We start from the raw sequence: 144,179 nt of genomic DNA, 5'->3' as shown, positions 1-144,179 counted from the left end.
GATTTTGGCGCAGCTTCCTGTTCCTCTTCACCGCGGATGCCGGATTAGGAGAGGGGTGGAGGCTGCCGCGCCGATCCGACTGAGGTGAAGGCAGCATCCAAAGTGCGGCACCGTGTTGAGCACAGAAACGCTTCCTGTTTGTCTCTACAACCATGGTATCAGTGAAATCTTTCATGCTCACCTTTACGACACGCAGCCCTGCGGTCGGTGCCTCCGACGGTGTGAACATTTGCATCTGTGCACATGCACCATATCTACCTGTTGCTATTAGAAAAACAAAAGAACAAGCGGCGGGGAGAGCATGCCGACGTTTGCTCGCACATCACACTGAAACGAGAGCAGTCTGCATCTTTCTGACATGGAAAGGCGTCTTTGAATATCTGCTTCATATGTAAGGCTTGTGTTTCTATTGGAAACGAAGAGGACCAGCGGTCGGTCCAGTCCTCGCGCTGCCTCTGTCCCGTTCGGATTAGAGCGGCAGAAGTCAGTATTCCTGAACATATGATTTGCATTTAAATGTTCAGGTGTTTATCAGTGATTACGGAGGAAGTAAAGACAGAATGTTATGCAGAGTAGCTTTCTGTTCTCAGCGAAACAAGCTTTCTTTATTCTCTGTGCTGTAAGCTGAGCAGTAAAACTGACACCACTTTACACTTTCACATCCCTTGGTTTGCCTCAAAGAAACACAGTGAATCTATCTAAATAAATAAATGAAACGACACGCTCAGGTTTCAATGTGATTTTTTTTTTTCTTTTAAAGTTTAGCATTAATAGGCAAGAAAAGAAGTCAGCCTTACTACCTTCAAGGTTAATAAGCTTCTGAAAGAAACTGTTGACAGCAGGTGAAGACGTGGTAAAAAGATCATTTTGACCTGGGGTGGGGTGAGTGGAGGAACATGGTTCCACTACTGGGAACATTGGCAGCAGTCTTAAATAAATCCCTCCCTCTGTAGAATGACAGACTTCAAATAGTTTAGAGGTGGCCTTGTAACACTTCCCAGATTGATGGCCGTCAGTATTTGCTTCTCTGAGTTTCATTTTTTTGCTGTCTTTCCATCCTGGCATTGTCTTATCTCCAACCTGTCTCTTCCAGAACAGTAAGGAATCTACACACTGGCTCTTACACTATGGGTGTAATGATACATTTAGTCATCGAGATGAGAATGGGTTTAATGAGATTTTCATGAGTGGAGATTTTTGCAACATTTTGAGGAAACTCACAATGTCTTCTGGGAGTTTTTGTTTTCACCAATAGAGTAAAGGCTACACCATTTAAAAATGTTTTACACAATCTACAATAAGCGGGAATTAATTCAAACCAGATGTAAATGGTTCATATACTGCGGATTTTATGCGCTGATCTAATTAGTCTTAAAACCAGAGCTGCAGAATAAATACAAGTAAATTTGACATTGCATGTCAGTGTATGGGATTTTGGAGTTATTAACACAATATTTAGTATGATACTACGTTTCAAATACCAGGCTTTAAAGAGCTTGGACAGATTGCTACTGCCCTTAATGCCCACAATTGATGTCTGTTTTAAAGGAGCAACAGGTTATTTCTTTATATTAGATAGAAAGAACTAAAGAAATAGCGATGTGAAGAACTAAAGGTACGTTTTTAGATTGAATATGGAATAACGTCACACCATCTGCCTGTTATTTACATAGCCAGGCCGGCCGCGTGTGCATGTACGTCCATGTGAACAGCTGCCACTCATGGCTCAGTCCCTGCCTGCCCGTAAAATGCCTACGCCTATGCAAGACCATTGTTGCATAGGCATAAAATGGCGGAGAGCAAGGCCAGCGGATGAAAACGTTATCTTGCTAACAGCGTTATAAAGTTAGGAGTTAGTTACTTCTTCACTATACATGTTCCTCTGAAAGGTGATGCTGTTTTGCTGTGTATTTATCTTTTGCAAATATGCGCATAGGTGTCGACGGGGAAATGGGTGCCGCGAGGCTGCTTGAGTGGAGGTAGAGAGAGGTGCGGCTTGACACACATCTTGTTTTGGTCTGCAGGCAGTGTTCAAGCCCCACCCAGCGGTGGAAAATTGCTCCTTTATTACCAGGTTCGGGTCCAAATTGCTCCTTTTTAAGTGCTTGAGAAACTAAAAGCTTTTGGAGAGCAGTGTGGACAATGTGTGATGGTAAACAAAGAAAGGTCAGAAGAAAGTGGGTTAACCATGACTGATTTCATCATCGTTGTTATCAGCAGTAGTATCGCCGTTATACTTTACCCTTTCATTTTCTGTTTTGGGGTTGATCATTCTTAAATGTTGAGAATGAGATGATCAAATGCAGTGAAATGGGCATTCAGCTAGCGCTGAACGGACGCTACATGCCGGACGCTACATGCCAGACGCCAACTTTAGCGTTGTTAGCGGTTAGACAGTTGCGGTGTTAACACAATGCTCCCAAATTGTTTGTCTTTATGTCAAAGTTCCTTTTTTTTTTTTTTTTTTTTTTTTTTTACCGAACCCCCACAACGCTAATGCGTACACAATAAAGAAGTAGTTTAAGCATACCTAGCGCTAACAAGACCAAGTGTTGTCAGGCGACCATGTCAACACAGACTTCAAAACAGCCCAAAATAAATACGTCGGAGACACAGTCAAGCTTAGAACTGTCATCTTCAGCTCCAGGGCTCAGAATAACCAGAAGTTCCTTAAAGTGATAGCTATGGAGCAGCATTTTCTGAAATACTCTTTTCAGTGATGAAAAAGCCTTTTTTTTTATATTGGGATCTCATGATCCCTGTGAGATTTCCCTTTAAATCCTTCAGATGCTGACCGATGCTTTGTTATAAGCATATTGTGTTCTTAGAAAGGCATCAATTTGGCAAATAATGACCATTGGCAGTTTACAGAAATATTTCAGGTCTGTTCAACAGATTCTAAAGTTGTTCTGATTTTCTTTCTGATGATTATAAAAAACACAAACCTAAAGTCTTCTTTAGGGGTAGAACTCCTTAGGGCGACTTCGACCATAAAGGAAAATATGTTCTGCGGGTTCTTCATAATAGTTAAGGCAAGAAAAGTTTATTTATAAAGCACTTGTCAGTAACAAGACGATTCAAAGTGCTCAGGTAGTGGTCTTGAATCCAAGAATGTGAATGAACAAGATTATCCCATTGATGCATCAAAGCGTGTTACATTAAACTTTGCATGAGATTTAAGAAACGAAAAGCAATGCATCAGAAAGCTTATTGTTTGTTGATGTGTTTCTAGACCTAAAAAAAAAAGGAATGTCGCAGCAAAAAATAAAGATATGTGACATTATGTCAATATTTGACCTGCTGGTTCAGAGGATGTTCTCGTGTTGTGGTTGGCTGGTGGGTCATTAGTTGTATTTCTTTTCACCCCTGCTGTGTATGATAAGTGAGAGCTGCACAGTAGCGTTTACTTCTTCCCATTCGGTGTTTCCCAGATGATTACAGAATAAACCTAGGCAGGGACGTTTCCCTCTCTGTCCTTTTGCTCCAGCCTAGTTCATGAAAATTCCCACAGTTAGCAGTCTTTCAAACTAAAGGGAAGCCCTTAATTACAGACAAGCTTTGGAGTTGGACTGAGGTTGTTTCCTAAAACTGTAGGAAGCCGGTTCACATCCAGCAGAGCGAGAGAGGGGGTTTAAGAGCTCTGTGAGCCGACAGAGGAAGGCTGGATGTGAATGTAGGGTTTTAAAAAAAAAAAAAAAAAAAAAAAAGAAAAGACAGCGACACTTACTGTATAGAGATCTCTTCCTTCTTGGTCTGTGGGAGCATATCTAACAGTGCGATCACACTGCAACAATAGAGAAGCACCTGCTTCCCCAGCAAAGTGGGGAAGTCGCCTTCCTGTTAGGAAGCAGTTGGTAATGGCATCAGTGGGAGAGGTGGGAAGCCGCCTGGAGGAGGAGATGCAAGGAGAGGAAAAAGAGGACGGTATGAGAAGGCGAGAAGCACAGCGGGAGGTGTGGGGTTGGAAAAGTTCAGTTTGTCTCGAAAACGTGATTGATAATCATTAAAGCGTGCGAGAGAGTAAGAGACACAGGGGAAAGAAATGTTGAGAACAGTTTAGGGCAAAGATGCATTGTTCTTTGCTCTTTGATGTAGAACGTATGCATACTGATGTAATGGAGAATCCAGTTCAGATCATATCACTCATCACTTTTGCATTGCTGTCTTGTATGTTTGTGTTGTTGACTCGTGGCTGACGGAATGTTTGATAGTTTAGCAAACAAATCCTGATCTCCTACGGTGCCAGGCTGCTACAGATTCATTGGTGACACGGGATATAAATACACCTTTTTTTTTGCCTTGGAGCAAAAACGTGTACTTAGATCCAGAAAATACTGCTACATTTTTTTTTTCGGACTCAATCATATATTTTGTCTTGGTTATGTAACGAAAGTTTAAAAGGGAGAAATTTCAGTTTGACCCATTGAGCCTTTGTCCTTTGACAGTATCCGACACTGTGAAGAAATCACATAAATAAAATAATGTGGCTGTATTTGAAGGTTCACGAAGTGTTCAGTTGTATCTTTAACCTTTCGAATAGTTTATTTTGCTTCTTTTCTCACAATTGTAAAGTGAAAAAAAATGTATATCTACAATACCAAGCGTATTCGATTCACTTAATAGCTAGTGTAATATTAACATTTCGTTTCAAAATCACAGTTGTTACGGTCATTCCCACTATTTTGCAACCCTCCTGGTGGTTAACCTTAGCAAGGTTTGCCACATCACAGACAGCTGCTCGTTTCTTTCTGACTTCTGCAGGCTGTAACTTGTGAAAAAGTGGAAGTGATCATGTTGACTCTCGGGGATGTACCCTGTACATCCTCTTACGAAACGCCGCGCACTCATACGTTTGTAGCACAAAGTCTGTAAACAACCTTATAATGACACTGATGTCTAGTCTCAGATCCAGGTCATGTTTCAGTGAGATTGTTGTTTTTTTTGGTGTGAAAGTGACAAACAAAGATTGTCATGAGCAATGCACCAAATATTGAAATGATTCTTCGCGAAAGCTTTTAAAGAAGCTGCTTAAAAATGCCTAAACTAGCTTAACCAGACCTTTTGCTCTGGCAATGGGAACGGTGCTTTCGCTGCCCCATTCAAACGCTTCTCATCTTTATTATTTCTGCGTGTCCTCATTGAACCCCATCCTGGATGCAGGAGTCAACGGAGCTGTAACTTATTAGTTCCTTCCACTCTTACCGGGCTCATGTCCAGCTCTGTCCAGCCCTGACAATGACCGGAGCCCCCAGCAGAAGTGTCCGCCACGCTCAGCCGGGTAGGCCCTGCTCAGAACCATCCGGGACGACACAATACAACTCTGGGAAGGTGGGAGCGTGCAGAGAAAGGGCTTTGCTGTGTTGTTTACGTACGCCGTTGTTGGTATTGTTGCTGAACGGTTTTACTATAGGAAAAAAACAAAAAAACAGAACGCTGTGGGTGGGATAGTATCTTTTTTTTATTTCTTGCAGCCCTCTTGAACTTGAGTTAGGAGAGGCTTCCTGCCTTGCTTCTGCATTGAGGTCTGTGGCTCGGGTGTTTGTACAGTACATGTTTTTACTGTACTGCAATCAGCCAGCGTGTAAGAAAGTAAAGACAGCTTGCATAAAATATTAGTGATAGCTAATCATATTCATCACAAAGAATTTCACACTGCCCATGCCCATGGTACACATAACATCACAGTATTGCAACTTTGAATTAATTATCAAACTGATGAAACCCATGAGTTTGTGGATCACCATGAGTAGCCATTAATTCAATGTGCCTGTAAAAGGTTGAAGTTCTAAGGCAGTTTCACTGCTATATGACTCAGGTTTGTGTTTTTCAGCTCTTTGACCTCAATTAATGGACCCCATTATGAATGCCCTTTTGTGTAAAGCTCTTATTTTTATTCCAGAGACACATATCCTAACTTTGGGGCTAATTTCAGATTCTAGGTTTTGTGTCACTTTGATCCACCACAATCTTTCTTTAAGAATTATAATAGGAGAGCAATTGTGGTGCTATAGTGTAGAGCTGTAGTGCTGTGGCTGTAAAACAGGGATCAACTATTATTTTTTTAAAGTCCAAATGATGACAAAGTTTTCCTATTTTAATTTGGATTTTGCTTCTCATATTAGCAATAAATGTGGTGAATGTAGTTAGCCTTCCAAAACCCAAAGTTCTAGAGAATGTAGAACCTTAACTCTACTCTAGGATTTCCAAAATATTGCTAACATTTCCAAATCCGAATATTCCACAACAAAGATTGAAAGCTCAACAGGAGAAAACATTAGCCTTCCTGTCAGAACGTCTTGCTCTCTCTCACTCTCTTGCAGCCTGAGTGAACCACACATGTTAATTGACATGTTGCAGAAAATCCAATAATCTTTTTGATAGGTTCTTGCATGTCTATGCTGCATTTTAAACACCATACTAGAGGGGTGTGTATATTTCAAATTGTATCAACATTTGCATGACAGGAAGTCAGCTATTATGTTGCACAAAGAATGTGGTTATTTTGCTTATAATGAATATGTTACAATATTACAAAACAGTCTCACACAAGCGGAAGATTTGCTAGGTTGTTCCAGGGCACAAGACCTGATGGCTTATTAATAGGGACTGATAAATATTATGGTGAGTACTAGATGCTATCATTAAGTAGACTCAACATGAGTATGAGAAGGTATGGGTAGGAGTATAGTTCAAAGGCATAACACAAAACTATATCTGAGCCCCAACTGGGTCGTTACCCTCAAATAACCTTCTAATGCCAATCCCTTGTTGGCTTAAAGGTCAGGCTTAAACATTAATAAGCACAATGTTTGACATATGGAACCAACAGGCAAATACTATCATCCCACAACTTCTGCACCTTTATTGTTAGACCAATCTCTTTTGGCTATGTCAATATTCATACCTGTTGTAAGTCTTCCAAAGAAATGAAGGTTGTGTATTTTTCTCTAGATTTAGTTTGCATTAAGGTTTGAAAGCAGCAGTTGGATTTCTGAAACACATATTAATTTCTGGAAAACATTAGTTGAACTCGTATAGAAAAAAGACGAAGAGAGTTGGTGAGCTAATGTCCGGGCTTCAAACTGGGACCTTTTTCTACCCCTAATGGGGCATTCCATGTGTACACCATTGTTGCAATTTCTGAGTTCCAAGCTGAAAAAAATAAAGGGGAAGAAAAGTCGAGGCATGCATTGCTAATGGTAGTTATTCTGGTTACTGAGCACGACAACCAAAAACTGTAACTTTTCCCAATAGCAACTGGAGCACTAACTTTTTCACCTGGCAAGATGCTTTTGAGAGTTTTGTGGATGAAAACAAGATGTAATATTTAATTAATTTATTGATTTGCTTGGACTTGTAAGGTAGTTGCAGGAAAAAGCTGAGAATCTAGCAGATTACTCTTATGTGATGTACTTCCTTTCCCCAGATACCAACCGTTTCCATCATGATGCACGTGTAAGTATTGATTTTTATCTGGTGGTTTAGTGAGCATGTGTATATCGCATGAGTAATTCATTGACACGACTCATATTCCAGCCACACTTTATGGCCCGTTTCTTGCAGAACGGGGAATTTGTCACTCTGTCAGGGGAAATTTTGAGGGCACGTAATGCCAGAGCTGTTTTTGAAGTGATCGCTAATCTCTCTATCTTTCTCTGTATGTATTTGCTCAATGAGATCTGCAAAAGATTATCAAGTTTGGGTCATTCGCTGTCAATTACTTATTTTTTATTCAACCAAATATTCATTTCTTTAATATTTTTCAAGAATTTAGTAATTTAAACAAAAGAAATTTAGGTAAATAATTATTCTTAAAACATAATTAGGATAAAACTGTTTTTGTCAAACAAAAAACAGATCAGTTGTTTCACTTCTATATTCAATATTTTTAAAAGCTTTTCTTTTTCTGGTTTAAGGAAGTTTTATTGTTCTGCTTCTTAATCTTGGGCAATTTTTAAGCATTTGCATAGACTGCATTGCAGTGGAAAAATTCTCATGAGTCAACAGAAGAGTTAAAAATATAAAGAGCAGTCACTAAATCATTCATCAATTATCTTTTTAACTTGGAACAGTTAATTAAATGTTTCAGATAGTTTAGCTACAGCTTACTTGTGTTTCTGTTATACGTAAACACGCATGTGTAATTTGGATTTCGTCTGTACACTGCGTTCCGTTGCCTTGTACCTGTACCTGTGTAATGACAATAAAGTTGAATCTAATCTGAATCTAATCTAATCTAAACAAAATTTTTGTTTAAAGCTTTTATCTACAAAACAAGGATCAGATGGACAACATTGTCACCATGACCTTATCGAAGACCTTCTCCTCTTCTCACACTTTAATTTCTAAAATGTAGTAAATCTCATTACAAAAGGCAAGCTTTAAGTACTACATTCACACCTGGTTTCAAAATTCGCCCAGAGGGGCCTGACCAGCGCTAGCAGCTCTACATGTAATGAACATGTAGTCACTGTAACATAAGCATGAGATTCTATTACAGCATACTTTTGAGAAAAAATGTAGAGGTTTTACATTATTAACACAAGGATTTAAAGCGAAATCACATGATTCTAATTACTTTTGTTCAAAATGGAAAGGTAAAAATGTTCTTAAGCTTGCCAGGATAATTTAGCATATAGATAGTTAGAGTGGTAACAATTTAAAACAAATATTTATTAGATATTTTGATAGACATTAGCAATGAACGTTAATTTGATGAGTGGGGCTCCCACAGGACGAATGGAAATATTTCGTAAAAAGCAGCAGGGAGAATGGGTCTTCTTTCAGTCAGCTGACTGGCATTGTGTAGCAATTGGTGGGGAACAGAAGAACAGTGCTACGTTGCTCTGTACAGTTAGAGAAAATATGAGCCAGTTTTCACACCTTTGTTAGATATTAGATGAGGCTATGTTACATATCTACGTATGTCATATATAGATACGTCTGAAGGGATGGATTAGCGGAATGGACAGTTATCTTGGGGCCAGTATGCACACTTAGTCCTGGACTCCATGCTATTACTCGATCAATCAGACCCGATTGATTGTTGTTAGTAGAAAATATGTCACCCGAGTGGTGACACATTTTCTACTAACAACATGTGAGGGGTGTGTGCCTAGTGTTCTAGAAAAAGCTAGTGTAACCATCTTGCTCTTCTTCATCCCCTTTTTCATCGCGCGATACCTGCCAAGAGCCTCAGCGCTGATTTCCGTAAGCATTTCTCTGGCTCGTTTACATCAAGAATGTAAAAGCATATTTTTTGTTTGAGAGTTATTCTTTTAGAGGAAGTTTTATTTAAAGTGTGATTGCTTCTGGGAAAAAAGAGCCGGAAAGGACGCAGGGGTGTTTAACTGACGACAGGATGTGGTAGTTTTAACGCCCAACTGTGTTATGTCAAAAAATAAAATGTACCAGTTTTGTAACTTTAAATGCTTGGTACACCTTGATACTGTTAATCAGACCAAGCTTATTGTCCATCAACGGAGATGTCTACAGATCAGTCTGTTGGTGGATAATAAACTGCAGGTACATTCAGATTCCTAAGCTATACTGTTAACAGTTCAGATTCATCTGATTTGCTTTCTCAGCATAGTTTATTACAATACAAATCCTAATTGCGATATAACAGTTTTGACATAAATATAGCAGAGTACAAAGAGTTGTTACTTCAGGAAATGGCAGCGCACATACACTTTTGATTTTAATCCTTTAAGCTCCTCCTCTGTAAAACACCTAGTAAAACACATAGCCCACTGTCTGCTTTGCAACATAGTCACTTCACACTTAGCTATGTTACTACCATGTTGTCAAGATGCAACTTGCTACTATACATTTAATCAAATATCAGTGGGTGTGTTTGCATATAATTTATCCTGTTTGGATAAATAAAAGCTACGATAAATTTAAACTTTTGAACCCGCCTTGTTTGCAAAGTTTATTGGTTATTGTATAACCCTTGAAGAAAAACATGTTTCAAATAAAAAAAAAAAATCAGAGGTTAAAGTTAACTATATATTAATGCCAATGATGAATGAGTGGGTATAAGCTTCTCACTAACTTTGTCTTTGGAATATATCCAAAAACAACTGTAAGTTAGCTGACAGCTCTGCCTGATTTTGACAAGACTGCAGATTTCTTTTGACAAGTCTGACCCGAACTGTGCATCAGATCTGATATTTCATATGCTATGATATATTTAGTCGAAGTGAAATCTGTCATAGCTCGTTGCTGGGTCTGTGGTTTAGCACCTATGTTTTAGACTCCTATTTTGAAGTAAGAATGTTCTGGAGTTGCTGCGTTGACAGATCTGACCAATAAAGAATGGCTCCACAATCCTTGGTTCCAAAAGTATTGAAGAAGTGCCTAACCATTTCTAAATCATTTGGTTGGAACTCTTTTGGGTGTGTGAAAGAAACATTCACTGATAGAGTGAGAGAATAGGACAAAGGATGGTGTGAGAATACCGTATCTGGCTTACCGTTAGCTGCTAACAAGGCTAACGTTGGCATCTGCTCCAGAGCTACCTGTTGTTGGGAAACAGAAGAGCATAACCCTTATGAGTCCAGCCATCATTAAAACATATTTTGTGGAAACAGAAAATAGGGATTGTTAGTGCAGCCCCCCCTAAAAAAAGAAATAAAAATTGGGATTGTTAGTGCCCCCTCTCAACAAAAAACTAACAAAACAAAACACTGTTAAAATTATGTTCTTGTGAACCAAATATCTTGTATTATATTTTCTTGTAATGTGAGAGCAGCACTACGTGTCTAACTACTACCAAGAAGAAGCCTAACAAGGACAATATTAATGGCATAATTAAAGACCTTTGAATATGTTTTCCTTGTTTGAACAAGTACAGGCCCAAAAAATATAAGATCAGTTTCCTTCATTTGTTTGTGATTTAAATATTAGTGATGTTCAATTTATTTGCCCTTTCTCTCTTTCACCACTGATAATTTTATCCAACAATCTCCGCTATGCCTTTTTACACGCAGACTCAGGTTCAGTTAGGTCAACTGTGCTGCTAAATATCACACTTGCCATCCTAATTATGCCCTGAGTAGTACTAGTGAAAAACTAATGTTGAATAGCCTCTATTGATCACACACATATTTAAGAAGAAGTTCTTTGTGTTTGGTCTGATTAAAGTTCAAAACACAAACCAAAGGAATTCGTAGATAACGCAACTCATGCATCTGGCACGAAACAAGTGGGCACCGATGCTCTATGAACAGACAAACTTTTGTTTTTACCCAACCACTTTTCCTGCCTTAGACACTTTGGTCGCTGTTTTTGCTTTGGGTTTACAAAGGTTGCACTATATGAGCTGTTGCATTAAAGCGTTAAGCTTATGGTTTCAAAGAGGACGAGCAGGATTGAGAAATCACTGTTTCATATATAATGAGACGTGGTCATAACAGAACTGAAACAAGTTGCCACACCTGGGTTGTCCTCAGTTGATGCATGAAAAACAGGCAGATGCAGAGATGTGATGAAAAGTAGAAAGATAAATACATTACACACCACGTGTGTAAGTTTTGAAACTATTTTGACGTATGTGAACTATATTCAGTTTCTCCAGTCTTTAGCAACTACTCACTTCTTCATTTTTAGAAATATATAACACTCTCCTCAAAAAGTTGTAAAGTTGTAGAGGTCCTATATTTGGCCCAAAAAAAGTTAAAGTGAGTCAACTTAATGGTGTTTGGGAGTGCTTTAGTGATCATACACTACTACTGACTCTTGGAAAGCTGTTTTGAGGCAGAGCAGGTGTTTAGTTGTTTTGACCTAGGCATAATGTGGTAACTATAGCAGCAAGAGTCTTGATACGCAAAAAGGTGTGTTTGCGTTACCTCTCACTCATAAATGACAATTTATGGTTTGTGTATCATCATGGCCTCATTTTCATTTTTACCGCGGATCTGCCCTCATGCAAAGCAGCGACGATAACAGAACACAGTGTCTATGAAGAAAGAGACGAGGCTGTTTTCAAAGTGTAGACGGCGACACGATTAACATATATGAGATAATATTCTACTGAAAACATGAGTGGGCTAGGCGCTATTAGACGATATATCGCTGATTAGTAACGGCGCTTCTTTGTGTGGTCCTCTGCAGAGCCTGAGTGGTGAAGATGCAGCACACCACCTGCACAGAGGACCGGATCCAGCATGCGCTGGACCGGTGTCTGGACGGGCTGAGACAGAGTCCCACCGCCGCGCACCACTGGAACGGTAAGAATACAGAAATTATTGTCATTTTTTTTAATCAAGTTATCTGTGGGTCTAACTAGATAATTAACATAAAATAAACCACATTTTGTGATGTGACCTAAAAGTAATAAAAGTGAGTTTTGGTGGGTTTTTTTTTGTAGTTTTTAGGCCTTTCAGGAAGAAACTTTATTTTTGTGTAAGGGGATGGATCTGAAATAGGGGAACAAAGTGTCAAATTTACCCTTAGCCCATTTAGCACTCCAAACGTCTCCACCTCTACATCTCTTTTTTCATTTATTTTTATTATATGTTAAAATATCATTGCTAATGTTAAACTTAAAAACAAAATAGATACATCTAAACCACAATACCATATTGGGATAATTGAGTATGGATTACAAATTGATTTATATCGAACATATATTTATATCATACTTATGGAACACTGTGGCTTCCTATTATATGGATATTATGAAGTGATTTTTTTTTTTTATACAAATAATTACAACAATGTGTATTAAGAAGTCACGGTTTGCAAATGAGGAATGAGGAATCACCTCCTGAAATCAAAGTCAACAATATTGCATCTTCATAAGCCTCAGTTATTAACAAGGCTCTGTGACACACTCACCATATTTGTACAAAACAAAAAACAAAAACAAAAAAAAGTATCATTGCAACAGTATGAAAATAAAAAAATGAGAAAACCACTGAGAAAAGATTGGCAAGAAGAGCAAATCATGTTTATATATTTGTCCTTACTAGACAATGAATCGCATTTGGAATATAATTGCAATTTTAAAAGACATAATTTCCAAATCGCAGAGGTCTGTAATTTTTAGCTATGTAGCAATTAATGGATAAGACACGTCCTTTATGTGTCGGTAACATGTTTAAAGTGGGTTTGCCTCCACATGGAAGGGTAGAGAATTGCAGCAGTGAGATGATCTAATTTTATTATTTGTTTAAGAGTTTATATAATTAATACTTTTTACCAGAAACTTTCAGGACTCTCACCATAGCATTAAGTACCGGTCAAACTGTTTAATATATAAACTTGTTTGTTGGTTGCACTTTATGTTCAGCAAGGATTTATGTCCAACTCCACAAGCTGTTCTCTTTAATAAGAATATTCTGATTAATAAAAACAGTCACATCTCTTATTTTAAATAGTCCTTGTTTACAAATCACAACTATGGTTGAAATATATCACAATTTTGATCTTTCGCAAAACCGTGCATCCCTACTTTGGGGAGTGAAGTACAGGAATGAGCCAGTTGTTTTGAGCTGATCATCCCCAATGACTTAAAGTATCAAGAATCCAATAAACCCAGGCACTGGTGATGGCAGCGGTCTGCTGAGGTGAACTCCTCTTGGTTTACGTGCTAAATTACTCCTTGACTTATGTGGACCAGCTGTAGAACTGAGTCGTGAGTAATGTTGTTGGTTTCAGGTGTGTACATGCTATCAGCAAAAAAGTATTAGACCACACTAGTTTCTTGGTTGTAATAATAATAATAATAATAATAATAATAATAATAATAATAATAATAATAATAATAATAATAATAATAATAATAATAATAATGCAATAAAATTATCAGGCTAACAACTGTTAGCAAAAAAAAATTGTTTTGCAAGGCAGCCATGTTGGATTTTGAGGTTGTGGCTGGTAAGAAACAGAGTTTTCCACCTTTTTGAGAATATTTTTGGTAGCTTTAAAAACTAGCAACCTAAACAGTTTTATTTGTAAGTAGGTATTTAAACCATAAATAACACTGTGTCATCCAACCCTTCAGGCAGTGTTTGATTAAAAATAGTTTTGTTTAGTTGTTGTTTGAATCACGGACCAAAACAAGCCAAAAGCAATTAAGCTCCTGTTGTACTACTGTTGTAAAATGTCTTTCAAAATGGCAGTTTTATGGAAACTTGGTATTTATTGAGGTGGTAGAGAGCATAGAGCACTTTTTAAAAGAACAATGGCAATTTTGAGGGGATTGTGCTGCTGTTTCTCAGAAACGTACGAGCAGTTCATTTCCTGAGTAATATTCACACCAGAACCACCTGAACTGCTCCTCCTCAGAAACATGACAGTGTCACAACAGGCACCCCGAGGGGCAGCTTTGAGTGCATGTGAGCGCCAAACTGTTTTTGAGCTTGTTGTTGGTGGTGGTGGTGATACTGTTGCTTTCAGATCGTCAGAGCGACGTATTATTGCTTGTTGGAGGAAGTAGTGTGAAATAGACAGCTGGGAGGAAGTGGTGGGTACAGACCGCACTGTGTGAGTGAGGCGTCATGAGGCAGGAGTTACAGCGGTGCACAGAGTCAAAAACAAAGGCAGAGGATCACATCAACATCAGCCAGCGGCACACAGAGCGATGCACAATAGAATCAAATATGATGAACACTTGTGTTGAAGCTTGACTGTATTTATTGCCGTCTCTTTAAGGACATGTAGGCCTCTACTGTTAATGGGTGTGATTAATTACTTGTTTATACTCGGCATGCAAAGTGCTAAAATGATCAATTCAAAATGTAGCAGTATGATTTAAAGGTAGCAGCTTGATTTTCTTCTCTGACATCTGGTACTGGAAAATTAGCACTTAGCTCCTCAGTGAACACAGGTGATCATATGATGCAAAATGTTGGCTGTTTTTTTTAAGATTTCGGAACACCCTCTGAGGTATGAGCTGTATTTACACCCCAAACTTCCTGATGTATCATCTACAAATATTTCTGTGGAACTGCAGCAAATCGTGTTTTGCCGCTCCCTTGGAAACCGAGCTCCATAGAAACACATACACAATAGAGAGTTATTCAAAAGATGTTACATGAAAAGTATGGTACTTTCACTTTTCAGCTGGCTTTGTAAGTCAGGGGGTGGGGGATCAAGAAAGGGGGCTTTAAAAACCAGCTAATATTGAGTCTCGTTGTTTTTTTTCTCGACAATGTTTCAAGCTTTTCGACCACTTCTACAGTTGGGTAAAACAACACATGTATGAAGCACACTCATAAGGTTTACTTTAAAAGTGCTACTGTCCATCTCCCAGTAAGTCAACGTATTTAATTGTAGCACTTTGTTTTGCAATTTATAGTTCAGAATCAATTTTTGTATGTGGTGAATATATTTGCAGTTCCTTGCATCAGGAAATAGCTATATCTTAACAGTACACATATACTAATACACATACTGTGTATACACATATACCACTATACAAGAATGGCTTCCAATTAGTCAAATTCATCCAATTTTTCAGCCAATTACTTTAGACTGCTCCAAGTGGTAACCAAATGCTTGCTAGGTGATTGGTGCCTTTGATCCAACGGGACTTTAGACAACTAGTCCACAGCTGTTGGGGAAAAAAAACGCTGCATGTGATCGTGAGTGTGACAGGTTATCCATGTATTTTTTTTTTAGGTGTGTTTTCTATCTAGTAGACAATGTTTGATGTATATTACAATCATTTTATCTTTCTGTCTTACTGGTAGCCCATGATAATTCATGCTCAGACCATTCTGACCTGTAAAAAGAAAGATTTATTTTGTTTTCTCTATGTTCTGAACTGTTCTGATGTCCCTGTTTTGTAAAATGTGCAATGACAACAATTTTATCAAACAATAGTGCCATATGTACATAGATTCTATATCTCAATTATAACGAATTGGGGATTGCCAAAATCTATAAGAGTATGTTTTGTACACCTTTGAAAATGTTGAGATTTGTGAACAACCCCTTTGTCGATCATAACGAAGCACCTTATTCTTTTTTTGAACAACTCTCTCCCATTCTATCCAATATCTGTGTGAAAGTGTGTGCTATCCATTGTATTTCAGTGCTGATGTGCTCTGCGGGTCAGTCGATGAACCGCTGGAGCTTGGAGGAACTTGTAAAGAGAGATCCTGAGAACTTCCTCATCCTTTTGCAACAGATCATCAGGAAGACAAAAGAGGTGACCGCCCTTGGATCCTTGTCAAAGAGATCAAATCACACTGCGGAATGTTATTAATGCGACGGTTGCTAAAAAATCTTTTCTCTCCCTGTGTGTGAGTCCAGGCTCAGGAGCAGTGCCAGTATGAGCTGGTGGCCCCCCTCGCCATTATGTTCACTTCCACTCTGCTTCAGGTAAGCCCCGTCTAAACGCAGACGTCATCAGCAACATTTACCCTATTTGGGCCTCAGAAAAACCATTCATGTTTAAAGAACACGTAGGAAAACTCTGTTCAAAAGGTCACTTACTGTAGTTCCTCTATTTAATTCACCATGAGGTTAGTCTGAAATGTTTACAGCATACAAGAAAAAAATACTTGATCAACATTTTGTGCAAAAGTAAACTAATTCCAAAAAGCATAGAAGCAACTGAATTATAAGAAAGTAAATATGCTGTTTTAGAAATTCAGTTTCACCGGATTACCACATAATGTAGCTAATAGGTTCATTTTTCCAATCCCAGATTAGTCCCTCATTTTTCTAAATAGATGCTTTGTGCTTTGGTTGCAGACCCCGTATTGTCCCCCACACACTGAGCTCCTGGAGGAAGCCCTGGAGGTGTTTTACAGCTTCCTCACTTGGCCTGAGCCGTACTGCAGTGTGTGCAGAGAGCTCCTCTCCATGCTGCAGCTGGAGATCAAGGCCCCTGGTAACAATCAAGGAAACCGTGGTTTCAAATCCTTTGTTTCTTTGCATTGTGAATGTTTTCTGTTACTGTGAGAGCACTCCCTCTAGCTGCAGGTCAAGGATGTGCAGCCTCAGGGCAGGACAGAATGAAGTCACAGCTTTAGGATTTCTGGGCACTTCTTCTTCTGTGAAAGCGGATGTAACTGTTGTTACTCTTACGGAACAAAAATTTGGGAACTACATCTAAAGTGCAGCCGAGTTTACAGTGATGACTGATTGAAGTGCTAACATAGACTGAATGAAATGGTTTGAATTATCTGACTGAATGTGCGTTAGGTTGTGAATAGATATGCCTTTTCCATCTACTAGTCCCATCCAGTCCAGTGTATGGCTAATAAAGTTAGAAACAAGCGAATCTTCACTGAATATTTTCCTTTTTCTGCTTTTCTCACAGGAATTTCCTTTCAGAGGCTGGTTAGAGAAGAGCAGGGTCTGAACACCTCTGACCAAACTTCAAGGACCATGTATGTCCCCTTTCTATATCTCCTAACTGGATCTTTACATTTGCTACAGACTGTAGGAAATACAAAGTGAATTCCTGCTGCTGTTGCATATTCTAAAATTCAATTCAATTTTCAGTAAAATTTTATTTATATAGCACCAATTCACATCATCTAAGGGTACTTTAAAAAGTCAAATTCAGTCAAATCATTCAGATTAATCAAAAGGTTTGCTATCTAAGGAAACCCAGTAGGTTGCATTGAGTCTTGACAAGCAGTATTCAAGCCTGACTGAAACTCTTCAAAAAGGTCATGACTTTGTAAATATTCACATACTTGATTAGCAACTACTTTCTTAAGAATTTTAGATAGGAAAACAAGATTAGATCTTGATCAAGAGAGGGTTTCTTAAGTAAAGGTTTAATAACAGCTAATAACAGTCTGTGGTACATATCCATTTAGTAAGGATAGATTAATCATGTCTACCATGGGGGCATTAATCAAAGGGAATACCTCCTTAAATAACTTGGTTGGGATTGGGTGTAACATACAAGTAGACGGTTTAGATCAAGCTAAAAGTTTAGATAGCTCAGAAAGCTCTACTGCGGTTCAAACACCGATCAGGTTCTAAAGATTCCTCCAACGCAACCTCACTTACTGAGGATGAGGTAATCATGTTTGGGAGAATGGCAAAATGATTGAGAACTCCACTAAATTAAACTCAAAGATTATTAAAAAATGGTCAGATAGGACAGGGTTGTGATGAAATACTGTTAGTTCTTCGCAATCAATGCAATATGTCAGCACAAGTTAATAAGTTAACCAACTTTGGAGGAAGAGACATTATATTTAATGAACCACATTTAATTGTTTTTTATTTTTTTTTGGTTCAAGTTGAGTCATATTGATTTTTATGAGATTTTTATGATTTGCTCCTTTTAGATCCATTTTTAATCTGTTCAGTTTTGGCCACTGGAAAGACTGTATCTCAGTGGGATAATGGGTGGGTAACAGTACAGAAGCTGCAGAGAAGTGTGTTAAACTATGGCTCTGCTTCCTAGTCTGGACCCTGGGCTGTCAGTATTTTGGAGAAATAATAAATCCGCCCAGATTACTTTAAAGAAGAGCTGCACCATCCAAAGTGGGATGGATGCCGTCTCTCCGGATCAGACCAGGTTTTCCCCAGAAAGTTAGCCAGTTATCAATGTAGCCCACGTTGCTATCAGGACACCATCTAGACAACCAGCGGTTGAATGACGACATGCGGCTAAACATGTCATCACTGGTCAGTTCAAGCAGGGGACCAGAGAAAATTATGTAGTCCGACATTGTTTTAGCAAACTTACACACTGAAGCAACACCAACTTTACTGACCTCCGATTGGCGTAACCGGGTGTCGTTACCGCCAGTGTGAATAGCAATCTTACTGTATTTACACTTATCCTTAGCCAGCAGTTTCAGGTAGGATTTGATGTTACCCGTTCTGGCCCCTGGCAGGCATTTGACTATGGTCCCTGGTGTCTCTAGTGCCACGCTTCTGACCATGGAGCTGCCAATTACCAGGGTCGGCTTCTCTGTGGGTGTGTCGCTAAGTGGGGAAAATTTATTAGAAACGCAGATGGGTTGGTGGTGACCTTGGGGCTGGAATCTAGAGCTATGCTTCCTGCGTATTGTCACCCGGCGTGGTTACCCGGCTGTTCGGGTACGGCTGGGGGACTATTATGTTAAGCTAATCTCTGTGGCTTCACGCTAGCTAAGGGGCCTCAGCTCTCTGCTGGTTTTTCAACAGCGCGGAGCCGGGCATCCAATTCTGACACCCTAACCTCCAAAGCTACAAAAACACTAGATTTACCATTATCACTAAAGTAGGCAGAGGAATAACTAAACATCAGATACAGAGATCAGGAGAAAGGGGGAGACTTAGACAGAGATGGAGAAGCTGATGGATGGATAGGGGAGGAAGCCATTGTAAGGCTAAAGCTATGCTAGGCTAACAACCTCTTACCATGTTGAGAAAAGTGAACCGTGTGAAATACAAGGAGTCCCCAAAAGTGCAGCAGCAGAGAATGTGTTTTACATGTGCTTATGTTTTAGAACCTGAGAGATTTCACAGCAAAGAGATTTAAGATAAAATCGAGAGTCTGGAACACCACCCCACAATCCACACGCAGCAACAGAAAACAGGAAGTGATGCAATATGCCTTACAGCAATCTCCAAAATGTACATCAGAATCCATAAGGCCTTGAGTATTTGCACTCAAAGGTTTTGCACATTAATGACACTACTACCACAAACTTAACATGTATTTTATATGATAGACCAAATATAGCTTTTCAAGTATTGTATTTTTACAGATAAAATCTGGCAAATTTGCATTCAGCAGCTCTGAGTCAGTGGTTTGGGGAACTCCCTTTTGAGCTATGTCCCTACTATCGTTGCATATCTAGAGACTTGAATTTTTGGCAGTTCTTCTTCCCAAATTTGCAAAAGGCTCAAAACCAGTCACTTAAAATAGAGAACATCTGTGGACATCAATTTTCAATGGCTGGGTCATTTTAAAACATGAGCATGAATCTTGACCTTTCCGTGGCTGTATGTTTAGAGTGCTCACCTTACACCTGTGGTGTAAGGTGAGCATCCGGCCCAGCCTGAAATCTTTCACGGCCTCCAACGAGGTCTTTTTCAGGATTGTTCAGTCTTTAGCGCCCTCCATCTTCCTATCAACTCTGACCAACTTCATTGTTCCTGCCTAAAGAAAGTTGTCCTCACAACCTGATGCTACCACCATGTTTCACTATTGTAATGGTGTGTTCAGATGGACTTTCACATGGTTTTTTGTTCTTTTTATGTTTTTGTTTTTTATATAGAAGCCAAAAGGTTTTCATCTTCTCTCACCAGAGCACATTCTCCCACCTTTTCTAGTGTCCCCATATAAATTTGACTGCAAATAAACAGCCTATTGCTTTTTTCTTGACACACTAGATTTCTGAAGTGCACAATTAATGGCTGCCAGGCAAACAGATTCTCCCACCAGAGCTGTGGATCTCTAGATATATTGTTTTAGTACCTAGCTCTGTTATAAACCTTTGAAAAACCTTTTCCTTCTGACCTTTCTGCTGTTCTTATTGGTCTTCATGATGCTATTTGTTCACTAATGTTCTCTAACAAACCTCTGAGGCCTTCAAAAAACACTAAATTAGACATAGGTGGACCTATGTACTGATCAGGTTATCCAAGTAAAGGGGCATGAACATAAATGTACACCCCACCGATCAGATTTTAATTTGCAAGACTTTTTTGAAACAAGATATCATTTTTCTTTCACCTACCATGATGCAATTTTTATGTGTTGGTCTTATAAAAATCTTTATAAGTTCCATCAAAGTTTGTGGCTGTAACGTGACAAAATATGAAAAAGCACAATGGGTATATATACTCCTGCAAGGGACTGTAAATGTTCCGTTTAAAATGTGGTTTAGTTTAGTATCTTCTGCTTTTTTATGCTACTAAGTCTGTCTGCTCTGATGTCACACTTCAGAAGTAAAATAAGAACAGTTGCACACATTGTTCTTTGGAACTACATTAATAGTGTTTCCTGTTTCTGGGAGCAATGCTTGGACCTAGAAAATCTCCCCTTCACACCCTTCCTCACTGATAACCTCATAACAACCATGTGGTATCCTGCCTGCATCACTCTCCATGTGACTATGTATGACTCTACCTGTCTGCTGCCGGCAGGACTGTGCTGCTGATGAACCCAGACGAGGTTCCCGCTGACTTTCTCGTTGTGGCCGAGCAGCTCAGTGGCATTCAGCATTCAGAGAAGGACACCTACATCACCCTGATTAAACACGCCTTCCAATCCATGCTGGGCACCAAGTATCCTCTGCAAAGCATCCACAAGGCTCTAGAGGTATGCTCTCAAAGTCCTGGCATCTACCAGAAAACACAAAGGCAACCAAATTTAATAAGAGACGCTTATTTTTGCAGTCAAAAATGGTAAATGAGCTGAAGGAGATGTTCTCCTCTGTGACCGACATCTTCGAGACCGCCGCCGTCATGAGCGATCCAGGAAAAGCTCGAAGTCACGCCATGCAGGAACTGGAGCATTTGAGGAAGACACTGAAAATCCCTTCATCCAATGGGAAGAGGTCTGATGGTAAGCGGATGGTTAATAATGAGCGATAGGTCAGGGGTTTAGGGTATGACTAGAGATGCACCGATCAGAGATTTTGTGACCAATATCAAATCACAGATTTTTTTTGTTATTATTATTATTATTATTATTATTATTATTATTATTATTATTATTATTAAAAGCTAATAACAAAAAGTAATGACATTCCTCTTTCTACATAAATTGAAAATGTATCTAAATTGTCTTAACAAAAAAGTATAATGTAATCCAGTTTTCTCAAACACATCCCAGAGTTAGAGAGGACCCCCCCCCCCCCTTGTGCCACTAAATTACTGTAAAATCACAAGTTATTGCTTATTTTTCTAATATGATTTAAAAAAAATAGCTGTGTCCAGCACAAGAAATTTGCTTAAGTTTACTTTTATGTGTTATTACTGTTGGATTATTTATTGCAGGTATAAAGGAGGCTTAAGAGCTCTATCTGTCATCATTAACCATTAATGATTTATTTTATATAAATTATTAATGTTGAATTGTTTAACAGAGACTGTTCTCTGTCGCAGCTCTGCTGTTAAACCTGGTCTCTGGTATTTCAAAACAAGGACAAATACCTACAGAGTTTACATTGTTTACTATGGTTTGCACCTTATATTAGCATTTAGCTTGATATGTGCAGTTAGCACTGCTAGCGCAGTTACCGTTATTTACCGTAGGCAGCAGCCTCGTTGTATTCCCTGTAGCTTTAGTGGAACCTCGTCTTAACTGAGATTTCCAGAGAGTTGCTAACGTTTTCTAAACGAGCATGTCACATTACAGAAACAATTAGGCTCTTCAGAAGGATAAAACAGATCGACTTTGCTGTAACATGTTCAGCCTCCTGTTGTTTGCTGAAGTCTTGCCCTCTGATTAAAAGGAGCAGTCTAAACAAACAGCTGACATGGCTCTGTAGAAATTAAATGTTCCACTCTTGAAGCTTGGAAAAGCTGTCGGTGCTTCCTGTGGCCTTGTTTTTAAATGCCTCATTGATGATGAACGTACCAAACACTGAATCTGGCTAGCTTCATACAGCTGTGCTTCAACTGACATGATTTTGAACACCTCACTGATACTAGAATAATAAATGTCTGACTCAGTACATCTCTAAATCAAACATGTACTACCGTTTGAGCTGGAATTTGAATTTCTTCCTCTTGTCTTTTACTCGTTTCCAGGAATCCTTCAGACCTTACCTTTGCCCACTGCCAAAACGTACATGTTTCACTGGGAGAAGGATAACTTTGGTAAAAACTCCAGGTTATTCCAGTCATAATTTAGATATGTGGAATGTATTCTGAACCGCTGAGTTTGAATGCTTGTGTTGATGTTTTTGACTTGAAACAGATGTTCTTCACACCCTGTTGGAGCACGATATTGATGAATTTGGCACCAGTGGGCAGGCTGTGGAGGAGAAGGAGGTGGACTTTTATTATGAACAGGACTTGGCAGAAGATGACGAGGAGGGTCAAGCAGTGGTTTCTGCTCTTATCGCCGCCGAAAGCTGCAATGGCAACCATCGGGCCTCCACCTTTTCCACCATCTCCTCCACCTCCACCACCTCCAAAGACTCCATGTTCTCCACCATGTCTCTGGCCTCCGAGTCGTATCCCCCTTCCCTCTTCTCTGTGGCATCTGGGGTCGACAGCGACTACTGTGACGACTCCGACGAGTACATCAGCTCCTCTCCTGTGGCTGAGAAATGTTCCCCGAGGTCAAGCAAAGTTTCGACTCGTCTCAGCCAGCACTTCCAGCGGCTATTTATCAAACCCAAGAACCCCAGGATGCTCTCCAGGGCTAAGAGCTTGGGGAACTCTGAAGCTAAAGACATTCTGGTGGTGCGGGAAACGCGCTCCAACTCTCTGCCGCAGCAGGTTAAGTTATTCAGCTCCGACTCTCTGCCAAGGCCTCAAACCCAAGCTCTAAGACATATCTGCTTCCGAAGGAGGCCCATTCTGAGCAGTGACGAGGACAATAAGAACAATACGTTAAGAGTGGTGGTGTTTGGCGCTGATCATGTAGCCGGGAAGGTAGCCCGAGCCTACAGTAGCTTGAGGAAGAACGAGAGCACGTGTCCTCGTCTCACAAGAGCCTTTAACCTGCAGTTCTACTTTGTGCCGGTCAAGAGGGACTCAGGATCAGGACACCGGAGGGCTTCCACTCCTTTGGTCCAAACGGGGTCGCCGAAAGGAATAGGGTTGCCCTTGGTGAGTAGAGGAATAGTCTGACCAAACCCATCAACATCCTTGTGAAAACGGGTTGCAGAGTGCGTTTTTTTTTTGCCAATTTGTTTATTCATAGATTCTAGATTGGGAGACTCCCTGATCTAAACAGAATGTTTGTCTGTCCTGGAACAGTCAGTCCCGGTTTCCTGGTAGGAAACTACAAACTGTCAAATTTCCAAAACCAGGAGATTAGAAAAAAATTCTTTCATTAAATGCTAATATTTTTTATGGAAATGTTGAAACTGTCCTCTAGGAAATGTGAATAACTCATTTTTATTCATACATGACCCAGGCAGGACAGTAAACGTATAAAGCACCACAGATGAACCACAGGTCCGACAGGAAATCTGTGATTCACCTGCAGGTGGGGTCTGTCACCTTCAGCAGGAAGGTGCCAGCAAAAATCAACTAAACTGTGCAAATTTCAGTCTAGAATACATTGGAATTTGGTCATGGAAAATTGGCATGACAGAATGACCTGTACTGGATCCCAGTACTGCCAAGGCGTACTGGGATCCAGTATGCCTTGGCCTTCCAACCACATAAGAACCTGCAAGACAAAAACAATACGCAAGCCAAAAGAACATTTAAGCGGGGCGGGCCATCTGATTTCATTCTGTTACATAGCTGGTTTTCACAATGAAGCCTCCAGAACACGGCCTGTTGCGGCGGTTAAAAGTGAACTAATGCATGTTGTTCTGACCGATTAGGATCAGAACCACACAGGCGACAGCACTAACGACATCGCACATCTCCTGGGCATGTTGGACCCGTGGTACGAAAGAAACACCCTCAGCCTCCTCAAGTTGCCTACCAACGTTGTCTGCCAGGTATATGTGCAATGTCAACTTTCATTTTTTTGTTTTTTTACATTCTGTGAGAGCCAAAGTGTGGCTAATGGAATTCATCTGGACTGCTAAATGCTGAGGTTTACAGTGACTTCCAGAGGTGCTCTCACCCCTTAGACATGCACACATTTTTCTGTGTTACAACTACAAGCCTTAATGTATCTTATTTGGAATGTATGTATATAGACAGTCAAACTTAGTAAAGTGCTTAATTGTGAAGTGTAAAAAGATGCATATATGTTTTTTAAAAAAATGTTTTAGGCCCCTTTACTCTGAATGAATGAATAGTGAATTTAAGACATACAAACATTATGTATAAATATTATATGTAATTATATTAATAATAATATATATATAATTATATGTGTAATTTATTGTTTATATCCTTCTCCTTCCTATAATCCTTAACGCCAAAAGTTTTTCTGATTCCCACTTTACTTATTAAGCCATACTACTCAGTCTGTCACATAAGAAGATAAAGTAATATACTATACATTTTAAACACGCCTACACACATTCTCCTGTACCTGGGCACATCTACATTCAGATTCACTCTCTTACCCAACAAAATAACCAAAGTTATGACACAACATTAAACTTACCTAGATTTGGCCATCCACCTTAATCAGAAGGGGGTGCAAGGAGAAGAGGCAGTCTTTGGTCGGATCAAATTTTGCATTTTCCCAACAAGCCATTAAAGGACTCAGCAAACTTTATATATGGACCCTAGACATAGAACAAAAGGTATATCGAGAGCATGTGACAAGGCTTGGTATTGCTGTTCACAGATGCTCTGCATCATATCAGTTATTTTTGCAAAGAAGAACGAGCAAATAATCTTTTCTCTAGATATGTAAAGCTGGAGGAGACATAACCCCCAAAGCCTGTAAAGCTCAGCTATAGTTGCAGAGAAGGTGGTTCCACAAAGCATCGACTCAGAAGGGGCTGAGTCCAAATGTGCATTTCACTTCTCACATTTCTGCTTTGTAAAACAATTTTAAAAACATCTGTCCTATTCAATTAACTTCACTCTTAGGTACTAATTTGTGTTCGTCTACCACATAAAATCCCAAATGATATGTTAAAGTGTGTTCCTGAAACGTGACAAGAGGAGGAGAAGAAGAAGAGGTGTAATTACTTTTGGCAGGCACTGTAAACACCTGTTAGTCACGCCTGATGTTATGCTTCAACCTGCTGGCCCTGCCCTGTCTAAAACTGTACTCTTGATGTTTAAATGTCGTTTCAGCAAACCTCAAAAACCGAGTCGGCCTCCTACGATAGTTCCTATGAGCAGCGTCTGCCCATCCTGGCCGACTTGGTGCTGTACTACTGCCGCTACGCAGCGCGCCCAGCTCTGATCCAGCTTTATCAGGCGGAGGTAATGGACTCACAGTCAGCGCCGATGCACATTTTTTTATCCCTCCCTCAATGAGACGTTTCAACGCGTACCCGAGCCGCCGAGTGATCCCCGCGTGCTTTGGATTTTGCAGCTGACGCTGGCCTGTGGAGAACGACGGACCGAGGTGTTTGTTCACTCCCTCGAGCTGGGTCACACCGCAGGAACGCGCGCCATCAAGGCCATGGGTGAGTGCAGCACGCAGGCCAGACACAGGCCAAACGCACCGCCGGGTAAACATGAGCGAGGCTGTAGTTATGGAAGAGGAACGTCTGCTGTTTCTATATAACTCCATTTACGTCAGTTCTACTTTCATGGCTTAAATAGTTTCTGCCGCTCGCACTTCTGGTTTTTCATTTCCAAACAGAAGTAAACGTTCTGGGAAAGCTGGTCACACCCCTCTACCTTGCAGTTGATATGGGGACCAAGCACTGAATGAAAAAGCATTTAGCTTCAATAGGCTCCAATACATAGTGCAATTAACTATGTGGTATGTTATGCGTCACTGTATAATAACCTGCTGCTGCCATGTTGATGATCCAGTTGTTGGTTTAAACGCAGGTTCTGTTTTTATTCCAGGCGCTGCCAGCAAACGGTTCGGCATTGATGGGGACAGAGAAGCAGTGCCTCTTACTCTGGAGGTGGTCTACAACAGGGTAAGACGATCAGAAGTTAAAACGGCATAGGCAAGATGCATTTTATTAAAAAAACTGTAATCTTACGTATGTTGTTATTACCACTGAAAAAGGAAACCGTTACCTCTTTAAAGACGTTTCCTTCTTTTTAATGAAATTCAGCTGGTTTCAGTTTCTGTCACTTCTACTGAACAAGTCCAAGTTCTCTGTCTTGACTAAGGCTGGGTGCAAATCAGAATTAGCTGATTTTCTGCTCACTTGTCTGTGACAGGTGACCAGCAAGTAGAAAACCCGAGACATTTTTGTTAACCACACCTAAAAGATACCCAGTCATTCTGGCCTCAACGCTCTTCTGCGTGGAGGCTGTTACTGAGGGAGGAAAACTCAAAAGGATGCTATTGATAGTATCAGCCAAGTTTTTCCGTACAGTACTTTTTTTCTGTCTATAAAGAGGTCTGCATGTTTTTATCTGGCTCTTCTTCACATGTGAGCAGACTTCAAACCTCCAGCAGCGGCTCGTGATTTAGGTCAGCTGAGCATCTGCAGGGCGGAGGCGGGAGTGTCTGTGCGCTGCTGCCGGGGAAAAAAAGCACATAGTACAAGCTGATGTTACCACGATAAGAAATTCAGAAGTACTGGACAAACATTGTTTTTTTTGACAAGTGGCTGAAATAAACATGCATACAAACAGCTGTAACCCTCATAGACAATTTTAACATCTTCTGGGAGAGAACACATCTATTCAACAGAGACAGCTTCTCTCTAAATAGGTCAGGTGCAAAACACTTCATTTTTAAGATCTTCTCTTCTATGAACCATACACCGTCAGCTATGTCATTAAGCTAAGAACAGCAACAGATGATAAGCCCTGTACAGCCCAACCAAGCCAAGATAATCTGATGTTGGTCCCAAGAAGATTTCCCACATTGCATTTGATACCTTGATTGGCTCAAATCAACCTTTGGTAGGCGGGCACTAGGTGTTGCTTCGCCCAATCAGCTCGGAACATTTTGCTTAATGTTCCTCCTTTGCCTGAACGGCAAAGGGAACAGACCCAGATTGATAACGTGCAGAACCTAGATTGCTGCACATTATCAATCTGGCTTGTCAGGTTAGTGTGCAGTTACTCAGGCAGGACTCTGATTCATTGCTTCCCTCTAAACTAAACGTTGTTTATACCTGCAATAAATAATTCAACACTGTCACTGCATTCAGGTGTTTTCCTTTCTTTATCTGTCCCTCTCCTTCAGGTGGTTGTTAGTGGAAGAAGCCAGTGGAGAAGAGAAACCAAAGTCTGTACTTCAGTAAACTTGATCAAAGCATGCAAGAACCCTGAGGAACTAGGTAGGCCTCGACTGAATGCTCTGTTTAAATAAAACATGCACATTTTGTATATATATATATATATATATATATATATATATATATATATATATATATATATATATATATATAGTAATTATCAGAATCAGACTGAATTAAAAAAATATATATTTTTGTAAATTTCAGTAATATGTAAAAGCCTTAAGTTGAAGCCTGGTTCTTTTTTTTTTTTTTCTTCCAACCAAGTTTCTTGTAATCCTTTTAAGTGGTCTGAAACAGTGGTTCTCCAGGCTTTCTGAAGGACTGGGAAGGTTTTTCATTACACTTTTTTTCACTCGTTTTTAAGGCCAGTAAAAAAAGCTTGTACTTAAGTTTAAGCCATTTAGTTGGCGTTTTAATTGTTCAGATATCAAAAAGGCTTCTCAACTGACGTAAAAACCAGTGGCATCTCCTAACGACGACCAAATTCGACACTTTGTAAGCAGCAGCAGTGTGTCAGGAAAACCCAGTTTGTTTTTTCACTTCCTTAATGGAATCTATGACAACTACCAAAGATACCGCTGTAAAAATAGCATTCTGGTTAAAAATAGTATTTTTGCACCAACTAGGGGTTTTCCAAAGATCTACCAGTAGAAAACTTTGCACACAGCACATCCATGTCTCTGTCGGGTCCTGCTTCAGCACCAGGCACGGGGCTGGTTACTGGTACCAATGGATGATGAGGTGTTAAACCACTTACTGCGGTTTCAACTCATTTAATGACGTGTCAGAAACATTGCCAGTTTGGTAACAGTTATTTCTGGTGGTGTGACTCATAGAGCAGTCTATCTCCCGTGTGTGCACACTGCACACTGCTGGTCAGCAGGATGAAACGTGGCTACTAGAGAGTAAATCTTAGCTGCCTGGTGCTGGTGCAGATGCTATAGAAGTGCCATACATCCCTGTTAGGGTAACTAACTCTAGATGGTAAACTGGGACCTGTTTGGCTTGATGGGACCTGTTGACCAGCTCATATCAGCGTGTTATACATGTTACTAAACCTTTCCAGTGGGGTTATGCCACTGCAATAAAAGATGAATTCATTTTGAGTTGTTTTCTATACTGCTACTGTTTCACTTATTTGTAATATGCGATGCCTTGAAGTGTGTGAAACTGCCGTCGGAGGAGGAAGCGTGCTAAACGTTTGCATAAATCTGTCAGATTCAAAGATGGAGTGCCTGCAGCTCACCATGACTGAAGTCCTGAAGAGACAGAACGGCAAAAGCAAGAAGGGTTACAACCAGGTAAGCTCTGACGTGACATCAGCTCATCTCGGTGGTTTTGTGGTCTGTAGGCCGTCGCGTCGAAAACATCGCTGCAGCGCTTCCCCTTCAAAGGCGCAGACCTGAATGTGACTTATAGAATCTCATGCTCCGATTTCACAAATAAAATCACTTATGAGAGCAGTTTTTCACGCCCTCTGCTTGATAGAGCAAAAAGCCACATCACACAAGGCCTGTTTTTGTGTTTTGGCAAGAAAATAGTTTGCTCAACATAACAGCTTTGTCTCTCAGCGTGCTAAGGAATTTTTTTTATCTGTTAAAATGATGTGCCTTGGCTTGTTTACATTTCTCAGAAACCCAAAGTACAACAACGGCAGATTTTTCTTGTTACATGCAAAAACCCTCACAACATAACTTGTGCATAGCTGTGAAGTGGATCAAAAATGACGCATGGTTATCCATTGTTCTTGTAAGTAATTTAAAGATAAGATAAAAAGTTAGCCTTGCATTTAGATTTTGCCGCCTTTACTCTGGTACCTCCAAAATAAAATCCACTGGCGATCAATCGTCTTCATAAGTCAGCTAAAACCGACAGCATCATGGAGACAATAGAACCCGGCTGATAGGTGGAAAATAACGTCGTGGAGACCTTTAAAGTCGGGTTGGTGTAAATGCAAACCTACCGAGACGTGGCTAAACTGACAGGCCAGACTAAGATGTCGTTCATTAGAGAAGATGTCCAGGTCCCCATAGTAACTCTGTGGGGGTTGCTGAAATCCACAGCTCAGGTTGGGCAGATTACTGACTGGGCCACTATTGGCTGTTTAAAGCACACTGCAAAAACTGATCTAAAAATAAGTAAAATGTTCTTAAAGTTAGTGTATTTGTCCTTGATTTGAGCAGGTAAATAAGATGTTTTGCCAATGGAATAAGATTTTTGCACTTAAAATAGGAACAAGTCATCTCCATCATCTTATTTCAAGTGCAGGATGTCTAATTATCTTATTTTAGGGGTCAAAATACTCATTCCATTGGCAAATAATCTTATTTACCTGCTCAAATCAAGGACAAATACGCTAACTTTAAGAACATTTTACTTATTTTTAGATCCGTTTTTGCAGTGCAAATCTGGCGTTTTTGGTTTAGTGCCGCTGTTAAAGGAAACCCCTACGACATCCTGGCTGCAATTTGCCACAAGCTGTTTTTGGCAACCCTGCAAGCACGTGAGAAAAAGGAGGCAAAAAGTTTTCATATTGGTCTGCATGTGAATACAGTATATCACAGAAAAACTAACGCTTCACATCCGCCACGATAAAACATGGTGGTGGCATGCTTTCCCGATCTGACTGAGCTTGCTTTGCTTTGCAAAGAAAAATGGGCCAAATTTGTCTGCCTAGCTGTGCAAAGCTGTTTAGCTGTTTGATTTATGGGTATCAAAGTAAATGGAGGTTTATTCAGATAGTCACCACATTTATTAGATTGTCTGGTTTTAAAATGTTCTGGCATGTGTAATATTCCTTCCACTGTACAATTACGCACTTCTTTACTTTGATTTGCCTCCTAAAATCCAAATAAACCTTATTAAAGCTGGCGTGTGACAAAATGTGGTAACGGTGAAGGTGTTTGAATGCTTTAACCAACTATGACTAATACTATTACCGTTGTTTTGCTCACCTTTTGTAGCAGCTCACCGTGACTGAGGTGAAGGTGGACAAGGTGCAGGTCAGTGGAGCTGGAAACACAACGTTTGCCGTTTGTCTGGACCAGGATGAAAAAAAGATCCTGCAAAGCGTCACCAGGTATGAGACGTGGAGCGACAAGTCGATTAAAACCCATTCCTTCAGGGAAATAACAAACCACCGTGTGCTGAGAAGCTGCTTTCCTGTGCTTCATTCGTCAGATAATTTCCCACCACAGTCGTATTTTCTCCTAAAGTGTGCCGTTTTGTTCTCTGGTTCCCGATCCCGTGGTTTTCCCCCCCCCTCCTCTAACCCATGTCTGTCCTCCCGTCTCATCCAGATGTGATATATCGGTGTGCTACAAACCTGACAGCTCTACTGACTGGAGGCTAAGGAAATCCCAGGCTTCGGCTCAGATCCAGCCTCTCAACCCCACCTTCTGCTCCCTGCTCTGCCTGCCCATCGTAACCTTCAGCGGGGCGCTACCCTGAGAACGTTCCCCACCGCTTTCCGTGGATTCCACCGGACAGCTCTTCAGCACTGTTTATTCTTTGTACACTTTGCACACAGAAGGAAAAACATGCAGAACTTTTACCCGTCTGTGCCGGTTTTCTTAAAGGTAGTTTGGTTCAGTCCAGCACGGCAGATTTTGGACGCGGGTTTTGGGAAGTAAGCATTTGCACGCTGACCTCCAGGCTTCACCGTCCTCTGATCCGATCAGTGCTCTTAACCCACACGATACCAAGACTGTCTGGAGACAGGATGGTTGTTGTTGTTTTTTTTTATCAGTGCAATGCAGTCCTTCGACGTGATGAAGAGAACTTTTCAAGTTTCACTGCTCAGGTTTCACTTCCTTTTTTATTTGTGTTTGTTGACAAAACTGACTTTAAACCACAGTTACATTAGAATGTATCATGGCTGATCAGGGTGAATCTTAAAAGTCTCAGGAAAAAATTGGCATTCACGCTGGCATCCCCTTGATAACATGTTTTGGTAAATCCGTCCTACAGGCAGAAAGGTGGGATGATATTTAGGTTTTCTCGATCTACCCACACGATCATCGCTTCAGAACTGTTAGCAGATTATTTGATAAAAAGAAAACACACTATAGATATCGGCTACAACATGTACATTTAAGGCTCTTAAGATATTTCATGTACTATAAGGTTTACTCATCGCCATCATGTTTTTCTGTGTATCATGTGATCTGATAAGCGACTCCCTGGGAGAACTATTCTGTCACAGTTTTAACTGCAGCTATGAATATGGCCACCAGGGGTCTCTGTTGACTTTTCATTAAACATCCATTTTACTGCACATGCAAAATTTGAACTAGAGACCAAACTCTCCGTAAGTACTGTAATATATCATGAAAATAATCATAATTCAACCTGATAAAATGAGAAAATAATCAATAGAGGGGGATATTATGGTGCTGTAACATGCACTCACATGGACATTTCCTATGTAACTAATTACCTGCACTTTCTGAAAATGTAATACAGTGTGTGACAATAAAAATATATTTTGTAGTTTGTGGGGTTTTTTTTTAAGCAAACAATATTTCATTAATTTGTCAGTGGTATTGCACTTGCTACTTTTTATGTCCAATGCCTTACACACATGGCTTCAACCCTGGAAACCTCCTCTGAAGGGATTACGCCGTACACCTTCAAAAACGCATTTCTGCTTTTTATCCCTGCAATGCACATAGAGGAAATGGAAAAATAAAAAGGAAAAACATAAATTCCATTGATCTTCACCATGAACGGGCTTATTTTAAATAAGATTGTGAAATTATTTTGTTTGTTTACTGTTGGATTCTAAATTAGTAAGAGATTAATTTGAATATGTCCATTGGATAAAAGTGCTTCAGATGTCATCACTAAAGTTGGACGTTTCTCCACAACTGAATTAAAAAAAAGCAAGTGCCTGATTGAAAGACTAAGGGTTTAACACAAACGTTCTCCTGTAGTCTTCATATACATGAACTTTAGGGTTCTGGTTGAAAGAAGTCTTTGCCTGTAAAGAAACCCTCCCAAAGCCTAAAGGGAAAATGTGTTCTGTCCGATGAAACCAAACTTGTGAATGGTAAATTTGATGTGAAAACAACAGAGTACCTCACCACTGGACCACCATACTTAACAACAGAATATAGTGCTGGCAGCATCTCAAGACAGAGACTTTTTGTCAGGGTGGATAAAATCATGAGCATTTATTACAAGTCAGCTGTGATCCAAAACCATCTTCGAGTGAGGAAAGACTTTAATGGGAGACAATTAAAGCTGTAGGATGGTGTATAATCTGTGAGGTCATCTGACGGCTTTCACAAGGCAGAGTGGGCAAATATGTCAGATCAAATGGAGGGTTCTAAGAGTGCTATAAAAAAGAACTGAATCCAGAAATTGAATCAAAAGGTTCCTCAACAGATTTTTAGTTTAAGGGTGTGTACACTTGTGAAATTAGGCTTCTGGAATGCTTAGGAGTGATGTATTTATTCCTCTAACAGACCGGTTATCTTTCAGTTTAACTGTTAGGGATGTACGTCAGACTAAAGGTGGTAAAGGGTTTTAAAATACTCAATGAGCGTGTTATTTTTTTTTACGTCGTATTTTCAGGCCTGTATTTTAACATTCGAGGCTGTTTACATACAGTCAACTTTTAAAACTAAAGATGGTTATGATTATGACTCAACACAGTCATGGCAAAAACACCGTTGCTTCAGTTCATTGAGGCTTTGAGCCAGATTGCCTCATATTTGACTGGAAAACACTGCGATATATAGGGAGTAATTAATCGATTGCTCAGACGCACCAAGTTGTGTGGCTGCCAACCCAGCCCAACCCCCCCCCCCCCCCCCCACACACACACACCTCACACACTAGACAGCTGGTATTAGAGGTTTGTGCTGATAGGCTTACTGTGATTAAAAAAAAAAAAAAACATCTGTCTTTTTTCATGAGTCAAAAGGACATTGCTCCAAAGGTGTTGAGGGTCAGTTGGATGTTTACATAGAAATCTACGTTGTGCTGTCATATATATTTAGGAAAGAGAAGCTTTTTCTTAGCAACCTTGCCAAAAAACCCCACAAGTGTTTAGTCTTTTTCTAATTGTCCTGTCATGAACTTTAACATTTAGCATACCAAGTGGGGTTTAAAGAGGCTGACATGGAGCTTTTGTTTTTTTCCTACTTTTTTGAGTGTTGCACGCTAAGTTTGTTATGCTGTATACTCCAGGGAACATTAGCCACTAATAAATGTCTAGCCATTCACAGGTTGATGTAGCGCAACAATTGCTTCTCTAAGGTTTATCGCTGATTTCTTTGCATGTCGGCATTGCGTCAACGCAGACCTCTAACCTCTACACCAGGAAACTGCCAGCGCTCTTGCTTTAATAGTGACTCTCACACATAGAACTAGTCATTATACCAAATGTGTTTGATCAGCAATGCCCAGCTGGCAATTTCTCTCTTAAGTCCAGTGGTACTAGTCTTTCCTGTACAGTATTTGTTCTGACAATTGTAGAAACTTTGCTTTACCCTGTAATCCTGTGACAGCTCCAAACCAATCAGTTATCCAAATAATATCTTGGTGTGTGATAGTCTGGGATTTTATGAAAAAGATACACAAACATGATAGACCACAGAGAACAGACCTTTACTTGGAGGACTTCATTAGTATAATCTACAAGCAGCTTAACCTGCTCACACCAGTAATCAGGGGCGGTTCTAGACAGGGGCCAACAGGGGCCCATGCCCCTGTAGAAATGGTACTGGCCCCTGTTATGGCCCCTGTACTAAAGACTTAACATTAAATAAACTTCTAATAATTATTTACAATGGCAAAGAAACCATAATTGATTGGTCACTTTGACCAATTTTATTTTTTACCTATACAGTTTTACTCTAAGAAGGATTTAGAAATTAAGATGTTTCACGTTTAGCTTTAGCCGTATTGAGCTGGGGGCAAAATTTTCAACTGCTATATCAGGTGTCTGAAACCTGCAGTTCCAAAACCACAAGTGGCTCACTTAATATTATTACACAGTTAAATATTGCCATTTTATTGTTTCACTTTTTTGTTCTGTCCCCCTGTGAAAAAACACTGGCCCCACCTCGGCCCCCCCTGGTAAATTTTGTCTAGAACCGCCACTGCCAGTAATCATATCAGTTTTTTCCTCAGGTAAACCATGAAGTTAATGTGCTGTAAAATGCGGTAAATCCTCCACATTTCAGCTTCTGCTTTCATATATTTAGTGGTCCTTTTTCGGTTTCAGCCGAGAAACAGCGGCAGCTGCACTTCCTTTTAATGTAGTATATGCTCCACTGTATTTTAAGTGAAATCTGTTGAAATGAGGCTGAGGTTCTTTTTTTAAATTCCTCTCTCAATATTTTGTACAATAAGCATAGCTGCACTGCAAACAGGGCAACTGTGGAGGGAGTTCCACAGAACATTAGTTGGTGATTAATTTTGCTATATGTGATAGTTTAAATAAAGCTGAAAATACGTACAATAAACGTGCAATTATTGAAAATCATTTATATGCTTAAACAATTTATTAAATACACAGTTGTTTAAAAGTACAGATTATGCATTCAAATTTATATTCATGTATTAAAAGTACACATAATTGTTTAATGTAATTATTTCATACAGTCAGTGGGTGGGGCTAAGAGTAGTATAGAAAATGTGATTAGTCAGCAGTGTGTGCCGTGTGCAGGTTAACCTATCAGATGTTACCTATAATTGAAGGAGCCGGTGGGTAGAGTACTTCTCCTGCAATTGAAAGGCTGTGGGTTCAGTTCCAGCTTCCAACATGGATATGTGGCCCTAGGCAAGGCACTTTACCCCAAGTCTATTATACAGGTTTGCAAGACAAGCACACATGCTCTAATTGCGGCGGCACAGCCTGCTGCTGCGGGCACAAGAAACAGTAGACCTACAGATACTTTGAGCTGGGTTTCCAGGGAGAAAAATGCCTAGATCCGACCCTTGAGACCTGGAATTAGACTGGGAAATCCCGACAAGAAAAACACATTTAGATAAGAATCTTCAGTTATGAAATGCATTTTGTCAGTCACACACACACACACACACACACACACACACACACACACACACACACACACATATATATATATATATATATATATATATATATATATATATATATATATATATATATATGATAACAGGTGAAAAGCACCTGCCGCCCGTGTTGTAAGACAAATCCAGGAACACAAGTTAGCTGAAGAACAGTCATGAATGTGCCATAAAGTCCCACACGGTACATTTCCTAAAAAGCTACTAATGTAACCATCAGCGCGAAAACTGTGCTGGGAAAATGATTCTGAAAAGAATCCCAGTAGTAATAACGGTTTACTTTGGTCATTGATCTGATTGGCTGTCGTCCTGTGGTGGGCGTGGCTTGCTGTCAGTTCAGTGCCGGCATGTCAGTCGGATGCAGAGGAGCGGAGCAAAGTGTACAGCCACGGAACCCTCCGCTATACAGTGGGCTACAGAAAAATGGAGCTTTCTTAACGACTTCACTTTAGGTAAGTGCTCCCAAACTTTGAAATATCTCTCTGTAGGACATGTTCCTGTCTTTAGAAAACTCTTGAGCGCCTACTCACCCCCTCATAAAAAAGACGACCAATATGTAAATTGGGGGAGAATACACTTAATGCAACTTGTTTTGTAAGTCATTAACTAGAAGAAAAAAAGTGCTCAGCTTTCTTCTGTTTTCTGTGGCTATTCGACGAATTTTGTTCCGTTTTCCTGCCATCCATTTCAAGTTACTGTAAGCGTTTCTGCCTGGATAAACAGAACGGTCAAACTTTAATCTTGATAGCAAGGCTGCTTTGTTGAAGCGGTAACCGCGTCTGGCAGATAAGGTCTCGCAGTAGTTCACGGCAGCGCGTGACTGATAGCCCTCCGCTCCGCAGAGACGCGGCCGCGGTCGCCGCTGCACGGGTCGGGCTGAGCAGATCCCTCCCTCCCGCTGCGCTGCGCTCCGCTCCGCCGGGGCTCTCTGTCGGTTTCTCAACCCCGTGGCATCTGACACGGGAAGTAACAGAGTTTATTCCCCTTCTGAGATAACAAGAGTTTGATAAGACTGCGGGGTCTGACTAAATCTCCAGCGGCTCTCTGTTGTGTCTGCCGGAGCTTCCTTGTTTGGATCTGAGCTTCCTGGCACCGCATGGGAGATTGGAAGGGGATGCAGGACAGCTCCACGTGTGCAAGTGATCTGTTAGTTCCTGGGATCTAGTCCAGGGGTACCTTCATGAAACAACAACAACTGTGCAATAACCCAGTCATCCTGTCTCTATTCAGCCACATGTTGCTGGCTACCATTGATCAGTTATTTATCTCTGTTTTAGACTTACAGTTCATAAGCTGTGTTTACATGCACAACATTTCACGTTTGAAATGTATTCGGATTAAAAAACTAAAACATATTCGGATTGTACAGTTTATATGGGCACACAATCAACTAATGCGATCATAATGTGCGTGTATTTGCCTCTGGTTTTATTCTGAATAGAACCACTCTGGCATGCGCAGTTATCAAATTTTCCCCTAAAAAACACAGAAGAAGAAGAACTTCAGTCGTTGCTGAACAACAACAAATAGTGAACAAAGCGCTAGGCTAGTGGACGAGATTATTTGTCTTCCAAACGCCCAGGTTGGACTTGCGCCCTGTTCTAATTACGGTTGAAACATTAGTGAATAAATAATTTTTGTTTTAATAGAAAGGATTGGCTTCCCGACGTATTTCCGCACACGCCCACTTGGGTCAGTTTGCCATATTCAGAATAACTTGATCCTGACCAGCGTTGACAGGCACGTTGATCAAATTATCAGTCAGCGTAAACCCACACAATTTCATTCCGATTGAGCTTAATCCGATCACAATATTCCGATCGGCGTGTTTACACGACACATTTATTATTCCGATCGGCCCTTGATTCCGATTACTTTTATCCACGTAAACGTAGCTACATGATCGTATTGCATGTACTGAACACCAAATCCACCCACTTCACGTACATAAGACTGCATACAATACTCATTTGTTCCAGCATTCTCATTCTCAGCACCCATCACACTGTGTACATGCATGTTTGCATGTGTATGTGCGCCTGTACATCACTTCCACCTCCGCCATGTACATAATATTAACAACAATGGAAATAAGATTTACCTCTGCGTCTTTTGCACTCCGCTCTTAGCACCGTTGAGTTATTGTCTCAATCTGTCTACAGGGCGTTCTGTAGGCAGAATGTTCTCTATGATGTAGAAGGTTTGGGATTTTTATTACCGTGTTACCTGACAACTTGAAACGGTAATAATTTATCTGGTGCAAAACTTGTTCCATTTATCAGCCAATTCAGCGAAGCTCTTCTATCTGAGATCAGAATTCAATGGTAGAACGTCCTAAACATAGTTCAGAAGTCAGGATTTAATGGGAAAGCATGTAAAACATGTGGTCACACTGTTGGAACGCGCTGATTGAATCGGTTGTCGTTGGCATGGCGTCAGGTGTGATTTCAGCTGCACAGATATAGCCTTATCTCACTGTAAATTACATGTGACTGACATTCCCACTGACTTGTAGTAAATAACTCGAATGCAAATTGTTCAGGGGATGGAGCAGCACGTGAAGGAGAAGCTGCAGTGAATGCAACAATTTGAGGTTCAGAGGCGTCACACCACCCAAGAATAAGCTAAATCAAAAGATTAAAAGGGTGAGGAGCATGGCATTGATCACAAGACGTCCTCTTGTGCATGATGCCAACAGAAGCAATGCCATTTTAATGGAGCTCAACGTAACACGGGATTACTTAGACTACTCGGTTCTTCCCGCTACGTCAAGCCTTGCTTCCTGCTGAAACGAGAACCATCAAAGGCCTGTTAAAATGACCTAATGGTGCTTAAAAGACTTTACCGTCATGTGGTTTTCTTAATTACTTCTGTAACCTTTAACACATTTTTGTGGCTATCCAAGTCTGATCAGTTAGTGCAGCCTTTTTTCAGCACAAAAATTAGTTTCATAACGCTTTGACATGCTATTCTTGAACTTTTTCACATTTGTGTCACAATACAACCACAGTCTTCAGTGTATTTTATTGCTATTTTTCTATGACAGGACGACACACAGCAGTGCACATCGAGAAGATAAAGGAAAACGATAGATCACTTTTCTGTTTTTCTAATTTAAAAAATTTGTTGTGCCCCGTTTTCTCAAAATCCCCCAAATTAAACTGCGTGTAACCTTTTGCCGTCAGAAAACTTCAATGAACAAACAGTAGCATGAACACAGGGATGAGGGACACAGTAAGCAGGTCAGGGTGAAGTTTAAAAGCAGGGTTGGAATGTAAACCCCATCCCAGTCATTGTACATTTTTCAACTTGGTTCAATACATGATTCAAAAATAGCAAAAGCATGGCTCAACCAAGACATGGTGCTCCACCAGAACGTACTGGTCAGGCGAGGAAAGCATAAATCTAAGAGGCCCAGTATGTACGGAGGAGGTGCAGAGATCCACCGCGCGGTCTGGAGAATCTGTTGACGATCATGCACTCCCACAAACACGTCTCATCCTATTCACATCTACATACATGTGGGAAAGTGGTTAGTCCTCATCAACATCTATCAACAACAGATACTGATCAAGCCTGCAGGTGGAGGATGACACGTTTATTCCCGTCAGCAGTGTTCTCCCTGCAACAGGCGCCTGCGCATATCAAAGACGTATACTCTTTCTTTACATTTGTAATGTAATGAAAATAAAAATCTACCAATCCTTTAGGTGTATATTCTGCTCCCTCTGTAGCGATGTTTTTGGAGAAGGGGCCACACACACAACAGCCAGGATGTTTTTTTTTTTTCAAACTGATAATTTAATATTGTACTAATATGATTTTGTAGATGCTTCAGAACAAAACGCCTGCAGAGTTGTGCATCATTGAAAAGATAACATAAGAGAAAATAATGTATTTATTCCCATACAATAAAGGTCACTTAGGGAGCATTCGCTGTGTTCTGTTTCATTTTTTAATGTCCAGCTTTACTTTGTGAAATTCCCTAACAAAGAATAACACACCTCTCCCTCTGTCAAAGTATACCTGTTTAAATGCAATAAAGTTTTTCATATAACTGCACGGCTGAGTTATAACGACCCCACAGAATTTGTACAGGAAACCAAATTCTGCTCTGATCAACATCAGATGTACGTGCACTCTCACTCTCTTCTATACGCACTCATCCAGGCGTATAGTCGCTAATCTAACAGGTCTGGGTGTGAAGCAAAGCTTTAGACATTGTTCTGTTGGTAGAAAAGTGGGGACTGGGAGCTGTAATGTCACAGAACATTCTGGAGACATTTACAACTTTTAATTACATATTAAACAGATTAATTACAAAGCTGTAATTATTCTGCCAAAAAACTGTTCTTCAAGACTTATACGGATAAGAAGCGAGTTGAAATTGGGAATATAAGAATGTCCATCTGTAATATGTTTTAGCCGTCGATATGGGGTTGTACTGAACGATGCGCATTCATACTACAGGGCATGCAAAGCTCGGCTTTTGTTAGGCGGCTTGCAACATGACGGAACAGCGGTGCTGGCTCTGGCTCGAGGCGCTCCAGACGAAAACTCTGGCTGTTCTCGCTTTGTAACCGCTCCAGGGAAGGAGAGCGATGCGTCACTCGGTCCTGGGTCCGCTTTTACTGCAAACGCTGAGAGACAGATCACAGACAGCTTGTGTCTGTGGCCTCCTGCTTCGTTGTTGACTACGTACTGTAGGAAGTAGGCCGTACTCAGTTTTTGTTTCAGTTTGAAGAAATGTCCATTGTGAGGCAAAACAGATGCACGCCAATCTTGTCAGATTTCTAATCGTAAAGATTTTACAGATCCCCTTTCTTCTTCTTCTTTACGTTTGTGCTATACCTTGTGTTGGTCTATCACATAACATCCCAGTATTATACATTGCAGAATGGTAGAGCAAGGCACTGAGGACGCATCGTCACTGCTGTGATGCTACATGCAGATAATTACACATCTGCTAATTTCATGTGATTATATTCATTTGTTTTAAGCGCTGCAGTCATGTTGGTGCACATAGTTGTGAAACCCTTGATGCACATTCTCTGAGCAGACATTAAGACCATAATAATTAATTAACAGATCATTTATCGGAGCCACGGCATCACTCGTTCACACATTTGATCAGCTCCATTAAGTGTTTGTGATAACTGGCAATGAGTCTTTCGCTTCACTGCGGGCAAGATTTCAGTCCACTCCATTTAATGTTTAATGATCTAACTCCCGGTTGGTTAGGTATTGTCCGGTGAATACCAGCCCTGCTGACTTTGATATTAGGATCATAGTTGAAAGAGTGATTCGAGCACTAGCATGCTTCTAACAGCAGACTCAGCACACATGGAATAAATGAGTGACTTCTCTTCAAGTACAATCATTTATTTACAGAATCAAAGGGCAAATAAAAATAGTTTAAAACCATCACCCTAAGAATGATTCAGTTAATTTAAAGTTCACTGAAGATCTAAGTTACAGAACCAAAGATCATCTCAAAGAATTTGGAATGAGGTTAAGTTAGCTTAAGTAATTTAGAACATATAGTATATTTAGCCCATTCACAATGCAACTCTGAGTTAGATCAAACATTATTTGAGGAAATAATGTTTTAAAGAATGATTTGCTGAATAAAAATCAATAAACTTTAGGACACTGGATTTTTTTAATTAATGTAATTATTTCTCCCGAAATAATTAAACTTTAATTGGTAACTTAAGAAGATAGAGGGTGCTGTAAGGGGAAGATGACCGGAAGTAATGTTGGGAGCGTATCCGGTCACATGGCCGCTAGCGTGATAGCTTTCTCTTAAGTTACACAAAATACCATTAATCAACATTAATGTTCCTTATTAATGTTGCATCAATGCTCGTAGTAATATCGATCAATTGCGGAGCGAAACAAAAAAAAGCATTATGGGCTCGACACACAGGGAGCAACGAACTACAGCGACTAATGGCTTTCTTCGCCACCGCAGTGAAAACTCAACACACGGGACGCAACAACGATCAGCGTTTCAAATTGTGCTGTTGGATCGCTTGTTTCCCAGAAACTTTATTGGTTATGAAATTGGAGGGATTTTGATATTTTCAAAGCAGCCAGTGACCGACAAGGATGAAGAGTGAGAAGATTTTGCTGGAATTGACTGAAATCTTGCTTTTATGTCTACTCTACAAAAGAAAAATACAACCAGGCTCATCCTATATTATAGACAAGGAAACAGCCTGGAGAATATCATCATTTTAAGGACGCACCTCACCGTTGATGCAGGTAGATGGCTGTAGTGCCAAGCAACATCACATCACATCGCAGGCCCAAATGTGCACTTTCACGTGTACGAGCTTGAAATTTCACACGTACAAATTTCACCAGTCGCTTTGGTGGAGGAAGGCAAGCAATTGCCGTCTCATCGCACAGGTTCCATAGCAAATGAATGGAGAGGGAGCGACGCCATTACCCATTTGCCATAATGCTTAAACAACCCCTAGTTATGTTTAACTTGTTAGTAACAAGGCTGTTAGCGGCTAACGCTAGCGGACATTCAGGAGCTTATTTAAAAGACTTTATAATCATATTTCGTGTAATGAGCAGACTGGAAAACACAAACATTAACGTCCCATTAGTGTTGAAAAACCCTTATGGAAATAAAGTTTGTCAGCACCTTGAAGCACAACCCAAAACACATTAGCATAGCTAGCGGGTGGCTTAGCTTGTTAGCTTCAGGTTTTAACCTCAGTCAAACCTTAAAAACACAGTGAAAACATATCAGAAGTAAACAATTTTAAATTGCTTCATCCCAGACTAACTTTCCCTGTTCATCTCTGCTAAACCTCTGCCTTTGTGTCGCGTTCTGGTGACTGGGGGCATCCAGTTGCGATGAATTGCTCCAGGGGGAATGGTCTTGTTTGCGCTCGCTCCCGGGCACTTTTCCACACCTTCTCTGGTGCTGTGGGCTCGGATCTGCCTATGGAGGCTCCCACATGGTGGATCAGCGGCGCTCTCTTACCGCTTCTGTGGAATCTCTGCGCGGTTTGCAGGGATGCAGTTCACAGCTCCTTCCAGCTGTAAGAAGCATTTCACGTGGTCTCTGACTAACTGACCTGCATCATCTTATATCACAAGATGTTTCCGTGGTGATTGGCTGGCTGCTTCGATGTCTGATTTCACAGTAAAACTGTACTTAACTTTGGTTCCTGTCTGAGCACATGTTGGTGGCTCCACAGGGAGAGCGATGAAGGGGTCCATGGAAAGAGGTCAATTTCAACTGGATGGAAGGTTTTATAGAATTTTAAGTTCTTTAGGAAGTTACTGGAGTCTCATATTCCACATGGCTATCAAATGAGTCTTAAATTTATATTCCACATGGCTGAAGCCCAACACGACTTTCCCAAATTGTTTTTAATTCAGCTACGTTACAGGGTTTAGCAGCATGAGCGACGTTTTTATGAAAGTCCTGCCACAGCATCTTATAATCAGATTTAAGTCTGGACTTTGATTAAACCACTTAAAAAAACTTAATTTTGTATGTTAACCATTCAGAAGTAGCCATATTGGTGTGCTCTGGATCTTTATCTTACTGCAGTTAAGGGGCATACCCCTTTCAAAAAGTCTCACTGGGGGCGTTCTTCAGGTGCGCAGTGGTTAGCGCGCACGACCCATGTACAGAGGCCTTAGTCCTCGACAAGGCCGACCCGGGTTTGACTCCGACCTGAGGTCATTTGCCACATGTGTCTCCACCTCTCTCGTACCCATTTCCTGTCGGCCCACTCTACGAAAAACAAGTCACTAGTGCCGTAAAAACCTCAAAAAGGAAAAAAAGAAAAACGTCTCACTGGTTTTGTCTTTTCAGTCCACAGAATATTTTCTCAAGAGAGTGTTGCGGCTCATTGCGATGTCTTTTAGTAAAGGTGTCTTTGGGTTGCTTTGGGACAGCAGTGGCTTTGGCCTTGGATTTCTCCCATGGAGGCCTTTTTTGCCAAGTCTCTTTTATTATTGCCGAATTTTGAACTGATCTTAACTGAGTTGAGTGAGGCCTGCAGATGTTACTTTAGATGTTACTCTGATCTCCTGGATGAGTCATCGTTGCCCTCTGGGTGTCATTTTGGTACTCCTAGTAACTCCTAGGAAGGTTCAACGCTGTTACATGCGTTCTTCATTTGTGGTTATTGGTGCTGACTGTGGTTCTCTGGAGTACCAGAGCCTTGCAAATGGCTTTTTAACACTTCCACACAATATACGTTGTTTCTCGTCTGTTCTTGAAATTCTTTAAACTGGGTATGATGTGTTGCCTTTGAGATGATTTTGCCTATTTCATGTCGTCACTCGGCTTCTATTTAAGTGTTTTCTGGATTATACAGGTCTGACAGAAATTAGGCCTGCTTCAGGCTTGTAGAACAGAACCAAAGCAAAAAAGAAATCATTGGTTAATCACAGATAAGTCATGATTTAACAAGAGGGTGTTTATCTATTCACATAGTGCCACGTTGGTTTGGAACTCTTTTTCCCCTCAACAAAGGAATCATTGTTGGAAAATGTTTTTTTTCTATTATTATTATTATTATTATTATTCACTCAGGTTATCTTTGTCTGATATTGTTTGATTTGAAACATATGAGGTAAAACAAATAGGAGTTTTTTTTCACAGCTCTGTATAATGTTTAACATGATTTGGCAGTATTCCCAGACTAAAGTTTTCTTTTGTCATTGCCTCTGTGATCTCTATTCCATAAGGAAATATACTGGATGAGCAGGATTATTAGTATTCAGAACGTCTATTTTTTTGCATGTCCTCCTAGGACTGATCTCAGATCTGTATTACTGACTCAGTTGTCTCTCTATTTAGACTGCTACTGCTATTTGTCACCATGCTTGGCTTCTAATGTGGCTTTAAAACAGAGCAAATCATCAGTGCAGTCATATGGCTAAACAGCCCCAGGATGAAGACACCCACATAAAGTCAAGCAAAAAATGTCATTATAGTGTTCCAACTGAAACAGTGTTACACGAGCTCTTAGACATGCAGCAACTTGTTGCTTTTCACTGAATTCAGAATTTTCCCACCCTGTAGAAAATCTGGCACCAAGCTGGAGGGCACCTGACAGATTTCCCGTTACTAACATGCCGTATGTCTAGAATAAACGTATGGTTTCCTGGTTCTCAGGCGTGATACTTTGCTGCTTCTCTCTTCCATGAACTAGCTTTGAAATTACTGCTTTACTTTGAGCCTCAAGTGAGTCATGTATGAATTCACTTGCAAATATAGTTAGACTACACACACCAGTAAAAGGCATGAGTGGTGGTGTAAAAATAGTTTTAAAGTCAGACCTTTTTTTGTCCACAGTCTGCGGACTGGCTGTTAGGACTAGGCCCAGGTCAGCTCACACATCAGAAATATCTCCTATGAAAATTTGCAAACGGGTGCAAAAAAAAGTAGTTAAAAGAACACAAATAAATAAGGGTACTGTTGATTGGAAAAGGGAAAAAACAAAGTTTATTTGTTCCCTTTAAGCAAGAAAAATACTTCTCAATACGGTCGCGTACATGAGGGCTTCTTGGGAAGCAGAGACTGCCGCTCCTCTGGGTTGCTGTAGTGGTTAGAGAGCTTTGTGCACTCATGTGGTTTGATATTTACACGTTTACTTTGACAGCTTACCGTTGTCTGGAAAAGTAAGCGGCAATGGAGAGCAACAAGAATTATTTCCTTGCTATAAAACTTGCTTTCAGTTGCCTAAGAATAACTCTGGATTTGATCCATTAAACTTTTAGTTGAAGAAAAAAAAATCTATATTGAGAATCTTAAATGAAAAACCAAAGCCAATTAGTTTAAATTAGCCAACTGCAGTGCCTGATTTGAAGTATAATTTTTTTATAGAATGTATTTTGTTTTAAACTCTTAGATGGTCATGTAATGGCTGACAAATTAGCGAACAAGGTACACCGGCCTAACGTCGCCCAGGACAGTTAAGAGGCTAAAATCGTCCCTGGCTAACTCCAAAACTGTGTTTAATCACAAAGGTTGTTTGCAGCAACTCTGAATGAGTTCTAGCTGAAAAAACATCATCCGGGATTTGTAGGACTCCAGCAAATCAGCAAAACGTGGCTGAAATAAATGGGTTGTGCTTTGTCAAATTGTGTTTTTAGCTGTTTAATTTCTAAGGCTGTGAGAACTTTGAAAAAACAAGTAACAAAATAAATGTACCAAAGTGGTACCTGGGCTTGCTGACAACAAAACACCCTCCAGCATGGAAGCTCCAACGACCAGAATAAGAATCAAAGTTAGCTTGTTTAGTATCAGTGAGGGGAAGCATGATGAGGCCCATTTCATTACCTTTATTTAAAACAGCACCATATAAGTTTTGACCCAACTACTGGCTTAATTTGAGATATGTAAAAACTGTTTTCTGGCACTTGGCTCATATCAGTTGTCCGTGCCGGCTGTCTTACTCCGAAAGTCGACTATGTAACTAGAGAGTTACATAGCTCAGAAATGGGTCATACGACCTCCAGCATGACCCATTCTGAGCTCAGATTTCCATAACAACAAAAAACAACAGATATGACACTTACATGACCAGATATATTTTTGGTTATTTGATTAAGGATTTAATCTAGAGGAGTGACTAGTCATGGAGTTTGTAGTAACTCCATTAGTATTCACTCTGTTGGTTCAAAGCCGTCTGCTATCCAATTCCAAAACAGGGAGGGAGACTGTTTATTTTCGAAAGTTACACACTGCTGCTATAAAAGGAAATTGTATCTTTTGCAGAGCCATGGTGGCTGTTCTGGCATTTTCCCGAACAGCGAGCTAGACTTTACCAGATGCTTGCCATTGCACTGTTCTGTACTGTAGCTTGAAACTTTCTTCTCGTACGCATCTACAACAGGATGTCAACTCATACCTGCCTCTGGGACATTTCCAAGTTAATGAAGGAAGTGACCTGGAGCCGACATCCGTAAATGGTAGGGAAATTTAGCGGCCATCCTGAAACACGCGAGGGGATTTTGCCTCAGCTCCTGATATGAATAGTCACTGATTGCTCCTGGCAGGAAAGCTGAAAACAATCGTTTTTTTAGATTTGAAAGAAAAATCACAATTAGCCAAAATGGAGATTAAAATGTCAAAAGCTGACAAAAATCAGAGAATTCGAAATTGGTGAAAAGAACTCTGATCAGTGCATTGTTAGTCTTAACATAAATATTAAAAAAGTAACAATTTATTTTGAAACATTAAATTCTTGTACCATGATCGAGTCTAATTTGTTCATGAGGGTTCAAGCCAATAGCTGACTCACAGGTGGTGAAAGAGTTTTTCCATGCAGAAACGACCGCGGTAATGTCTGCTGGGTTTATTTACTCCTGCATTTGTGATCAGCCAGGACAGCAGTCAGTGGGAGGTGTGATCCCTCTCTACCCACCACGGGTAAACTAGTGGCCCCATCTGCATGGCCTTAATGGATCTACTCCACCTCTCACACACACACACACACACACGCACAGACACACACACACACACACACACGCACACACACGTGCACACTTTCATTGGACAGCTTCCTCAGATTGTCCAGTATGTTGAGGCAGGAACTCTCTTTGATTGATATCCCCTACGGCTCACACTGTCTAAATGAGATCTGTTTTTAACAACCTCTTTGCCGCCGTCTCTTTGCGTCTGCCCACGTTCGCTGCACAGGTGACGAACATGTTTTCGCCTTAAGTCTTCATCACGACCTCCAAGTCGATTGTTTATTCTCCTTTTTCACCTTGTGGTCTTTGTTTCCTCAAAGTACTAAAAGAGCACCAGCTTTCACTGACTGGCCAGAAATACATTTCACGTCAGAAAACCTGACCGCTGTCTCTGCATGCCTGCTCTTCAAGTATCCCTTAAATGGGCAAACCACAAAGATCTCTAGTTTCCACTCAGTCCAGGTCTGGATGTTCAGAATCGGTTAATCCCATCAGTGGCAGACGCAGCGCTGTCCTCTGGAGGGGATTTCCAACGAAAGAACCATCTATAAATACAGTACCTCCGCCTCCCTACACCCCACCTTTAAAAAAAAACCAACAACACACCACCACTTCTTTATTGCTCTATGAACGCACTTCCACGCAGCTCTGTCGGGGCCTTCCTGTTTTCTGAGATGTCTGCAGCGTGCCGGAACGGAAATGAACTCCCCTGTTTTCGGTTTGGTCTCATTGTTCGCGGTGACCGCTGAGTTGCGTGGTGACAGCTGTCTGTGCGGGAGAGGGAGCGGACAGATGTGTGTCGGGGGGGGGGACGAAACCTGCTTCGGGAACTGATTCATCTAAACTGTAAATAGCCATCAGTGGTAGGGGGAAGTTTGTTACACTGGCATGTGGACTTCACACCTCTAGTAGAGCTTTGATCTGCCTTTGCGTTCGCTGGTAGCTTAGTGAGCGATTGAGCTAATTCTCACAATGCTGGTAACAAGACTTAAAGGATGAGAGCCTATATTTGTCGAACAAGCCTGTATTGATTGGTTTCTGGGTGTTCTGCGCGCAATCAGAGCTCACATCCCTCCAAAAATTGTGTTAAGGCTGCAAAATGACAAGAATCTTGTATAAGGCCAACACACAGGTTAGAGTTACAGCTCTGTTCATATTGCAGCTAAAACACAAAGAACTTAGTGCAGTAAGTCACGTGGCTGCCATGCAAATATCTCCACATGGTTTGGCTTTTATACGTTTTTTTTTTCCCCAGGCAATGTTTGTGCCAGTCTGTGTGTGAGTAACGAGATTAGTTTAGGATTAGGGAAAATACTTTGTCTAGGAATCACACACTTTCAAGCACTTGGGCTCGAAACACAAGTTTGGTTCAAACCAGTCAGAGTTAGTGGTCGCTGACGCCTGACTTGGCCTGAGTGCGGAAGTTCGCTGAATGATGTGATCGGGCCACATTTGAGTCTCGCTCCACCGTGGCTCTGTGTCTGAGTCAGGTTCAGCGTCGCTTGGCCTCCGCCTAAATATAGAGCGTCGTCTGCCCACTCATTTAGACAGAGAGGAAGTGCTATGCGTGACAGCTTCTGCGCTGGATTGATAGTTTCAGTGCTTTTGAGATAAACGCACAGGCAGTGCACGTTCACGGGACCGTCGACGCATGCTCATGCGCCGGCAGATTTATTGAAGGAAAGCTTGCAAGCAGTAAACGGAAAAAAAAGAAAAGATAACAGATTTAGCTAGGAGACGCAGCGAGAGGCAACGGCTAACGACGCAACAAATCAAACCCGTGGTCAGACAGACTGCTGACGTTAGCCCTGAGCTGGACTGCAGCTTTTCCAAAGCTAAATCCTTTTTGTTCTCAAAAGAAGCATGGGTTGGGTGTGTGTGACGTGGAATTATGAAATGAAGCTGGTATCGAAGTTTACAAAGGTTTGGAAACCTGTGCTGCGCATACTTTAGAATACGCACAAAATCAACTACTCCCCACACATGCTAATTGCTCACCGACAGTTCTCACTGCCTTTTCTCTGAACCCACTCCTCCACATCTCCTCCTTAAAAGAGGAAATAAAGTCAGCGGCACATCATTGATTCTCACTCCTTCTCTGTGCGCCGTACGTTGGTCTCAGTCCAGGATGTGTAGAGTGTGTGAGTGGACGGGTAGTGATTAGTTCACATGGAACAGGGTAAGTTATGGTTTATTATTGCTATCGCCTTCCCTTCGACTCAGGTCTCTTCGGTGCCTCGTTCGTTGCTGCTGTTCAGTTACTAGATCTGATGATGTGTTTTTGCAGACAAAGGTTTTCATTTTATTTTATTTTACTCTATATTCTACTGAGGTTATAAATGATTTTTTTTGTGCAAAGGGTTTCATTTCAAGAAAGTGCAAACAGTAGGTTTAATTGCCTACAATCCTTAAAGCATCTTTGGATGTTAGCTGTGTTTTAGCTGTATCGTTGGGCAATTATATTTAAGAATAAACAACTCCAATAATTACTACCTTCCTAATAAGGTAGATCATGACGGTCAGATCGAGCTTGTAAAATTGTGTTGTGGGTGTTTTGGTTGTGACTCATGACTCTGCGTGGGTCTTGGGAAGTGTGTGAAGTAGCTGTGGTGTTTTTATTTATAACAGCGTACTTTAGCACCTCTGGGGAGGAAGAGTAGCCTCTGTGTTGTTATGTGTGTGTGAAAGGGACGCTTGTGTAGGTGGACATTAACATTGTCATTATTTAGATATAGATATTGTATATACGTTTAGAGTAATGAGAGACATGCAAAGGCTCTAAGTTTGAATTTGTTCTGGATTAGCTAAAAAAACAAATAGATCACTCCCCAGATTGTTTTTGTTCGATTTTCTTTATTGGCAAACTACTACTAATAATAATTGAACTTTATTGATCTCACAATGGAGAAATTCCCTTCTGCATCTTAACCCATCCCCTTGGGGAGCAGTGGGCTGCCACTGTGCAGCGCCTGGGGGGCAATTGGGGGTTAAGGGTCTTGCTCAGGGACCCAGAATGGCAGCTTGTGGGAGTTGAACTCAGAACCTCTGGGACTGAAGCTCTGTGCTCTAACTAGGCACTAGGCCACCACTCCCCCCCCCCCCCTACTAGGTGTAGTGGAGTAAGATAACTCTTCAGTTATGACATGAATAGTGCAGATTGTGTTTGAGTCATAATTTGAAAGGGGTGTGTTCAACATATAGTCCCACACAATTCAATACATTAGATCTTTCATTTAGTAAAAAACAGGTGTCAAACTGGGTGTATTTAAGGACAACAAAAGGCAGCAGGTGTTGTAAATGCTGGTTATAGTGCATTACTCGCGGAGTAAAATGGATTCTTCTAGGAAAACAGCGTCATTCGAATAAAACAGTTCAAATTAAATCAAATACTTGAAAAGGGGATACCAAAACCTGAAAGACTTAGAAGAAAACTTATTACTATTCAAATTATAAATGAATTCAAACCGATCAAAGACTAACCAAAATGGCCAAAATGATCTGCTCCAAGTTTTCAAAGAAGGTCTATAGTTACCTTTGAGCAGTTTAACAGTTATAGCAGATATCTATAACAGCTAGCATCAGCTTGTGTTGTTCGGGAGGTTTATAACTGGACTGATGCACGTTCAGGAGCTTTACTGACTTTACTATGTTGCTCTCAAACATCTGTACTGTTACGTATCGTTCTAATTAGGGATTTCCTAATACAACTTTTTCACCTCCGATATTGTAGCTTTGAGTTCTGGCCGATACCGATATTGACCCGATACAATACCAGCAGGAATTACACATGCTTTTATTACTTATTTTATAGAGTGGAATATTAGAAAAAGGCTTGATCAAGTGAATTTACTCAGAGAACAATGGTCTGAGAACAACTGACCCATTTATTATTAACCAGTGGGTTACATAAACTACAAACTTATAAGTAACAATATTCTACAACTGAATAAAATATATATAAATTATAAAACCTGAAAGAAAGCTCAATAGGTCCAATAAAACAAATCATTTTAAAGTGCAAATAACAGTTCAAGGTCACTTCGGTTTTTTAACTGTCATAGCCCGTGTGGTGCTGCTATACGGTGGAAACATGTGAAGGTGGAGGGGAAAAAAAACCCACACAACACTATTCGTTCTCCAGCTGTGCAAAGTTAAGAGTCCACAGCTCGTATTTCATTGACTTTGCCAAAAAAACGGGAACATTATTCTTAGTTTTTACTAAAATAGTATAAATGAAATGAACATAAAACTCTTATAACAAGAGCAAAAACAAATAATAATTAGTTAACTGAATTGATGGCTAACTTTCCTACTGCTCCATCTCCACATTCTGCAGTCCGAGCATGATATGGAGATTAAGGGTTTTGAGCATGACAGTTTTATCTACAATGTGGTGGTGGCTCGTCACAATGTACCGAGACTCAAGGTGCTCAATTAGGCATTTAAACAAGACACTACTCACCACCGACAGGGGCTGGTCATCAAGCACGTAATTTTTGTCGTAATTTTTGTCGGATTCAACGACGGAGCGAGATGCTGGAGCAGTTTACTTTTGTAAGTGTGCTTATATCGGAGACTTTAGATGCAGGCCGATATAATCCGATACTCGGGTGTTTTTGCTGATATCGGACTTATTTCCGATATTAATATCGAATCGGGAGATCCCTAGTTCTAATGTAACTCAGGCGTAATGGTCAGCGTAATTATGACAGTTCACTGGCGAGAACCCTGCCATGTAAAGCGAAGCGGCAGGGATGAGGATCAGCTCCTCCATGTCCGAGGCCAGGTTGTCAACCAATGAAAGGTGGCCTGACCTCTCCAGGATGGGGGAGGTTCCATACCAGAAACATTTATGTCCAATCCTCTGACATTTATCCAATACAAGTCTTGTGAAATAACTTCTAACATGCTGTTTCTGAGGCAAAGCCAAGAAATCAAATGACTGCACTCCTTTGATAAAACGTATGCTATGATATTTTCATTAATTAATGTTTTGCCTGCTAATAATATGTCTGCACAGTTGATTGGCCTCCCAGTCCCCTTGATACCCACACCTTGTACAGGAACTAACACTCATGGAGACTGATAGGGACACTGTCAAGAAAGAAAAGAGGAAACAGCATTACCATTGAAGTTCCTCATTTTGTTTTTCCTTACAAAGGCAGTATGTGTTTTGGAGCAAACTGACACTTTTTAAGAAAAAAATGTCTCAATTACCATGGACTGAGAGTGCCTATACGGACAAGCAAAACTTTTTTGGGAGAAAAGTCTTAAGCTCCAGTTCCACCGACCCGACTCGATTCGGCCCACCCAGTTCGGCTCCCCCCGGGAAAAACATCTGCTGTTCCTGCTCCTGAATCACTCGCAAGCAGGTGGAGCCAAGTGGTGCGTGGGCAAATGATGGTGGTGGAACTGGGGCCATCGGCCCCAACTCAACAAATGTTGAGTTGTTTGACCACAAAGAATCAAATTATGCGTAAAAGGGTCAATGTGAGGTTTTCAAACCTAAGAACACGGTATCAGCTGTCAAGCACGGTGGTGGTAGCATCATGTCAAGTGTCTGTTTCACTGTCTGGTACAGTTAAAGGAATATCCTAATTCAAGAACTTCTTCCGAACCAACAACTACAATGATGAAACCTGGACACAACTGGATGTTCTAACAGAACACTGGTTTCAAAGCGTTTTAGGAATGAATAAAAGCAGCCTAGCCGTGAGCTCCTGGCATTGACTTCCCAAAGCCCCGAGGTCATTCCTTTTAAAAAAATGTTTGTACTTTTGCCTGAGAATATCCATGATAAGTTCAAGCTGACAACCTATTCAAAGAACTAAAGACCTAGTGTATGTGTCATGTAGACAGACATGCCGGAGATACTGAGAATATTTTTAGCCCACATATGAAGAACAGATGAGCAACCAGAGGGAAAGAATAGATCACCACTCCTAATGATGACACACGGTGCATTGTCACAGACATGACAGGGTGGACGTAATTGTTTTTTTGTTATTTGCAGCTGATTGGCCCAGAATGTGCGTGAGCCCTGACCAACATGGCCCAGTGGGATAGCTCGAGCAGCATGGAGCCAACAGGTAAAGCTTTAGCAGAAAATGCATTTCCATATTAGATATAGCATAAATACACATTAAATGGTTATTTGTGTGATTGTTTGTTTCTTTGTTTTTTTGTTTTTTTTTAGCAATTTTTAAATTTTGTTTTTGTAAGACAAAGTTTATAGTTTGGCATTTTTTCGCCTCCTAATGTCTGCCCTCTGTTGTCAGGTGACTGCTCCCCCACCGTTCCTGAGTCAGAACTGTACCGGAGCCTCCAGGCTGTGCTGCCCCGGTGTACCGACCAACACCAGGGCCCAGACTGGTGTAGCAAAGGTAGGATCTATTCCAGCAAAGGAAAATCATTAATGTTGGCAAAATGAATATGTAACCACTTATCTGGCTTTAGCTACTCTAAAACAAATCTTGTCTTAATTTTGTTCTCAACGGGATCCATCATAGGATATTAATTATACGCTGCTAGGCAAGGATAACGTCTGCCGAGGACTTTTGTTTCTCTCTCGCTCTCTTCCCTAATTGTCTCCGCCTTGTACGGTTCTCGGCTGTGTACAGATGTTTATTTCTGCCAGCATGACTCTTCCTGTCCTTGTGTGAAAGCCGGTGTTGGTCATCAGACTAACTTAGATCACCGCTATAATAGACAGAAGTGAGACACAGTCAGCATGTTTTTTTACTGATGGCATTTTGTGTCTGTGTGCAGGAATGCTGAGATGGACACTTCATAAGAAGGTTCAAAACAATCCTGCCAACTGCTTGTCTCTGCTGTGGGTGCTGATAAAGGAGCTTGAAAAGGTACTATTATTAGTACTTATTTTGCAGTGATGAACTTTGGTGGGTTCTAAAATGTCCTGAGCTTGCTATTTCAAAAAGGAAGGAAGCTTTAGTCACCTTCACTCCGAGTCACTCACCTCTGAGCAACTATTTATTTTGGTCACACATATATATGTCTTCTGTGCATGTTTCTCTTCAGGCTGAAAGATGGGATTCTCGCAAATCTATCATTCCTCTGCTCCACATTCTGATGCACACCATCATCCAGGTACAGTTAGTCCGTGACCAGACTTCCTTATTCCTACTTTTTCACAATATTTTTGAACATGTCTGTCATCTAAGTGTAAACTGTTTGGAAGTTTGCACCCCTACGATGATGTATTTATGTGAAGCAATCAATGCATAGGACAAAATACCAGAAGATTTCACCTGTTTGCCCCCCAAAGTCAGTACTTTGTAGAGCCTTTGCAGTGATTCTATCTGCAGGTGTCTGTGGATCAGTCTCTCTGAGCTCACCACTTCTGGCAGTTGGGAGTTTTGCACATTCCCAAGGCTAAACCGCTCCAGCTCCTTCGGGTTGGAGGGTTTTCACTTGTGAACAGTCTAACAACAGATTCTCAACTAGATTGAGGTCTAGACTTTGACCAGGCCATTCCAACACACTGGAATGTTTCCTATTAAACCGCTCATGCGTTGCTTTAGCAGTCTGCTTCGGGTCATTGCCCTGCTGGAAGGTGAACCACCGTCCCAGTCTCAGGTCACAGGCAGATTGACACGGGTCCTGCTCCAGAATATCTCTGTATTTAGCACCATCCATCCTTCCCTCGACTTGGACTTTCCCAGTCCAAGCTTCTGAAAATAATCCCCACAGCATGATGCTGCCACCACCATGTTTCATTCTGGTGATGATGTTCTCAGGCGGATGGGATGTGTTGAGTTTGTGCCAGTCAGAGGCCTTTCAGAAAAGCTGAGTTTATGCTGACAGATCATGTGACACTTAGACTGCACACAGGTGGACTTTGTTTCACAAATTATGGGACTCTTGAAGGTAACTGGTTGCACCTGAACGTTTTAGGGGCTTCAAGTTTTTTTTTTCCCTTTTTGTGATATACTGTATTCATTTTCTTTATTTTTACTTAACCAACTTAAACTATTTTGTGCAGATTTTGTCCATCACATAAGAGAAACACAAAAATTAACAACTTTTAAATTACCTGTTGGAATGTTACAATATAGGTAAAAAAAAGCCATGAATGCTTTTGTGGGGTACTGTATTTTGACTTAATGCCTCTAGCTCTATTTATAAAGAACTGATCATATCTGGTTTAGCAAGACATTCTGTCCTAAAATAAAGCTTCTATTGTTTAAGAATCATATAGGTTTTGACAAGTCAGACCATTCCTTTGGAAAATAGCACCATTTGTTGTGTTGTTTGGTATTTAATGTGTTGCTGTTTTTCCAATGGGTGCCTAGCACGGAGCAGGAAGAACGTATTATAATTCCTAGACTGAATACCAACAAGGAAATAGTTACCTAAAATGTTGGCATTTGGCCCAATGTGTGTTTTGTTTCCTCATATGTCAGAGCCAGTGCTGTGATGGTTATCATTTGCCCACCATAAAAATCTTTTTTTTCTACCCACGTTACTCATCAACCCATTATGTTTATGTGTGTTTTGTCATTTCAGACAGCCTACATCCCAGATGAGCTGTACAAACGAGTGTATGACTTTTGTAAGAGGCTACTGACCTATCCCCAGCCTTACTGCACCGTTGGCCTCAGCTACACGAGACAAATTAAAACTGAACGCTTCATCCCAGGTAGGGAACTGTCACTGATAGTTCAGGTCACGAATCAGTCTGCTCAGAACACCATCAATACTTTAGAAGCAGCACACATTAAAATTAGGGTCAGACGGACATCAGCGTGAGAGCGGAGGCAGAGTTCAGAACATCCTGAGCCAGAACCCTGATATTAAATGTAGAAGAACTGTGCGCTTTGAACTCAAACCCATTAACAAAATCAGCAGTACCACCTGTTTGGACACACTGAGCTGAATCTTGTATCCCATTTCTGATCTGTGGTTTTTGTACAGCTCTGATTCTGATTTATTTTCACACATGATAATACAATAGGATTTGAGATCAGCATTCAAAATGTTTGATTTCCAGCCTTTCTGCTCTGATTACAGAGGGGACATTGTGTAGCGTTTCTTGTGATCACTAACTGTAAGCATCATTTTCTGTGTCTGTTCTCTAAAGAATGTCGATCCTTTTCTTAACTCGGAGATTTCTAAGTGCCTACAGACATTTTCAGTTCCAACAAGATGGATGACAGGAGTTGAAAGCCAAAAATGATGATACTGTTATATACTGAAGTGTTACCTCGCTCAAACCTTTTATACCCTTAATGAGCTGCTGACAAGTTTCAACAAGTCATATCGAAGAGTTTATTTTTTAATAGCTTCCTACATCTCTGTGCTTCCCCCGCCTCATAGTCATATTGAAAAGAGCTAACTTTGAGTCTTCCTCACTCATTAACTAACCGCTTACAGAAACAAAGAGTGAACAACAAAGCTCTGAAACTAGCTTAGGATCAGTTACACAAGCTTTTGAACACAGACAACATAAAGACAACCTGAGTTATTAACAGCCATTTTGGAAGGTACCATTCGCGGCTCTGGAGCCAAAGATTGCAGACCGCTACTTTACACGTTGCAAGATTCCTTTACCAAATCGATGCAATGAACAAGAAAGCGAGTCTGAACAAATGACCACAGAGACCGTTTAGTCCTGTTCATCAAAGCTTCAATCTGCCATGTTTAGGGGGTTGCAGCTTCAGGATGTTATTAAATGCTAGTTTCACCAACAGGTCTGATGTACCAGAGGATGATCACAGCAGAGCAGAAGCTAAAAAATGAGCACTATCCTTTTCAAGAGAGGTGAGTTATCAATCCGCAATATTGGCTTTTCAAAACCGGTGCTATGACTTAATGTCTTTATAACTCAGTGGTATAACTTATCTGCAGGGTTTTCGTGTTGGCTGATCCCGAAATCTTCACTGGTTCCATGATCCCCACCGTAATGGAGGACATTGAGGTTTCTGCCTCAGCTTCGACTGGATTCGTCAGTCAGCTAGAACACATGTGCAGCGTGGTTCAGCACACCATACAGGCAGCTTTAGGACCAGAACAATGCCACGGTCCAAAACTAGCCCAGGCCCTCAGGGTTAGTGGCTTTGCATCTTTTGTTTGCTTACTTTCAGATTTTGCCTTTTCTTTACGTGTCTCCTGTTCCGTTTCCTCTTATAATATATATTATGTGCAATCATTCCGGTTCTGTTTAGGGGACTATGCAGCTTAAAACAACTTCCTGTGCTGTCGGACTGTTCAGCTGATAAAACACTTTGTTGAAACTTCTGCTATGACACAGGCTTCAAAGACACTTGCTTTATTAGCTGGAAAATAAAGTGAAACGAGAACCAATTTCTTTATTCTGAAAATTGACCAAAGGACAAGCCCTGAAGGTGCCAAGCAACAGGCTGCATGCCCACTACAAAAACAGATCTAAAAATAAGTAAAAATATTCTTAAAATTTGTGTTTTTGTCCTAGATTTTAGCAGGTAAATAATATTATCTGCCAGTGGAATGAGTATTTTGACCCCGAAAATAAGATAATTAGACATCCTGCACTTGAAATAAGACGATGGAGATGAGTTGTTCCTATTTTAAGTGCAAAAGTCTTGTTCCGTTGGCAGATCATCTTATTTACCTGCTCAAATCAAAGACAGATACATTCATTTTATGCATGTTCAGCCAGATAAAATGAGTCAAAGAGAGAATTATGGTGTTGGGTACTTTGGTCTGAAACGGTCCCCCTGCAGATCATTCAGCTGTGCTGTGGTCATAAAACAACACATTTCACTACTAGCTTTGCAGGGTTCGCTGTCAATAACTATTTACTTTTTAAGAGACAAAATGGCCTCGGCTGATGATCGCTCCAATAGGTCAGGTTATAATTCCTGGACCTGGTGAACATATTTTTGCTGACGGTGTGTTGTTTTATTGCTGCGTTTCCTGGCGCTGACGTGATCGTGACACCTCAGCAGGAGACGCTACGTAGCAGAAAATTTGACCGATCACTTCTTTACCATCAATGCTTATTTTCCCATTTACGTATTTTTATTTAACCATGGGTGTGTGTGTGTATGTGTTTGTGTTGTGGAACAGGACATGGGTCCAGACGTTGAGCCATACTTTCAGGAAGTGTTGGCAACTCTTGAGCATTGCGTGGAAGAGGGCTACAGAGGTGAAGGAGGAGCGCTGAGCAGCCGTCTTCAGCAGCTGTACAGCGAGATCGTCTCTGCATCCGATGCAGGTACGAACTGAAACAAAGCTGTGTCGTGTCGACGCACCGTGCAGCTTCTCTGTCCCCACTGCTGTGGACTCGTGAGTCATCAGTCGCCTTGCGGGTTTAGTCAGTCATCTATGAATGCCAAAAGACTTAACAGCTGCTCATGTAACTGGAATCAAGGCAAAAAACAGAAGCTGAGTAAAGGTAATAGTCATTCCTCGCTTGTGTAATCTGAAATTCTAGCCGTCATCAGTAAAACTGGACTAAAATCCTGGTAAAGTTTTACTGTGAGGGAACCAAACACTGTTATAACTTTGTTATGCTGCTGTAAAATACATGTGATGCAGTTATAAAATGGTGATAAAAATCAATCATATCGCCTGGAGCTTCCAGAATGTTAGCTCTATGATATTATTGTATGTTTATTATTGTATTTGTTTGCCATATTTTTCAGACCATCAGGCGCACTGAATTATAAGGCGCATTAAATATTCTTCCCAAGTGAAGAAGATTTATGCACTTAAAATAAACACAATTCATCTCAATCATCTTATTTTAAGTACAGGATATCTAATTGTCTTATTTTAGGGCTAAAAATACTAATTCCATTAGCAAATAGTCTTATTTAGCTGCTGAAATCAATTAAAATTAAGGAAAAATATTTTACGTACTTTTACATCCCTGTTTGCAGCGCTCCCCTCCGTGTACACCGCTCTCTCCTGAGATGGAGAGCTATCCGTCTCTATCGGGAGGACAGAGTAGTTGGACTACACCACCCTGTTTCTAACATAAAGCTGAAAAAAAATAAACTTTTATATTGAATTAAATTACTAGGTTTACTGTTGCTAGCGTGTACTCCGGGCGGGGGCTGACTTACATGAATGCACTTCTAGTTTAGACATTACAGTCAGGCAGTCTTGTAGACAGCTCAGGGGTCCGATCTAGGAGTGACACAGTGTACCGTAATGGAAAGACCCATTGAGCGGAGCAGCTTCGTTGTCAACGAAAGTCGTACTTTGACAGATTTTTGAGAGCATTGTACCACATAAAATCAGTCAGTATGCACAACAAGTATGGTAATCATATATAAGGTGCACCTTCAACAGCAACCTTCAATTTGTGAGAAAATTTAAGGATTTTAAGTGCACCTCATAATCCGGAAAACACGGTAAAAAGGCAGTAAAACGATCAATGTATAATAAGCTGTTTTGTTTAAATGGAGAAAAGAAGAAAACTTTAACTTTGGCCCGTTGCAGTTTTCATTTTTCCAATATGACAGCATGGGAATTGTTGTTGGAAGCTCAGAACCAAGGCAGGTGTAGCGTCGGCCTAATTTGGAGCAGCCCCCGTATTTTCTTTAAAAGTAGCCCTGAGCCTTCGGGTCGTGGACTCAACCAACGGAAAAATCTCAAACCACAACCCTGATGTCTTGTAGGTTGTGAGCCGCGTATGCAGTGTCGATATATGTTCTATCGTGCTATGATGCCTAGCGAATGGATTATTCCCCCTTGAATGTTTTCAGCTTTTATCTGGTTGCTGAAGTGTTTTATATTGATGTTTCATATTGCCATTAGACATGTTTGTGTGTTGAAAGGCCTGACATGCAGGCTGCTGCAGAGATCAAAAACATAACGACATCCTCCATGACCAAAGCTGTTCAGTCAGCTGTGTGTATTATTAGCCTTTCCGGATATCTATTTCCACTCCCCCCCCTCCACTGTTATCATGTCAGCGGCCCATCCGATGGACCTGCTCTAAGATCCTTCCGCTCGGAAGACACAAGGATGGACAAGAGGGGAAGTTGTGGATGTGGGGTAGAGCGTTGTTTTGATTGTTATTGTTCCTCCTTCCTCCATGTGTGCTGCAGAACCTCCGTGTAAAGGACCGCTGTGTGACTGCCCGGTTCCCAACCCCGACATTAGCTTCTACCTGTGGACAGAGGATCTGGATATCTGTGAGTGCCTTCAAAACACTGTGGGGAGAAGTAGGCGAGAAAGTGAAAACACTAACGACATTTGTGTTTGGGTTGATTTTCTTTCTGTTGTAAGTAAGTGAGCTTCTTGGCAATAAACCTCCAAAGGGTGGATCAGCCTGGGTGGGCTGTTCGGGCCACAAGGACCAACACGACCACACTGGCTGGCTGACAATAAATGCTGGTTGAAGAATTTGACACCGCACTAATGAAGCTGCTGTCTGCTTAATGACTTCAATGTTAAATCACTAACATGTCTTGTTTCTTTTTTTTATTTACTTCAGTCGTCCAGTCCATAGAATGGCAGCAGTCAGTAGCGGAATGATGTTCTGACATAATAAATATTGGCAAATTCCTCCTGGGCACAACCCAAATACATTTATCTTACCAATGTGGCGCCATTTAAAGGAAATAAATGTGGCTTTTTAACAGCAAAGAACTTATTCCCAAGAAGCCTCGTTACAGCAAAGAAACAATCCACCAAACACACATTTCCTTCGATCTTTTAGTTTATTAGTCTGCTAAAATAATTCAATCATTTGATGGCAATTTTATTCTAATGACCAGAAGATATTTTTAAGAGCACATAGCATCAATTCATCAGAAGTCTCACTATGACCCTAGACAATGGCCATGTTGTGACCACACACTTCTGTATCCTTTGATGGGATTTTTTGTAATAAGCCAAAACTAAGCAGCATATATCTGTGATGTGAAATTAAAATGACAAATATTTTCCAAAGTTATTTACAAATAAAAATCATAAAAGCGTGGCATGTATTTTCGCTCTTAAGCCTCCCTGGTAAGGTCTATTCAGGGGTTCTGGAAAGGAGGGTCCGTCGGATAGTCGAATCTCGGATTCAGGAAGAGCAGTGTGGTTTTCGTCCTGGCCGTGGAACACTGGACCAGCTCTACACCCTCAGCAGGATTCTTGAGGGGGCATGGGAGTTTGCCCAACCAGTCTACATGTGCTTTGTGGATCTGGAGAAGGCATTCGACCGTGTCCCCCGGGGGATCCTGTGGGGGGTACTCCGGGAGTATGGAGTACCGGACCCTTTAATAAGGGCTGTCAGGTCTCTGTACGACCGGTGTCAGAGTCTGGTCCGCATTGCCGGCAGTAAGTCGGACTCGTTTCCGGTGAGAGTTGGACTCCGCCAAGGCTGCCCTTTGTCACCGATTCTGTTCATAACTTTTATGGACAGAATTTCTAGGCGCAGCCAAGGTGTTGAGGGGATCCGCTTTGGTGGCCTTAGGATTGCGTCTCTGCTATTCGCGGATGACGTGGTCCTATTGGCTTCATCAGGGCGTGATCTACAGCACTCACTGGAGCGGTTCGCAGCCGAGTGCGAAGCGGCCGGGATGAAAATCAGTGCCTCCAAATCCGAGACCATGGTCTTGAACCGGAAAAGGGTAGAGTGCCTTCTCCGGGTTGGGGAGGATGTCCTGCCCCTAGTGGAGGAGTTCAAGTATCTTGGGGTCTTGTTCACGAATGAGGGGAAGATGGAGCGGGAGATCGACAGGCGGATTGGTGCAGCGTCTGCTGTGAAGCGGGCGCTGTACCGATCCGTTGTGGTGAAGAGAGAGCTGAGCCAAAAGGCGAAGCTCTCGATTTACCGGTCGATCTACGTTCCTACCCTCATCTATGGTCACGAGCTTTGGGTCGTGACCGAAAGAACGAGATCCCGGATACAAGCGGCTGAAATGAGTTTTCTCCGTAGTGTGTCTGGGCTCTCCCTTAGAGATAGGGTGAGGAGCTCAGTCATCCGGGGAGGACTCAGAGTAGAGCCGCTGCTCCTCCACGTCGAGAGGAGCCAGTTGAGGTGGCTCGGGCATCTGGTCAGGATGCCTCCTGGACGCCTCCCTGGAGAGGTGTTCCGGGCACGTCCCACCGGGAGGAGACCCAGGGGAAGACCCAGGACACGCTGGAGGGACTATGTCTCCCGGCTGGCCTGGGAACGCCTTGGGATTCCTCCTGAGGAGCTGGCCCAAGTGGCTGGGGAGAGGGACGTCTGGGCCTCCCTACTGAAGCTGCTGCCCCCGCGACCCGACCCCGGATAAGCGGAAGACAACGGACGGACGGACGGACGATGTATTTTCGTTTAGCCCCTGCAGCGAGACACATAAAACATTGACTCTACAGAATGCTGTGTTGGCAGTGTTCCTCCACACTTTTCAGATATAAAATCTCCTTAAGGAGCAATGTTTCTGGTCATAATATCACAGAATGTGAAAAAAGGGCATGATATGTTTGCCAGACTCTGTGTATTGCACACCTCGGTGACATTTTGGACGCCATCTATAACGCTGCTTCTGTTTTGCTGTGGCAGGGCGGGAGCTGTCCAAGTGGTTCCGATCCAGTAGCGTGTCAGAGTCCTTCTCCTCCTTCAGCCAAGAACAGGAGGACTTTGAGCTGGGCGAATCCCCCTGCACCCTGATGTCGGCGGACATGCCTCGGTTTTCTATTTTGTCCAACGACAGCGGGATCGAAAGAGACTTGCCCCCCACCTTTGATTTCTCTCCGTCGTCCTCGCTGGACAACCCTGGCATCGGTTCAGCGTGGGAACAGTGTAAAATGTAAAGCATGTTGTTTTTTTTTAGTTCAATATTTATCTCGTAAATGTTTATAAGCCACACCTCTATTCAGTTTGCAGAGAATCATTTAGTTAGTCGGGATTTCTCAACTACATTAATTCAATTAGATTTATTTAGCAAATGTCTTTTTTGGATTCCAGGTTTTAGGGTGGGGACAACTCTTTTGATGCTCATCAGGGGTCTTAAAGCTAAATAAACAAAATAGAGCCTGAATGTCCCCCCCCCTGCGGGGTAATAAAGGTGTTTTCTATTTATTTTCTCTACATTAATTTACCGAGGAAAAGCTGAGGCAAAAAGCAGACAGTATTTCTCATAAATTAGTTCCCCCTAGAATAGCCTTTTGGGCGATTAGGTTTCATGTTCTGTCTGAAAGATGGGCCACGATTGGAGGGTTGTAAGCAGAAGAGTTCATGGTGGGGTGAGTGGCTGTAGTGGCCAGGCTCTGTGGCTACAGAACAAGCTAAAAAAAACTGGCTTTCCACCACCACGCTTCTCAGCTTGTCTGATAAAAGCATGGTTTACTTGACTTTCACCCAACATGGCGGCGTTCATTATGACTAACCGCCTCCGCTTTGTTCTCATCAGCCTTCAAACCCAAGCCATGCTGCCATGCTATTTCTGTAGAAATGAAAGTGTTTGTTTGCACATTTCATTTCCAAAGTCAGTTTGTTTTTGCTGGGATCGCAGCGGCGCTGGAGCCCGCCCCCCGGTCAGAACCTGGATTGTGACTTTAGATCTCCTCTTTCCCCTCAGTGAGCAAGAATCGGGCAGGCTGTCGCGGCGAGGAGGCATCAAACTGAAACCGACGGCCAAGGACAGTATGATGCTCATGCAAGACACGCTGGAGGACCACGCGAGCTCAGCAGGTGGAGGAAGTGGAGGGAGGGGAGGAAGAAGAGGGGCCACTCTGCAGAGGCGAGCCGGGACCAACATGATGGAGACCCACTTCCCCAAGCAGCAGAGACACTTCACTGCAAAGATTGTTGTTATGGGAGATGACAGGGTAGTGGGTCGCCTGGCTAAGGCCTATTACTTCTACAGGTAGGAAACTCTTCATCATATGAAACATTTTTTACTATTGGCTTAACAGCAGTGGGACTGTTGAGGTTGGCTTCATTATTGGACCGGTAATCATCTTCATCCTAATGTTAGTCCTAAAGCCTAATGGTGATTTATATTGCTTTATTAAACTGTGATGAAGTCCTTTTTGTTTTTGCATTGAAATGATGTTTCAAAATGGTCGTCAGTCTAAATAAAATAATGCTTAATGAAGATGCTTGGTCTACCGATAAAAATACATTTAACTACCTAGAACTTTATGAAACGACTTGAGAAACAAGCACGACTTCTTTGACTGCACATGTTACTTCCTGAGACATAACACATGTTTTACCACAACTGTCAGAACTGTACAGGCCTGGAGCTTCTCACATATTTACGCTGTGACCTTTACAGAAAGAGAGAAGCACGGCGGCTCTTCCTTACAATGAAAGTCTCTATCCAGTTCTACTACATTCCTGTTTGCCCGGCTCCAGCGTCGATCTCACCTACCACGGTAAGGCTACCTGGCCGGGTTAACTCAAACCCAGTCACATAACGGAACTAAACAAATATGCAAGGATAGCGAAACATAGAGAAGCGTTGGGCAAGTCGTAACGGTGGGATAATTGTGACACAGACCTTTTCTGTAATTGTTGAGGGTGGAGCACAGTGTACTTCTAATCCCTTAAAGGTATCCACCATCAGTTGTAACAATGGAGAAATATTTATTTTAGGTGTAAAAACAATACAGTAAAAATGCTGTAAGCTGATTAGTTTTTATAAATTGAAATAACATATTGTTACAAGGACATCGATGTGTTGTTTACGCTGCAATGCATTCTGGGTAAATGACATATACTAGGTCCTAGCCATCGCTCAGTCCAGCCAAAACAAGGATTGAGAAACGTTGAACCTTTTCAGTTTGAACTGTTGCATGTTGATATAATAATAATAATAATAATAATGAAACCGATGAATGACACGTACCACTCCTAGGACTGTGTGATCCAGCAAGTAATGCCAATAACACTTGCTTAGGGATCCGATCGGTCCATTAACACCTGTTAAAGGTCTGGTTCTCAGTCCGGTGTCGGGTCCGTGATTTCACATTAGGTACTGGCGGAACTGGCCGTAACTTCATTATTTAAACGGGCTTTCGATGTTGCCTGTCTCTGATGTCAGTGTCTTTCCCTCGCAAGGTGGCGGGGTTTAGCTTGCGGGGGGGGTAACGCCCACTTGTGGTCATCTATTTTGTTGGTAAAAATGACTCAAAGTCTTCTGGAGAGAAGCGTGGGGAGCACAGTTGTTGGTCCTTCGGAAGATGCGTTCTTCCAACGGTGTTCTTCTTTTCTATGTGGGAAGTGACGAAGACTCACCTGACCTTTTCTGTTTTTCTTTGTTTTGAAATTACAGCCAACAGCGACACTTGTCTCAATTTACACCAAACGTTACGATACGATAAAAAACAACTTGAGTAACGTTAACCATCCTGTGTTGAAAAAGGGCGACCTCCGTGGGTGAACAATATAACAAAGTGTATAACATTTTTGAAGTAATTATGGGTTTCAGAAACAAACAGCAATTATTAAGTTAATAGGAAAATTATAACATATTTAGGCCAACATGCTCAACTAATCATGGATCCCTGTAAAGGTACTAAGAAAACCTCTGGAACATCTCCCACTGAACCTTCTGTGTCAGAGGAAATTCAGAGTATATTTTTGCAGCAGTGTTTCATTTAAATGCTGAGCTCTAGCCTTTCTGTAGTTTCACAGCAGACATGAGTTTAACTCTTCATGGTTTTTATATAGAACATCTCAAAATGCTTACATCTGATGATATTCATTATTCTTTTGTTTTGCTGTTTGAGGGATTTTTAGTTTCATGTCCCTTTTCTGTAGGTAAACCTCAGTCAGTCGACGGGGGATTCCTGCACGCTTGGTTCCTACTTGAGCGACGTGGATCCATGGTACAACAGCAACATCAACAGTCTGGGATGCATGATACATAAGCTGGCTAAAATGGTATGGCACGATCGCATTTAATTTAAAACGATACTTTCATTGAGTGTTGTTCACTCTCTGGTTTACCTTGCAACTAAGAACATTTTCTTCGAGTAAAGCCATTATGTGGTTGACCTTACAAGTGCATATGTTAAAAAAGCCACTGTGTTACCCCATCTTCCCGCCGTCAGCATTGCAGCTGTGCTTCTTGTGAGCTCAAACACAGGAAGTTGCTTCACGTTATTTCTACGAGGAAAATAGATGTGCTGATTTCACCGAAACCGCAAGTAAAGAAAGCTGATCTGTAAGCGCCGCTGAAATTGCTCCAGCTGTCTTTTCTTAAACAGGGAACAGATAAATCACCATACGGAGTTAAAGATATGCTAATTAGATCATTCAAATCAATTAGTGTCTCCCAGATTAGACACTGTAGATTCTCCGTTAGGAGCCACAGAAAGGCTGCTTCATTTAAAAAAAAAAAAAAAACAAAAAAAACAGGCAAACACACCCTGGTCTAGATTTGTTGTGATTCTTACCCAAAGCCCTTCTGGTAAATATTTGAGATTTTTTTTCTCTCCAAATTTCATGCTCAGTAAAAGGGAGGCTTTAACTAAAACAGAGAGGAGCTACCTTTAACTTTTCAAACACATATTTACTCAAATAAGAACCTTTTGTAACAAATGACATGTTTAGTAAATTTGCTACATTCTATGTGAAATGTAACAACTGTCTTCTTCTTGCTTTATACAAATCTAAAAACCAAATCTCTGAAAGCAGCTTCAAGTCTGCGTTCAAAATGCTCCTCGCACGTTTGTGGCGTAGGTGAGATTCTGGCCTGCAGTGGGCGGCAGTCTCCACTACTACCATCGCTTCCTTTGGCTCGTATACATTTTGTTCCACTGCGTTAGGCCACAGTTTCTCAACAGATCTACCGCTTTGTTGTCTTGACAGAAATATGTTAGTTGCAAGCACCGCCAATACATTCAGAGAAGTTGCCACGGAATCAATCAAAAACAAAGCAGTCTCTTACTTACATGTGGACATACTAAGGTTGCACTTAGGGGTACCAAATTAGTGGTACACATATGTTCTGCTTAGCTAACCGTCCTGCTGCTCAGCCTCCTTCTCAAAGCACACCTCGCTCCGCGTGTCCTCACTCGGTTACCTGGATGACTTCATGGTAGTTTGTCCTCTAGAACAAGCTGGCTGCTTTCTGCCAAACTTTATCAAATGTTGCACTTTATCTCCGGCGAACATGAAAAAACCCTGCATTATGGAGCTCTGAGACAGTAGATCTCAGACAGCGATATGCAACCAAGTGTGACTAGGCCCAACATTGCGCCATTAATTATCCTTGACTTTTGCCGCTTTCAGAAAGAAATGAATCCTGAGAGACCCAAAGACCCATTCATCTCTGATGTCATCACATACTATGTCCGCAGCGGCCAACAGCCTGTCTACTTCACCATCTATTTTGTAAAGGTAGTGATTTTATTGATTTTTGTATGCTATTTATCTTAGGTGTGCATCTGTTTTCTACGCATGAAAAGCATCTTCTGGGAATAATTGCTAATTCTAATAAAGTTTTCCTCTTCTATTAGATTATATTCAACAGCATGACAAAGGATCCAGTGGAAGATGTGTTCCTGACCCACCTGGAGATAGACTTCCCAGAATTCAAACAGATTTCAGCTTCAGTTAAAGGTGAGACATGGGTGTGTTTATCGCTTTTCAACAGATTTCAGTGCACCTGCTAAGCCACACCACTGTGAGCTCCACTTGATCTCAAACCATAAATATTAAATGTAAAAAAAAAAAAAAAAAAGAAGAAGAAATAACCAGACTCCATCTGTGCCATCTTGTCTTGGTGGTTGGTTTTGGCAAACCACAGACCCTGATCTACTGATGTAACGACATGATTCCTATTCTCAAACAGATAAACAGAAGAAGAGCTCGGGGGAAGTATGTGGAGCGGTTATCTCTATGAATTACAAAAAGGTGAGCTGTTTTTTAAAATCCAGCTTTTCCTATTATGATTCTTATCAGGGGAATATTGGTGTTGCCACATTCCTTATGAAATACCAAAGATTCCAATCGGTGCTGATGTGTGTGTGCTGGCCTTTGTGTCCCTGCATGGGCTGGGATGCTTACTTGTTTTGTGTACTATATTCCCTCCCCTGGTGTCCAGATGACATTAAGTGGCCGAGATGTTGACGTAGGAATTTCAGTCAGAACGTCAGGCGTCCAGATTAATGCCATTCCCTCCAACGAAGCAGAAGGTTCAGTATTCCACTTAGCTTTCCTTGTACTTCACGTTCAGTCACAAATACCAACATTTCTTTTTTTTCTTATTTGTCTCAACGTTGTGAGTAATCTCTCACCTTTCTTTTGGTAGATCTGAACTGTTTGACTCTAATGGTGAATGAAGCTCCAACAAAGACAAAGAGCCTGGGTGGGGTAAGTCAACACAGAACCACAGAAGTGATGAGGGCAAAATGATTAACTTTGCAAAAGTGTTGATACTCATTGAAGCTTCATGCTTTTTGTCACATTACATTTACTTTTTTAGGATTTTATGTGATAGGCCATAACAAAGTAGTGCAGCTGGAGGAGGAATACATGGCGTTCACTAGTTTTTTTTAAATGTATTATTAACTTTTATTTTTACAAATGTTGATCTGAAAAGTGTGGTGTGCATTTTGATTAAACCCTCTATACTCTCATACCTCTAAATAACATCCAGCTAAGTGCCTTCACTAGTCACCTAGTTAGTAAAAGCTGTCCTGTTTTGGGCCTCATGGGTTAGTTGGAGAATATTAGTAGACAGGCAACGTCATGAAGACCAAGGAACGGGAGAACGTGGTGGAGAAATTTAAAGCAGGGCTAGGTTAGAAAACAATACGCCAAAGAAACCTGTTGGTGGCCGCAGAAAACCCCGGTTAGTGGCAGCTGCAGACTTGAGACGGGGGCAGAAATTCACCTTCAAGCTGGATAAACATGCAGCCAAAGCTAAACAGAATGTTAGATCAAAGCCAAGCTGTATGTTAGAATGGCCTAGTCAAAGTCCCCACCTAAGTCCTACAGAGGCTTTAAAATTTCTTTCTGAATGAATTTGTTTTTTTGGAAGAAAAATGTGGACAAGGGTTCCAGTGTGTAGATTAGTAAAAGCTGGAAGAGACATATCCCAAATGACTCAGATGTAACAACAATGAGAAATTTGTATTTGTCGAAAATACGAAAGCCATCATTTTTCCTCCATTTCACAATCGTGCGGGTTTGATACTTTGACAAGGGATTGAATGGAAACTTTTTGTCCGGCATCTAATATACGTTTTTCTGTTGTTTTGTTGTTTGTTTCTGACAGGAATCAAAGATTCGGAGCAGCAACATTAAGATTCGTACCTTAGAGAGGCGATCTTTTACTCTCATTCTGGACAGAGACAGTCGGAGGACTTACAAACATGTGCAGAGGTAACCGTTTCAACTGGATTATACATCAGCGGTGACTGTGGGATTAAATGTGTGACATTAAATTTTGATGCAATTTACTCTGAAGGCCTCAAAACGTTTTGCTCACATGCGTCTTATTTGCAATCACTTTTTGTGGCAGTGCAGACTAACCTTCTATTTTGAACACTTTCATTGTAGCATCGAGATCGCTCCTTGTCTGGATCCTGGCTACCGAGTGCAGAAAACCATGAGGTCCAAATTCTGCTTGGATGCGGATAAAGACGCTGGACTGAGCAAATACATGAGCAAAGCTCTTCCTCTGCCGATCAATACGTTTGCTGGCATTATCAACTGATGCGTCAAGTCTCTCTGTGGTAACACAAACCAAGTCCACGCCTTTGATACGGGGAAAACCGGTTGCGTCAAGAAGGGCATCCTTGGTAAAAACTCTGCCAAGTGTGGGTGCACGTTGTAAAGGCTTGCTGTGGCGTTCCCTGAAAAGGACGCATCAACAGAAATGTCAAGTCCCCCAACACTTGATCTAGGAGTCAGGCCTAATGTGATCTGAAAAAGGACAAAAGAAAATCACCTTCCTGACCTCATGAGCTGCTCCTGGACCCAAAGTGTTCTCCAGTTGTCGCTGAGCTCTGGCTGACATTGATTGAGAAAGACTTTTTTTTTTTATTAATGTTATTATTCAGATGTAATTTAAACACAGTACTATGATCAAATTCTGCAAATGACCGCCTCATCAAGTCGGCTGATTTTAGTGTTAGAAAGTTGCATCACACTGCAGGATGGGACTGACCTTGATCAGCATTGCGCTCTTCGGGAATTGCCTGCTGTGTCTACTTTAATGATGACAGATGGTCATTGTAGTTCACCGTGCCTTATATCAACGGATAATATTGCCTGGAGAGACCAGCAGAGAAAATGAAGTTGGCAAATATATGTTGATCAGCCATAAAAAACACCTTTATTTATAAATTAGGGATGTCGTCGCCATTTGTTCCGCCAAGTGCTCAAGTCTGAGAACCCCAGATTACAACTTTGGTTTTGTCCACACATACTGGGAAAAACAAATACAATCTTATGCGTTTTGGCCTTTCATCCGCACCAAAACTCTGTTTTATGTCACTAAAAACAATTACTTCTGAAAGGTCCGGCTAAAGCAGAGATTTGGGGAAAGGCTGTTTCTGTGTTTGCGAGTAAACATGGCAGAGTTTTTAGGGTCCCACGCATCGCAGTCTACCACAAGTAATGCGGCGCTAACGTCACATGTGCGAGCGTTGCTACAGACTTGGTCATGCAGAGGAGGAAAAATGAACAGAACAAAAATGAAGTCAGAGAGGAGCTCCTTTTCACGTTGGTCAGACACTTGACGCTTGTTTTGTTTTTTACAAGTCCGACTGGTTTAATACGTTGAGGTGCTATGTAGTAAAAGCCCCCCCCCCAACACCATGGTTGCATTAAAGGATTCTGATTGGCTGACATAGGTCTTATTTTTGCGGAAAATCGCCCCCTATGTGTTTGGAATGTTTAAAATAACTCCCGGTGGGGTATTTGTGCAAGTTCGTGTGAATTAACTTTTCTGAAAACAATACAGTGTCTACGGTATTATTTTAAAAACAATTTGGGCGAGATCTCAAGTGTACAAGGCCTTAAGCTGGCTTCAAACTTGACTTAGACTCACGGTCTGGGAGTCGGCTCTCATGAACAACCTTTATGTCATGTAATTAAGATTTAGGATGTAGGGAAGTATAGATCATCCGAGTAAATGATTAGTGGCAGCACCTCTGAGCTATGGTAGTGTATCTAAATGGTTGTCAGTGGTAACATTAAACACAGTAGATACGGCTTCTCTGTAATGTTTCTCCACAGTACGTTAGCAGTAAAAGCAGATAAGAGTTTACCAGTTTCGTGCCACCATCGAGCAGTATTTATAGTTAGTAAGATGCAGAATGCAGCTCTGACAGAGGCAATCCTGTTAAAGGGTGTTTGAATTCTCATACAATGAGCTATTAATGGTTTATAACAACCTGTGCACGCTTATTGGAATAATGACCCTTATCCAGATGAGCTCCGTATTAACTCACTAGAGGTCATTTCAGAACAACATAAACTTAACTTACCTCTGACATCTTATTTTCTCATCGGTAAGATTGCAAAGATTATTGCATTCCTTCAAAAATAAAAGCACTTCCTCCTTTAGCAATCCAGGCATTCGATATAAACTGGTGCTTTGGTCTTATTTTTGATAGCGTTGTTTGAACAGAAATACATATTTATATCTCTAGAGTATTTTTAAATACTTGCCAGCAGATTAGAATTAAGCTGACTGAATTGCGTGTCACGTTGTTAAAATGTTGAATTAGGATTTCATTACCTGCTGTGTTTTTTTTTTTTCATTTTGTGGCTGATCACTGTTTGCACTTCAATGCCAGAAAGTTTCATCTGTCGGTAATTTGGAAGTTTTAGCAACAAATCTGTAGGGAATCTGCTTCATGAAGGCGTCAAAGAATGTAGGTTTTAAGAGCTGATCTCACCGCTTACTCTACTCCTACTAAACACACTACTTTTAACCCGCCTTCCTGACACGAACACACAGATCCAAGCATGACCTGCCACCTCCTGGAACAATGCTCCCGCTGTTCTCATCTCATCGGATGCTCAGGATCTTTGTTACGGCCACCGCTCAGCCATCTGTGCCCGTCTCATCTGTAACATAATGGAAGCTCTAATCAAGATGAACATGACTGACATTGCTTTGATTGTAGAAGAACCAAATCACATAACGCGGTGAGACCAGAACCAATGAGCGGAGTCGGGAATTACTCAGGACAGAAGAAACCTTTCGATTAGCATCAAATACAGATTCAGGAAAGGTGCTGTTAGACCTCTGACTTACCCTCATTTAAGGCACCGGGCACTACCTACAGGGACAATTTTTTGGAGTTGCATACTTGATATCACACAAGACAGAAATCATATAAGCCGTGCAGAAGTACAAGTAAAAAAAATCTCGCAGCATTGAATTGGAGCTGCTTTACATAACATGGTGTATAAGTGTTTAAATGTTGTTTATGTTGCACTAACTCTTCATTTTGTAAACAGTGTAAAGTACATATTTAAAGCATAAAACAAGACTTGTAATTACTGTGAAATATCCTACTGATCCATAATCACCATTTGATATCCCTGAGCTTAAAGAGGGATGATTTTGATCTGACACAACGACTGGTCCTGTTGTTTTTCCCGGCAAATATTAGAGTGTAGCGTTGTGTTGAAAGGTTGTTAGTCGTTCATATCTTACCTGCAGCAAGTAGCTGTCTTGGCATCGACAGCCAATCCCATGTATGTATCAGGCAGTTTTTTTTACAGAGAAGCAATGACTTTTTGTGGAAATGGAGGTAGGAGGTGCCGCACCATCATCAATGACCTGCCGTTTATGAAATGTACTGAAAACAGGACATGGAAAGCGTTTTGGATCAGCACCTACCTGACATAAAGTTAAAAAATGGATGAACCAAAGATTTTAGAGCAGTTTGGTAAATTCTTTCTCGGTTAGTCTTGTACCTCTTTGCTTTTAAATTTGGCTGCTAGTCTTTAAAGGCTTTAAAGGTTTCGTTTTCAGACAAGGAAGATCATTGTTGGTGCACCTCCTCCTAACTCTGTTTTCTGTCCAAATATTCATCAGATTCCCTGTGAATAACATCCCAAACCACAGCTATGCTCTGATGACAGATTAAAAGTTCATGAAATATTTTTTTTATTTTTTATTTTTTTTTACACAACCTCACTTTAAAAATGCTGAAGTATCCCTTTAGTTCTTGTTGTGTGTAGCTATTTTTACAGGACCAAATCGAGTATAGTTTGCACCATTTTAAGTATGGCTTCTGTGGCTGAAAGCCTCAGGAAGTGGAAGTGATGTGTGATGAGCTGAATGAATAAGATTCATGAATCATTTAGGTGCGTGCATACGTGTGTCTGCTGGCCTGACAGCGGAAAACCATGGGTTTGAAATCCATGATGTATTTTGCACATTGTTTTATTCCTTTATGCTATGAATGAATGATGTATTCAGACGTCGGAGACGTTGTTGTCTAAATAAATGATTTTGTTTTGTAGAAAAGCTACTGTTTGACGTGTTTGTTCAGTGGGAATGGGAGCAAACTGATGGATGCTGTAGTTATGTCCGGAGGCCAGCAGATGGTGGTGTGTGATGGAAACACACCGGCACATTCTCCTGCCTTGGCTGAGGGGGACCTCTGGAACATCATACTGTCTTTGCCTCGGTGCGTTGATGACTGACTGCTGATGACTCAGAAATACATCAACAGTCCGCCTGTGAGACCCTCCCCTGTAGTTGCCTCTGCCGCTACCCTGCCTCTGCCACGGGAGAGCAGCTGCAGCACCGATGGAGAAGAAGCAAGGATCTGCTCATCAGTATGGTTCCCTGGAGCACACCGCATGGAGCAGAGATGCCACAAAAACAGGTGATTTTTTAAACAACGCTCTTAGTGCTTTGCGTGTCTACTGACTGGGTTAAAGCTGACCTTTGTGTAAATGCATGACCATACCTTTTATACCATTGTTAACTCTCCCAAGGCACTACTGTAGAATGCAGTTTAACAAAACATTGCTACAAGTACTTAACAGTGTTTTCTCTCTTCTGTTTCAAGGGAATCTATATTGAATTGAGCCAAACCAGTCTTATACGGGCCTGGTTTATAATTTCCTAGTGTTTGTTTCAGCAGGTTGAGTACTTTTTAGACTTTTTCTATTTTTGCTTTGGGAAATGTCTTTAGCTGATAGGACAATGCGTCTGTTATTGTCACAGCTCCACAGAGCGCAGCGCTGGAAATGTCAAGAATCCGCAGGTGTCTCTCAAGTGTCAGTGAGGGGATCACCTGCCTGTTTATTTGTGACTCACACTTTTCGTAGGGAGTTAAACCAGCTTGTCTCGTCATGTTTATTCCTAAAAATGTTTTATACACACAGTGGCTTGCAAAGAATTGGTGCAGGTTGAACTTTTTCTTACTTTTTGTTACGCAATAAATAAAAAACATCTTGAAGACAAAGGAACACACTAGATAATCTCGTCAGCTGTGACTGAAACAAAACTTTTTTTGACCTACATGCGAAATGTGTCAGAAAACCTTACACTGCAAATCACTCTGAAATCACCATGCCCATGGTGAGCCATGGTGGTGGCAGCATCACGCTGTGGGGATGGTCAGAGCCAACAGGAAGGTGGATGGAGCTAAAAAACAAAACAAAAGATAAATCCTGCAAGAAAACCTGTTAGAGGCTACATTTCACCTGCCAGCAGAACAATGGTAACATACAGGGCTGTATGTTTAGCACTAGTGTGCCGTCATTAAAATTGGCTACCTGAAAATGTACCGAATGCACATGCATAAAACAGGCTACCTCTCGCTCACATGTCTGAAGCAGATCTTTCAGCTCCTGGAGTTGGTCACCCTCTTTCTAATGCCTCCAGTCGAGTCGGTACCGTGCCTGTGTAACACCCTCAACCTCTGCGTGGAAGATCACACAGCGAGGTTCACCTGATACCCGCTGTTCCTACGGGGCTCCGCACTGCCCCCATCAGTGTGGCAGGGTGCATTTTGCCTCACTCCGCTAATTTTAAAGGGCGAGTCTTTGGCCAATTAGAAGGACTAAATATGTCATGCATGCCCATTCAATATATTAGCAGGACTGTGGAACATCGGCATGTGTAGTACATGTGTAATCAAACAGGTTTATTGCCGATATAAAAAGAGAGACAGCAATGGGCATGTGCCAACTGCCTGCATCAGTCAGCGTGCGACACAGCACCATCAGCGCTGAGGCTCAGCTCCTGACTGCCTCGACTCGTCCTTTTCCCAGTTATTTGAACAGGCAATGCATTCATTCTTGAAAATGTTGAAATCATACTGAAACAAATTTATTGGACAGTCATTGAACAAATTGATTTGATCATGTCAGTGTCGGCATTTTACTTGTCATGATGACTGGTGAGGCACTGACTGCATGTCCCTGCAGGTCTGCTATTGCAGTTGAGCATTGTTGATCAATCCCGTGTCACTTGACACTAACTTGTGAATAGCACAAAGTTATTCCTGTAATGATATGCCAACGCCATCAGCGTAAACTATCATTCCATCCTTTCTTTTTACTTCACAGCTCGACTGTCCTTTTTTCCTATTCCAATTTTCTCTTATTTTTACTCTCTTTTCAATTGGCTGTCCTCCTCCTCCCACAAAAAAAGGTATATTCATCTGAAGATCATCTGCCACAGTAGGCTCAAAGCAAAGTACAGCAGTCTGAAATAGAGAGTCTGAGAAGTTGAGCTCACCAACGTATCTGACATTTGCAAACGTTTGGATTAGGAATGGTGCTATGAGGTTACATTAAGGGGGAAAATAAAAGGAAATGGGAAACTGAGAGTGAGTGAGAAAAAGAGTAAGACTGGGTAAGGCAGGCAGTACTTCAGAAAGGTCTGGTGATGACTCATAACTGCTCAGTGATGCTATAACCTGTTCTCCAGAGCCTCTGCAGTACAGCATGTTGTCTCCATCAGTGTACGTCAGAGTGTAATGTATTGTGTGACATCAGGTTTTCTGTCGCATATGCTTATCTGGTCTTTCTGAAAAAACAACATTTTTGTCACCTTGAAAATGAGGAAATTGTGTTTTTTTTTAAAGGAGGGTGCGATCAATTTGCAGTCAAAACAACACAAACCCAGTGGGACTCGTTTTGTTTTCCCAGCAGTCTCATTGTGGTTGTGGAAAATTGTATTTTCACGCTTACATGGTTCATGTATATAGAATTTAAATCATCTGTGTCATATCCTTGGGTGCTAGGTTATGGTTTATGTTTTCCTTGTTGTTTATTATGTTTGTATAGGTCTTGACATACTCATTGCATTTGGATTTTTCTATACCAGGGGTTGTGGGGCCTGGTAGCTTTTTTTCCAGTAGTAATTGGGGGTGGGGGGGGGGGGGGGGGGGTACTCTCTAGTTTTCCTGTATCTGTGTTTCTGCTCTGCTCTAGTTAAGTAGTCTCCCTCCTTCAGCTGCTCTTCCTCCTCTCTCTGCCACAGCTGCTCCTCATTCCATCTGATTAGCTCTTCTGCTTTGCTCGCCATTTCTCTTGCCCTGCCTCATGTTTAGGTTTCTGGCTGCTTCTGAAATGTTCTAGTTATAGATCCTACCTCTGGTTCCTGACTCCTGTTCCTTCACCATCAATGAGGTCAACAGAAAGCACTCTATCGTGGGAAGGAAAGGAGCTTCAGACTGCTGTGTTAATTTCAGACAGTCTTTAACTGGTACGTCATTACGTGACGGAAACCCCCATGGATGATGCGAGTCAGATCTGAGTCTACCACCTTCTTAAAAATAACTACAAAGTGTGCCCTCTCTACTCGCTGGACATTTTCGTTAATTCCTGAGAGGTGGGCTGTGCTGATACATCATATCATGCAAAGGATTGTGGGATTCCTTAATTGCTACTCAGCATTGGTAAGGGATATTGTGAGGTTCCTATGCTAAAGGAACTATGATAGGAAGCATAGAGGCTCCATTTCCTACCTCCTTCTTTACTAACTGCACTATTCAGAGAGCGGCTATCGTAGCAAACGCTTATTCCACTTAGACCTTTCCTGATGCAGCCTCTACCTCATAGTTCCTTCGGCATAGGAAGCTGGCAATGTCCTTACTGGTGCTAAGGAGCGATTAGGAATCCCACAATTCTTTGTGTGACATCCAGAAGCACAACCCACCTCACAGAAATTAGCAACAATGTCTGGAGAGAAGAGAGCCCACACTTTGTAGTTTTTATTTATTGATGTACTTTTTTTGTAAGGCTGTAATCCCAGATTTGACACCATGTGTGTTTCTGTCATGTAATGATGCACGAGTTAAAGGCTGTCCGAAATAAGCACATCAGTCCAAACCTCCTTCCCTCCCCAAGATAGAGTTCTTACTGTTGACCTCATTAAAGGTCAAGGAACAGGAGCCAGGAACGATAATTAGAACATTTCTGAGGCAGTCTCTGTCTTGCCATTCCTTGCGTTGTCAGGCCTGTTGCTTCCCTGTCATATTACCTGTTGTGCTGGTCCTCTCATGCCAAGCAGTAAGTTTGCCGTTTTATCATTAAATTATAATCCACCACATTTCCCTTTCTCTGGTTTCTGCTTGGGTCCAACTATTAACCAAAAATGACACCAGGTACCTATTCTGTAACAAGAATCCTACTTTATTTATCCACACGCTATAAGACAACATTATGTTTTTTTTTTTAAGTTCAATGGCATTTTGTCATGTTTTTATTAAAATGTAGTATCGGTTTTACCAATGCTGCTTATCAATGAAGCATTTTAATTCAGCCATATCATAACAAAAAAGTAATCTGTTGCAAAAAAAAAAACAAAAAAAAAAACATGCAGGTCAATTTGAAATCCTGTTATACATGGTTCAGTTTGTTTCAAGCAAGGATATTAATTCAGTCACCATTCATTCAGTTCAATGTTGTCATATCCATATTCATTGCAATAACATATTTCAGTCTGATAAACATGTCCAATGCCTCGACGTGTTCATACCCCTTTTGAATTTTTCCTCGGTTGGAAAAGTCAGCGGTCAACCACTTTTCATTGCAGCTCAATTTTCTTTACAAAATAGTTCAGGTTGAGGCATGTTAGTGTCAGACCATCCAAGAACATCAAATTTCAAGGTTTGCCACAGATACTCAATTGATTTGGGCCAAGACAAAAATAAAATGTCAAGTATTCTGTTCTTTGTAAATTGTTTGTACCTGCTGTCTTCATCATGTACGGACCATTCTGATCTAAGGAGGTGAAGCGGCACCTTCGCATCAACCAGCTTTTTCAGAGTTTTTCAGTGTGTTTGTACGGCTGTGTGTTCTCACGGCTCTACATTTGTGTGTCATACTGCAGATGCAAATGACAGAAATGAAGTCTCCGTTCTGGCAGAAATGTACCAGTTTAAACTAACGCTTATCGTGAAGTACGGTTAATGCATTCCAGAGAGCTTTGCTGCTAGCCTTGAGTCACACAGATCTAATTTGAATGAGTACTGCACACTCCTATTCTGTCTTTTTACTATAAAGCAGTGTAGAAGTACCCTTGTTGCACTTTGAACGTCAGCTCTACCTTGCCCAAGGCTGACTGTGACTTGAATACAGATGACCTTCTAGAGCTGTGCTAAACAGGTAGGTGAGTCAAGACAGGGTTTAAGGGCTCAGGGGAGTCAGGAATTGAGGTGGTAATGGTGTCTACTTGTGTGTGTCCCTCTTTGCAGCCAGCTAACCGGGGCTTCTCTATGAATCGATTCACAAACAGGAAGACATGATTTACAGAAATTGTTCTGTCTGGACTGTCGTCACGAGCATGTGAGCATCTAATATGCTTTATCAAATAGTAGAGGTGGATGCTTGATGAGTAAAATTTAAGGTGAGACATTAAAGAGACCTAAACACAAAAAATGACAAGAAATCCCTTAAAAACAACCATTAATCAAAATAAAATACATACAAGTATAATAAAGTAATCTCTTACTTTCCCACAGTGGGAAAATGTGGGTTTATCAGCAGCAAGTAAGTGGAAAAAAGGCCACAACATAAGGAACAAATAACTGGATTACAAATAGCTTACTCATATTAAATGAAATGTGCAGCTGAGTAGGATGATATAAAAGCATACCAAATGTGCTGTTAATTGTGTAACAAAATTGGAAAAAAATCCAAATAATAGCAGGGATACAAACAGCTTATTGAGCTTCTTGGGAACAATGCCGGCTATACAGTCTGACAACAGCTGGGAGGAAGGATCTCCTCCTTTGTGTACCTAGATGCAACAGTCTGTCACTGAAGGAGCTCTCCTGTTCTACAACAGATTCATGCATGAACTTGTTGCCAGATTCTCTGCCTGCCAGGTATTATTCTGTAAATATATCAGCCCAATTTAGAGAAGATATTTGGACAATAGGTGAAACAAAGATTAAAACTTTGGCATTCTCAAACAGCAAACTGCATCCATTTGGAGTAAATAAGCGACAAACTTCTCCATAAACTAAGAATGTATTAACAGTATTCATTTAACTTCTAAGTTAAACTGATTCCAATCAGTAACTCTTCTTTCCTAGGCCAATCAAACTTGAAGGAGATAGCAACAAGTTTAACTCAACCCAACCAGTAGGTGGTGCACTCCTCCGCTACTGTTTGCCAGCTGGTTGCCAGGTCCGTTAACATGCCAGGTTAGCATTAGCAAGCATTTAACTTACTTGTCCAGAAGGAAAGCGGCAACCTCCACGTGATTTCTGAGCCCCTTTGCTTCCTTGAGTCATCACAATCAAAAGCTTAACTGCTGTTACCCTCCTTTTTTTGTGTTGATTCGATTGATTGTGAGAAATGTAACACTGAGGAGAAGCGCTATCATGGAGCAAGCTCCGTCTCACGTGACTTAAACCTACTATTCCTATTGGTGCAAAACCATTTTGCGTTGTCGGTGGCATCATAACCAGAAGTAAATATTGATATATTTTGGATCCGTCTAAATTTTAAAAAACTAATATTTGCATGCTATATATTTATTTTCCAGTAAAATGTATGCGTTTATTGTGCACCACTCGAGGCATTCTGTGGACGTATTATTTTTGTAATTTTAATCATTTTGATGAAAAGGTTGTAGCTATGTGACCTAAACTATGAGGCAAAATAAAAATTAAAAAACAAAGGAACCATGTACACATAAAAGGACCTACAAAAATGGTTGAAAACCATCTCCATAAAATGATTCAATGATTTTACAGTTCAGTGCAGATGTTTATTTTTGTGAACCAAAGTTCATCTTGAAGAATATAGAATGAGGTCAAAGCTTTAACTAATGCAGAACAACAACTGTATTCACCCATTCACAATGCGCCTCAAGAGTCAGAAAAAACATTTAGAGAAAATGTAATTTAAAAGAACTGCAAATTGAAAAAATAATAACAATAAAGTGACCTTTAGAACATTTGAGTATTGGTAATATGTAATTATTTCTCAGGATATAAAAGATTTGAATTGGTAACTCTTAATATGTGATGGTAAACCTTGTTTTAAAAGAGTTCTCTGTTTTAAAGAGCTCTCTGTTTTATTCAGCCTTTTTTTGCTATGATAAACACACCGTCCTTTATATAATCTGGAGTTTTTGTAAATCTCAGTGGTTCTTGTTTTTACCAAACTACATGCATTTGCTCTATTTGTCATTACAGTGAAATAACACAGAGAACCCCATTATCCTCATCATCATCCTTGTCAAAAGAGATCACAGTTTCATTCGTCTCCAAGATGACGTCCCTCACCTTGTCCACAAAGTCCAAGGTGTTCTGTATGGGGTGTTGTGAACTTCCAACTAAAGAGTGATGTGACTTTAAAAGAGATGTCGCATCACTATTGTGCGTTCCTATTTTTAAGTTGGTCGATGTGGTCTGTGCAAGATTAAAATCAGACCCTTTGCAGCAGAACTACCCGTTCTACAGAGCAACTGTGCCAACTCCTGAGACTGTGTAGCCAGGCCAGCCAGACTGACTTACGTCTTATATATGGAATATCAGTCTGGAAAGCCACCGGTAGAGCCCGATTTCAAAGGCGGGACTAACAGGGTCAGCGGAAGCAGGTTAGAACCAATCAGAGAATAACTGATGTGATGCAAACTCCAAGCAACATGTTCTGTTTTACCCCTTAGAATAGCCAGTTGTTGAGTTTTTAAAGGTATATCCAACTCATTCAGGACATAATAGAGGGCATCATTAAAATATTGCTCTGTTGCGGCTGCCATCTTGACTGTTATGGTTACACACAAGCGCTGCTGCATTATAAATAAAGGATGATGCATCGTAAACTCCCGCCTCCCGCTCTATGATTGGTCCGGTAAGTTTTAGCCTGGAAAGTCTGAGCCTGTCCCGGCCGACAAGCTATGTATTTAGAAACTCTGCCTGCACTCTACCTTCTTCACATATGGGGGCGATATTATAGGGAGCAACATGGATGTGCTATGGGATCCCCAATTTACCCTAACCCTAACCCCAGGGCAATTAAGCTGACTGCCCCTAAGCAGGTCATTTAGTATTCAGTTTTGACGTTAACACGGCCTCATCAGTCCACAACAGACCATATTATACCCCGAAACCTCAGAAAAAGTAAATTTGTTGTCATAGCCCCTTTAAAATTAAATATCAGGAAGTCCAACATTTCACTCTGTTGATAAATATATAAAAATAAAAATAGCAGGTTGTTTTTTTTTTTTTAAATGTGACATCTCAGTCTCGGATGGAGGACTGTTAGAAACTGAGGCTTTCCACCAACCCACCCACAGAGACCCACATTGACTCCCATTTTAACTCGTGCTCCCCCTGGAGCACAAGATGGATTTTTGTGTGTTTGTGAACGTGCAAATACCGCGAGAATTCAGCTTGCAGGCAAGGTTATGAGAAGGTGGTCAGATAGAGACACTGAAGTGGGATGAGAAGGCCTGGCTCTCGGTCTCTGTGCTAATGCATACCGGAGATGATCCTTCAGGTAGAGGTCAGGACTCTGTGTAGGCCACTCAAATTCTTCAGAACCAAAAATTCTCACGTTCTGCTTTTGTTGACGTCCTTCTGAGCTGGTGAGCAGTCATGTTGGAAGAAGGAGGGGCCGTCCCCAAACTGCCCACACAATGTTGTCAACACCAATCTGAGGATTTAGCAAGTTGTTGCATAAATATCATATCTATCCACTAATTCTGAGTACAATTCCTGATGACAACTTCCTAAAACCTCACTTCAAATGATCCAAGCTATTCCTTTGGGTGATACTGTTCATTTTTAGTCCTCATTAAATCTCTCCAACATAGATTGAGTATCATTACTTCTGTCTTGCTTGAGTCAGTGTATATTAATACAAACCGGCACTCGGCGGGCAGCCGTTCAAATGATTGTAATTCATAACTATTAACAGAAAGCCTTTGAAGCAGAACTTCCTGTGCAGGCACTGACAGCGCGCAGCTCTACTGCCCTGGCTTTTTTTTTCTGTGTGCGGTCGTGTGTGTACGTGTGCTTTGTGTTTCTGTGCGTATTTGCGTGCGCGCAAGCATTAGGGACAGCTACGTGAGCCGTGTCAGTCACTGACAAACTTCCATTTGGCTGTGATGCTCTGCTCTGCTCCACAGAGAGCAGCAATTTCCCAACTCCACCTGCTGCAGCTGTTTAGCATGCGCATTCATAGCGGGTCATTGCTATGCGCCGCCAGAGTTAGTTATTTTTGAAAACTGTATCACACCCAGCCAGCATCCCCGTCTGGGAGTGATTATTGGAAGAATTGTAAACTCGTCTGAGATAAAAAAAAACAACAATCCCAACACGTCATGAGACGTTGTGGCAGCTGTTTTCCAGAGCCGAGCCAGACTTAGGGCTGACCTCTTCTCTCTCTGTCAGGGGACGACGTGGTGTCCATGGCGGACTCCACCGTCACCGCAGATGACATCGAGGGGGAGCTCTTCAAGATTGAGAGGATCAGGGACATCCTGGTCAGGAGGGAGTCAGAGCTCCGATACATGTGAGTGAATCCCTGAAGCTGCTTCTTAACGTCTTATAGAGGTGTAAAGCATGAATTACGTGTTTGATCAAATTTAATAAATGTCATGTCAGACAGAGTGACCCCTCCTAATTGTCAATGTCAGGAGTGTAATTACCCTTACTTGGCTTTTTGATTAATTATTCAATGTATGTAAGTTTGGTGTATCCTGTCTATGTGTTTCTGCCACTATCTTGCCTAAATTTTCCCATTGTGGGACAATGAAGGGATTTCTATTCTATTCTATTGTCATTTTTTCTGTCTAGGAGCTCTGCCATGATCCCGAACAGCAAAAACAAGTATTGAAACCATGGAATTAATAGCAATTAAAGTAGTAAACAAAGTGATGGGCTTAAACTAAGGGTTCCTGCTAGGTCTTTAAAGCTCGCACTAAGTCTTAGATTTAATCGTGTCACTCTTCGAAATTAAAAAGTAATTAATGCATCTAAATTTTCTGCACTAGATTTTAAATTACGTTTCATTACATCTTGATTTGTTTTCTTTTTGAGAAATACGCTGATCTTTTGGAGCAGTTCTGAGTATGTCAGGTGTTTTCTTACCTCAAGTGAATTTTTCTTCTAAAGCTGGCTTGCTATTGCTTGCTGAAGGCAGCTAAGTCTGTAACCTTTTGTTTTTTAGAAGTCATGTAGGCCCAGACTTTAAATTTTCCATCATAATGATAAAAAAAAAAACGGCCTTAAACGTCCCACATTTAACTCAGTGAAACCTGCAGGAACCCTGTAAATCAAGGCTGGGATTTGTAAGGTTCTCACTATTTTATTGATCAGGTCCTTTTAGTTACTCTGACTTGAATCCTGTCCAATTTTATCTTCCCACTATGAATGAATAAAAAGTACAAACACAATGATCCTGATTTAAAATTCTTCCCTCAAAAATGGGCTTCAAGAGGGTCAATAAGTCTGTCCTGCGCTGTTTCAGAACCCCGTTGTTTTACTGTTACCTCTCTTCTCTTTCATTTTCATAAAGCTGCCCTCTCTTAACATTTCAGCGGCTCCTCCTTTGCCTCCGCTCAGCAGGCTAATGCATGGATATTTATTCATATGCTCCTGTGGTAGAAAGGCGGCTGCACCGATCAGAGAAGAGAAGAAGTGTGAGGACTGACGTTAAGGCTGGAGGAAAAGTGGAGGGTAGGAAGGGAGGAGCTGGAGACTGACATGATAAACTGAAGCATCTTTTCCTTCCAGCAGGTCCCAACAACCAAGGCCTGGTGTGTGTGTTTCTGTTCAGTTAATCTCTTTTCATTTGTTTCCCAGACCACTCTGCTATTTCTCCCTAAAGACCTGGGGGAACCGTCCTAAACGTCGGTAGGATTAGAGCCGAGGCGAGGATCTGCTCGGCTGACAGTGATGAATGTGTGTAATCGTGGGCGGGTGTACGCAGGGTCTTCCAACTCACCTCGGTGGCACTAATCATCCACCGGTTCCGTGAAAGATCCAGCATAACCGAGCGATGCTAATGATCCGGGCAGCCATGGAGCAACAGCCGTCTGCTTCAGACATGCCTCTGACTTCCCGGCTCTCGTTTTACCCAGAATTCCTGTTAGGAATGCCTCACAGGATCCGAACAGAGCAGAGAAATTCTGCTTTAAGGGAAAGAAAATCAACAACTAAGAACTTCATTTAGAGGCTCTCTTTTGGAATCCTTTCCACTCCCACAGATTTCCTGCACAGGTTCCAGTTGCTTCATCTGAACCAGCCTGCGCTGCCCTCATCCGTTTAACTTTCACGTTTTCTAACCATTTCTCAAGCTTCCAGGAGCTTCAAAGACTTGGTCTGCGGTGCCAATCATACCTATTTATTGCTGCCATTTTGACACGGCTGCCATGACATTTCCACACTGCTGTCAGTGAGACGGGGACTCCTTGATAATCACCCCTCCCACTTTGCATGAAAGCTGTGAACTGCATGAGAATCCGTAAAAAAAATAAAAAAAATAGAAATCTGGAACATTTTCTTTTCAGTCCAATCACCAGGCGAGCTAATGACCACGTCTCGATGAGATCGAAAGTCCCTGCGATTAAAGATGTGATGCCATGCGCCCAGTGTGCAGCACTAACATGTGGCTTTGTACTGTGTGTGCTTCTTCTGTGCTACCTGGTCGGAGCAGGATGGATGACATTCAGCTGTGTAAAGAGATTACTCGTCTGAAGAAGGAGCTTCACAAATTGGTGTCTATACCAGGTAGGAGCCTTTCGCCAAAGAAGGAGAAACACCGCCGTTGTTTGGGAACATGCCTGTCAATCATATGTTTTTGTTGAATTTACACACAAACCCAAATGTAACAGCAAATCTGCTGGCCAGTGCAGTGAGTGCAGCAGAGAGTTTTGGAAAACGAGCAGAGGAGTTCACTTTGCTTCAAAAACGACATGACACCTTTCAGCTCTCAACGGTGGGCTAAAATGGAGGATTTTCCAACCGGATGTGTTTGACCTTTGCATTACGTTCTATAATGAATCCAGATGTTTGTCTGCAAATTCAGCGACACTGTGGCATCGCAGTGGCAAAGCATCCCATGATAGTTGGGTTCTTTTCTAGACTTAAACGCAGATGCTAATCTTTCGCGTTCTGTTAAAGTACAACGCTGAACCTTGGAAACTTCCTGTTTTTTAATTGGAGCGCACCAGCACAAAGAGGAAAATTGCCAATGATAAATAGTCACAAAAAAGAACAACAACAAAGTACTAGAATACAGTTAAAAATTACATATTAGTGTAGCCTTAAGGTCGCCCTACATGCAAAAGCCTATGTGAGGTAGAAAACTAACATGGGCTGCCAGCCCCACAGCGCACATGACGGGGCCAGCATCGTGCATCATGGTCAACTCTAATCTGTTCCAAATTTAATGTATGATTTATAAAACAAAAACAAATGTAAAGGTTCCGATCCCTTTCACTGCATTGTGTGAAATGTAAAGTTTGGTGGAGGGAAGAATGTGTTGTTGTGCACACCAGTGTACAAAGCAGGGTTCATGCATTAAGACACAATAAAATGAGAAATATGTCTCCAGATTACACAAAGACGAATAAATACTCCTGTTTTTTTTTTTTAAACGAATCTGTTTAAAAGCTTACTGAACTAAAAAAGTAAGGTCATTTAAATTCAAGAAATACTTTAACTTGTATTGACAGGCAGCCAAAATAGCAATTTCTTATCCAGGGCTCTAAATGAACACTGAATGCTTTGTAGATCTCAGGAACACCTTCTGTTGGATAGAAGACCCGTTCAGCTCAATCCTGCCGAAAGCCTTCTGACCCGGTCAGAAACTTAAGTATCCAGATCTCTCAAGGTTCATTGCATCTTCTCATCATATATCCCCCCGCCCCATTTCATTTCAAGGGCCTTTACAAGAGAAAAAATCCAATTAAGTTCCAGTTAGACAGGATAATGTTCATACCAATGTAATCCAATCGCATCGACAGTTTGGCTTCAGTGCATTTAAACATTTTCATATTGTTACACTCTGCATTGATCACAGGGATCTATATAACAAGACCAAAGTTCTGAATGTGTGCTCTAGATAAGGACAAGTCCGCTGAAGACCGACAGAAGGAGGATGAACTGTTGCAGCAGATTCACAAACTGGTGGAGACCAGAGACTTCTTAGTGGATGATGTTGAGTTTGAACGTCTCAGGTATGTTTCAAACTCCATGTTGCTCATGTCATGCATTCTACTGTCAGCTGATCTAACATGTTGCAAATGAATCCATAAAATATAATAAAACACAGCTTCGCATGGATTAGTCTGCAGATCGGGTGCAATAAGCACACACAGGATACATTCAACACAGTCGTCCACAGGGAAAAACTTTATTGACAGATTTTTATGCTCAGCAGCATAGATGTAAGAATGTTTTAAACCAACGGCAGTCAAACTGGGGTCCCCAGACCCAAACAATGGGTTGGGGGTCCGTGAAACACATGTTGTCGGGCCTGAGGAGGCACCGCTGAGGATGCGTCAGGGTTGAGCTACGTAATACAATGGACAAATATTTAACTCTGTCCACTTCATCAAGAAAGGTAAAAGCCAAATCAGTTAAAAATAGGAAAAAAATGACCGCTGTTAAGGGGTCCCTGGCCATGAAAAGTTTGAGAACCCCTGTTTTAAACAACCTGTTCATTAATGCTGGAAAGCCATAGGTTGTTCATACATTACGCTGGGCAATAAAAGTTGTTACTGAGATCAGTACCATACATCTGAAACCGGATATTTGCACTGTATTCATGAGCAAACTCAGGCTTTTTTTTATTTTTCCCTTTTTAACAGTAAATCAGACCGGACGTTTTACCGTTTTAGGTCAATTGACATTACTGAAACTTTTCTACTTGCTAGAACAATGAGAGAGAAAATCTTTTGAGGTATGTTTTATTTCAGAGTCAGGCATTTCCATACACTTAGGTGCATCTTTAAACAGTTTGGGTAAGAGAAAATTATTATTTTATGGATTTGTACATTTCTACATCTGAGATGAATAGAGGCACGTCTGTGGATGTGTTTCAGGGCAGACTTTCAAAAGCATTGCTTCCTTGTGTGAGATCACAGAAAAATCTAAAGAAATCAGCCAAGATATCAGGAAGAGAACCTCCTGTGTACCTCAACAGGTCCTGTCCATTCATGGGTAAAATTTCCAGATGTCCAACATGGGCTGAAAAATAAGAACCCGATTCCCCAAAGCAACATCACAGTTTCCAAATACATCAGGAACAAAGACATTCATTTTTGGACATATGTCCTGTTGCCTGATGAAACTCAAATTGAAGTGTTTGGTCACAATGGCTGTTGTAACTTTTGGAGGAGAAAGGGTGACGCGTGCCAGAACACCATCCCAACAATAAAGCACATGGGTGGCAGCATCGCGCTGTGTGTTTTGCAGCAGCAGGGACTGGTACATGCCAGTATAGATGGGATCATGAGGAGAGAGCCGTGTGTGGATATATTGAAGCAACGTCTCAAGATATTGGTCATCTAAAGCATCTCCGTCCCATAGAACATCTGAGGTAAGAGCTGATAAGGTGTGCGTTAGCTCACAGCGACTCGTTCAGGAGAAAGGGCCCAAAATCCCATCATGAGGAGCGTATGCACGGATCACCGAAATGCTTCACCAAAATCATTCAGTTTGCATTTCAAATACTAATGAAATGTATGTACGATTCCTAACTGAAAGAAATTCAAAAAAAACTTTCATTAAGCTGTTGTTTACTCGTGATACATAATGTTACCTTACCGCAAACAGGAATTGTTTAGGAAAAAAATGGTTATGGTTCTTTTTATACATCATATATTCATCTGGTATTCTGTTCATAAAAGAGGCACCATGCCCTGACAGAGTGAGCCCACAGCAAGGAACAGAAAGTTAAAGTTTTTTAAATTACCATCAGATTAAAGCTGGGACTACAGAGATCATTAACAATTGTACTTGTTTTTTTTTCATTGTATCAAGCCACTTAAGAAGGAGATGTAGTATGTCTCCTACATCTCATTAGCCATTCGGTCATTTATGTTTTTATTTTTTATCTATTCACTCCAAGTCTGTGCTGGGTTGTGATGGGATCTCTGCTGCAAAGTCTGCAGCAGTTTGTCTTGTTCACCAACAGAGAGTTCAAGAGTATATGGCTGCAGGGGAGGAGGACAGCAGCAGCGTGAAGAAGCCCAGCGATAAATCAGAGATAGGACAAAGTGTCCTAAGGACACTTTGTCCTAAGGACACAATGTTTTATGTATTTAATTCAGACATTCCAGTCTGACTTAAATATCCCTTTTGACTTTATGGCTTATTATCTGTTATTTCTTTCCTGCACAAAAGTGTTATTCTTAATTTCCTGTCTTTTAGAAATCAGGCTAAATGTAACATTGTAGCTGTCAGGCTATACTGAAGGCCGATGCATGCTTAAACTTGTTTAGACTTTTTCTTTTTATTCAGCAATGATGAAATGCTGACTGACCACCCATATGGTAAAGAGTTAATTGTCAATATCCAAACTGAGCTTTAGCTAGTCAACATCACCACATCTAGATTTCTAAATTCACCGAGTGGCTGCTATGTGGTTAGCTGGTTGACTATTCTGTTAACAACTTATTGAAGATATGTACCTAATAATGTGGCCAGTGAGTGTATATCTAGTTTCAGTAGTCGGACATCACCTACAAACTATTCTCTAAACTGTCAAGAAAACTGGCCACCAATGCAATGGGAGGATATTTACACAATATACTTCCAGAAATCCCCATTTTGATAAAAAAAAAACACCCTACATTTTTGAACCACGGATCAGCAGGATGAGGATCCCAAAGGCATATCCAAACTGGTTTTGCACTGAATGAAGCAAAATAACATTAAGCTTGCTGAATGATCCTGACCCCATCCCTGTTGCAGATCTCTTTGTATTTATTAAAAGCCACGTCTCTATCAGAAAACCAACAGGATTTTATTGGGTTCATTCATTTATAAGATTTTGCCTACTGCAATTATGCTAGGACCCTGTTGATGGCTGCAGAAAGCACGTGTCTGAAGCAACACTTGCTAGGGGGACATTTGATCAATTATTAGTAGAGGTTTGATGTATATTTCAGTCTGTATGGACAATTTTGACCCTGTGTGGGCAAAAGACAACTTTTTCATTTTGCTCTAGTTTTTAAAGGCCAGTTGTGTTATTTTGTTTTCGAATTATTCCATGCTGATGAAGAGTGTCAAGTTTTCATCAGAAGGGTATTCACCTTCCTCATTTGCATAATCATGGGTTCTTTCTTTGTTATTTTTGGAATTTTGTTTTCAGGGAAAAAGAAGAAGATAAAGAAATGGCGGAGTTCCTGAAGTCCAGACTGCCACGAAATATGAAGAAATCAGGTATTTAAGCACAAAAATGGAAAAAACTAAATTTTTCCAAAAATGTAGGTAAGAAATGCCCAAGTCACTTTTTGAATAACTGTGCATGTGCAAGACCATCCTACCTGCTGATCTGCTGCTCAGGTGGATTATGTGAAAGAATCTCTCAAATCCACTCTGGTCTTTCTTCTGAGGTCTTCCTCTTCTTCTCATAAACTTGTAAGACAGTTTGCTTCTTGCTACGGTCTACGGTGAGAGCAGCTGAGCTACAATGAACGACTGAAACTGAAGCTAACCACTAAGCTAACTGCATACATTACACTAGAAGTGCACATGCACAGCCAGCCAACAGAAACTAACAAGGAATGAGCACAGACACTGGCGTTACGTGGGCCCTTCACAATAACTGGCATGTGGGATAACCAATAGATAAGGTGATACCCCCGGAAATCGGAGCCCAAAAAGATTGTCCGTGATACCTTTAACAGCTTGCCCAGACAGATCCCAAACCTGACTACACTCCTAGACTGTATATATGCAGCCATAGAGTGTTTCCCTGCAGGGCAAGAACAAAACAGACACCAGAATACATGCAAAATGCAGGACTTTTAGTAACAAGGTCTATATAACAAGAAACACTCACAAAATACCCATTCCCCACCTACAATCAGTCCCTATGATCTGTTAAAACTATAGTCACAAACACAAAAAAAGATATTGTGACTTAAATTCATCGTGTTGAGCACCAATATTGGGTTGACTGGAGAATGTGAGGTTGGGGGAGCCTGTTAATCAAACAGATCCGTGTCATTCTCTGGCAGGAACAGCATAGGGCCTTAACTACTTCTGTTTTTGTTCAGCATGTCTTGCTGAACTTGCTTTATTGGCCATAATTTCAACGGCTGACCTTGGTTAGGAAGATGCAGCAGCTGAAAATGTCCCACTGCAACAGAAAACTGCTGGGAAACACAAAGTGATGTATGAGCGTTGGTGGTAATCCACACCAACTCCTTCAGTTGACAGTAAACAAACTGCTAAAGTCCTGAACCTCTGCTAAATGAACCGAAATGTAACTCAGTTTAGTTATATTCAACTGAAGGAGCATCAAACATGATTTCTTTGTGAGTTTGAGCTTTTATGGTATAAACCTGTACAAAGAAACAGAAACTGATCTGGCCCCATGCAACATCGGTCTGTGTGCTGATGTACATGAAATGCATATAGAACATCTAAAGCAGGGGTGTCAAACTCATTTTGGTCTAGGGGCCGCATTCAGCTTAATCTGATCTCAAGAGGGCCACACGAGTTAACTCATTGCAAGATTAAATAGAACTAATAAAAATGGACTTGTGGTTGATTTTTTTATTAAATGAATTTCACTTTTACACAGTATATTATGAAAAATCTCAACGTTTTTAAGAAAAGTATGTGCAATTTTAACAATACTTTTACTCAGTTAAACATTTACTTAAGTGCATTATGCATAGGAACTGATCACAGTGATTGCACAATGTTGAAAACATTTATTCACATTTTTTTTGGATCTTAAAAAGATTGTCCTGCATGACAAAATACATCAAACAGATAAAAATTAAGAAATGATTTAAAATCAATTTTCCACATCTGAAGCTCATTGGTACCATCTGCTGATTAAAACACAGCGCCCCTCGTGGACAATATAGGAACTGCAGATTTTTAATTAAACAAAGTACATGTTTTTTTTTTAAATAATTGTTTTATCATTCTCTTCCTTTTATCTCCTCTTTCACTTTTTCCTTGTTCTTCCTTTCCTCTCCTACTTTACCATTGTAGTTTCCATATCATTTGAGATATTCCCCGCATGAATCATAATAAAACTATTCACATTCATAAATCAAGCAGAGCACGATTTTTTCTCACTCCTTGACAAACGTATGTTTGACACCCCTGATGTAAAGTCTCGCTTAACATAAGTGCTCATGAGCCAACGGTAAGAAGGAGGCCGGGAAAAATGCTCTACAGAAAAGGTCTCTGCTGATGATTATACTGAATTTAGATACTTTTCTAGTCATACTTACAACTCTAAGTGTTTTACACCAGAGCCACATTCACCCACTCACAAACACACACACATTCACACATTAATACACAGGTCAGTAGGAAACATGGAGCTAAAAGCCTTGCTCTGGGGATTTATTGAAAGACCGTAACCCTTTACACTGAGCTACGTTCAACCCCGATCTAAAAAGGAAAGCAGAATTTGCAAAAAACAAACAAACAAACAAAAACCCACCTAGATGACTTTTGGAAAAATATTCTGTGACTTGACAAAACAAAAGTAAAACTTACACGGCTTTTCAGAAAAAGAACATCTTACCTACAGTCAAACAGGATGTGTGTAGTGTGATGCTACATGACTGAAACATGAATTGGGCTCTCCTGGAGGACATCCTGAAGGAGAACGACTGGGTATGTGTGTGTGAATGTAAGATCCAGGGCACTCGGGGTATGAAACAAAAGACTTGTCCAAGCTACACCAGTAAAGGCACCCCCGATTGGCTGATAAAATAAAAAAGAAAGAAAAGGAAACCCTTTCAGTAAAACCAAATCAAAATAAGTTTGCAAAGAGCAGGTCAAGACGTCTGGGCGTCGTCTTGGAGTTATGTCAAATCCTTGATGGCAGCTTTTCCTGCCGGGGGAGGCAGAATCACTCATTACAGATCTAGCTGCACCTTGCTTATGTGGCTCATTTTATTCCTTCCATACCATTTGACTTGTTTTGTGTTTCAGGTGCATCATCCAGGAGAGTAGCAGCCAGGGCGCAGCAGACTTCTTCCCCTTTCACCAAGACAGGGCTCACCCTCCTGAAGGAGTGCTGTGGCTTCACGTGCTCCATCATGTAGACAGGAGCCCAAATCAAAGACTCACAGACCCAGCTGACCGTTCCAGGAGGAGACGTGCAACCAAGTTCACCTGTTAAGTCTTAGAAAGAGATGCGAAAGAGACACAGAAGGAGCTGGGCACATCAGTGGAAAATGATTTGGTGTGAATCAGAACATTCATTTTTTTGCCCCCTGCTCTATGTCCCTGCTTCTCATCCCTGCCAAACCTAAATAGTTTCTCTTATAACACCACTAAGCGCTAAAGGCACAGAGCGGCCAAGCATGAGTCATGGCAGCACATTTCTGAGTGTGGACACTAATTGGACTGAGCTATCATGACTTACCCACAAGTTGTAGATTTAAAGAGTTCATGTATCTTTTCAAAAGGTTTCCGTTTTGTAGCGAGCAGGCTAGTCCAGAACTTTGCAGACACTGCAAGAACTTTATAATTAGCGGTAGGACGAAAATACTAATGAAACCAATTGGGCGGTCTGGCATGTGCGATTTTGGCTCCAGACAAAAGTGGGTTTGACCTTTAAAAAAGTGGTGGCATATAAAAGAGGAACCAATGTGATTATTCTCCACTTTGTCCTTTAACAGCTCAGTTGACTCAGAAATTCCACCATCTGTAATTTGTTTATTAGTGTCTGTGTTAATGTATTCAAAGCTGAAAGGCGATATTTAAATCCACTGGACCGGAAGACGAATACTTTTTTTCTCACTCCTTGACAGTCTTTTCTTGTTTTAGGTCTTTTAGATTACCAATACAATTTATTTTCACTGAATGCCAGAAGGATGGTAGAGATAATTTGTTAGAGATGTATTACTTTCTATATATATATATATATATATATATATATATATATATATATATATATATATATATATATATATACCCACACAACTTAATTCGATTAAATTTATATAGCAGCAATTCACAACACATGTCATCTCAAGGAACTTTACAAAGTCTACTTTCATCACATCATACAAATTGGTCAAAAACTTTCTTATCTAAGGAAACTCAGCAGATTGCACCAAGTCTTCACAGGCAGCATTCACTCCTCAGAGACACACAGAAGCACACATTAATCCAAGAATCCTTTCTATGTTGCATGGTAATGGCCGATGATATGCCTCCCCTGGATGATGTCACAGCTAATAGTAGGTACACCAGACCAGGTGTACCTACTATGAAGAAAAAAAGACAAAGCAAAAAGTTAAAAGTTAAAATAATAACAAACAATGCAAATTGGAGAACAGCAGGATAACTCAGCAGAAAGGGAGAAATAGACCCTGATGACCTCCAGTAGCCTAAGCCTATAGCAGTAAAACTATAAAGGTAGCTCAGAGTAACATGAGCCACTCTAGTTATAAGTTTTGTCAAAAAGGAAAGTTTTAAGCCTAGTCTTAAAAGTAGACAGGGTGTCTGCCTCACGGACCAAAACTGGGAGTTGGTTCCACAGGAGAGGAGCCTGATAGCTAAAGGATCTGCCTCCCATTCTACTTTTAGAGACTCTAGGAACCACCAGCAGACCTGCAGTCTGAGAGCGAAGTGCTCTGTTAGGAACATACGGGGTAATCAGAGCTCTGATATATGATGGAGTTTGATTATTAAGGGCTTTATACGTTAGAAGGAGAATTTTAAATTCTATTCTTGATTTAACAGGAAGCCAATGAAGGGAAGCTAAAATTGGAAAAATATGATCCCTCTTGTTGATTTTCATCAGAACTCTTGCTGCAGCATTTTGGATCAGCTGAAGACTTTGAACTGCATTTTGTGGACTTCCTGATAGTAAAGAATTACAATAGTCCAGCCTTGAAGTAACAAATGCATGGATCAGTTTTTCAGCATCGCTCCTGGACAGAATGTTTCTAATTTTGGTGATATTCCTGAGGTGAAAAAAGGAAACTCTGGAAACCTGTTTAATATGGGATTTAAATGACATGTCATGGTAAAAAATAACACCTTTATTTGGCCTTTGGTAATAACTTTATTACCAAAGGCCAATTTAATGCCATCCAGATAAAGTGATTGATTAAGAAGTTTATTTTTTGAGGATTCTGGTCCAAAGATTACAACTTCTGTCTTGTCAGAATTTAAAAGCAGGAAATTTAAGGTCATTCAGTTTTTGATGTCATTAAGACATGCCAATAGTCAAAGTAACTGATTGGATTCATCAGGATTTATAGATAAATATAGCTGAGTGTCATCAGCATAACAGTGGAAATGAATCCCATGCTGCCTATAAGAAGCATGTATATAGTAACGACTGAGACGGTCGGAGCAGAGGCATCAAACTAGCAACATGGCAGTAACAGGGGGAACTCCTGCACCCCCTACTAATCCTGTGATAATGGTAATCCTGTTCAGAAACATGTTTTGTTATACATGGCGAAATGGTCCTTCCATCCTGAGAGCAGTCAATACATTATGTATTCAGAAAAAGGGGTTGGCGGCATTAAGGTCAGCCTTTCAAGTTTAGGAAAGCTGTACCAAGCTGCCAAACATGGTAGTGGTGGCACCATGCTATGGAGTTTTTTGCTGCCAGTGAGACTGGTGCATTTGAATAATGAAAACTGGCTCTAAATTCTTCAACTTCACCACAAATCAACAACTGCGTGGTTGAAACGCTGAAACCATTGAGTTTTCCAGCAGAATCAGGAATCAGGCATACTTTAATAATCCCAGGGGGGGAATTGTTGTTTCAGTACAATCGCCATAACATGAACAAACAAACATTTCAGGGGGAGACGACGGTTTAGCAATCCTAAACCATCAAAATGTGTTGATGTCTTTTCCAGTTCCTATACATGCTTTCACGTCTGATAAAGATCACGGCAAACACGTTTGAATGTCTTTAAAAGGTCAGTGGTCAATGTACATCCTGCTAAGGGAGCTTTGACCAAGTCTTAATGGTAGCGTCTGTATATATTGGATCTTGTGTATAAAATTCAGATTTAGTGTGGATTTTGAAAAATCTATAATAAAAAAATAATGCAAAATGTAACTCCTTTTTTAAATTGTTTAAGTTGTTGTATAAAATATTAAAAGCCTCACATTATTTGACCTTTATGCTTCTGATGCTAAACTTCTTGTCAGAGTGTTTTTATTTGATTTTACAGACGATGACAATATTTTTAATGTCACTCCTGGGTTCATATAGACGTAACATGGATCTATAAATGCAACAGAACATACGCAGCACGGATGTGTTTTTCTTTGACTTCCCCAGAATACAGGTTGTCTTGGAAACTATTTATTCAGTAACTTTCAAGTTAAAGGAACAGAAAACAAAGTTGAACAGTTCAGTAAACTTAAGTAGCTGTTGCAGAGATAGAAGGAAAAGCAAAAATTAAAAAGATGCTACTGATAGATTTAACGTGTTTTTTTTATTTTTTTATTATGAATTCAATTCTGGGTCCCGAAACATTACATTTAAAAAAAAGACAGTAGATCTTGTTATTCTGATATTTTGTCTTAAAAGGGACAGTGTGTCTCTAATTTGACTTGTAATTAACAAAAATCAAGAATTGCTTTTATAAATACATATTCTGGCAACATTACAACAAAAATGAAAGTGCTCTCATAGCTTAGAATTAGTAGATTATAAATAACCCTGTTGCGTGGCCAATAGTGATTTCAGTAGCTGACATGGGACAAACTTGTCAGCCTTTTTATTTATTAACCATTTTATTCTGTCTGTCTCCTATATGAAGACGCGCTGTAGGAGGAGAAAACAAGCAAAGATGACACTAGATCATTAAACTCTACATTGGTGTTTTGACAGGCTTTAAACACAGCACAACTGAAATAATTCACAATTTTGAAGTGAGGTCCTGTTGAAAAGTTCTAAGTAGATAACATCTTGCCTGCAGAAGACGCAACATTTTTATTAGGAGTAAATCCAGCTTAGTCGCTCCTGTAGGCTGAAGCCAACTGCTCGTCCGAGAGGGACCGAGACCAAGGCGTGCGTCTACAGCTCAAAACAAATCGCGTCTCTAAAACATCATATTTTATTACTCTTTTAACCATTGTCATGTTTTATGAGCCTATTTGCACCAAAGTAGATCATTATTTACAAAGGAAATGGAAATAGGAGTTTCTGGTTATGTCTTTCCTAGATGAGCTACACATCAGCACTTTCCATCATGTCAAGGTCATATGTTAGCAGACTGTTCCTGTGTGCCAGCCAGTCATGGTCCTATTGTTATTACTGTTGAATTAATTACTTTGAAATAGCCATTTGTATTTATTTATTTTAAATTAAACCTTTTCCTCAGCTGTCTTGGAAATCTTCTGCCAGCGCTGCATCATCCCCGTGCCGCAATTAAGTCAGTCAGAGAGAGGCTGCTGCTATATGAGAGGAATAGTCGGGTTGGAAACTATGATCAAGGCTGTAAGACGATTTTCATTAAAGGCATCAAAGCGAAGGTCGTCTCTGGTAATATCGAGAAAGAGCCTTGTTGACAGTAAAGAGCCTGTACAGCATCGGTTTTCACTCTACCTATACTAATGCGTGGTGCGTCCGTTTACCCCGTACACAACCAACGCGTTCTGTTTGCAGCTTTTCTCTTCATTCATTCATTTTCAGCCCTCCAGTAAACAAAACTAAAGAGCATTTCTGAACCTGGAAATCATTACTGCAATATCACAACAGGAAAAAGGATGGACAAATACATGTGCAGAACTTCTAATGGTGGGGGAACCACAAATGTAATCAGAACATAAGCTAAAGTGGATGAAAATACAGTACATGGATGAAAAGAGCGATGGAGTTGGGGGGGGGCTCTCATCTTCAGTGTGAGTCATCCTCGGCGGAGTCACTATGAACTCCCACGAGGATGACTTCAAGTTGAAAAGGTCAAGACTGTCAGTCAAATGCCTGAGTCCTGAGCACCTTACCCTGCCGTGCACGCCTGCACACCCGCAGAAAGGTTTGTGCAGGAAGTGATGCAACAGAAAACGTGCATGTGAGTGAAAAGAACTGAATATTTAGCACCATGCAAATAACTGCAAACATTTTGTCAATCTATCTTTTCGTGTATTTGACAATCTGAGGGGAATTCTTTACCCTCCGGATGAACGATTACTGCTAATATGTGAAATTCTTTAAAGTGTCTCTCTCTTCAGAAGGTTCGCTCGTGTTAGAGATGTCAAACCAATCAGGAGGAGACGCCACAATGGAAATGATGTGTACAATCCAGATGAGAAATCCGTTTTCAACTAATCTTTGAAAACGGAAGCCTTTATCCCACAATGTCTGAGAACACCCACTATGGCAAAAAAAAAAAGGTGTAATTGTGCAATGTTTCATTAGTATTGTAACGATAGCCAAGGATAAAAGTTCAACGCCATTGAAAAAGCACATTGTCAACACTGAATAACACATTCATTTAAAAGAGTGACACGTTTACTGTGGGAAAACTAATTAGGAATTTTCTTTGATTTTTCTGTTAGAAATTTAAGCCTGCATACCTTTCACACTGAACCTCTGGCCTTTGGCATGGAAACAAATTCTTAGCTTTCATCAGGATTTTTCTGACATTAGGCTGGAATACTGGAGATGGTGAGGGAATGATCTGAGGAGAGGGGGAAATGTCACATCTTCACAACATCCTTGCAATACTATTTCTAGAATCCATGTTTTAACAAACATGTTGGCACTTCTCAGTCAACATTTAAATGGTTTTAGCAATCTTCTGGCTTTCTTGTTTACTTTACATGTATTAAATAATATAATCCTTCTCTTAACATCTTTAATAATTTTCCTGTAAAAATAGAATGAGTCATTTGACCTTTTTTTAAAGACAGGAGAAGCGGTTCAGTGCATCCTAAATTGAAATAATATCAAATAAAATATCACTCTGGCATCACTGTAAAATGAAACCTGACAAAGGAGCTGGCTGATGAGCCTCTGTGTGTTTTGAGCTGACACGTAGCGTTTAAAACATACAGAAATAGTTCTGATGGCTAGAGCATGTAGGAGCTGCATGTAGCTGACATTCATGCACAGAGTATGTGCGTGAATTCACAACCATGCAGAAGAGCGTCAGTGAATCAGGTGGCCCCACCAAGCCGCTTGCTGCCATGGATACCAAACACTAAATAACTCAGAGCGTAATAGCCACGGATTATGCTGCAGCCCTTCCTTGGCTGGTTTATGATTAGATTGTTCTGCCACTCTGGGAAACCATTTCAGAGTTCCTCTATTTGTACTGTGTGACAACTTCTTTATAAAGGTGGCCCTTTAAGAGCAAACATCCGCACACGTCGTCATGTCGGGGTCATATGTTAGCATATAGGCTGTTCCTGTGTGCAAGTCGTGATTTTATTGTTACTGTTGAATGAATCACTTTGAAATTGTATTTTTTTTCATTATTTTTTTCAAATGAAACCTTTTTGTTCAGGTGTTTTGGAAATATTCTGTCAAATTTAAGTGCGTTTGAGAGTGGCTGCAGCTATATGAAAGGAAACTATGATCAAGGCTGACTGTGGGATGATTTTCATTAAAGGCGTCAAAGCAAGCATCGAGTACGCGGGAAAGTAACCCAATAACTTCCAGAGTGCTGTTAGCGAGTTCCGTGCAGGGGTCCATCTCATGCACCACTGTCCCCTCCCAGATGATACCAAAGACAGAAGCTGGCTGTTTCTGATCCGGCTCACTTTTGGCTTGTCACGCAGAGCACTGGTAGGCAGGAAATGACTCATCGCAATGGTCCTATTATTTATATGAGAATGAAACGATGTTCTCAGCAGCTCCAATACCAAACTGGAACCTATTTAACACATTCCCGCAAAGGTGTTCAGTTTATTCAAAAATAAAAACCTGGAAAGTGTGGTGGGCCTTGTACCTCGTAAAACCTGGAGGGTGGCATCATGCGGTTGGGACGTGTCTCTGACGCGTCTCTGGGCCGTTCAGAGCTGATGTTAAGACAGACAGAGCTCAAATCAGAGACATCCTGCAAGATAACGTGTTAGAGGATGTAAACAATTTGAAACCGGGTCAGGATTCACCTTCTGGCAGTACAATGGTTCTGGACATCCAGCCGCAGCGACAACGGAAAGGATCAGAACAAAGAATATGTGGTACAATGGCCTAGTCAAAGTACAAACCTTAATCCAGTTTAAGAATCTATGGTAGGAACACTCAAGTGCACAGATGCTCTAATCTGGCTAAGTTTGGTTTATTTTTAAAGACATTAAGACACCAACACCTCTATAAACGCAACACTGAGTGAGAAACTTCCCAAAACACTGGCAGCTGTGGCAGAGGTGGCCAGGGGAGTTAGAAAGCTCCCCGGCCGCAGGGCGCCGGGTGTGGAGGAGGTCTGCCCTGAGGTGCTGAAGGCTCTGGACATTGTAGGGCTGTCGTGGTTGACACGCCTCCTCAATGGTGCAGGGAGGACGGGACAACTCAGCTGGAATGGCAGACTGAGATGGTGGTCCCAGTTTCTAAGAACAGAGTTCAGAAAGTATGTTCCTGTGGAGCAGATTGTTATCCTGGTGGAAATTCTTTGGGGGAAATGAGCGTAAGCTTCACCAGCCTGCATCAGTTTTGGGGCTCTGGAGAAGGCCTACAACTGGGTCCCCAGAGGTGTTTTGTGGGAGGTAATGTGGGAATACGGGGTATCTGGATGGCTTTTAAGGGCTCTCCAATCTTTCTACGCCCAATGCAAGAGCTGTGTCCACATCCTCTGCACAAAGTCCAAATATATCCTGATGTTGACCGTGGACTGGTCTCTCTTCTCCGAAGCACCTACAGGAAGCGCTCTTTGATCCCAGCATGGCGAGGTCCGTGTGTCCCGACTCATTAACAGTCCACCAACATCTGAGCAGAGAGTTTGGCAGCTGCTGGGCTGCGGGCAGCTGGAGCCTCCCTGCTTCCTATTCTTTCATGTGCATTACCATGGTGATGAGTTGTACTTCCACTACACCAGTCACATGCAGCAGAGGCAGATGGCTCTTATCACGCTCGCTTCCTTTTGTCTGACCGCTTTCTGCCGAACCGTGGCACATTCTGTGTCTGGCTGAAGCGTTGTGTCCCGCTGGTTAACTGTCACGGCGGCCCTCGTCTCTCCTCCTGTGTTTCTGGGCGGAGGAAGCGTTTACCACCCCTGGCACAGGTTAGAGAGCGTAGACGGCTCTGACTCATGCAATGTTCCTGCCTCCCTCGTTTATTCCCTCTCATCTATGCATTTTCCACGTATTTCATGAACCTCCGGACCAATTAACGCTGCCCCGTTTAAATCCTTTTACTTCTAGGTATGGAGGGAATATTCACATCAACTATGTAAGAATAAAACCAAAGGCAAAGTCCAAAGGAAGATGTCAGTATTTTGGAATTGGTAGAACAGTGTTTCGCTTTCTTCTCTTTATTATGATTATGTACGACCTTAATTGTAATTTGTAATACATTTGACCCTGTGTTTTTTAACTCTGTAGTTCCATAGAGTTAATATTAATCACAGCCTTCCTAGTGATGCACCGTTCCACATTATCATCTGCAAGAATCTTTATTCTTGTCTTTCCTTAGCGATGTTGCAGGTTTGCGGGAGTAAGATCGCCCCCTTTCAGGCTGAGATTTTAAAGACGGTTCATGTGTTGGACAGAGGGTTCCGGAACACATTGTTCAGAATCAGAAAAACTTTATTAACCCCATGAAGGACAATTCTTTGCCGCAACCGGGGCCAGGCATAAACAGAAGAACAAAAAAGCAGACAAGTATGTGCTACAGCCTTTCACTCACAATGATCAGAAATACAAACAAGATACTTAATGCAAGTTTAAGAACCTAATTTCAGAAGATATAAAATATTTAGAATAGCGATTAGTTTTGATCATAGGCAGGTAATAAGCTGACCTGTTAGTTAAACTAAAACATGTCGATAACCCATGCCTCTGATTCAAGCCTATTTACACCAAAGTAGATCATTATTTACAAAGAAAATAGAAATAGGAGGTGAGTATGTGTGATATTCAGATTCACAGGACGGATCGTGCGTCTGACGGGAAAAGTACATCTTTACAAAATGCTAACACATTATTGCAGTTTGAGTCAACGCTATTAATACTTTATTGGTTCACAACCGCCTTCTACCCCCCCATTTCCTACGTGAAAAAACATATTTATAAATAAAGGCAAACATGAAGGTGGTTTAAATGTTCACAAATGACGTTAGAGTGGGACATGAGACAATGTCTAAATGATCAATTGATGTCTACAATAAGTCTAAAAAAAGTTATTTCGTTTTAGAGACGATTATGGCCATGAAGTTGTCATTGCAACAGGCGACGAAGGGGGACTTCACCATTCACTCAACGCCCACAAGGGACCCAGGTGCTGTAACCACAGAAAATTCACAAATATTCAGCGCTCCTCTCCTGTGTTGGGAAGTTGGGTCTATGCCAGTATACAGCCACTGGCCACTTTATTAGCTACATGCTGCTAGGACTGCGCGGCGCCCCCTTTTGCCTTCTGAACTACATTCATTCTTTGTGGCAAAGTTTCAACGAGGTATCAGGACACCCTCTAAGGTCTCACTCCATGTTAACATCAGAGCATCACACTGTTGCTGCTGATTCCTAGATGGGAATCTCCCATTCTTCCACATCCCATAGATGCTCTTTTTGATTGAGAACTGGTGACTGTAGAAGCGTGTGGAGTACACTAACCTCACTGTCATGTTCAAATGAAGCAGCTTGAGAAGCTGTGAGCCCTGTGACATAGTGAAATAGTGTTTAAACAATACTCCATTGGTGCAAAGTGTACCAAAACAATCCCTGCCACACGATTACATCCACCAGTCAGAACAGCGTGTTCATCCGTTCCTGTAGTTTATGTCAGATTCTGAGCCTACCGTATGGATCTCTCCACTAAAAGACTCAGGAAATGTGTTTTTTTTTTCAATCTGTTATTGTCCAGTTTTATGTTTTATAGCCTAATGTAATTATTGGAATTATGAATGTTTTCTCTCTAAATTTTGAAGAAGAATGGTGTTAATAACATTAACCTTCAGAGCACTTGGGTTACGCTGTGATCCAAAGCTCACCTGCAGGTCCACTTCTGATGGCAAAAAGAAAAGCAGCCAACGCTCCTCAGCGACATTAGAGGTTTGTCGTCACCGGATGTTGCGAACGCAGAGCACATAAACACCTAATAGGCTTATTGGGAACAATCACGTTTTCTAATGAGACCCGGTTGGTTTGGCTGCCTTGTGCTGTGTTTGGATGCTCTCCAAATGTGTCTGAACACACTCCAAATTCCAGCTCAGTTATGCTTGTCAATGTTCGGGAGGATGGACAACTTTTTAAAACAGTTTCTTTCTACATAATGAACTCAAACTTTTTTTTTTAAATAACCATTAGGCGATTCTAGTTCCTTCTCACAGTGTTTTCAGTGAGCAGCGCCTAACTCCTTCTTTCCCTTTTAATTCCTTTTAGGTGGATACTAATGTTTTTTTTTACAATCTGCTTTTCAACTTTTCCAAAGCTTTTGTTAAAACTAGATACAAAATAAAACAATGTCATGTTTAACACATACTGTATACTTTTCCCATACCTGTTGAAATGTCATGTAAGTGTGCAGGGGGAATTCTAGGTTTCTATCCAGGACCTGGTACCCTGCAACAAAATCTTGGATAAGTGGAAGAAGACCACTGAGGAATGGCCTAATGGGTACAAATAAATATATTCATTAAAATTATCTTCATTAGCATATACAGCTAATGATTGTAGTGACATCATAGCTACAGGAACATCTGTCATTGAAAATAAGCTGCAGCTTTATATAAAACGAGTTGAAATGCAAGAAATGACATTTATCAATGTTTGATTTTCCCATCTTTAATTTGCCTATGTTTAATTTTTCAATGTTTGATTTTACAATGCCAAATCTCTTTTTCAGCATCATTGCCATCTGTCACTGGTTTAGCTCCATAGCCCAGGACATTATTTGCTGCTTGACGCCACTGTCGTTGTCGCCTAAACAGCCCTCTGGCTCCCTCTTGTGGCCATGTGCAGTCAGCACAAGTGATAAAGGAGAGCCGTGGTCCTCCGCCAAGTTGGCTCACACGTCAGAGAGAAACCTGTACTGGTGAGCGGACGTGTGCTGTCGGCGTCAGGCGGTTCCCGGATGCGCGGAACACAAACATGGACCGTGTGGTGGTGGAGGTCCCGATCGGCAGCGGTGAGATTTGTTTTTCCTCAGAGTTCCACGTCCCACACGCCTCTGCAGGTCTAACGCCAACATGTCTTTGCGCTGCAGTCGCCTCGTGTGTCCACTTGTGCACAGACGCTCCTCCTCCTCCTCCTCTGACGCAGGGCCGGTGCTGCTGCTGCTGCAGCCGCCGTGGAGCTGCAGTCAGCCAGGGCTCCGTCCTGTTTGCTCACACTGCTGCATGGTCTGCAGGTCGCTTTCCCCACAGCAGGCAGAGCTGTTATTGTCTGTCAAACACGGCCCGTTTCCTGCTTTCCTTCGCTACTTCTTCAGTGCTAAGTTGTTATTGCATTAGTAGGAAGGGACCAAATAAAGCTTTTCTGGTGGGACTCCCCTCTAACTTGCACTAGTTAAGTTTTAGTGGATCTAACAGCCAGGAGATGTATTTTGCTAACCTATTTTTTTCATGATCTTCGTGAAATTATCGGATTATACCCATCACTTTTTAATGTTATTGCTTATTTACTGTAAGGTAATAAGAGCTCCTTTCGACCATGCTTGCTTTGTAAGGTGCATTGTCTTGCAAAAGTATTCATACCCTTTTCTAATTCTTCCCAACTCATTTACAAATTAGATTTATTTTACTGCCATTTTATGTGATGGACCAAGACAAAACAATTCATAAATGTTGATACATAGTTTAACATTTCCTTATTAAGAAAAATCCATATAATGTGTTATTTATTTATTTATTTATTGCAAATCCAGCTGCAGGTCTGTTTGGGTATTTCTCTGCCAGCGTTACACTTTTAGAGACTGAAACTTTGCTCATTGGTCTTTAGAAAAATAGTTCGAGCTCATTTACCGTATTTTTCGGACTATAAAGGTGCACTTAAAATCATTAAATTTTCTCAAAAATTGATTGTGTGCCTTATAATCCGGTGCGCCTTATATATGATTAGCATTATGTTTACTGAGCGATTTTATGTGGTACAATGCCCTCAAAAGTCAGTTAAAAAGTATGACTTTGGTAAGGAACAAAGCCGCTCTGCTCAATGGATATTCGGAGCATATCCATATATCACTAGTCTACCACTGATCTCTATTTATTCTCTGGATATCCGATTGGCTGAAAACCTGAAGTCATTTGCCGACATCTTGATGCTCCCTCCTCTCATGGAGTCACACCATAAACATGCCGACATGTGTAGTTACTAGCAATATTACTAAAGGTAGAAATGTGTGTGTGTGTGTGTGCATACACACGCTGTGTATGTAATGTATAGATATACATGTACACTTGAGTGTGTATGGCTGTAAGTGAATCTTATAATATCATTTGCATTTCCTACAATGAGAACGTATATTAACCATGAGTGCTCTCTGATTACTGGGACTTTCCATGTGAATTTTTGGACATTGAAGTATAATAGTGCATTTCTTGTTGTTACTATGAGCAAAAAGCAAAATATGAATTTGATGTTGCCTTTTATTTTGCAAATTTATGGGATTTTGCTAGTGAGTAAACTGAATCTCTGTGGAGTGATTAAATTGGTTCATTAATTTAGCTCTATTGTAAATTTATGTCAGATTTAAAGGCTAATGCACAGACACAGCTTAAAAGTATATGGCATCATGCATGCACAATTTGTAAATACAAAAATACTATAGCATTAACAGACATGTACTTGTAATTCAGTCCTGATATAAAATCTTGAAACTATATGAAATATGTTATTATGTTATTACCATAACAATGTAATCAATACATTTAGCACTTTTTGCACATCATCAGCTTGTGTGTGTGTGTGTGTGTGTGTGTGTGTGTGTGTGTGTGTGTGTGTGTGTGTGTGTGTGTGTGTGTGTGTGTGCATGTGGTGTACATATATTTATATGTATATATGTATGGATATATATACGGATATATATATATATATATATATATATATATATATCTATATATATATATATATATATATATATATCATATATATATATATTCATCCATCCATCCATTTTCTGATCCGCTTTATCCCTCGCGGGGTGCTGGTGCCTATCTCCAGCATTCACTGGGCGAGAGGCGGGGTACACCCTGGACAGGTCGCCAGTCTGTCGCAGGGCAACACAGAGACATCCATATATATATATATATATATATATATATATATATATATATATATATATATATATGTATGTATGTATATATAATTATGTAATACTGAATCCATATTTAATTATATGCCAGTATAAGCTTTAGCCTATTCAAGTCATAGATCTAAATATATAGGCCTAGCCTAATGAAGTGTAATATAGCTGAGTCAAAGTGATGAATTTATCTTTATTTTAAAAGTCTTAAGCCCCCCTGAAAATGAGAAAATCATTGTTGTGCCGTAGCACACGTATTGTTTACATTCCGACTGGTCATAACTAGGGAGTACCAACATGGCGGCTGGTGACCTCATAGCAACGTGTACTACCAATGGCCAATCGGATATCCAGAGAATAAATAGAGATCAGTGGTCCCTACCTGATCAGACCCCTGAACTGTCTACAAGACTGCCTGACTGTAATGTCGAAACCAGAAGTTTATTTTTGCCTTATGTTAGAAACAGGGCAGAATAGTCCAACTACTTTGTCCTCCCAACAGACAGATAGCTCTCTCTCTCTCTCAGGAGAAAGCTCTGTACGTAAAGGGACGGAGTGATATTACATACTTGGGAAGAATATTTAGTGCACCGTATAATCGGGTGTGCCTTATGGTCTGAAAAATATGGTAAATTAGATGGAAGGTTTTCTGGGAACCTCAGTTCTCAAGTCGTGCCAAGAATATTCTATAGGATTTAGAGTATGTTTCATGGGGGGAATAGTGTTTTTAAAGAGTGCTGTGGCGCTATTGCAAAGCCCTGCGCTAAGACTAGAAATGAAGTTCCTTTTTTCAGGAGTAACAAGACATCGAACCACATCGATATATCAATTCATTGATTAATGATTCAATTACATCGATGCAAAACGAAAATATCCACCCATATCGTGACCTTTCTTTTGTTCAGGCACGAGACTATAGTGAACCAGTGCTGTGTTGTGATTATTATTTTAACAAAACAACAATGCTTATTTTCATTTAAATATCTAGTACTTGTAAGAGCTAAGAAGAGCTTAAAATGGTCAAATCATATTTCTTAGGTTTTTTTTGTGAGTTTTTATCAATCTAAATAATGGCATTAGTTGGGCAGATAGTATTGCATCATACCAGTCGTAACAGACTTTGTGATACGTGCAAACATCATACCGTCATCCAAACAAATGGATATAACATCATATTGTGACAAAGTTATACCCCTACCTGTTTTCTGACGTTTTCCCATGGTGCTGTAATGTATTCTTCAAATCCTTTCTCCTTCTAACCTCAGGGTTTTCTATTTCCTGCCCTTCCACAGTGCCCCGAAAGCGTCAGGTGCGTTTCTCCGCGAGGCACGACATCATCCTTCTAAGAGAGGTTATCGCCCAGAACCCCTTTGGTTCCAAAGAGCCAGGTGTGGTCTTTTAATTCTCCCTTTAGAGGCACGAATGCAGTGTAGACACAGGGATGTATCAGAAAACAGCTGCTCATGTGTGAGAAGTACATCAAACTTAGATCCGCTGTCATTCCCTGTCATGTCAGGGCGGATGTGGGCCCGTGTCGGGGAGATCATCACCGCAGCCCTCCAGGAGGAGAACTTTGAGGTAGATGCCAGGAGATGTAGGGAGAGGACCATGTTGCTGCTAGACTACTACAAGAAGCAGGATTTCCCCAGTCTGCGCAGGTTGGTTCATTGTTTAGCTACAATAAGCGTAATGTTTGACCAGGGAACATCAGCCTGGAGCTGGACGTGTCTCCCACGGGTTCTCAAACACTAGACGACTTGACTGTGGAGGTTTTGCTTTACCACAGGTTTGGAACAGAGAAGTTGTATGCTCAAAAGGAAGATTTGCTCCACGAGGTGTTGGAGCTAGAGGCTGAGAAAGGGCTGCTGGTCAGTGGCAACGGCACAAAGTACCAGGTGAGCACCAGTGGAACCACGTTATGAAGTGGAGACATTTGAAACAGTGAAATGCTGTTGGCTTACAGTGAACAAAACAAGTCTCACTTTCTGCAACATGCAAACCTTTTTCTTCATTGGATGTTCCTGAATTTACACTTAAAGAGGACTAGTCACATAATTTGACCACAAAAAAAAAGACACACAAGAAGACAATATATTCATCTTCAAATAAAAAAAATGTATGCTAAGCGTCTTTAGTCTTTACTTTAGTCCTTTTTTGGCCTGAAAAGAACTTTGCACCGGGCGTGATCAGCAGACACAAACATTGTTGTACCGTCTGCTGGCAGTATCAGGGAACTATCAGAAAGCAAGATGGTGACGATTGGAGCAGCTACTGTGAGTTAGTAGATCGTCCTGCAATGCCCCGCAGTAAAGTGACAGCTTGACGTGGTCCTAGACCAACCCTAGCTGTAGGGTTAGGGTTACTTAACCTCTTTCTTTCTGCACCTCCGCTGGATGTCGCTGCCTCACTCGGCTCCATTGCTTCTTCTCATGTGGTCTTGTTATGGTAAATATACACAGAAGCGCTTTGTTTACTTGCAAATAAAGCAAAAACAAAGTGTAAAACAGAAATTATATTATATAAGCTAACAAGACATGATAATTTAATCAGAAAACCGTTGCACGTAACCACAGCTACTAGCGCAGAGATTTGTAAAGTCATAGTACGTGACCAGGCCCCTTTGCACTGTACAGACAAGCTGTGGAAATAAAGAGACCTGACAAATCCTTTTAGTGTAGGATAACCCCTTTATTGGGGAAATTTTTAGTGTATAATTTCTAAAGTGAAAGGCAACTTGAAGTACAGATGATTTCCAGACTATAAATAAGAAATTATAACACTATAGGAGAAACTGCACAGTTGTGGTAGGAATACAAAGTCAAAAAAAAAAAAATATGACTAAACATAATCCTTTATTGACTCGTGTTAGATAAATAAAATGTTCTAATGTTTCAGAGAAAACTGACTCCCTGACTTACTATGGTATGTCATTAAATAGACTTTAAATCACAAGAATGAACTTGTGCAAATCTTTTGAGGTCTTAAATCTGTGGTATACCTCGATCCCCATAAATAGCCAATGCCTAGTTCACATGTGTCAAACTCAAGGCCTGCGGCCCGTCAAGGCAATTTATCCGACCCTCAATAGCCAAAAAGGACATATCATGTCATAAAGTAGAGGCATATATCCTTTTAAAGTGTGGCAGAATGATGAGTTTAATGTGCAACTCACCCCAATATCAAATTTTTTTAGCAGATAAATTATATAATCTGGGCCAATGGGTGCTACTTTTATGTTCCTGTGCATTTTTTTAAAATATTTTTTTGTAAACTGAAATTATGAAATCAAAAGTGTCCTCTATTCAGGGCCAACCAGCCCTTTTAATGACTTTATGACGCCAAAGTGGCCCGATATAAAAATGAGTTTGAGGCCTAGTTGTAAGAAACAGCAGCATCACTCAGCTATTTGATGATCTACCATTTTCCTGACATAGATAATACCATAGACATCATATACGTAGACGCCTCGTCCGGCAGGTTCTGCCTATGCTGCAGATGCGTCAGAGCGTCCGCCATGTTGAATGTGGCAAATCTGCAGTTAGTCTGAGTCACTTAAACAGTATCAAAGGGACTTTAATTTAAGAACATACTTTATATTCGTAATATTTTTATTTTTGTAATATTACAAGTTTATTTTTGTATCCCGTTGGCTTCATTCTCCTGACTTTATACTCGTAAAGAATAAAAATAATTAAAATAATCTAACCTGGCCCTATTACTCCAGGACTGAAATAGTTCTGCAAACTGTGACTATTCTGGAAATGTCCCCCTTAATTCTCATAATATGACGTTTTTCTCATAATATTACCACTTTTGTCTTTTTTATTTTTTTATTTTATTGTCCTGGGACCTTTTTTTTCTCATATTAGTAACTCTCTCTTTAAAACTCCCCCAAAATGTCTGTTCCTAATCTGACTATACCAGAACGTAAAATGTTCACATGTGACACGGTTTTATGAAATAATGAAGACCACAATGTTTAGATTTAACCAATTGACTTTTATATTCATAACACACACACACACACACACACACACACACACACACACACACACACACACACACACACACACACACATACATATATATGTATTTATACATATATATGTGTATATATATATATATATATATATATATATATATATATATATATATATATATATATATATATATATATATATATATATTTATATATATATATAAAACGGTTGGTACATTTCCATGCAGCACAGGAATGAGGCATTTTCTCTGATCAACGTTCACTACAACAGAACTTAACTTCTTTCTGCCACATACTACATGACGTACGAACCCGCGCCCCACGAGGCGTCTACGTATATGATATCTATGGCTACTTAAAGGACATAAGTTGATGCTTTAAAAGTAGAACCTTATTTTTTTTTTAAACTATTTCTGTTTTTAAACTTATTTGCTTGGCTTTTTACTTTTAGTGTAGGGATCATTTACTGTCTGTCACCTTCAGGATGAAGAGCGAAGGAATCATCTCATAGAAGAACTGACTCTGTCAGAACCAGACAAACCGGACATCACACGGATCATGCCACCTGCAGGTAATACGGGTTCACTGCACTAGTCAATGCTACGCCTTGCCACGTGTTGACATTGTTCTGTCATTTAATGTCACTTTGTACAAAAATAACTCATTACTAACGAATGCCAATATTTGTTGCAGCATGGGTGGGGGGGGGGGGGGGGGGGAGTTTAAAAAAAATCCTGTTTAAAGAGCTATTTATAAAAAAATGTCTAAGCTTTTACTTCAGGTTTCAGGTGAAGCACCTGCCACCTGTGTATTTATGTCTGTCTTGTTCTTGAGATATTTAAAAATGCTTCCCAGGTGTTCTGTTTCCTTCAGATTTTAACGCTTTCTCTCTCAGTTACAGAAGCAGAAGACGAGCGGGAGCACATGGCGGAGCTTTCGGAGGCGCCCACAGCCAAGCGGCCGTGCCAGTGTTGCTGCCAGACCTACTCAGAGATCTTGAGCTTTCTGGAGAAACGCTCGGAGGCGGAGCAGCGGCTCCGGGAGGAGGAACTCTCTCTGCGTCGAGAGGAGCTGGAGATTCAGAGGAGTGGCATTTCTTACGATGGTTTTAAATCCAACTCACTCACAGGGCTGGCTCAAGGTCTTTTGGGGCCATAAGCAGAAATTGATTTTGGGCCCCTCTTCCCGTTAAGAACATCATCACCACTAATAGCATTTCAATAAAGAATTGGTCAAATCTGGGAGATGGGGCCGGATAACTTACAGATAACTGGGTATTAATTGCTCAGATGTATTTGTAACCAATCTTAAATTAAAATCAAAACGATACTTTCAATTCTTTAAGATGAAACAGTCAAACAGTTAGATCTATAGTCTGGATTAAAAAACTCAGACCAAACAGTAAACAATAATTTATTATTCTTCATTTCAGGTAAGATTGCTCTGGAGAGAGAACGTCTTGAAGCGGAGCGAAACGAAAGGGCGCGGAGATTTGAGCTGGAGAGCCAGGAGAGGCAGGTCATTTTGGACCTGCTGAAGGATAAGGTGCTGAAAGGCTGAAAACGAGAAGGCAGCACCTGCAGCGTGTCTGGGTGGGAGGGAACATGGAGAGTGGCGCGAGCTGCGGTGAAGAGGAAGGACGACGATAAAACTAGAAGTGGGAGGATGAAAGAGAGGAACAGTGAGCCGAGATTTTAAAAGAGGTCGGGGCTGTTCTGTTGCCATGGCCTCTCTGAACGTAAGTAGTTAGCTAAAGTACTATACAGTTGCTACAGGAAGTTGCTCATGTTTCAAAGTGATAAACCGAGAGTTTTTATCACAGCGCTGAGAAATCACAGACAGAAAACTGGACAAAGTTTCTGCGCACACACATCTATGTAATGTGTCGGATTTGTGGACAAGAGCTGGAGATCTCTCAATGCAAGAAGGAGCTGCTGAATCAAGGTGGAAGTCTTCTGCCTTTTTACTTCCAGTGGTAGCCATATTAATATGAAGACACAATATTTGTGTTACCTGTTGCTGTTCACACTACTCTGGAACCCCCCTCCCCCCTCAGTGCTTTGCTCTCAAAATGGTCAGAGATGCTGGTCCTCTGGTAAATGAGAGACTCTCTTAATATTCTCCAACATGAGTTTTCTAACAGGTCCACTGTGGATGCTGTTTCCTTTACTCTCCATTCTATCTTCATGCACATTAAAAAAATACTTCCACCCAGTGAAGTTGGGTGTATACTTCTACTAATAAACATTTTTAGATTCACTGTGAAATCTCTCCGGGTGTCCCTCAGGTTAGTGAGCTTATACCCCTGCTGATTACTCTTAACGCACATTACTGTGTACCTGCACATACAGCACCTGCCAAAACTATTCTTACCCTTGGAACTTTTCTACTCTCACAGGAAGCATCCATGTACGTTTCGCTTTCTTGACACTTCTGTTAAATCACCTAAGACATAGCACCAAATCGGACCAACTAAAGGCAGCTGGGAATCCCTATACCACAGGAATAAACACACAGAATGTTCAGAAAGTTATTTCCTTTTTTTTTTTTTTTCTCTTTTTTTTCCTTTTTTTTCTTTCTTTTTTTTCCTTTTTTTCTTTCTTTTTCTCTTTTTTCTCTTTCCCCCCCCCCTTTTTTTCTTCTTTTTTCGTTAGGACAGTGTTTAAATAAAAAAAAAAAGAAATAAAAAAAAAAAAAAAAAAAAAAAAGTTATTTCCAACTTCTTGAGAGCATTTGGACAGACTCTGTATATTGGACTATATCTCACATGTCTTACAACCTCGAAAAGTGAGAGACCACTTCCATTAACCTTGATCTAAGACTTAAAGGAAAACACCTAAAGCACTCTCTGATGGTTCCAAGTTGACTTTCTGTCTCTGTGTCTTGGATGTGTTGCCATCTGTTGGACCTCTTTTCTGTTGGCAGTGTAGATTGGCATCTGTAAATGTGAAATTGAGCATGTTTTGACTTCAAACAGGTTACAGAGACTAATTTCTGATTAAAGAGCTTTTGAACTGTTTTGGCTTTGTTTCAACTAAGGAGAATGAATGCGGGCAGCAGGGACTTCATGGACATGTTTAGGCGCAACCTGTGAGTTACCTCTCTGTGTTATCCGCTTGTTAAATGCAAGTACACAGGCTACTAGTTGTTCACCCATCTTCTAAAGACATGCATGTTAGGTACACTGACATTCCTAGATTAGTTCTGACAGTGACTACGTGTTTGCTTGCTGACAACCTCCTAAAGCAATGGTAGTAATGCCTGATCACATAAATACAGGCCAGCACCAACTGCCCAGAGCTCATTATTATAGGTGTGTATAATACTCCATGTGACTATATGAGTCTGTAGGAAATACCAAAAATAATTGTAGTTGACAATTGTCCCCATCACAATAGAATACAGAATGGGTGGATTAAAAAGTCTAAACCACGGGGATCCGCATCTAAGCCCCAAAGGATCCCATTTTCATCCAAACGATTCAGTTTGTCTGTCACACAGGGGTGATAAATACCTTCTGCCACAGGTCATCAGCGGAGTATGTCTTACTTGCAGGAGATTAATCCCAGCAATGCCAGAAAAAAAGGAAGTTATCCAAGAACAGATTCTGTACTGTGTTGAAGCTAAATTTCAAACATCTTTGAAGGATCAAACATGATGTTTTAAAATTTTTGCTAAGTATATTTCCCTATCAGAAATAATGCCACACTTTACAGTGCGAGCTGCTTTATAAGAGTAGTGTGAACTGCTACTTTCTTGTTGGATACAGTTCAGAATCTGTGATGCTTTGGGCCTGTTTATCTTCCAAAGTCCCTAGGGAGTTTGAGTGCAAAGCATCATGAACTCTTTTACATACCAGAGATTTGAAAGAAAAAGAAAAAAAAACTAGGACTAGATAGCTAAAATGGCTTCTCGCTAGACCAAATGATCCCAAACAGTTGATGAACTAAAAATAACCATAGTTTCACCAGACACAAAATCAACCTTCTTCCATTGTCATCCCTGTCCTCAGACTCAAATGCTTTAGAAAATATGTGGAGTCAGATGAAGAGAGGAGAAGATGGAGGGAAAGTCCAGAACTGTTAATTATCTGAAGCCATGTACAAATTTGTTGCTACGTGGGCAAACGTAGTCAAGCTGGAGGCCACAAGAAAATTATTAATAGCAACAAAATCCATAATCTAGATTTTTTTTTCTAATTTGGTTAATATAGGTCTTGCATCAGCATAAATGTCATTGCAAAATTAGAAGAAAATGTGTCCACATCAACCGGCTGTACTTCTGGGCCACACAAATCATTTCAAGTGCTGCAAATGGCCGCTGAGCCACACTTTTTAGGTGACTTCAACTCTCTACAAGAACTCTCTATATGAACTTAAATGTGGTGGCTCATGAATGAAATGAAAAGCATATTTCTTTTTCCAAACTAGGTGTAGTATAGAACGTTGGAGTATAGCAAATGATTCAGAACAAGCATTTCTGCTGTTGCAAAGCTGAATGAAGACCAGTTACAGGCCTTATGAGACTGTCTCAGGCTCTCAAAGCAATTACAAGTTTAAGCTAATGTGGAAATGCAATTATTATGTTCACAGTAAGCCACAAATTCCTTCTTTCTGGAAATATGAATGGTGAAAGGAAACAATTGTTCAAACAAACGTGTATTACAGCTCAGCTCAACATAAAAATATGGTTTTAGCTGAACAGGAAATGCAACATCAAAACAGAAGTGGGTGTATGTGAAAGCTGTTTTTGTTTATGTGGTCTGGTTAAGTCTGTATATGGACTCTCTAACCGTTGGATGGTAACAAACACGCAAATTGGACGAGTTAACTGTTGCAATTCAGCCATACCTTTAGGGGCTTTATCAGTTCAGCCCCTCATTAAGTCTTTTTGACAACATTGAAATCTGAGCTTCTCACCTTTTAATCTATCCATGTTTAATTCGTACAAACAAATTTTAACTAACCGCTCCTAGTTTGTCAGCATGAGGACTTGCAACTCTCCTTCCTGGAAATTACCACTGGGGCCACACAAGGGAACTCGCTAAATTCTGTGTTGTTTTCACTTCACAAACATGACTGAAGATTATAGCACATATCCTATAATCAGATCTGCAGATGACACTAACGTGTTTGGCCCAATAAAAAAAATGTCAGCAGTATCAGGAGGGTCCTCTTTAAATAACCTCATTGATAAAGTAAGCTTGGTCACTTCCTGTTATTTTTTTATTTTTTTGTGCAATGATAGAAACATTTATTCAATTGCAAAATTCACTCCACACATCATCAGAATTCGTTTTCTTTTTTCAATTTCTTTGAGCAACAATACAAGCAAGATTTACATTGAGACGTTAAGACATTTTAGTAGTGCTCAAAAGCACTTATAAGAACCTACCCCCCAAAAAATGAATAACAGAAATAATTTAAGACATAGATAAAAAGAAAAAGGAAACAGGCAGGTCTGTGGGGAAAACAGTTTGGGATTTGCCCTATTACTAATACATGTTACATTTTTACCGTTTCTACTGATTTCAACTAATAAAATATACTTTTACACCTTTAATATATATATATATATCTATATATCTATAGATATATATTCCGTATTTTTAATATTTAGTATTCTATCTTTAAATAGTACCCTATCTTTAAATATACTTTGTTTCTGCACTGAAAAGGACTTTCCTATCTGGTTAGACACTGTATACTGTATAATATTAAATTTTCACCTTTTATGAACATGCAGGGATCTTTCGAGCGCTCCTAAATGCCGCACTAACTGTAAGATTTAAGTGTCTGATGAAGTCTGGACGACACTCGTAAACCCAACCACTGAAAAGGTTTTATCCCTCCAGCAGATGGCAGTAATGTGATTAAGATCATAGAAAATCACAAAGAGAAAGAGGCGGAGCTCTCTGATTGGCTGTCGAGAGCATCACTCCCCGTTTGTATCGTCCAATGAACGCGCGTCTGTGGGGGAGGTGTTTATCGCATTTTAATGCTCCATACGGAGGTAAATTCCAGTCGGGTTTTGCTGGTTGTTATCATTAGACTCGGTCCGGTTGGTTTTTAATACCGCCCGCCTGTTCTGGAAGCCTCAGTCACCGCATGAAAGCACTCCGCTCAGTTAACCATATTAATTCAGCCTTTTTGCATCTTCTCCTCCATCAACCGCTGCATCCACGTGACGTGGGAAACGTGGCTTTTGTGTTTTGTTGACACGCTGAGCTGAGGGGGGACCCCTACTGTGGGGATTTTTTTTTTTTTTTGAGGGGGCGGGAGGGGGTTTGTTTTTGGGGGGTCAAACCTCAGCTCGTTTCCCGAAGCTGAGCAGCGATGCCCATCAGGCGCTTCGGGGGTCACAGGTCCCTGGTTCCGTACTCCCAGACCTCCAAGCTGTCGTACGGCTACTCAAAAATGAACATGTCGAGGAGCGGCTATCGCGTTTTTTCTGCCAACTCCTCCACTGGCTGCACCGAGCTGGCAAACAAGATCACCGAGTAAGTGACGCTTATTTCTTTTTATCTGAGCGTGGTTTTTAATAATAGCGATGATGCAGAGCGCAGGATCCTCTGACCCCTCACTCCAAGCCCAGGAAGCTGCAGCAATCTCCTGGATAGGAACGCCGCATGGCAGCAGGATGGTGCGGTTTGGGCTTTTATGACCCTCGGTGGGGGAAGTATGCTGGAGCTCCAGGTAAAATTCCCGAATGACGGAGGACAGAGTGTACTCTGGTTATTTCATGTTGGCTCATCAGCAGCAGCCACGGCTTCTGGCCTTCATAACAACACGTCCAGGTTTTCTAACCAATGAACTACCCGCCCTATAAATGTGGGTAACCATTCTTGTCATCACTATGCAGCTCCATGAACATTCTCCCGTCTTCCTCGTTTTTTGTTGTCTCTGTTAAAGTGAGAACAACATAGAGATAATCGAGTTTGGTTATATTCTTTGCATAAAGGCATAGATTTAATATCACACCTGTACTCATATGCTGCCATAATCCCATTGTCTAGCATCCCTCCATAATGGTCAGTCTCCCTTCAGCAGTCAGGCGCTAGGTTAGAGCAAGCCTCCTTCACCATGCTCAGCATCAACTTTATTCGGCATGTTCGTGGATAGAAACAAGGGATTTGACTTGGGATTTCAACACTCGCATCATGTAAAAAAAAAACAGGCAGAAAAATAAAATCTATAACAGAAAATACATTATTCTGCTAAAAAACAACAACAAAGAGGTAAGAACAGGGGCTGTATGTACATAAGAGTCTTTTTGTTTCTTTTTCACAGGAGAGTAGCTGGCTACCCTGACTGAATGTTCATCTGAGGCGCTTAGGGTTGCAATTCACGATTATTTTAATTATCCATTAATTGGACGATTATTTATTTTTTAGATTAATCGATGAATCAAATCGATTCTTCCATCTCTTTCTTCTAAAGTAGAGCACTTGGACTGACAGAGCAAATAAGTCCACAAAAAAAAAAGGCTGTGGCTTTAGTGTTCTGTTACAATAATATAAATTTTTCTTCAGCTAAAGAACCTTATGTCAACTATATTGTAAATCTATCATTTAGTAGTCAATGTTGTCTATATGAACAGTGATTTAACACAAAGGTGAAGCTGTAAAATTGTGTCTAATGTGGTTTGGGTGAACCTGGGGGAAAACATTGGCCTTTAACAATGCAACCAGAGCAAAAATAAAAACAAATAGACCACCAGCCCATTTCATAGATTCTTTCAGTACAAACTGCTCTTTATGTAAATAATACATGCTACATTTCATTATTAATTTTTTTCTTCAAAGGATGTTTGTATCTTCTAAGTATTTCAAATTTCAAGTCAAAAACGTTTTTTTACAAATTTAACTCAGAAGTCCACCATCACCTCCGATGTCTTTAGTGGGTTTAGCTCCAGGGTTCCTGGTTCTGGGCGCTCCAGTGGACCAGCAGACCCGTCACGTCCCCCTCCTGGATCAGCGGTGTCGTCTGCAAACTTCAGGAGTTTCACAGACGGGTCTGCAGATGTGCAGCCGTTTTTGCTGACTTGATCTCCTTTGTCAGCTTGTTTCTGGTGTGCTTAACAGAGGCAGGTCTCCACTGTGGAAAGCTTCTTCGTTGTTGTGCCTCAGAAGTGATGAAACCCCTGGTTTGTTGTTGTTGAAACTGAGGATGCTCTTAGTCTGCACGCAGGTCCTCACAGAAATATGTCGCTACATCATTTAGTTGGTTTGGGTCAGAGGCCGAGTAATGAGGTTCTCATTATGAACCCTGATGTGATGTCTGTGTGTGTTTTTAAATGCAAATAAATGTGGGGGTGTCCTAATTTATTCCTTACCAGAAATGACATTCTGTTCTATTTTATCAGATGCTTAAACAGTCTTATTTATGTTACTTGAATTATTCAGGTTTTTTAAAACTTCCATTTGTTGTCCAAATATTTTGGAAAAATACAGACGCTAGTTTCTTTAATAAAAGGTTTTTAATAATCCTGATAGATTAACTAGCCAACCGTTTCTTTTGAGACATGTAACCATCGAGCCAATGCCTCTTTTTTTTTTTTTTTTTTTTTTTAGAACATTAACAGTTTAATCACATGAAATTGTCTCGTTTTGTCTTTTTTTTTTTAAGTCTGATTTTCTTTGAATTGTCTTTTCTCTTGCCAGGCGCCTGGGCGTGGAGCTGGGCAGGTCAGCAGTTTACCAAGAATCGAACTCGGGTAAGGCTTGGCAGTACGGCTAGAGAACCCAGATGCACTCAGACACTGCTTTATCAGTCCTCTGGGCTTTGCATCTCCACCAGCAGTGAGACTTTTTTTCCCTCCTTTTGTGCAGAGACCAGAGTAGAGGTGAAGGAATCTGTCCGAGGACAAGACATCTTTATTATTCAGACCATTCCAAGGTAATTTTAGACGTTTAAGGGTCCAGTTGCACTCTGTCATCTCTATGAAACGATGCCATCGGATAATAAAAGATGCCGGATGGATTTTGGGAAGACGCTTTGAAGTAGTAACCAAGAAACTATTGATAAAAAGAAAGTACACCCTCTTTTAATTTCTGCGATACATACCACAGCCCCTATGCTTCAAACACCGTCACTGGGATTAGGAGGCCGATGGCACGCTCCATAGCTACAGTGTGACATGAATGTTTGAGAGCAGCATAGAAAAGTCAGTAAAGCTCTTGAACGTGCAGCAGCGCAGCTATAAACCTCCTGAACCACATTAGCTAATGCTAGCTTTTATTAGCTGGACGAACGGCTCCCTTCCAGCTGCACTACACTCTGCTCTGGCAATGCATCCAGCATATTGATACTACTATTATATTAACATTCAACAGCAAATGAACAAAGTTAATGTAGTTAATGGAGGCTGTAAGGACCAAAGTCTCTCCCTCAACGTTGAGACAATTGCTTTCACAAACATGCTGTGGGGCAGAACACCCAAACAGATCCAGGGTAGAAAACAGAGGACGCCAGATATATTTACAGCTGCTATTTGGGCTCTAAACTGGTGCATTATTAAAAATATGACGGAGTTGATTTTGAGCCGGCTCACACATTAAGGTTCACAGTGGAAAATACATTCTTTAAAAATCAATCTTTAATTATATGAATCGATCTTTAGGAACTAATATCAGTATTGATTCAGATTTAGAAAATGGAAAAAGAAATTTAAACACTGTCCAAACGAATAACACGGTGGTTTTGAGTGCTCCAGTTTCAAGGTGGAAGAAATAATGAAGTACCTTAAAGATCATTTTGGGCTTGTGGGCAGTTCTGAAAAGCCAGTGGAAAGACCAAATCCAGAAAATGTATCATGTCCAACCATTAAAACCACAAAAGCCGGCCGCCATTAGTCAGGACTTGCCCGAGACGCTGGTATCCAGCTTGTCAGTAAATTCCAGAAATCATTAACTAAAAAGCTCAACACTGTAAATATTGACTCTGCATAAATGTATCCTATGTGATAGTAAAATCCCTGTTAACGTATTAAATGTGTCAATAGTTTTTCAGCATACCATAGCTACGTGTAAAAAAAATAAATAAATAAAATGCTAAAACCACAAAATGTTTTTGTCTGCACAAACTTTTCTCCATGACTAGATTTTCTAAATACTTTTAACCTCAGTGAACAGGGACCAAAATGAAGTCTATGTAACATATGCACATTTCTCAGCTTTTATACGTTGCTCACAACCCGGGATTGACTCCGCATTGGTCCTCAGGGATGTCAACACGGCCGTCATGGAGCTGCTGGTGATGGCTTACGCTCTGAAGACGTCTTGTGCCAAGAACATCATCGGGGTCATTCCCTACTTTCCCTACAGCAAGCAGTGCAAGATGAGGAAGAGAGGATCCATCGTCTGCAAGCTGCTCGCTTCCATGCTGGCCAAAGCTGGTGAGACAGAGCTGCTCGTTACAACTGGGAAGCCAGTCGCTGTTGTTATGCAGTGGTAAGGTTTGCACAGCAGTGCACGGAGCTGCTGTAGTGAATACAAGCCACGCCCACTACCCGTTCACTAATGTTTGGGTTCACAACCTGAAAGTTAGTTTGGAAATTGTAATTTTTTTGGCCTTTTCTGTCTGGATTGGTACAGAAAAGAAATCGGGAGTGTAAAACATGACTTTCAGTATTTTATTTCCTATTGTCTTAGAGAGAAATCAGAATTTTCTTGAGAAATAAAGGAGTTTTTGCTACCGTGGTGAATTCAGTGAGGTTGGGTGAGACAAGACCGTAGACAATCATTTTAATAGACTAGACAAATGAGACACACTTTGTTTTTCTCCCCATTTTAATGCATTTTCTATTTTTTGTGAATTTTTATTATCAAACTTCATGATTTAGCTTCAATACCTTTCAGGTCATGTAACCAATTTACACCAAAATTGTACTAAATCATCCTACTGGACTAGCCAGATGAGGCACACTCCTGTTTATTCAATTTTAATGCATTTTTTATTTTTATGACATTTCTTTTTTATAATCACTATTTTTCTTTAGTAACATTCAGATTCAGTGACCAATTTATTCAAAATGCATTAAAATGGGATAAACAGGAGTGTGCCTTTTCTGTCCATTCTAGAAGAATGATTTAAGACAAGTTTTGTATAAATTGGTCACATGATCTGAAAGCTATTGAAGAAAAATTGTGAATTATGTTAATAGAATTTTATATTCATTAAAAATATAAAATGCATTAGTATGGCAGAAAAGGGAGTTTGCCTCATCTTTCAATTCTAGAAGAATTATTTCCGACAGTTTTTGTGTTAATTAGATGTGAAAGTTATTCATTTTTGGTTTGGTTCTGAACTTTATTGACGGCCACCGCTAAGAGGCGTTCACCACCTTCTGGCTGTACCGGGTCTGTGGGGAACCAACACAAGCAGAGAAGAGCCATGCAGGGGTGAAAATGGCAATGGAAAAGCAGCTCAGACCGTTTTAATAAGCTGGACCTGTGGTTCTTATTCTGGCTCTCCAAAACCCAGCTGGACAAATATCTTTTGTTTAGGTAGTCAGTGTTTGAAATGGTTGGAAACATCTGTCACATCTGTGGAGTTGAGATGAAATATTAGTAAGTAACCTTGGGAAAAAAAGACAATTAAAATAACCTTGAAATTACTTTCAACTCAGTATTTTCCTGAAGGAGCAACATTTTCAGAAAGTGTATTCATGTCTGGTTTTGCTTCGGTAAACCTAAACCACAACTGGGAGATCTCCTGAGTTGTATAGCCTCCTCTTCACAACAATACACACACAAGTCTTATACTAAACTTGGCACTAAACTTAAAATGTGTCTTTGTTTGATTTATTTTTGTTGGAACAAAGCGTCTTGCCATTAAATCTTATGCCTTTTTAGAAAACTTGTTTATTTCTCTTTAAATTGTGCCAAATTGTAAGAAAAAATGCATTTTTCTTGCATATTGTGTTTGGAGAGTTAATTAAAAATGTCTCTGTGTTTTTATTTCTCATTTTGCAATCTCCTGCATACAATCTGTAATAGAAATTGCAGAAGTGGTTGGGGACTACAGGATTTGTTCGCATCCAGATTTCCAGTTGGAGGTCACCAGTCTGAATGTTCGCTGCACTTTATTTACATCCTTACTGCCAACAAAGTTTTTAGAAACAATTACTTTTTGCTGAAAATATCTTTTGCAAATGTTTTTTGTAGTATCAAACTTTAAGTGATGTTATCAGAGATTCCTAATCCTGTACTATTTTATGTTTCTATATGAAAACTTTTGCTTATACCAGTTAACGTTCACACAAAGATTTCTCTGCCTTTTATGAGCCTGATTTTTATTGTATATTGTCTTAGACCTCTGTTTGATTTTGTTCTAAGCCACTTCTAAGTAGAAGTTGTGCATATCATGTTGCAGGGCTTACTCATATCATCACTATGGACCTTCACCAGAAGGAAATCCAGGGATTCTTTAACTTCCCCATTGACAACCTCAGAGCTTCCCCTTTTCTCATCCAGTACATCCAAGAAGAGGTACATCACGCTGAATTAATAAAACTCATTTTCTCTGAAAACCTCTGTCTTACATTACAAGACTATGGCCTTGCACCTTTTTAGTTCTAATAATTTAAAAGTAATGTCCTCTTTAAAATATTTTGGACTAAAAATTCTGTTTGTCTCTCTAGATCCCAGACTACAGGAATGCTGTCATTGTTGCAAAGTCTCCTGCTGCTGCTAAAAGGTACATAATAATAATGATTATTATTATTATCATTATATAATTGTCTAATTATTATTCACACAGATAATATTTGAGTAGGTGGATCTGCTTAATGGAAGACAGTGGATCCCACATTTGAATCACTCCAAGGCTTATTTAGGTGTTTTATGGGGGGGGGGCATTTTCTCAATGGGCCGGGTTGCGTGCTGCCAGGCTAAACTGTCCTCCACAAGGGAGAGTAAGGAACAGTAAGGAGATGACTAGTTTACAAACCTATTAATTTTATATCAATTTTGATCACAAAAATTAGTTTTAAAGTGTTGGGTGAGAAAATACATCTAAAATTCATCCGTGCAGTCAGTTCATCAGGATTAAGAGCTAATTTTAGTTCGGCTTGGACTTGTCAGGACAGCAGAGGCCCGCTGACAGGCTGCTCTCTCCGGGGAGGCTGCAATGGAAACCTCCGTGCCACAGCGTTTAGTCGGCCAGGCCGTCTAATTTCCCGCAGACTGATTTGTTTGTTGTGGCTGAAAAGTGAATATAAAGCGTTTACTAGGTTTGTGGGGGATATCTGCATATACCAGATATGGAATGTGAAAATCTTGGCTGGATGTTTTTGACATTCTAAGTTAATTATAAAACTTTTTATCCACAGTTCTGTAATTAGACTGATATTTTAGTACTAATGATCAAACAGAGCAATAATCCTTGTGCACAGAGAACAGGCATTTCCCTAAATTGGTGGACTTTGAACTCTTTTACTATTTACAGACCACAGATTGACGCCCTCTCTGCTTTTCTTCCACGACAGGAGGAGTAGAGAAAGCGGAGCAGTGTGTATATCCTATAACCTATAAAAAAAATTCTGCTCCCATCAAAAGTCTGCAGAGCTTTCCTTTTGTGTTAGCTAATATTGCAAAGTCTGACCGTCTCAGTCGTTGTGTCCCTGGAAAAGGCACTTCACCTGTTTTTCCTGCTGGTGGTGGTCATAGGCCCAGTGGAGCCGATTGTATGGCAGCCTCGCTTCTGTCAGCGTGCCGCAGAGCAGCTGTGGCTACAATGTAGCTCCCCACCGCCAGAGTGAGAATCAATGGGTGAATGTAGAGTAAAGCTCTTTGGGGTCCTCAGGACCTGATAAAACACTCTACAAGTACAGACCATTTACCATTCATTTACCTTCTTCTCTCACTCTTGGATGTTTTTTTGATTTGAGTTTTAAAATAAACAGTTTCTTATTCTTTAACCTGAAAAAGGTGCATCTGGGAAATTCAGCTCACTTTCAACTTAGGTTAAATAAGTTAGTTAAAATAAAAGCAGTAACGTTACAGGATGACCTTAAAACTGTAATCCAGGCCTTCCTTACTACTCTGTTGGATTGTTGTAACTCGTCTGCAGGTGCTGGCCTGGGGCCGATTCAAATTGTGGTCTTTGAATTTGGACTCTGTCAATCAGGCATTGTAGATGTAATTTCAATCTATACTTTTTTTAATTGCAGAAGTCTCATTAGAAGAATACTTACATTTAAACGAGTCTTAGTGTGAGGTTTAAACCCTTCTTTTGCTAGCCTGACCCTGTCACTTTGTTGGCATCCTTTCCTCTGCCAGGTCATTGCTTCAGTCTTTGACCCATCCGTCTGTTCCTCTGTTTCAGGGCCCAGTCTTATGCTGAGAGGCTGCGACTTGGCCTGGCCGTGATGCACGGAGAGGCGCAGCATTCAGAGTCGGACATGGCAGACGGACGACATTCCCCCCCGCTGTCCCGGACCACAGCAGGACACACCGGCCTGGAGCTGCCATGTAAGAAACATTGAAGCGCTTCAACATTCTGTGATTTGTGACCACTTTGTCAAACATACCTACTTTAATAATAGTTACTGAATAACAGCCATGTAAACTGATCATGCTGACCAGGGTGTAAGCACAAACTGAGCATGCTTCTGCTCAGGCCTGCTGGGTCCCTGGCCACATTTTCTACTCTTTTCTTGCTGTCATTCTATCCTTAAAGGAGCAATAAGAGAAAATGCACCACTAGGGGGGGCTGTTGAGCACTTTCTGTAGACAAAAACAAGCCACAGCTCTCTCTACCTCCACTCCAGCTGCAACCCCCTCACCCCCCTGCTTCTTTAAAAAATCGTCAGATAAAACCAGAGCTTCCTAAAACAATCAAAACATGAAAGCACAAAGCTCAGCATATTTTATTAAGATTTAGTTAAACAAAAGTTTCTCCTTTTTTAATGAATAAAAATCTCAAAGGTTTGTACACTTTAAATAAAACCCAGTCCAACTAGTTGCTTTCAAAAGACTCCAAGTCAGTTTACAGCCCTGCTTTGTATACTTTATTTCTTAATCAAATCTGGATGAGAGACAGATTTAAGAAATTAAATGTTAAAGACACATACGGAGATAACCCGTATGGAAAATCCTGCATCTTTTTTCCTCCATATAAGTATGTTCTGCTCTGCATTGGTCTCTATTGAAATCCCAATAAATGACATTATGGTTCTGAGGTTGTAATGTGGCACAATGTGAAAATGGTTTATAGGTATGAATACTTTGTGCAATGCACTGTATGGGGGGAAAAAAAACGTTTCAGTCATAGATTGGCCTGTTTTGTAGTCAAGCAGCGAAGTTCCCCATCACTGAGGTTGAGGTTCCGTCTCGAATCACAGCGGGGAAGTTTTAATAAAAGATCTTCCTGCATGAAGTTATATCAGACCATTCATAGGACCAGAGAACAATGCAAACAGAAAACCTCACAAACTTCCCCCAACAACTGTTGATTCAGAAAACTACAAATGCCTCATCTCACAGTTGGCTTACAACTTACAGTATAATTAACAGATTTGCTTCCTTAAGAATTAATTACCTGCTATTTTATTCTCACATATTGCTTTACTGAAATTAGCTGCATTACAATTAAACGTTTTAAACTGCATATCAAACCTATTAGAGCCTATTAGACCGAAGAGGTTCTGTTCTTCTAAATCACACAATTCAGAGTTAGAAAAGAACTTCAGAGCTGTCAGAACCTGAACGTCAGAGATCCATGGCAGCCTCTCTGTCAGTCTCGCCAGGGCAGCTGTGGCTACTATCATAGCTCACCACCGTCAGGGTGAGAATGACTGATTGTAGTGTGAACAGAGTTCCCACGGGTCCTTGAAATCCTTGAAAGTTTGTGAACCTGAAAAAAATAATTCAAGGCTCTTGAAAGTTCTTGAAAACAGCCAAAAAAACACCTTGTCCTTGAAAGTCCTTGAATTTTTTTGTGGGGTTGAAAGTTCACACGGATGACGACTCATGTGTCATTATTTTACTACCATACGATCTTTTAAAATTATGTTGATTCCGCAGACTTTTAATTTGCAAAAGTACGTTCGCTCTCCACGTCGAGAGGAGCCAGTTGAGGTGGCTCGGGCATCTGGTCAGGATGCCTCCTGGACGCCTCCCTGGAGAGGTGTTCCAGGCACGTCCCACCGGGAGGAGACCCAGGGGGAGACCCAGGACACGCTGGAGGGACTATGTCTCCCGGCTGGCCTGGGAACGCCTTGGGGTTCCTCCTGAGGAGCTGGCCCAAGTGGCTGGGGAGAGGGACGTCTGGGCCTCCCTACTGAAGCTGCTACCCCCGTGACCCGACCCCGGATAAGCGGAAGACAACGGACGGACGGACGGACGGACGGACGGACGTTCGCTCTTCTTCGTTAGTTGGTAGGCTACGGTTTAGGCCTACGTGCGTCCAATAGGTTACATTCACGCAGTGTTGCCAACTCAGCGACTTTGTCGCTATATTTAGCGACTTTTCAGAGTCAAAGTCAAAAACTAGCTTAATCAAAGATGAAAGTAAGTGAAACAAATTGATATGATTCTGAACATCTCAATGCTGCACTTTTTTCTGTAAAATTCCATGAAACGGTAGGCTAATGTACATCTTATATGTAATGTAGTATGGCATAGCCATGTACTGTGGATATAAATGTAGGCTATGAATATGATCAATATCAATGTAGGCTATAAATTAAGTCCACTTTCTTGCATTGCTTCTGACCCAACAACTTCTATGCCGTTTAGTCTTTTATTGAATTTGCATTGTATTAAAATATGATAACCTATTCAGCGGTCACAGTAGGTAAATGCCGCCACGTGTGGTCCTTGAATTTGAGGAAATTTGTCCTGGAAAGTCCTTGAATGGTCCTTGAATTTGATGTTCACCAAGGTGTGGGAACCCTGTGTGAAGCACTTTGGGGTCGTTGGACTTGATAAAGCGCTATACCAACACAAGCTATTTGCTATATACAGATGGATTAAGGCTGCATCTGTTCAGGTAAAGAAAGAGCTGAGCACAAAAGCAAAGCTCTCCGTCTGTTTATGTTCCGGCCCTTGCCTATGGTCATGCGGTATGGCTCATGGCTGAGAGAACAAGATCCCAGAAACAAGTGGCTGAAATGAGCTTCCTCCAGAGGGTAGCCAGGCTCAGCCTTAGAGATGGTGAGTTTGGGTACCTGATCAGGATGGCCCCTGGGTCCCTCCCATTGGAGGTTTTCTGTGCGCGCCCCACTGGGAGGAGACCTTGAGGGAGACCCAGAACCCCCTGGAGGGACTAAATGTCCTGTCTTGCCTGGGAACGCCTCAGGGTCCCCCTGAATGAGGTGGAGGATGTTACAGGGGACAGGGATGTCTGGGTTTCTCTGCTGGACCAGTTACCCCATGACCCGATCTCAGATAGAATCCCTCTTTACAGCAGCTGTTTTGTGCGTTCTTACGGAGGAAGAATTGTTTGGAGGTTTGGGAGCATCACTGTTTTAACTCACTCTTGGATATATTAGTATCAGGGTTGGGCCATGACTCATTTTTAATACTGATAAGCCTCTGTATTAAAATGGTATTACGTCCCGCCAGAGAGGCTTGTTATAAATGATAAATTAGTGTAGCTTAGGATGTTTTGAGGTTTCTAAAGGATTTTTAACATTGCTCTCATAGATTCAGTTTGCAACAAAGACTCAGTCCTTTTCCTCTACACAAGGGGTCGCTAAAGTGAAAATAACAGTTAAACAGAAAGCAGCAGTAAAAGAATAAACTGGACGTGAAACAACTGTAATGGATTTAAACTCGCAATGAGGGCAAATGATGCTGGCATTTAAAGCAATATCCCTATATTTGGATATCCTGGTATACATTGATGCCTTTTTACTGACCAACACGACTTGTTAGTCTTGCATCTGATTTTCCAATGCTAATGTCATTAGGAATAATTCACAAAGGGATGTGAGCAGTATGTTCTGTTCCACAGTAAAAAAAAAAAAAAAAAAAGAAGAGATTTTAAGAAGTCAACAAGCTTTTAAGCAGCACTAGACACATGACTTTGTTGGTTAATGCCTAACAAGAGGAAGAAAAACCACCAGACAACAGGGTCTCTTCCTGCTTGAGTCGGTGCAATGCTTTGCTAAAAGTCTCCTCTTTTAGAGTCGACAGTTTCCCTTCCAACCTGAATTGTTAAGATCATCCAGGAGTGTTGAATACTTTTTTTTTAAATGTATGTTCAGAGGCGTTCAGGCCGCCTGCCAGCAGGAGGAGGAGACGCGTTCCACTGCGTGTCCACGTTTCAAACCAATCCCACATGTGCAAAGCTGCCGCTCATCCTGCCCTGGTCTACAAAGCGGGACGTTGATATGATTATTTCTTCACTGAACTGTTATTGCGCTAAAATAAATCTCTGCTTGAAGAGAGAGAACAGTGTGCGTTAAAAAGGTCGGCTCAGGCTGTCTCTGCAGTTTGTTTGAGCTGATCACGTCACGTCAGATCTTGATAACTAACGAAGCTTTCTTCTCATTATAGAAGCATTTTTTCTGGTAATATCATGACTTTACTCTCATATCACCACTTTATTCTGGCAGTATTATGACTTTGATCTCCTAATTAAAAATGTTCTAACTCTGGCACAATCCATGCACTTTTGACTCGGTAATGATATTTCTTGGTGTTCTTTTTTTTTAATTTGAAAAAGTATCGAAATACATGTTGGTACAGATACCAAAATGTTGGTATCGTGACAACACTGTAATCTCTCCGGTTACTTAGCGTTACCTCCCAGTCCAAAACATGACTCCAAGTTGCCCTTAGGGGTGAGTGTGTGCATGTTTGTCCTGTTTGTCTCTGTGTTGTAGCGAGACTACAACAGTTTTTTTTAAGCATTTTAAATTTTTATGTGTTTTTTCCTCAGGGTTATTAAGAGAGGCTTTGAATATGTTGTCATTTCATCATATAAACACATTATGTTGATTTGGGGAGAGCGTAAATGGGCATAAATGAGTAATTAATGAAGTTTTTAGATATAATTTACAGCCAGAATGTTTCATCGAAACAGTTTTGAATAAAATGCTGACAGAATCACTCGTGTTATTTTTTCCTACAATCTGCTCCCGTTGAGGATTACAGGGTCCTTCCTCACAGAAATCCTCTTTTATCTGTGTTTTTCAGTGATGATGCCGAAGGAGAAGCCTCCCATCAGTGTCGTCGGAGATGTAGGAGGGAGAATCGCCATCATCGTAGTAAGCTTTATTCCATGTGATCCTCACAAAGCAAAAGGAAACCAACAAAACAGTAGACTAATTAGTGCTTTTATCTACTTTACATTCATTTTTGCTGGTTAGTTTTTTTTCTCTTGTCGATTCTGCTTTTGATATTCCTTTTGAATGTTTCTCGTGTAGCTGAAATATCAGAATGTTTCATTGTTTTTGGACCCAGTAGGTTTGTTTGTTCAGACCTTTAGGAAAATATCTGTCATCATTTTATTTAAATCATGTTATATCCCCAGTAAACTCAAGAGATAACATTCGTTAAATGGTCCGGTTTTTCTTTGCGTGCTAACGTGTGACCCCCTTCCTCAGGATGACATCATCGATGATGTCGAGGACTTTGTTGCTGCAGCGGAGAGCCTAAAGGAGAGGGGAGCCTACAAGATCTACATCATGGCTACACACGGACTGCTGTCTGCAGAAGCACCCAGGCTTATAGAGGAGTCTGCTATAGATGAGGTGAGGGGCCTGTGTGATGCCAGACCCTAACTAAAGTCAAAGAAAATGTTTAGTAACTATCAATTAGTAAGTGACAAGTTAATGCATCTGGAATGGAAGATAATGAGAAGCAATAGTAGAATTGGGAGGTTTCGTCAGTAGGGCTGGTCGATATAGAAAAAAAAAACCATATAGATAAAATACAAATCATATTTATCGATAATTTAAATTTAAAATATATTTTAAAGGTATACTATGCAACCAGGGTTGATTTTCCAGCGAGGCTCCCCCCAGAGGGGGGAAGTAAAAGTGCACTGTCATAAAGATGCTCAGCTGTTCTGGTTTCTCCGTCAAGCCAGGCGCGGTTGTTTTGAGCTTAGCAGACAGGCGAACGCAACGAAAAGTGGAAAAAACGGCAGTACAAACAATGACTAACACAGTGAAGGTATGAACATCAAGCTTCCTGCAGCGCTATCTTGGCGAGGCGGCGGCCGCCGCGGCCGCCTCGCCAAGCCGCGGCCGCCTCGCCAGTTTTATTATTATTATTATTATTATATATTTTTTTTATTATTATTTTTTTTTTATGTTGGCGAGACGCTACCGCCACCGCCTCGCCAAGCCGCGGCCGCCTCGCCGCGGCCGCCGCGGTAGCGTCTCGCCAACATAGAAAAAATAAAAAATAAAATAATAATAATAATAAAACTCGATATACTTGCATGTTTATTTGACGTTAACACGCGGTTCTTTGTTGTTGCTTTCGCGCGCGCATATAGTGAATAGCAGGGCAAAAACACATGGAGTTCTCTCCGTAAAGCGAGACTTCTGTGTGTGCGGGCCGAGTGCTCCTGCAATTGCAAGTGCGGTATTTCCCCCACAGACCACCAGGGCGGCCGAGAAAACCTTTGTTCGACCTGAAATGACTCATTTAATCATCCAAAACGGTATGGAACACATTAATTAACTGAAAAATGTTGCATAGTATGTCTTTAAGTGCAGCCCTGAACATTTTATGCTGTTGCCTAGCAACCAATTTTTAGATGGAGAACACACAAACACTGAATTCATACTCAACCCTTAATTCAACTGACTTATTACCAAATCTACAAGTTTTTAAAAAAGAAAAAAAGAACATCTGAACTCTTTGAAGGGGGCGGGGCTTGGTTCCTGGGTCTGTGTCGTGATTGGTTGGGAGGATATAATGACTGTGATATTAACCTACATGATAGGCTAGAATGCAAAATGAAGGAAAACTGTCCTATTGAACTTTTTATTCAATGTTCTTTTTTTTCTATCACCAATATACGTCTATCGATCAATATATGTATCCTTATTGCATTATTGTCCATCACTATTCATCAGACACATACAACCCTTAGCAATACTCTGGAGCCATTAAACTTGAGGGGTGAGACATATCATAAGAGTTTCATTTAAAAACAGAACATTCTCCAAAAAAATGTGAATATATATCAGCAGGTAAAACACTATCTAGCTCAGTGATGGAGAACATAGCCCCCAACAGGAGAGCTGTCAGCAGAAACTATGGACGTCATTCTGAAGCTGTACTTCAGGAAGGCAAATCAACACAGAGTGACGATCAGGATCACTAAGCCGACCTTTTCACACGGGCAGCATGATCATTCTGACAAACAGTCCAGATCTCAGTCTGACTCAGGATTCACGATAGAAATTACATGACAAGAATCTGTCAGCTGCTGTGCAAGAATGTTGGACCCTGACTGGTGAAGACAATTATTATGTTTAATCAGTGAAGTGTTCAAAGAATTTAGGCTGACAGAAATAACACACAGTGGTTTGATTCTCTATATTAGAGAAAACATGTAGCATTAGTTTAATATTTTTGAGGTATGTTTTACTCGGCCAACATTTTTAGTGGGTATTTAATTTTTTTTACCAGCAACTGTACATCATTCTCATCTGTATAAAAATGTAAAAAAAAAAGTTTAAACAGGAGACGTCATGAATGTAAGATTTAAATGCACATCAATGACTTTAATAACACAGATATTGAAATATTTTATTACTAAGCACACAAATGTTTCACGGAAGGCCAAAGGTGGCACACTACACTGGGAAAAAAAAGAATGCACTATTAATAATATTTGCATTGTTGTGATATTTAAATACAGAGTGGCAATAAACAAATGAATACATCTGAAAGAAGTTAGTTCACACCCAACCTAACATCTTATTGGTCAAGTTAACCATAGAACAATGACTTATAGCAGCTGTAGCCCCGCCTCCTGACTTGGACGGGTAGGGCTGACAGATATGAGGTCATTAGGTGCTGAAGGCACAGGACTGATTAATAAAGAATGAAAGAACACTTGAATTAAAAACTAGGGAGATATAGTTTTGTCAAATGATGTTTCTTACATTTACTACTTCAATTATGCATATAACGATTGAGATTTATTTTCAGTTTTATTTCAGTTACATATATAAATACATATATTCAAACACAACAGTTTAACATTTATAAATAAAGCAAATGCTTATAAAACTTTTATGCTTCGAACATATGATGATTACAAATGTTAATTATTTTCACAGTTGATTATTTTGTGGATAATAAACTTAAATCCTCACATTTCTGACTATTTTGCAACTTATTTATTGATGCATTACTGATCAACACGTTTACACTTTGACGAAAAGAACTGAGCGCCGCTGCCGTTGCGTCCCCCAGGTGGTGGTGACCAACACCGTCCCTCATGAGGTGCAGAAGCTGCAGTGCCCGAAGATCAAAACCGTGGATGTGAGTCTGATCCTGGCTGAGGCCATCCGCCGCATCCACAACGGAGAGTCCATGTCCTACCTGTTCCGGAACATCACCGTGGACGACTGAGGCCACACACGGGGACGCTTACGTTCCAGGACACTTCCACACACACACAGCCTGAGGGCAGATCTCTGCATCAATCTGTTCTTCCTGTCTGGGTTGATGATAAATCTGTCAGCTTTATTTACCGAACGTCAACGTGAATCGAGTACAATAAACTTCATGCACATCACTACAGGGCCCTCACTACTGTTTGTCTTTCTGTACTCTGCCGGTCAAAGCAAATAAAGCTGTTACTCTTTTATAAGCGTTGTCTCCTTGGTCGTTCATTTTTCTGTGACCAAAAGCGGCTCGTCTGGCTTTATCAGGTGTAAATGTAGGCCTCGCAGCACAAGTGTGGCTACATTTCAGGAACTAGAACCACTTCAGTTCACTGGCTTCACACCTGAGGGTGAAACTTTCAGTCGCGCTTTCAGTCAGCAGCAAAATGTGACAATGTCCAGCTGCAGCTGGATGGGCAATATCATAAAACTATTAATCTTGCCCGAGCAAGTTCTTTTTTTTTTATTATTATATTGTACGGCTGCAATATGTTGAACGTTACAGCATTTTAAAGTAGATAAAATGCAGTGAATGTGTGAGAAAGATGAGGCCATTTCTATATTTAAGTTCTGGATGTGTCAGAAAACCACTCGAAACAAAGTTGATGCAAATCATCTGAGTGAGTGCCTTTTTTTACAACCATAAGTTCCTGTGTCAAATTGCTTGTACATTCATTGTCTATGCAGAGTATAACAGGTTGTGACATAGAACCATACACATGGAGACATGTGACAAACTGTCGGCAAGAGAAGCAAACTGTGTGTGAAACTGGCAAAGTAGGTATGCAAATGGACCCGGTCCTGCCGTCGTTCTGCACCTGGAGAGTTTGTCCCGAACCTTGAACTTGTTCTAAACGCCTCAGGGTGCCTTTACTCCGCTGAGGAGCTTTGACCAAGTCCAGGGGCAGAGACTTCATCTGAGATGATCTGACAAACCTGTCTGAAGAGCTCCAGCAAAAAACTCCTTTACACACACAAACATTTGTGCTCAAAAAACAAAGCTGTTCTAAGACTTACACTGAAATCGTGGATTTATGTCTGCTACCTCTGCTGTAGAAGCGTCTAACAAGATGAAATGAAAAAAAGAAACCCACACACCTGCGTGACCGTGAAGCTGTCTGGCCGCCTTCCTTTTGTAACTGAGAGAGCGCGCAGTGCGGAAGAATGTTTAAATGTGGACTGAAAGAGGAACTGCCCGCAAAACGTTAACCAAGCCACTTCCTCAAATTAAAACAGGAAACTTTGTGCAGCCTAATCTGATGGACAGGAGAAGAGGGAGGTGTGTGTGTGTGTTTGGGGAGGGGGGGGGGCTGAACCTGAGCATCTACCACCGTCCCTTCTCTCCAGGTTGCAATCAGAGGAACCAAGCATTGCCATTTGAGGAACTGCACACTGACCCATTTTGTCAGCCGGCCAACGTGGAGAACAGCTGAATTGTTCAGTATTCAAATGTGGAGCGGAGAGGAAGGCTAATTTGGTTCGTTCAGCTTTAAACTGCTTTTCACGCCGGCTGTGGCGCAGCAAATTGGTACTAAAACTAAACAAACACGTCTTTCAGAAGGTGTGATGTTTTCAGGGGTGGTGCAGAAAATAACGGGTGAGTTTAGATGCGTACAAGTGGTGGGGATCAGTAGAGACCTTTGCTAGATGATATGCATCATAGACTCCTAACTCTACCAGTCAGCCCGGACACAGATGGATCCTGATTAGATCAGCAAACCTTTAGTTTCCCAGCTAATGAAAGACACGTGTTTAAAAAAAAAAAGCTCTACGGTTAAAAAGGGAATAGAACTTCATTTTTATAAGATAGTTTATATTTCCCTACATGTAAATACACAGGGAGTATTGCACATTTTATTACATATCAAAGGAAGAACAAATATAACACATTTGTTCTCACATTACAGAAAGGGTAGAAAAAAATTGATAGGCAGTTTAAAAAAGCAGGTTCTGCATTTTTTTCTTAAAAAGCTCAGACATTTGACCTGTCCTGTTACATTCTAATGTGTACTTTAGATGTTTTTTTAAATCTTATTTTATTTGAAGGATCTGCAGAAAATAGTCTAATTTGGTGAAGTGAGACAAAAATTATATTCAAAAAACACTAATAAGCAGAAAACTGAAAACTGGCATGTGCATTATGCTAAGAAGGCCCTAAATTCATCCAGGGAAACCTCCAAAAGTCCCATAGTTAATGAAATTAACTCCACCTATGTGCAATCCAAGCATCACATAACCTGCCAGTATGTCTGTAATGAGTGGAACCACCCAGCCCACCGAGGAGTCCCGTCCTGGGTCAGGGGGGCCGGTCGGAGGCGCTGCCTGGGAAGCAGGAAGACAACAGTTTGCTTGACCTGTCAAACATTTTACAACATCTTCTGTTGTCACTATTCATTTGTCCCAAGACTACAAGTAAGTCTTGACATGTTCAGCAGTGGCTGGGATAACCATTCACTCAGAACTGAGGGTAATCTAACACCCAGTTGTTCAGCATTTTATACTGTTGATCACTCCACTCTGTTAGAGTGCCTGGAGAACTGGGTCGGCCTTTCTGGTACAGCTCTCAACTGGTTTAAATCATACTTAAAGGACAGGGACCTTTTGTGTCACTAGATAACTACATCAGAGATGAGAAAAATCAGATGTGGGGGTCCCCTTCTATTCAATATCTACATGCTCCCTCTAGCTCAGATCATAAAAAAGAACATCAGCTACCATAACTATGCAGACGACACACATCTCTGCATCACCATGTCACCAGGTGACTATGAACCCATTCAAGTGCTGAGTAAATGCCTAGAAGAAATCAATGCATGGATGTGCCAAAATTTTCTTCAATTCAACAAAAACAAAGCAGAAGTAATATTTCTTTGGACTAATAAAGGCACGAGTTAGCACACAGCTTCAGCTAGTAACCACTGATCAGGCCTGAAATCTGGGTGTAGTGATGGACTGAGACCTGAACTTTCAAAAGTATCTAAACACAATTACAAAGTCAACCTTCTATGACCTAAATAATCCATGCATTTATCTTTAGTCAAATTGCTTACTGCAACTGTTGCTTTCAGGGGGCACCTCTGTGAAAGGCAGACTGTGTTTTTTGTAGACTTTCTCACAGAAAACTCTCGTTTTCTGTGAGAAAGTCTACAAAAACTGAAGAGCGACAAGGACAAAAAGGACACTTCAGCTTCCTTGCCCAAACGCGCTGTATCAGATCTGTGGATTTATCCAGGCTTTCTCTCATTTTACACTGAAAGCTGTTAAGTTTTGTCTCTGAAGTGTTTTTGTAACAAGACTCAGAGCACCCGGGCAGAAGCAGCGCGGTGCTTTCGCAGAGTTGTCCCTCCACTGGCAGACCATCCCACAGCCTGGTAGTAAGCATGAAATGAAGCTGATCAAAATAATATCACTCTAAGGAAGCTAGAGCTGGCCAAGGTCTGAACCTCACTCCCCAGAGACAGCCGGAGAGTCAACGCAAAATAAAACTGATAAAGCAAGGGTCTAAAGCAAGGCCCAGGAGGCGTTTTCCTCTTCCAGGCCTTTCTAAGCCGCTCGAATCCCAAAGCAACACTAATGTTTGAGGGCCGCTGTTCTGCAACCTTTAGATGTGTCTCTGGTCGAACACACCTGACTTAAATATCAGCTCATTAGCAGAGCTCTGCAGAGCTTGGCTGCCTGCTATTGAGGCAGTTCAGACATTTGATTCAGGTGTGTTGGGCAAGGGACATATCTAAAAGATGCATGACACCGGCCTTTGAGGATTTGAGTTTAAGACCACTACTCTAGTAGTTTAGAGGGAAACAAATGTGTTGGAATGGCCTAGTCCAAGTCTGGAACTCAGTCCAACTGGGAATTGTGGTTAGACTTGAAGATCGCTGTTCACAAGCAAAAACCATTCAACATGAAGGACCTAGAGCAGGACCATGAAGGCCAATCCCAGTGGCCAGATGTGGTGAGCTCAGAGAGACTGATCCAAGCAGACTTGCAGCTGAAATTGGAATTGGGGTGGAGTCAGTTATGCATGCTGAAGTTTTCTGTTCTTTTGTCCTGTTTTGTCGTTTGCTTCACGGTAATAAAATGAAATGATGAAAAAAAATAACATGCCATCAAAGTTGATGGCATGTTCTGTATATAAAATACTGCAAACTATCAAACAATCCATTTTAATTCCTGCGGGCTGTTTCACAAAAGCAGAGTTTAGAAATTCAAGATAAGAGATAAGTCAGGCTTGACTTAGTGTGATCAGTGCATCCTGGCTTTATCCATTTTACGAAAGCCAAACCAGGCTCAGGAGGAGCAACTCTGTCAAACCAGGTTTAAGTAACTCAGGTAAATGCCTGCCCCCAGCAATTTTCAGGAGACCATGATGTCGATCACAGATTCACTGATGCTACAATGGATAAGTTGCATGTTCCAAGCTTTAAACCAACCAAGCAACATCTTTTGGTGGAGGTTTATGAGAAATTGAAACACAAAAAAAACACAAGAAAGGAAAAACTACAGCTATTTCAAAGGAAGACACGTGTTTGGAGCTACAAAGAAATGCTGGATCATGTTCTCTGACCTATCAGATTCAATAACTCTAGAGGGCGCTGTTTCACCGACCCCTCCACAATTTAAAGAAAAGCGGTAAAGGAAACTTTTTCAGGAGACGTTCACCTCATGTCAGATTTTAATAGCTGCATTAATGATTAATACAAACATTGTTTTGCATTTAAATATTAAGCATACAATCTACAACAAATGAATAGAAGTTAATAGAAGACATGTAGCATAAAGCAAAATTACCTATTCATGATAAAAGATATGACATAAAATAATTTCCCATTTCCCCATAACAGTTGTTAAGTCACCGGGTCTTATGGTTTGTGTAGTTTTTCCTTTTGGGGCTGTGTGGTTGAGTCTCTGCGCTTAAGGGTCAATGTGTTCAGAAGGAGTCAGTGAGACAGCGCCCCCTACAGTCGCCTACCTTTATTGACATCTTCACTTCTTCATCAGCCATTTCTTTAATCCTCTCAACACATGCAGTGGTCTATTAAAGGCCTTTCTGTCAAATTTAGAACAACAACAACAACCTTCAAAAACACAATCGAACAGTAACAATGCCCACACAGATAAACATAAAGTTAACAATGGTATAGGGGCCTATGACTACCATCAAAATGTTAGAATAATAAGACTGCCAATATATACATCAGTGATATTTGAATGCAGGCTGATAAAGAAAATTAGCAAAACAGATTGGTTTCAGTGAACAGATAAGATTAACTAAACCTGAGAATTAGCCTGGTCTGGAGAAAGCAAGCTGCACTGAATAAATCACCATGGCAACTGATGCTATTGCTTTTGTGAAACCGAGTCCAGGCTTAATTCAACCCAGATATCTGGAAAATTCCAGCTTAATCCTCTATGTCGGTTTTGGGAAACAGCCCCCAGGTTGTGAGGCGACAGAACATGAAAAATGCCAAAGGGAGATGTGAATACTTTTGCATGTCACTGTGAGACAGCTCTGAAAGCGAAAGTCCAACCCAGCACTACCTGGGTGGCTTACATGAAATGGCTGTCGGGTGTAGTTAATTGGTACAATTAGCGACATAATCAACAATTTAAATTAACTTTAAAGGAAGCATATGTGATATATGTTTAATATTCCTAAGAAATCAGGAAAAAAACTATCATGTGCTGACATCTGCTATAGGAATAATTAAACGTTTGTCCAGCTCTAATAAGCCGCATATTTATGGACCATGAATCAGGGAGACCTGTGTCCCATTTCAGTTTGACCACTACTACTGAGTGGCAAGCGATACGGGGTTGGTGCAGTGGGAGGGACGAGGAAAACAGTAAGAAGCGGAATTCAGCCACAGACCCCCAATGTCTAAGCAATAAAAAAATGCATGCAGGCCATGGTTTACGCCAGCAGGTGGCAGCAGAGCTCCGCCCGCGCTGGCAGCCTTGTTCAGCGGAGCGTGGAGTTTGTGTACCAAGAATCAGTGCGCTGTAGCCCACATTAACCAGCTGTTTGAAGTCTCCTTCACAACGAAATGTAAACAAGGACGAAAATGGATCCATTTTTGGCAACACAGATGCAGTCGCTATTGACATTTTCACTATAGATTTTGGCTCGCTGAAAGAAACGTAACAGCAGGAATCAAACACCAGCAGCGTTTATGTGCAATTAAGGAGAAAAACTTTCAAATCTTCAGGTCAAAATCTCACCCTTCCTGTTCCTGGTACATCTGAGTTTTATATTATGATTTTTTTTTTTACACAAAATACAAAAAAATAAATACTCTTCTAGAATAATTTAATGGCATATTATTACGTAAGGTACTATAGCTCTCAAATGTACCTAATGCTTTATCATTCATTTCCAGATCAATCTAGGTTTCCTATAAGAGAACATATTCAAAGGAAGCTAGTTTGTTTCTATACGGCATACTTGAAGCATCGGCTTAGACGTAATACTTTTATGATTTCTTGTTTTATTTTCCCGTTGCACGTCTCAATTAATCTCCATTAAAACCATCCAGCCACATAAAAAAATGACACACGCTTTGCATGTGTGCTTTAGGCTTTTATTCCACGTCAACATCAAGAATTATGTACAGCACATTTGTTAGTAAACGGCTACAATTATGATAGTAATAAAACGAATTATGAGGATATTTGTTTAAGAAAAATCAACATTTCAAAACGAGTGAAAAGTGCATTCACGGTTCATAACAGTATTTTAACACTAATATATATATATATATATATATATATATATATATATATATATATATATATATATATATATATATATATATATATATATATATATATGCGCACCATAGAAAATAACATTTGGAATTTGAAAAATTGTAAACATGATATGCTACATGTCAGTTGCTCATTACAAAAAAATAATCACATGTAAAACAACACTTGACATAAACGCTTTAAATACTCTTTCCGTCTGTATATATAAACAGTCCGATGGCAGCAGTCTTCATATTTTTTTTTTTTTACTTTTATTATTTGACATGTCAATCCTATAAATTGATCTCTAAACACCAGCAGCGGGTCACTAAAAAGCAGCAACAAATGCGGTTAGTTTTAAACATCTCTTTTGGTCCAGGGTTTACTCTTGGACGTTTCCTCACACGGGGACCAAAGTCTCCAGGGTTTCGGTCTCTCTTTTTTTCCCCTCCCTTCTGTCCAGCAGAACTGAGTTGGACTTCTCCCAGGTTGTCTCCGTGAATCCCAACCTCTTTATGACAGGATGCAGCTGTTGGTCTTGTTCATCGGCGGCCGAAAGTCGGTGCCCTTGGGGAAGGTCTCCCTCCGCCTGCGGAGCGCCGGGCTCAGGCGGCTGGGCAGGTTCACCTGCTGCAGGAGCTCCTTGAACACCTCCACCACGTTGGTGTTCTCCTTGGCGGACGCCTCCACGTGGCTGTTGTTCCAGTCCATCTCCACGGTGGCCAGCACGTTGTCGGCGGACACCTGGCGCTCCGCCTCCCTGTCCGCCTTGTTGCCCACCACCACGATCGGCGTGTACTTGTCCTCCTTGATCTCCAGGATCTCGTCCCGGAGACTCTTGACGGCCTCCAGGGACTCGGGGTCGTCCACGGCGTACACCAGGGCGAAGGCGTCGCTGTTCTGGATGGAGAGCTTGCGCATGGCGGGGAAGGAGTAGCTGCCGCTGGTGTCCAGGATCTCCACGGTGACTTTGACGCCGCCGATGTCGTACTCCTTGCTGTGCAGCTCCTCCACGGTGCGCCTGTGTTTCGGCTCGAAGGTGTCCTGGAGGAAGCGTCTGATCAGAGCCGTCTTGCCGACCCCCGCTGCCCCCAGAAACACAACTCGCACCTGGGTCTTCTCCTTCACCTCCAGAGACATGCTTGGTTCCTTTTGGGTCGGTGTGTTGCAGAAAAAGCCCAGAAAAGGTGTGCGCTCCTTTTTTTTTTTAATGCAAACCTGCAGATGCAAAGACCTTTCACCCTTTAAATGATTGTTAGTAAATAAAATCTCCCTTTATAATTGGACGCTTCCCTTTTTTTTTTACCTGCCAATTTCTGACATCCCCACCCCTCTACTTCCAAGTTACTTATTAAGAGGCGACCTTCCCACACTTTAATTTTTATGCCTGCTTGACAGAGTGCCCATCCCTCGCGCTGGTTGTAGCCAATCACAGCGAGGCAGCCTGTTGAACGGCTCCGGGCGTACCATCTAAATTAGCCAATGGCTGCAGAGCATGCAAACCAGCGTGTGCACGGCCGCCTGTGAGAGAGAGGACCTGAGAGAGAATGTTCTGCAAGAGCAGCTTTGAAAATCCGAGCAGTTTGAAGCCGAGGCCTGATTATAATTTCCCAGTAGCTACACAGCATCATTTGTATGCGTCGGTTCTGACAGCGCAGAGACAGATGTATGTTTTGAGGGTGGAACGAAATCAACAAGCGTTCGGATGATTAACTGGTTTGAAAAAGTTGCTCCCAAGGAGGCAATGGACAGTTCTGTGTGTGTGAGAGGGATATATACGCCAAACTATTAGAAATCAGCATGGTGACGGGGATGCTTCATTTCAAATGACTGTCTACTGCACCATGGCTTAATAACTCCAGGTCCAGACACTGGATCATTCGTGAAATGGAAATAAATAAATAAATAAAATCGGGGGTGTCGAATACAATCCAGGGAGATTTCTTTTCTTGTAGGTGTTTCACATCAGTTCTGGCAGCGGATGGGAAATTCAAGGCTCACCAGATGCAAAGTGTGACAATAACTCTTTGCCTTGCAAAGATCTGCACACACCCCTTCAACTTTTTCATATTGTATCTAATTGCAACCAACCATTTAAGTGACTTTATTGGAATCTAATATATGAGAGCATATATAGCCTGTCCACAACCAGCCAACTCCTCCGGGTGCCACTGAATTGTCCGCATGCAAATTGCTGTGGGTGGCGGGACTGACACTGCACATCATGTTAACCACACCATCCTAACTGTAGAACATGGTGGTGGTGGCAGCATGCTGTGGGGAGGATTATCTACAGCAGGAGCAGGGAAGCTGGTTGGAGTTGTTAGGAAGACGGCTGGAAGTAAGCCCTGATTTAAAACAGGATATTTACACATCTACATATTCGGTCTACTTTTAGGAATATAACATGTGACCATTTCCTATTCCTTCTGTGCGTGCACGCTCTCCCCAGCGCTTTCCTTGCTGATTAAAAAGCCATTTTCTTGGCAGGTGTGTGCTGGTTCTGCATTATTTCTCACTGCTTTGGCTAAGTGCTGGGTCTCTCGTTGATTTCAAGTGAGGCATTTGCATTTGATGAAAGCTCCTTCTGTGGCCTCTCAAATGAGCTGGAACAGCCCGTCATCGAAACTGTAGGGGGAAAAACAACAACAACAACATAAACCATCTAAATTTCCAGAGACAGCATCACTGCTTGTTAATCGCTGGATCTTTTCTGGGTGACTGAACTTACAATATTGAACAGCATCACACAATAAAGAGAATATTTGATAAGATTCACAACAACATTCAAAGCATTCATAAATTCTACAGAACGCACGTGACAGCTTAAACTATGAAATATCCAGTGAGATTAGGGACAGCCCTCTTCAAACGATGACATGCAATTGACAGACAGCAGGGGAAAAAATGTGACGCTATGAAATAGCTCGACTGTAATGTGTATTGGCGCAGACACACAGAACAAAGGGGTAAAAGGAAGTCCGGAAGAACTTCCTTTTTCCTTTTTGTGATGCAAGCTCATTGGACAGTTCTCCAGCGCATATAGCAAGATATGTTGAAGAAGAAACCCTTAGGTTAGTTAAAGCCAAGGAGGTTCTGCAAAGTATCAGTCATTTGTCTGTTCCTACTAGAACTCAATGTATTATATGTGTTATAATATAGTTATAGAGATAGATAGATAGATAGATAGATAGATAGATAGATAGATAGATAGATAGATAGATAGATAGATAGATAGATAGAGATAGATAGATAGATAGATAGATAGATAGATAGATAGATAGATAGATAGATAGATAGATAGATACTTGAACACTTAAAAGTTTGTAAAAGTACAGATTTATTTTTCAAGTGCAGGAATGCTGATGTTGAATGAACAAGTGAATTAATAATTTATTTCAGACACTCCAGTGAAATTATACATTTAGCACATACAAAGATAATGAATGAATAATTCTATATATAATCATATTCCAAGTATAATTAAGTGATTACGTTTGTTGAGCCATGTCAAAGAAACAATTCTGTTCCTATCTGAACTTGACTGTAAAATAGTTCTCTTCTATTCCATATTATTCTATATTTGATATCAGATGGCTGCTAGCAGCATTAGACGACGACAACAACAACAACTCTGCAAGAAAAACAGGCAGAGAAAAAGGTCGGGTCCAAAAGATTTTCCCTTTATCATCCCAAGTGGAAGGAATGTGGAGGGTTTGTTATGCCCAGAATCCCGGAGAAATATAATTTCAGGAAGTTGATTTTATCGCCGCACAGCCTACCAGTTTGCTGATTGTTCTTTTAATCCGAGGTATGTTTCTAGGAGTAATACATGTCAAGTAAATGGCTGCAATATCACCCTGATTATATTTTTATTTATTTATGACATGCTGTCTATAATTGGCAGATGTCAAGAAAATAAGTCAATCTGAGAGGAGGCTGCTCTGCCAGAGTCTCCACCTTCCCTTTCTGCACATCTGCCTCAACTCGACAAACCTGGGGTTGTCACCAGACATCAGCAATGTTTTCAAAGAACGTAGCCACAGGTGTTATCCTGTGGTCATTTCACTTCCTACATACACTAATCTCCATAATTCTGGGAAATTCTCTGTGCTTGTTTAGGTAACAGAACATGCTTCAAGGGCTTGTTGGAATATTAATATACTTTTTGTTACTTAATTATCAGTGGTGATAAATGCAATTAACTGAAGAGCTTTTATTTTTCTAATGAACGTTGTCTTGTCTCAAATATACAAACGCTACATCTTTAATCCTTTCACAAAATACATTTGCCTGTGAATCTATTGTTATTGTTCATTTTTTGTGCCTGCTTTTTTTGTGAATAACAAATACTAAAAGTCATATTTTTATTCATTATGAAGGGAATGCCAAAGTACATAACCTTAGTGCTGAAAAAAACTCTGTCAGGTCAGCAGTCCAATTAATCTGAAACATAAACTATATTATATTTACAGTCCAAAGAGGGGTAGCTTAATCTCAGGTAAGGTTCTGATGGGAAAGCTTCTCTCATTGCCAGAACCAC

The 144,179-nt window shown here is 40.8% G+C and overlaps 6 protein-coding genes across 6 annotated transcripts in view; 5 read left to right on the top strand and 1 right to left on the bottom strand.

Annotated features, from left to right (window-relative positions):
* The window catches only part of pik3r5 (phosphoinositide-3-kinase, regulatory subunit 5), a 34,999-nt gene extending 2,600 nt beyond the window's left edge, over positions 1-32,399 (top strand). The window contains exons 2-18 of the mRNA XM_012873169.3: positions 12,118-12,233; positions 16,047-16,162; positions 16,267-16,335; positions 16,711-16,849; positions 17,282-17,351; positions 21,067-21,241; positions 21,319-21,487; positions 22,678-22,746; positions 22,847-23,706; positions 24,435-24,554; positions 25,819-25,950; positions 26,063-26,156; positions 26,548-26,624; positions 27,854-27,947; positions 29,127-29,209; positions 30,872-30,987; positions 31,208-32,399. Of these exons, the coding sequence (XP_012728623.2) occupies positions 12,134-12,233; positions 16,047-16,162; positions 16,267-16,335; positions 16,711-16,849; positions 17,282-17,351; positions 21,067-21,241; positions 21,319-21,487; positions 22,678-22,746; positions 22,847-23,706; positions 24,435-24,554; positions 25,819-25,950; positions 26,063-26,156; positions 26,548-26,624; positions 27,854-27,947; positions 29,127-29,209; positions 30,872-30,987; positions 31,208-31,358 (2,634 nt within the window). The 5' untranslated portion in view covers positions 12,118-12,133 and the 3' untranslated portion in view covers positions 31,359-32,399. The remainder of the gene's footprint in view (positions 1-12,117; positions 12,234-16,046; positions 16,163-16,266; positions 16,336-16,710; positions 16,850-17,281; positions 17,352-21,066; positions 21,242-21,318; positions 21,488-22,677; positions 22,747-22,846; positions 23,707-24,434; positions 24,555-25,818; positions 25,951-26,062; positions 26,157-26,547; positions 26,625-27,853; positions 27,948-29,126; positions 29,210-30,871; positions 30,988-31,207) is intronic.
* A 3,937-nt stretch (positions 32,400-36,336) lies between these two features.
* LOC105933578 (phosphoinositide 3-kinase regulatory subunit 6) lies at positions 36,337-73,814 on the top strand. Its single transcript, XM_012873175.3, has 21 exons — positions 36,337-36,421; positions 53,443-53,518; positions 53,708-53,812; positions 54,198-54,289; positions 54,468-54,536; positions 55,956-56,088; positions 57,140-57,209; positions 57,297-57,495; positions 58,497-58,644; positions 60,488-60,574; positions 62,920-63,166; positions 63,938-64,225; positions 64,640-64,739; positions 66,127-66,249; positions 67,603-67,710; positions 67,830-67,932; positions 68,165-68,226; positions 68,417-68,507; positions 68,624-68,685; positions 69,593-69,699; positions 69,877-73,814. Exons 2-21 carry the CDS (start codon positions 53,479-53,481, stop codon positions 70,031-70,033), a joined length of 2,391 nt encoding a protein of 796 aa, XP_012728629.2. The 5' UTR covers positions 36,337-36,421; positions 53,443-53,478; the 3' UTR covers positions 70,034-73,814.
* Positions 73,815-73,932: 118 nt separating this feature from the next.
* pik3r6a (phosphoinositide-3-kinase, regulatory subunit 6a) lies at positions 73,933-93,851 on the top strand. Its single transcript, XM_036136787.1, has 6 exons — positions 73,933-74,174; positions 83,160-83,280; positions 85,426-85,499; positions 86,836-86,950; positions 90,091-90,161; positions 92,910-93,851. The coding sequence occupies exons 1-6, from the start codon at positions 74,096-74,098 to the stop codon at positions 93,020-93,022; spliced, it is 573 nt and encodes a 190-aa protein (XP_035992680.1). The 5' UTR covers positions 73,933-74,095; the 3' UTR covers positions 93,023-93,851.
* Positions 93,852-104,041: 10,190 nt separating this feature from the next.
* si:dkey-45d16.4 (trichohyalin) lies at positions 104,042-112,835 on the top strand. Its single transcript, XM_012873144.3, has 7 exons — positions 104,042-104,190; positions 107,598-107,693; positions 107,822-107,963; positions 108,092-108,200; positions 110,789-110,876; positions 111,201-111,392; positions 111,738-112,835. The coding sequence occupies exons 1-7, from the start codon at positions 104,154-104,156 to the stop codon at positions 111,863-111,865; spliced, it is 792 nt and encodes a 263-aa protein (XP_012728598.2). The 5' UTR covers positions 104,042-104,153; the 3' UTR covers positions 111,866-112,835.
* A 3,739-nt stretch (positions 112,836-116,574) lies between these two features.
* Positions 116,575-133,098, top strand: LOC105933580 (phosphoribosyl pyrophosphate synthase-associated protein 1). Its single transcript, XM_012873178.3, has 10 exons — positions 116,575-116,804; positions 118,968-119,020; positions 119,136-119,202; positions 120,528-120,700; positions 122,680-122,795; positions 122,948-123,003; positions 124,633-124,778; positions 129,453-129,523; positions 129,863-130,009; positions 132,699-133,098. The coding sequence occupies exons 1-10, from the start codon at positions 116,641-116,643 to the stop codon at positions 132,855-132,857; spliced, it is 1,152 nt and encodes a 383-aa protein (XP_012728632.2). The 5' UTR covers positions 116,575-116,640; the 3' UTR covers positions 132,858-133,098.
* A 6,793-nt stretch (positions 133,099-139,891) lies between these two features.
* Positions 139,892-140,998, bottom strand: LOC105933560 (rasd family member 4). The gene has a single exon (XM_021321839.2). It carries the CDS (start codon positions 140,774-140,776, stop codon positions 140,150-140,152), a length of 627 nt encoding a protein of 208 aa, XP_021177514.1. The 5' UTR covers positions 140,777-140,998; the 3' UTR covers positions 139,892-140,149.
* Between the last annotated feature and the right edge of the window lie 3,181 nt (positions 140,999-144,179).

This window comes from Fundulus heteroclitus, chromosome 5 (assembly GCF_011125445.2).
Source record: "Fundulus heteroclitus isolate FHET01 chromosome 5, MU-UCD_Fhet_4.1, whole genome shotgun sequence".
NCBI classification, from domain to species: Eukaryota; Metazoa; Chordata; class Actinopteri; order Cyprinodontiformes; family Fundulidae; genus Fundulus; species Fundulus heteroclitus.
The sequence above is the reverse complement of the archived record's forward strand: the minus strand, read 5'-3'. Positions and strand labels throughout refer to the sequence as shown.

Bases quoted from the DNA above. Each gene is read 5' to 3' on its own strand.
- LOC105933578 (XM_012873175.3), top strand. From the start codon at position 53,479: ATGGCCCAGTGGGATAGCTCGAGCAGCATGGAGCCAACAG. The intron at 64,226-64,639 runs GTAGGAAACTCT...TGACCTTTACAG, and splicing joins AAGGCCTATTACTTCTACAG to AAAGAGAGAAGCACGGCGGC. The intron at 67,711-67,829 runs GTAGTGATTTTA...CTCTTCTATTAG, and splicing joins TCACCATCTATTTTGTAAAG to ATTATATTCAACAGCATGAC.
- pik3r6a (XM_036136787.1), top strand. From the start codon at position 74,096: ATGGAGAAGAAGCAAGGATCTGCTCATCAGTATGGTTCCCTGGAGCAC. The intron at 85,500-86,835 runs GTAGGAGCCTTT...TGTGTGCTCTAG, and splicing joins CAAATTGGTGTCTATACCAG to ATAAGGACAAGTCCGCTGAA. The intron at 90,162-92,909 runs GTATTTAAGCAC...TTTGTGTTTCAG, and splicing joins ACGAAATATGAAGAAATCAG to GTGCATCATCCAGGAGAGTA.
- si:dkey-45d16.4 (XM_012873144.3), top strand. From the start codon at position 104,154: ATGGACCGTGTGGTGGTGGAGGTCCCGATCGGCAGCG. The intron at 104,191-107,597 runs GTGAGATTTGTT...GCCCTTCCACAG, and splicing joins GGAGGTCCCGATCGGCAGCG to TGCCCCGAAAGCGTCAGGTG. The intron at 107,694-107,821 runs GTGTGGTCTTTT...CTGTCATGTCAG, and splicing joins CTTTGGTTCCAAAGAGCCAG to GGCGGATGTGGGCCCGTGTC.
- LOC105933580 (XM_012873178.3), top strand. From the start codon at position 116,641: ATGCCCATCAGGCGCTTCGGGGGTCACAGGTCCCTGGTTCCGTACTCC. The intron at 122,796-122,947 runs GTACATCACGCT...TTGTCTCTCTAG, and splicing joins TCCAGTACATCCAAGAAGAG to ATCCCAGACTACAGGAATGC. The intron at 124,779-129,452 runs GTAAGAAACATT...TGTGTTTTTCAG, and splicing joins CACCGGCCTGGAGCTGCCAT to TGATGATGCCGAAGGAGAAG.
- LOC105933560 (XM_021321839.2), bottom strand. From the start codon at position 140,776: ATGTCTCTGGAGGTGAAGGAGAAGACCCAGGTGCGAGTTGTGTTTCTG.